Source organism: Parasteatoda tepidariorum, chromosome 3 (genome assembly GCF_982258835.1).
Source record: "Parasteatoda tepidariorum strain Cologne lab strain chromosome 3, Ptep-v5.0, whole genome shotgun sequence".
Lineage (NCBI taxonomy): Eukaryota > Metazoa > Arthropoda > Arachnida > Araneae > Theridiidae > Parasteatoda > Parasteatoda tepidariorum.
This window is the reverse complement of record NC_141757.1, coordinates 87,387,563-87,531,741: the sequence shown is the minus strand read 5'-3', so window position 1 is coordinate 87,531,741 and position 144,179 is coordinate 87,387,563. Positions and strand designations below refer to the sequence as shown.

General features: G+C 28.8%; 4 protein-coding genes, 2 long non-coding RNA genes and 1 other non-coding gene across 8 annotated transcripts in view; 3 read left to right on the top strand and 4 right to left on the bottom strand.

Annotated features, from left to right (window-relative positions):
- LOC107448571 (angio-associated migratory cell protein) overlaps positions 1 to 11,009 on the top strand; it is a 19,881-nt gene extending 8,872 nt beyond the window's left edge. For both annotated transcript variants that reach the window (XM_016063931.5, XM_016063861.4), the window contains exons 5-12: positions 1,025 to 1,164; positions 1,520 to 1,667; positions 3,055 to 3,138; positions 3,436 to 3,551; positions 3,755 to 3,828; positions 5,766 to 5,856; positions 8,907 to 9,058; positions 10,884 to 11,009. In XM_016063931.5, the coding sequence (XP_015919417.1) occupies positions 1,025 to 1,164; positions 1,520 to 1,667; positions 3,055 to 3,138; positions 3,436 to 3,551; positions 3,755 to 3,828; positions 5,766 to 5,856; positions 8,907 to 9,058; positions 10,884 to 10,947 (869 nt within the window). In that variant the 3' untranslated portion in view covers positions 10,948 to 11,009. The remainder of the gene's footprint in view (positions 1 to 1,024; positions 1,165 to 1,519; positions 1,668 to 3,054; positions 3,139 to 3,435; positions 3,552 to 3,754; positions 3,829 to 5,765; positions 5,857 to 8,906; positions 9,059 to 10,883) is intronic.
- A 29,599-nt stretch (positions 11,010 to 40,608) lies between these two features.
- LOC147813941 (uncharacterized) lies at positions 40,609 to 60,960 on the bottom strand. The gene is made up of 3 exons (XR_015432639.1): positions 60,926 to 60,960; positions 55,093 to 55,164; positions 40,609 to 40,970 (listed from the first exon to the last, which is right to left on the bottom strand). It is a non-coding gene; the product is annotated as an uncharacterized LOC147813941 (long non-coding RNA).
- Positions 57,333 to 57,451, bottom strand: TRNAL-CAA (transfer RNA leucine (anticodon CAA)). The gene is made up of 2 exons: positions 57,414 to 57,451; positions 57,333 to 57,378 (listed from the first exon to the last, which is right to left on the bottom strand). It is a non-coding gene; the product is annotated as a tRNA-Leu (tRNA).
- An 8,910-nt stretch (positions 60,961 to 69,870) lies between the features above and the next one.
- LOC107448701 (transcription initiation factor TFIID subunit 7) lies at positions 69,871 to 71,551 on the top strand. Its single transcript, XM_016064028.5, has one exon. It carries the CDS (start codon positions 70,111 to 70,113, stop codon positions 71,308 to 71,310), a length of 1,200 nt encoding a protein of 399 aa, XP_015919514.1. The 5' UTR covers positions 69,871 to 70,110; the 3' UTR covers positions 71,311 to 71,551.
- A 2,935-nt stretch (positions 71,552 to 74,486) lies between these two features.
- Positions 74,487 to 82,072, bottom strand: LOC107448861 (ribokinase). The gene is made up of 8 exons (XM_016064249.3): positions 81,837 to 82,072; positions 80,410 to 80,542; positions 79,492 to 79,555; positions 79,324 to 79,386; positions 79,050 to 79,214; positions 78,245 to 78,336; positions 75,903 to 76,091; positions 74,487 to 74,856 (listed from the first exon to the last, which is right to left on the bottom strand). Exons 1-8 carry the CDS (start codon positions 81,881 to 81,883, stop codon positions 74,680 to 74,682), a joined length of 930 nt encoding a protein of 309 aa, XP_015919735.2. The 5' UTR covers positions 81,884 to 82,072; the 3' UTR covers positions 74,487 to 74,679.
- On the top strand, positions 82,047 to 111,170 carry Got1 (Glutamate oxaloacetate transaminase 1). Its single transcript, XM_016064146.4, has 9 exons — positions 82,047 to 82,468; positions 92,173 to 92,354; positions 97,872 to 97,980; positions 100,935 to 101,047; positions 102,789 to 102,893; positions 103,731 to 103,881; positions 105,254 to 105,419; positions 107,446 to 107,588; positions 110,635 to 111,170. Exons 1-9 carry the CDS (start codon positions 82,360 to 82,362, stop codon positions 110,778 to 110,780), a joined length of 1,224 nt encoding a protein of 407 aa, XP_015919632.1. The 5' UTR covers positions 82,047 to 82,359; the 3' UTR covers positions 110,781 to 111,170.
- Positions 111,171 to 111,303: 133 nt separating this feature from the next.
- On the bottom strand, positions 111,304 to 121,779 carry LOC147813940 (uncharacterized). The gene is made up of 3 exons (XR_015432638.1): positions 121,647 to 121,779; positions 119,390 to 119,497; positions 111,304 to 111,443 (listed from the first exon to the last, which is right to left on the bottom strand). It is a non-coding gene; the product is annotated as an uncharacterized LOC147813940 (long non-coding RNA).
- Between the last annotated feature and the right edge of the window lie 22,400 nt (positions 121,780 to 144,179).

Here is a 144,179-nt window from a genome sequence, read left to right as displayed (position 1 = left end):
AAACCACTGTGTTCTAAAGAGTAGTTACTATTCACTGTAAATATATTTTCACTGAATAGTGAAACAATAACCTTAATGATATTTCCCTTATAATTATATTTCATACATGTAAATAATATCTTACTTTAATCAATTTTAATCAATTTTTCACCACTGAAATTATCTAAATGGAACACTGAGAACTTTCAAACGAACAAAACCGCTGTGCCCTAAACAATCTATTATGTTTTTATGTATGATAGGTATTTTCTTGATGTGATATTTGCTCTGAGAGTTAGCTTAAAAAATCATTTAAGTCTCTTCTTCAAAAATAGTATGTGTACTTAATGCAGTCCCGTACTAAAATTGTAAATAAAGAAACTAAATGTCCTTTTGGTTGGTGGAAGTAAATATTAATATCAAGGACAGAATAATTTTTCTAAGCTGATGTAGTGAAAGAGAACTGAAATAGTGCTACAGAAATAGATACATTTTTATCATCCAAATTTTTTATTTAGATGATAGTTGTACCGAATATTTTATTTTATAACCGGCGTTGAACAAACGGCTCATTTCTGAGTTTACAACTATCATTGTTCAGCTCCGTAACCTTGTACTTTTGAATAAAATTCAAAAGAAAATGGAACTAATGCCCATTTGTGTTGCAGCTGGGATTCAAGGCCGAGGCACCTTATTTGAGGGCGGGTGCTCTATCCCCTGAACCACCACGGCTTGTAGATAATATTTATGGTTTTGTAGCAAAATATATTTTTGAATGTATGTTAATAATTTTTAAAAAAAAGATAGTTTTGATCTCTGGAACAGGAAAAATACGGTTTCTAGAACAGGAAACTTATGGCTTCTAGAACAGGAATCTTACGGGTTTTGCTACAATTAAGAACAAAAATGCTGTTAAATTTACAACGCTCATATTTTCCATATCATTCCCTTTATTTATGTTTCCTATTATCTTTAGCATATCATTGTTATATGTCTTCGTGAATTCGAACATGTAATTTTTTTTTTCTTCCTTTAACTTTGTTAGGTCATACTGAATCAGTAATATCCGTTCATTTCAATCATGATGATTCTCTTGTTGTGACTGCTGATATGGATGGAGTAGTACAAGTTTTTGATGTGGCTAGTGGAACAAAAGTGTGGAATTTTGATGCTACAGAAATCACTGTAAGTTAGAACTGATGACTTCATTTTAAGTTCTTACAACAAAACAAAATCATTATTAAAACCATTGATACAATAACATTGCATAGCAAGAATACAATAATTTTTAGACTCATGTTGAAAGGAAAGATTAATTCAGTTTATTAATGGTAAGATTTTAATTGAATGTATAATTTTTTTAATTAAATTTACTCTTTATAGAAGTATTATACAAATGTTAAATTGTATGTAATTGTGACTGTATACTTTCCAACAGTAGTTAAGAGCTGTAAGAGTGATTATTGTATTGTTGTTTTTACTGCTTTTTCTTTCTTTCAATGAATAAAGTAATTAAATATATTTTTATGCGTATATCTAGTGGACAGAGTGGCACCCTACAGCAAATATACTTTTTGCTGGTACAATTGATGGAAGTTGTTGGAAGTGGAGTGTGCCTGGAGATGATATCTGTAGCTTATTTCAAACAAGTGGATCTGGAAGTTCTTGTGGCAAATTATTTGATAATGGTATGTTAAATTTTTGAACTTTTTATTAATAACTGCTAATAATTAAACTGTTTATTATGGGACTTATAAACATTAAAACTGCTTTTCTTTTTTAAAAAAATTTATTATAAATATCTTATTCTTAAAACATTTTTTAAGAGGTTTCATAAAGGAGGACTTAATATTTCTTACATTAAAAGTTGATGTGATTTGTATACATAAAAATGTTTTGTCTTTAAAAAACTTGTAATGCAAAATATTGTTTGCTAAACTCATCATATTTGGCTTGACATTCTGGTCAATGCATCCCTTGGTATTCTTTTCCACTGCATTTTATTTTTGGCATTTGTACACCACCAGTTCCTTTTCTAGACAGCAAGAAACAAGTTTTCCTATGATTCCATCCACCTACATCTGGGTCTTCTCCTTTTACCTCTTTACAAAGGAAAAAGTTTTTATAGCAGAATCATGATGCATTTATGTGCTACCCAGCAGGGGTGGCAAATTTCTTCCACAGTGGAAAAAGTCATGGAAAAAATTGCCATAAAAATAAAATGTTTCCTTCAACCCAAATGGAAGAAACACTTTCTAAAAAATGACATCAAATATTTGTGCAACTTTTTTTATCAGTTTATAATTGCAGTCTTATTTATAAAATAGCATTATATTCTAAACTTTTTGAAATAATTAAAATCTGGAAAGAAAAATAAGTTTCATTAATTTGAAATAACTCTAGTTCTTTATTATTTTATGTAAATGAGTATAGTAGAACTAATTTTATAATTATATAAAGAACTGTTAAATTATCTTAATCAAGTTTTAATTAACAAATGACACATTTCTGGAATCAAATGTTGTTCAATGTAAATACTAAAAAATATCTTAAATAATATGATTGATAGATTTTAAAATTCTAAGTAAAACTAAAATATGAAAGAAAAAAGAAAATTTAAATCTAAGCTACTCTTATAATTCATATTGCTGAACAATTGAATTGGTCATATTTAGTTTCTTCCATTTTGTCTTGTTTCTTTCTTTTTTTTTTCCAATTTCTTCCCTTGTCTTAGAATAAATAAGTTTCACATGGATAAATGCTATTACTGTCGTGCAGTTAATTGGGTTAATTTTCATTTATTTCATAATATATGACTCTGTCGATTTTATTTGCTCACAGTATTGGTGACAACTCTTGCCTCCAAAAGTTTTGTAGAGAGGTAGGACTAGGACTGTCATCTATTGAGAATCTCACATCAAATTGTCTTAAGAAAACATGCTATATTTATGTGTGCTCTACAATAACAATATTTACTTTTAGTAATTTACTTTATTTGCTATTACAGTGTTTTTCTAATATTTAAACAGATATGAAATTAGATTTGAAAATACAATATAAAAAAAATTTTTTAAGGTACTAAGTGTGCTGTAGGCTATATGGAAGGCTCTATAAAAGTTTGGGATACTGAAAATGTACAATTAATTGGCTCTGTTACAGGTAAAATATTTTTATGATAATAATATTTACATGAAGTGGTTAATTTTTGAACATTTGTATATTTTCCCTTGTCCATAAATAGGCTTTGTTTTGTGTAAAACATGTTTCTGATGTTTATTAAGAATTAAGTTTTTATATTTGTATATTTTCTTCACCATATTTATATAGTGACTGGATAACTGTTTAAAATGCAATTCCTTTTCTTATTTTGGAATGCATTTTTATGTATGTTATAAAATTGTAACTATCACTTTAAATATATAAATTTCAGTAATTAATCCTTTTTAATGTTTTTAGGGAAAGAAGCTCATGAAAGCAACGTAAATTGTATTACATGCAGTTCAGATGGTTCTTTAATTGCTACTGGTTCTGAAGATGGTACTGCTAAAATTATTAGGTCAACTAACTGTAGAGTAAGTAGTGGTACAGCGAAAAGAAATTCAAATAATAATTTTTGATAAATCTCTTTTATTTTATTTTATTTATTTTATTTTTTTTTTTTTTTGGTATATACTTTTTGCAATGTAATCTTGAAGTATGTCGTACATTATTTTATATCCATGCATATATTTTTTAATTTGGTAATATGTTTTAAATGCACCTAACTCTGATTTAGGTGTTAAAGACATTACAGTGTTCTCTGTCCGATGAAGATAAAGAATCAATTGAAGGAATCGGCTTTTTACAAGGGTATGACGGATTTTTATTGTATTAAGTTTGCATTTTAAAAATTTAATTTTAACTCTTTTTTTTTTTTCAAAGTCACGTTTTTGCTTACAAGCAGACACTTGAGTGTAACTCTCTAAAATAGCGTAAGTTAGAAAATGTGACTCAAGGACAATTTTGAAATGAAGTATCAGAAATAATGTAAATTCAATTACTAAAATGGTTTTTAAGTTATTCAAAAAAATGTGCAAATGGTGATTTCAATTGCAAGCATGCATCTTTAAGTACATTGTAGGTTTACAAGTGCGCTTAAAGTTGCAATAATGGTTCTACTGTATTTGTAATCCCAGTAAATGTTTTTGCATGACAAATGGTTACATCATACAAAATCCTTAAATCCATAATTTTCTCTCTTTTTTTTTTCTTTGTCTATATAATATATTTTGATATAATATATATTTATAATATAATATATATTCATAATATCATATGTATTTATAATGTAATATATATTTATAATATATGTATACAAGTCTGAACTGTCATTGTGAAGAACTGGGGTTCCATCCCCAGTGGCAACTTAAAACCCACCCAGCTTTATATCGATGGGTACCAGCTTGTCTGTGAAGTAAAGGCAGTCTGTGCACAATGCTGACCACATTGTCACAATCATGCTGTTGGTTATGAAATTGTGAAACCTTAATCTTCATGGAATTCCCTGGCTCACTCAAGCTGTTGCGGGAATGCTTTTTGCTATTTTTCGTTCTATTAAGGGCTTTTTTTTCCCTAATTTTCTCACTATTTTTCAAGTTTTCATTTTTTGAGGGTGTATAAAAATAACTGCAAAACTAAAATTATTCCATCATTCACCATCAGATTTTTCAAAATTTTATTTATTCTATATATATTATTATAGTATCTAAATTTATAAAAAAATCTATTCATAATAAATGCTAGTACAGTCATAATAAATGCTTGTTGCTAGTAACAATACATCATTCCAAGATAATTAAAACATTTTTCATCTATTATATTATCTAACATGTTAATCTCATATCAAATAGTTCCTCTTACTAAAAAAAGATTATTTACCTTAATAAAATCGATGATATATCAACTTTTTTTTCGTATTATATTTTGTCTGATTTAATTTTTTATTTATTTATCCTAAATAAGCCTCATAGGTAAACTGTACATAGTACACATTAATAAAGGTATTATCCTGAAACACTTTTGTTTTAATGATTATATTTTCATTAAATAAGTGTCTAACTAATGGTTTAAAGTAGCTCTCAAATCTTAATTAGTGTAAACTATTAATAAAGATGACGGATTTTGTTTTTTGTTCATCGAAATATGAGGTTAGTCACAATCTGGAAAATATGGTACTAAGAATTTTTTATTTATTTTATTATTATTTATTTAATTTTATAGCTCAGAAACTGTTGAACCAATTTCGCACAAATTTTGTATTTTGGCATGCAGATTTACATAGTTTATAATTGTGTAAATATTTGTATATCTTGCAATTCAATATATTTCAACTTTCATTAAATAAAAACAATAAAAGAAATTGGTTAAAAATTATTTTCTGCATGTGTATTCTTGTGTGAAAAAAAAATTTATTCAGTTTAAAATCTGTCTTTGAGACAGCTCGTCTGTTTTAACTATTGGAATTTTATTTTCCTTATAATTATCCCCCCCCCCCATCATATTCTGATAGTCAAAAATGCAAATCCATTGAAAAAAGTATTTTTATTGAGAGAAAGTGTATTTTTGTTATTTGTTTCGTTTGCATTTTGCTTGAGTTAGAAAATTTCAATTTCTCCTATCAGTAAGCATTTAGTTTTGACTTATTATGAGAATTTTTTTCTGTGTATCTAAGCTGATAAAAATGTTACTTAGTTTATTAATTAACTAGCAATTATACCAATATGTTTTAATAATCTTATACTTTGCAGGCATACACTTTTAGCTGTTGGAACAAATGATGGCAATTTAAGAATATTCGATGTTTCAACATTTGTACTCAGATCACTTGTTTCTGTTAGTGTATGTATTGTTGCATGTACACTATGCAATTTTGAATGCTCAAAAAGTTAAAAAGTTCATGTTTTTATATTGTTACTAAGAAACTTTTAAAAAAAAAATTTAAAGATTTCATTATAAATTAAAAATAATTTAATATAACACTGACATTAAATTATGCAAAATTAAAAATATCGAGAAAACATGGAAAATATTAAAAATTAATGACAAGAGAAGAAGAAAAAATATAAAAATAGAATATTTTTAAATAATATTAAAAAGCTGGAAAACAAAATAGTGAAGAGATATAATCTCAACATCAGCTCATGCGATTATATCCGCAAAAAGAAGTGCTTTCTCATATTGTATCAATATACCCAAAGCAAAATATTCAATAGAATAGTAAGGTGAGGAGCACTAAAAAAATTGCTTAGATCTCTCTCTCTCTCTCTCTCTATATATATATATATATATATATATATATATATATATATTAAACAGCAAAGAAAATTAAAGAATTAGCAAAGCAATTAAAGGAGAAAATTTTTAACATCTTCCTTAATCAAAATATATGTCTTTCAGTAAAAATAAACTTAACTAGTGCTACAGTACATTTATTAAAACTTGTGTGGAATCTGAAAATGTAGTGACTGATCGATTGATTGATAAATAAAAATAGCTTAAAAGTTTTTAGCTATAGCTTTTCAATATGCAAATGAAAATTGCTTTGAACATTTCATGTTATGAACTTTTATTTTTTGTAGATATAGTTTTAAAACTTTTTTCTTTACATTTTCGTGCAGTTATATTGCCTTAAATTATTTTTTCTTTTTTCTCCAGACTGTAATCTGTTTAAATTAAATCCCTTTTTTAATAAAGATGACAAACCAATATATCATTCTGTATTCTGTGATTAAGATGTATTACTTTTAAAAATGCATGCATGAGACTATAATAGTATTTTAATTTATTTTGCATGTGAAATATCTCTGAGTATCTGATTAAACGAAGAAACGTGTTCAAAAAAAGAGAAGAGAGACACCAAAAAAAAAACTTTTTTTTTCTTTCTTTAATTTAAGTTCTAATTTCTTAAGAAGTTGCTTCATAGTTAAAGATATATGCAGGGATGAGATTTTTCCGCTTTTTAGCGGATTACCGCTTTTTTCACTTTTATCTCTTGAATTTCAGTTTTTTTTTTATCAAAAATTCAGATTTTTCTAAAAATTTCACTTTTTTTATAAGTATTCTGCTTTTTCAGAAAATTCACCGATTTTCAAAGAGAAACAGAAAATTCAAACTACATAGCTAGCAATCCTTTCTCATTTTTACTTATTATAGCTATTTTCTCCCCTTTTACTACAGCAGCTGATAAGATTTTCCGAATTTTTTACCCGCCCTCCCGATAGATCCGATTTTTGTAGTACAAGCGACGCTGCTTCTGACAAGCCTTTTAGAGGTCCCAAACCTGGAATCTGCTAATATCTCCATTCTTATTCACACGATTTTAATATCAAACATAGCTTTTCATATTTGCGTGTTACGATTCTTATTCACGCGATTTGAATATTGTATGTTGCGATTCTTATTTACGAGATTTAAAAATCCGATATTGTGATTCGTATTTACGCCTTTTTAAAAACCTATATAGCGATTCATATTCACGCAAGTTTAAAATTAATGTCTTGATTTGCTCATGCGGTTTATAATATCAAACATTGATTTTCGTATTTATACGTGATTTTAAAATAAGGCATTGGGATTCGCATTCACGCATTCTGAAAATTATGCATCATAACTCTTATTTATGCAATCTAAAAATTACGCATCATGATTCGTATTTATGCAATCTAAAAAGTATGAATCGTGATTTGTATTTACGCATTTTAAAAATTCTATATCCCAGTATGTATTTCCTCATTTTCATAATCGTATATCTAGTTTCATATTCATGTGATTTCAAAATCCATAATTGTTATTCATATTCACGCTATTTTAAAATCAACTATCGCGATTCTTGTAAGAAGTAAGTAGTGGTACAGCGAAAAGAAATTCAAATAATAATTTTTGATAATTCTTTTCTTTTTTTATTTTATTTATTTTATTTTATTTATTTATTTTTTTTTTTTTTTTTTTGGTATATACTTTTTGCAATGTAATCTTGAAGTATGTCGCACATTATTTTATATCCATGCATATATTTTTTAATTTGGTAATATGTATCTCATGTTTCTAACTCATCATCAAAATTTTATTTATAATTGCTGTTATTTATGCTATAAAAGGCAAAATTCTTATCAAATAAAAAACAATTATCTAAATAGTTACTGATTGTCATGTAATTTTTCAAACTAAAATAGCAATTTTTGTATGTTAAGGAGTTACTATATATTTCTACTTCACTGTTATTGATATGTTTCAAAGGGCTCTAGTTAGCTCTATAATATTAACATAATGATTCGGTCCATTGTTAAAGTTTTTTTTTTCCAATATAATTTAAAAAGTAATATTACTGATATATTTGCTATAAATCACATAACAGTATTTATTAAAAGAAATGAAATATTAATGTATATTCTCAGTAGTTTTAATTTGCTAAACCAGGTAGTTTTTCAAGTAATAATTGTCTCTTATGTGAACTGAGGAAAATTATAATTTCCAGCTTTATTTTTTCAATTGGTAATTTTTATTTTCACTAAATGTTAAGTAGCAATGTAATCATTTATATAATAATAGATTAGTACAAAATTGTATGTCAACACATTATTTATTACCTTAAACTGTCTGGAATTTATTATCAAAGGGTTGCGCTTGCGTAAAATTTATGATCGTGGAAATTCAGCTTTTTTGCCTTTTGGCTAATCTCATCCCTGTATATGTTAAAAATACACCACTTTTCTGCATCTTATTTAACTGTCATTATTAATGCTTACAGTTTGAACATAAACATCATTTTAAAAAGAATATTAGTTTCAAACGTACTATACTCTTAATTCATATTGTAAATTTAAATTCTTTAAAATTTGCTATTTCTTCTTTCTTTCTAACATACTATTTTTGAAATTGTGTTATGATAGGCTCCAATTGTTAAATTAGTGTGTGATGAAGATCAACCATTAGTTTATATTGCCAGTTTTGGTAATATTGAAAGATATGATGCTCGCACTGCACAGATGGATAAAAAATGGACTGGGCATGATAATCGAATTTTAGATTTTGTAATCTCAGGGTATGTATGATTTCCTCGTGTTACCATTGCCTTTTTTTTTTCAGGTTATTACTAACTATTTTATCCCTGATGTTCATATCTGCAAATCAATAAGTTATATTCTGGCTAAATATTTAAATAAAATTCCGAAAATCTAAAATTTTAAATTTTTCCGGAGTCCTGTTAAAAAGAATTTTTTCCTCCTTTAAAAACTTTTTTTTTCTGTTTAACCTTTCTTCTTTTCCTCCAATCTAGACTAAACTGAGATATTAATTAGAATATTAACTCTATTTAATGGTCCTTTTGTTACAAATCTAAATCATTTTTCCCACTGTCTGTCATATACCCTTTTTAATACTTTTATGTATAATTACTAGGTTCATTCACTAATTTGCCATAAATTAAGTTTTACCATTAACTGAGACTCTTATATTAAGTTATTAACCAAAACTCAGAAATGATAAATTTTCAGCCCATTTCAATGTTGTCTATATCAACATTTATAAAAATTTAACGATTGCTTTCTATTTTAAGGAAATATTTTAACGACAAATTACTGATGTTTTAAAAATAATTGCACCCTTCATAATTTTATGTATTGTATGTTTCAGAAACTTGTATAATAGTACTAAAAACTTATTGATTAACTAAGATAAGGGCTAGCTACTGGCAATTTTGATTTATCAAAATGGCATTGCTGAAAGATCATCCACAAATTAAGTTTTGTCAAGTTTTAGGTTATACCCATTTAACTTATGTTTTTATGTAATTCATCTACCTAAATCTTTTATATTTAAATTTATGTAAGGTGCAATTCAATATCTACTTTACAATAATTATCTATTTTACAATCTGCTATAATAGCAATGACTGGATGAATAATCTTGGAGGGTATGCATATGTAAATACTTGATATTTTGATGATAAAAAAAATTTCTCAAAAACAATTTTTTTTTAATTTATTTACTTTTTTTAATTTCCCTGTCTTTACATTTTTTCCTTTCTTTTGTATGTGTAAAATTGATATTTAATTAATTAATATTTTTCATTTTATTAATTACACACATTCACTGAAACTCAATGTTTTTCTTATTTTCAATTACTTAATCTATATAATTAATATTTTTTCCTGGTTTTAAGATATCTCAGCTTTACTTATTTGCATACCAAAAAGTTAGACATTTTGATTTATCACATTTATTATAGAGTGATCATTCTCACTTTATTTGAATATATTTTTTGCAATAAATCTTCATACATAAATTATGAACATTCTATTTGTTTTTATCTGCCTGTATGCTGCTAAAAAATTGTTCAATCTTGCACCAGAATATCAAAATGTTATGTATAATATCACTCAAATTTGTGAAACTGTGTTGAACTCAATCAATTGTGTAATAAAGTATAAAAGGGAATTATTATTATTTTTTTTTTCAGAATAATTTTTGTAACTGTGTTATGAATTTATTTTATTACTAAGTGATCTTTCTTTTATTACCTGAAGTTTATTTTATCGACATTCAAAAATCGTAATCAAAACAATTCTTACATTTCACTAGGCTTATTCAGCTTTAAGAAATTTTCTTTAAAAAAAAAAACTATAATAGTGCAAATAAATTACCTATGTTAAAAAGAAGAAAAAAAACAGGAATATTAATGTAATTGAACCAAGTTAATTAATTTCTTTTCATGAAATAATGTTTTTAATTTTTTAAAGCTTTCAATTTTCAAAAGTGTTAAAGTGAATGAGAACATATTTTTGGAATAATTAAATAAAAGTTAGAATGTTTTTTTATATGTTGTGTGTATTACTTTGCTTACATTAATAGCATATTGTTGTTTACAGGGACAAACAAAAGGCACTGTCAGTGGCTGATGACACCTTGTGCAAAATATATGTAATCAGATAATGATACATTACTATACCATAAATAAATTATTCTGTAAAATAAAATTATTTCTTATACTCAAATTTATCAATTTATTTTCTTTCAAAATATTATTATATAATTTCATTACACTGATTTATGTTCTACATAAATGAAAATATTATTTAAACATCTAAATTACAGGATTAAAATAATTTTATTCATTATAACCATGCAATAAAAAAAATCTTCCCTTTTTTATTGTATAAAATATTGTAGTATTTTATTTATAAAATATCGTTTTAAAGAAAGAATCATTTTCTGTCGATTTTGTGTTTCTATGGATTGAACTTGTTAGAATTCAATATTTTTGAGCATTTAACCAGTTTATAATTTTTTGAGCATTTAACCAGTTTATAATTTATAAAAAAAGTTTTTGTTATTTTTAAACTCATACCTTTAAAAAATATGTATTACTTTTTAGTTTTGCAAAATGTAATTTGCGCTGATACACAGAAATGTTAGTGGCTATCTTACAAAGCTCTTTTCATATAAATAATTTTTTAACAAAACAGTGTAGGAAGAAAATCATTCCAAATTATTAAATTTATTTCTAAACAGCAGATTATGCGCAGTGTACTTTACATTCGTATTGATGGAATTAGATTTACAATATATATGTATTGAGATTTTCAAACAATAATGGGTAATTCTAATATTCTTTTTTAACAAATATTTCTTGATTATTAACATTAATTCTCTTACATTGAAAAATTTAGTTTCCTTAAAACAACCTAATTTGCATCTTATTATTATTTGTCATCACAGCAGAGGTTATGGTGATATATCCTCTAGGGGTTATATGTATCCAATGCAAGAAATTCTATCAACTTAAACAAATTACCAATTTAAAAAGGTGGTTAACTTATCAGATGTTATATCATAGTTTGTACATTAAAATGTTAGTTAGAAGTATATTCAGTTGTACACTTTAATTACTCACTACTGTCCGATTCTCTCATTTGATGTATATATGTCAGTATGTTTCCATTTTATTCAATTATAGCTAAGGTATTGAAAAATGGTTGTCACTCTTCAGTCATGAGGACTGAAATCAGTCATGAAAAAAGAGCAGTGGAATGATTTTCCATCCTCCAATAAATATTTATTTTCCATTTGTTTTTCAAATTAAGTTTTCATTTGCAAATTTAACTTTTTCTTTAAAAATGTCATAATTATTTTACGTTAAAATAAATAAAAAAATTATTACTATTTATGGAAAAAAATTGTTTTTATAATTATTGCAAAATTATTAAGTAATGATGTTGAAATGGGATTGATCGACTTTTTTTTTCATGCTGACATACATACATGTGATTGTCTAAGCAAAATATTGTTGAATCTAAATCTGCTTTAGTTTGTATATTTTTCCCAACATTTTGAGATAGTGGGCAAAGTTAAATTAAGATTATTTTTTAAATTATCAAATTTATAGATCTATGACAAAGCATTAAGTCATAGATCAAGTGTAAAATAAGTGAATCAAGTGTAGATCAAGTGTAGATAAGTGAAGTGTAAAATAAGTAGAAATATGCATGAAAAGATTAGTAGTGTGTTTTAACAATTGGTGTAATACAAATATACTAGGATTTTTTTTTTTTTAGCTGTAAAAAATATTTCAATGAAGAAAAGAATTTTTTTTTTTAAATAATCTATCTTTGTTATAAAGTGTGGGCCATTCTCATGGAAAGCGAACGATAAATTTTCTAAAACAGTGTTAAACGCTAATGATTTTAAAATGCTACACTGTGTTAATTGGTCAAAAAACATGTTCACTTATGAAATGTTTCTGGAGTGGCACCCATGATTGAAATTAGGCAAGTCATTAAAAAAAGAAAATTTCTTTTTTTCACCTTAATATCAATTGATGTATAAAATTTTTCTTGACATTTATTATATTTTTTTTTTCTCGACAATGACATTTTTAAAATCATTTTTCTCAGAAAATAATGCTAGTCTCGCTTCAGATGGTATAAATTGAACTTTTTCTGAACGTTAGCAGTTTTAGCAATTTCAATTAGAATTACTTTTCAAATAACCAATATTTTTTTTAAAAATTAAATATTCATCCAATATTTTAACTTTATCAAAAGCACCTCAGTATATTTATTGGTTATTAATCCTAATCCATCTTTCAACTGTATTGTATTAAATAGTGTTTAATTTTAGCATTTAGTTCTCACCAGTTTAATCGCTTGATATAAAATTAATTAACTTGATTCAGGGTGGCTACCCACCTTGAGAACTTGGAATTATCAGGGGATTTTTTTTACACTGGAAAAAAAAATCAGGGAATTTTAAAGAAAAGCTGGAATTTCTTTCTTCAATTTTTTTTTAATTTTACTAATTTAAATTATTTTACCATATATACCCACTTTTAATAGATAGAAATTTATTGCTATATAGTTGAAATTTGATCAACTTAGCAATACTTTGCTTGCATCAAAAGATGCCATATGAAACTCTCCCATGGTTGTTAAATGAATGAATAAATCTGACTATGGGACTATGCAGTTTAGAAAAGACAAAGAAAGTTGTGGGGGTGAAAGAAGGGAGTAGGATATTTGCTTCTGTTTATAAAACTAGTTTTTTTTTTTTTTTCCTTCTAGTCTATGGACTGAATCCATTTATTGTTCAAGTTTGTCCAGATGCTTTTGAGGTAGTTTTTTTTTTTTTTTTTACAAAATGTTTTAGTATTTTTATCTTAATGAAGTACTCCAAAAATGAGTTGTTTATAACTTAATGACATTAGATTTTATATTGCACTAGCTTTTGTACTCACATTCAATGAGATCAGTGAATTTGTTTTTCTCAGCAAAGCTAATCAATCACAATTTTTGTTGCAATCACTAACAGCAATGTTTGTCAACAAATCATTTCAATGATTGCATTAATTCTAATTTTCTCAATTTCATTGTAGCCTTTTATAACATATTTTGATGGAAAATAGGTTCTTTTAAGAACCAACTATATGTTAACATTTAATTTTACTGTTTTGTTGGTAAATTTTTGATTGAAAATATGAATTTAGCAATTACAATGTAAAAGTTCGTAAATGATGCTTGTATTCCAGAGATATTTCTGAAACTGTGCCTCCTTTTACTTTAAAAAGCTGGCTGGAAACATGCTGACCTGGAAATTTTAAAATGTTTACCTGGAAAAATCAGTGAAATTTGAAACCTGATTTGAGTGACCATCCTGTGATTTTATCTCCGTTTGCTAAATCTTATTTTTAGTCTTTTATTTATTTTTTAATTTTGCAAATTTCAGCTTCTTTGTCTTTTTTTTTTTTTTTTTTTTTTTAAATTCATTATACTGTTTATATTAAAATGCATTTGTAAGAATATACTAATGAAAATTGAAAGAATGAATAAATTAATAATCTGAAGAATTTTTTTAATTATTATCTCTTGAAGTCTATCCTTTATCTGGGTTTGACAATGTACAATTATGAATTGTAATTAATGTTAAATATGCCAATTTTAACGAAGCATTTTATCTCTTCTTTTTTTTTCTTTTTTTTTTTTTTTACTATATGGATCAATCAGAGTAATGAAAAGATTAAAATCTCTATAGACAGTTTATTTGAGTATGAAATTTAAAGAAAAGTTCCTAGAAAAAAGTTACTACTGTCCAATCTGCCATGAAACAAATAAAAGTTCAAACGCAACTGGAATATCTGAAAAAGTCAGGGAAAACATGATACAACAAAAAACTGTCAAGGCAAAGTGAAATTTTACTCTCAAACCAATTGTCTATGAATTGTTCACCTTAATTCGCTAGAGGTTTCACGCTTACGTACAAGTTAATATTTTAAAAAATATTTGAATTATTTATCTTTCAAATTATTACTATCCTTGAACTCATGGATTTTTCACTAATGGAATTTTCAAGTGTTAGTTTAGGACAGCCTACAACAGTAGATCTTAATTTTAATTTTTTCAAACTTTTTTGTATCCTTTATATTCATTTCATCTAAAATTAACAATTAAGATTAAAATGTATCAACAGTACTAAAATCAAGAAGTTTGCGTCTAGGGCGTCGTCCACTAATTGTACAAACTCTTCAAGGTTTCTTATTTATCTTACTGGATTTGTAATTTCAAGAATTTATAATACTCTTGTATTATTTTATTACAAAAAAACTCTGTTTTTTTAAGTCTTAAGAGTTTTAAAAAGTATGAATTCAAGGAATCTCCATTCATTTAATATTAGTAAATGCAGTGACAAATTTTAATGAAGTTGATTTTTCATAAAAATATTTGAATAATCTCTTTATCATTCTATTTATAAGCAGCTAAAATTAATAATTTAATAATCACAGAATTATTAAAATGTATTGAGACACTGTATACTAATTTATTTTGGGGGGGGAAATTACGAATCTGAGGAAAAAATTTTTACCTATTATCGAATCTTCAAATTTAGGAGGAAAAAAATTTTTTGATAAATTTTGCAGCTTTCTAGCTTTTACATTTTTAAGTCGCCAACTGGCCTGTGTAGGGATTAGGGAACTGCCCTTGCATCAGAAAGGTTCTGGGTTCAAATTCCAGGCAAGGATTGGATGCTCTTTCCTTCTCTGTACTATCGATCCTTACTGTGGGTGCAACGTTGGCCCACCTAATATGGTGCCCCTGAAAGAGTGGATCTTTCTAAAAGGTGGGCATTTGGGGGGGAAAAAAAATTTTTAAGCCTATGATGATAGTATTTAATAATTAATAAATAATTTATTAAGAGCCATTCATTAATTCATCAGTATAATATTATTTTATTTAGGTGTTCATTATCTGACTAATTCACCACTCTTATTTATCAACTCAGTATGATGAAAAGTAATATTCTTCTTTAAAAGAAAACTCTTGATTAAGTGGATTTCTCTATTAGTGTAATTCTGATAAACTTTTATTTTTTATTAGCATTTTTATTATAGCCCAAATTTTGTTTTTTTTTGTAAAAAAAATTAAAATCTGAAAGTTTCCACGTTTAAAATTTGAAACAAATAATAATTAAGCATATGATTTAAATATACGATTTAAATTTTTTCTGTTTCCCCTTTGGGTTTCTACCCCAATTGAAACTTCAGCTATTTTTTTATGTATTTAGTTATTTATTGTTAAAAACTTTTATGGACAGCTATCATAGTTTTTCCCCTTTTTATTAAGTCATTGCATCTTTTATGAAAAATAAGGTAATATAAAAAAAAACATTAGGTTTTTTAGAGTAATGAGTTAGCCAATTCCTGCGCAGTTTTGCACCCTATATTATTGTCAATATATGAAAAGATTTACGAGATATATGAGAAGTTTGTTTAAAAATTTGTAAATATTTTGCAGTTTTATAAAAAAATTATGTTTTGTTGTTCTCTCTACACAAATCGAAAGCATAATAAATTATCTCGATCATTGTTTTTCACTTTTTTTTAAATTAAATTATTTAAAAATCACTGATTTTTAAATGTACCTTGAAATGAAGAATTGGCGTTTCATTTTGTTTTAAATATAATGTTCATAACTAATAAAACTAATCCAATTTCATTATTATGTTATTGTTTTTTTTGTATTAAACATAATTTAAATTTTTTATTAAATTTAAATTTTGTTAATTTTTTTTTCTTTTATGTAAACCTACTTGTAAAAATAAGCGGGAAAAAATCCTACTTTTGAGTATGAATCCTAAATTTAACTTGTTTTTAATGATTTTGAACTCTCCTAGCTTTTCCTCTACCAATCAGTATGAGTTTTTGCAGATCTTTATACTGATTGGTTTTAGTTTGGAAGCGTTTTTGTTTTTGTTTTTTCCTCTTCGTTATTGATTTACGACTCTTACTGTGCAGTTTTTTCACTTCATTTTCACAGAATTCTAAAAACTCGTATTAAGGTAATTGAAGAATAAGTTACTATAAGCGCCTTAAATCTAATTAATTGTAGGTTTTACCAGTAAAACTAAAGATTTTCTAACATGGATTGATACTCAAAGACGTAACCGTAAAAGGCTTGTTAAAAGTCTGAAATGGAATCATACTAAAGTTGCACTTCAGACTTTTTCCAAACCACTTTGATAAAAGCAAGGGGGCATTTTCAACTCAAAGATTTTTTATCAATGCTTGCAACAGGGCTTAATGTTGTGATCTACCCATTTATAAATTTTTAGTATTTCCTTATTTCTAATAATGGATGTAAAAATTTACAAAAAACCTGATTCGACACGCGTGCAAAAAACCTGTCTAAAAACTTTAATATTTAAGAATGCAATATCCATGTTAACATGTTATCCATAAAAACCTGTCTAAAAACTTCAATATTTTAGAATGCAATATCCATGTTAAGCAATTCGTTCTTTCTATTTTTATGCTCTGTTTAAGTAGACTGAATTAGAGGTCATTGTGTTGTTTAGTTAATGGCCCATCCTATCTCGAATTTTAAAATAAATGTATGACGACAGGATATTCGGTCATCTCAATTTCATATGCTGAAGTAGGAAATGAATTAAAATGTTCATTTTCAAAATAAACTTATTCATTCTCCTTTTTTTTTCCCCTCTACAATCATCTCAAACGTGAGGCTTGGTGGAGATATGCAGGTTTTATTCTTGGTTTCAGTTATTTTATAGTTACTCATGAACTCATTGTCTTTTTTTTTCGTACATTTACCTCAAAATTTGTACTCGGTTGGCCTCTTAAGTTTTTATTCTGTGTGGTTCATTTATCTCAATGATAAATTTTCCAAATTTTTGCATTTAATGTAAATGTTAGTTTAAAGGATGCCGATTATTTAACCATTTTGATTTTCTTTAAATTTTAATCTCTAACTTTAATTGCTTGTTTATCCGAAAATTAAATGTTTTTGTTTTCGATTTTATTGGTTGATAGGGTGATTAACGAACATAACAGGGTCCATTTTTTTTTTCTAAACACGCTGTGTATTTTTTTTTTCTATCTTAACGCATATGTTTTTTTCTTTTTAACTATTCGCTATAAATTATTACGATCATTTATTTTAATATGTTTTCTTGTAATTAATAACGTCTTGAGTCGTTACGGTGGCAATGTCAATATTATATTATTTTTCGTCACGCTTTTTTTCGAAACTTTGAGAAAAGCTTTTCGCTTTTTTTTTTTCTTTCAAGGGCATGATTTTATTCGTGAATAAACTTAAAAATGTTGACAAATAAATTAAGTTTGTATAATGTATAGGAATAATTAATGAGATTAGCGCAGCATTTGCATTTTTCAACACTTTAAAACATCCTAGTCTAATTTGAACAGTTAAGCGGTTTAAAAAAAAAGTGAGGATATGTTTGTAAAGTTTTAAAAAAAGTAAGTTTATTATTTTACAGCATTTAAAATTTAAATACAAGATTTTATAATGGCTGGAGATACCTGTATTTATTAACACACAATTCTAATCACAAAAAAATCCAGCTTTAATTAGAATCCATCTTCATCATTACTGATATAATAAAATTCTTTGTATACAGTACACACACAAAAAATAGAACTCTTGAATAAATTTTTGATTAATGTTCGGATTTTCGCATATAAAGATGCAAAATAAATGGTTTGAGAGAGTGAACTTTATCGTGAAAACTGAATTTTGGACCATAAGTTCTTTATGAGAAAATAGAAAAACTAAAAAAGTTTCCTTTCGATAATTTGTAATTATCGTAGTAATTTGACCAAAATTAACTGTAATGCCACGGACATCGCAGAGGTCCACTTTTTTAGGGGTAAATTAAAATACACAGTCACTCTATCTCTCTAAATTTCACACATAAAAAAATGTCTATTAAATATTTGCAAAAAGATAACACTGCCGTCCTTGCCATTCAAACAACAACGTATAAGTGCTTCACGGTTATTCAGAGAAAAGTGGCTTGACAGCTATTTTCCGAAAGCTAAAAGAGAATTTTAAAAAACTGATAAAACAATTTTGAATTTTCTGTCACTTACGTTGATTTTTCAGTTGCACGGCAGTATTTTGATCTCGTTTGATGGATATAAATCGATGATGATAATTTAAAAATTATTTTATTTGTCTGAAATATTGAGAGGCACTTAAAAAGATTTCTAATAATTGAGGAAGACGAATAACCACTGCCCCACCGCCAAGGACGTGACCACAAGCATGCTAAAGAACAGATTTTGCCCAAGATTGAAGTCTCAAATTTAGACCACATGTTCTTTGTGAGATTAAGAGAAAAGCTAAGCAAGTTTCATTTCGATATTTGTAATGAATGAGTAATTAGAATAATTGACAGCAATGCCAAATAACACGTTTTCACCGAGTTTCAAATTTGGACAATATATTCTTTATGTGATGAATAGAAAAACTAAGCTAGTTTAATTTCGAAAAAAAGATTCATTTCGGTATTTGTAACTATCGGGGGCAATAAGGGATGATTAACGTGATTGGCATTAATGCTAAAAAACGTTTTTACGAAGAGTACAACATACCCGATGCCGCCTTTTTAATAAGGGAGGATTAACGTGATTGACATTAATGCTAAAAAACGTTTTTACGAAGAGTACATACCCGATACCGCCTGTTTTGCTTTTAAACCTTGATGAGGTGAATTCCTGCAGGTGGACCAAATGGCCACAGCTGGTGAATTCGATTAAAATTTTCTGATCAGCTATCCCTGCTATTTGTATTTAAAATCCTATTACCAAAAGATTTTGAGGCATACTATCGAATGCAGCAAGAACAATCGCGAGGTCAATTAGTTAAAAGACAATATGGAATCGCGAGGTGGTGAGCTCATGTAGGCGGATCAGCTTGTTGCCGTTTACTTATGTCTTAATGTTGGCGATAATTTAAATTCCGAAGGCAGACACAAAAACGTAGTTATGCTGAATAACATGTCTTTTCTCGTCGGATTTGGTTGTTTGAGCCTCAAAATATGGTGGTTAGTCGTTATCTGTAGAATATTGTGATAGGAAAACGACAAAAACTTGATCCCCTTAACGTTAATTTTGCTTTTTGCGCATTTTATCAGATCTCGAGAATTATTCCGAATCGAAAACTTTTGGCACATATTAATAAAACTCGTTAATACAAAAAGAAATTTCTTTTATAATTTTATTTAATAATCATTAAAATATAATGAATTGTAAAGCATGCGTAGATTTCTACCTTTTCAAACTGAGTAATCATAAACGATGAAATCCAAAATTGGATAACGATGGAACAAATAAGCTTCAAAACAATAAAATTTAAACTTTATTTATCGAATCACCGAACTTTGTTGAAATTTTCCCCAAAACTAATCACTTAATTTTAATGAAATTTTGTCTTTTGAAGTTACTTAGTTTTAGATAATGTAAAAATTTGCATATTTTACCAAGCAAAATCTTTTTTCTGAATATTATTTATTTTTGTATTTGAAATATAGGAATGTATAATGCGGATATAATAATTTTTTATTAGAATGTGTGTCAAAGTTAAGATGGGTTAAAGTAGATATTAAAGTTAGAGTTAAAATTTATTTCCTAAGCGTTTCCAAGAAAAATTGTTGATTACGTGTGCTATCTAACCACTTTCGTTATTATTATTATTATTATCTTATATCGATTATTTTTAAAAACTAAAACTAATAAATATTTTTAACGCTTAAAACTTTTTCAAACGTGACGAAGCATAAAAAAAATAATAAATGCGGCGTATAAAACTTAAACGGCAGGTATAAATTATCGTGACAAACTCGCGTCATCGATTGGATATCTAAATGCAATCTTCTTAAAATATTTGTTATTGTCTACTATAGAAACTAACCATTTTAATTTATTCGTAAAATCAATATCGCAGAAAAGAACTAAAAAACAATTTTGTATAATGAATTTGACAGTAACTGTAAACGAAACTATTTTCATCTAAGAATAAGGAAGAAGCGAATCTTTAAAAAATACTTTAGCAATTTGACGGACGAGCAATAACACTGCTAAAACCATTTCACTCATTAATTAAACGAAATTTAAGAAAATAATTTTCTCTTCAAAATAATATTCTGATTGGTTGAAAATAACTTTTTTGCTTCTAATTCAAAGTAGGTTTAAAGTTTTAATTTGCTGCGTGTCATTTTAGTAATTATAAGACCAATTCAAAGACTACTTGGCCGTAAATATTGGCAACTTGGAATACTAAGTTTCAATCTGAATCTCTACGAACAAAATCAACAACCTGAATCAAAGTTGCAGTGAAAATCGGCAACTTGAAATACTAAGTTTCAGTTGCAATTACTACAAACAAATTCGACAATTTGATTTTAAGTTGTTCTCAATATCGGCAACTCGAAATTTTAAGTTTCATTCTCAATTATTACGAACAGAATCAACAATTTGAATCAAAATTGCAGTGAAAATCGGCAGCTTGAGTTACTGAGTATCAATCTCAGTCACTTCAAACAAAATCAACAATCGAAATTTCAGTGAACATCGGCAACTAGAAATACCAAGTTTAGATCTCAGTCACTACTAACAAAATCAACAATTTAAATTGAAATTGCAGTGAAAATCAGCGGCATCAAATACTAAGTTTCCAGACAATCACTACAAACAAAATCAACTATCTGAAGCAAAATAGACTTTGCTGTGAAAATTAGCATCTGGAAACATAAAGTTTCAATCCCACTTTAAATACCTCTATTTCTTTCAGATTTAAAATTCTTGGTTATTCCTTCAATATGGAAGATAATAAAATAATGAATTATGTCAAAGTTTGGCCAGACAAGCCCTTGGTCGAAAAGCTTTATCTGAAAGAAAAGCAAAAACTGAAGAAAATCGCATACGATCCTTATAATAGCCCGTATCGTTATGTTTTGAAAACGCTTGCTGTCATTGGTATGACTTGCAAAAATGAACATAAAAATTTCTTTCTTAAAAACTATTGGGATACTTTTATGCTGGTAATGGTTGCTGCAACGACCTTTATCACCGTGGCTATACTCGGTTCTGTAAACATGTCTCCACAAGTCCTTTACATTTTTTACACTTACTTATTGCTAGCATTTGCTGTGAGAGTAGCTTTACTTCGGAAAAGACGAGATCTTTACGCAGTGATTATTAAAATGATAAAAATAAATGTCGAAGATCTACAAGTAGAGGTGCTTAAATGCCAAGCATGTTCCAGAAAGTCAATGAGGATTTTCTATGTATGGGTATCAACTGTAACAACCTTTCTGATACTATATTCTTTTAAAATTACGCCTATGGACAAAGGTTATAAATTCTTTGGATTGAAAATGAATGAGTCAGAAATAGGATCACTTATGTATTTTGTGCCTGTTTGCTTGGCCTTCTCCACAATTTCTTCGTCATTTACTATTGCCATAAGTCTTATCACTAGCGGCAACTTATATTATTCTGCTAAGAACATTTTAGAAGCATTTGGAGACAAGCTTAACCTTACTTCAGTGGGATGCGTCACAAAAGAGTCCTTATCATCCTGCTTATCTATTTACAAAAAGATAATGCTCTGTTTTATTGACATAGATTCCTTTGTTTCAACTTTCTCGCTACTTCTATATGCGACAGCTGTCACTTGCTTTTTTAATACAGTTAGCACGTGCTTTTTTTTCCCTGACCAAGTTTTGCAAGACACGATTTTAATGGGACAAATTGGTGTTAGTTTTTTACTGGGTTTGCTCATTTTTACCATGCTGACTTACAGAGGATCTACAGCAAATGCCCAATATAACACCTTAAAGACAACATTACTTGAACTGATGGACAGTACAACCGAACATAGCTTTAGCGTGGAAGTTACAACAATGTTGAATACACTTACAGACTGTATTATGTTGAAATCACCCAACTTTACAGTTGGTGGTATGTTCACAATCAATTGTAGTCTAATTTTGACTACACTTGGAGCTATGGTCACGTACGGAGCAATACTATTTTAAATGTGCAAGCTAACGAATACTAATTATTAATTAGCTGAACAGAATATATATTTACAATAAGCACAATGCATATTCAATATAGAATATATCATATTCAATATTTTTACTTTGAGTGGCATTAGTACTTTTAAAAAATGGAAATACTTTTACACTCTCACTTCACAAGGTTAAGATAAGCTTCAAGACTGAAAAATCGTTTTATCAGTACAATGTTTCAAATTTAAAAGAATTACAATGTTTCAAATTTAAAATTGTAAAAAGCGCATTGGCACTCTCATCTCACAAAATTGAGATGAGTCTCAATTATCAGTACAAAGTTTCATACTTAAACTTCGCGTTATTTTATTAGGATAAAGATTTAGAAAAACTTTGAATGTACATTAACACTCCTATAGATTCCATTGTTCACTTAATATGGTCTACCTGGAAAGGATAATGTTTTCTGTGAGACTTTCATGGTATACATTCAAAACAATTCGACCGCCACAAAACTCGACTCATTGCAATTGGAAATATAGTTTTGGATGAATAATAAATCTGATATGCTCATGTGAACTGTTCAATCATGCAAGCGAAATCAGAAATTGAAGCTTTTTGTTTTCTTTCTTTACATTAATAACTAAATATGCAATACTTTTTATGCCAATTACATAAAGGCAAAAAACGGACCGAGAAGGAAAGAAGAAAAAAAAAACTTTGCGGACTCTCTTTTTAACCCTAAATCTAAAATATATGAAGATATACATAAATAATTCTTAAGCTCCATGTATTAAAAATCAAGCTAATTTAGTTTACTAGATTAATCTATAATGAGTTAATGTATCTGTGTAATTATCTATCTGTCAAAAAGCTTATATTTCTTATCTATCTACGTTGTAAGTTGTGTCTGTTTAAAATGTTACTTTTTTTAGATTCGATATTATAATTAAAGATTTCTTTCATAACTTCACAAGGATGAGATGAGTCTCTCTTATTATAATTAAAGATGTACCTATTTTAGACTAATCTTGTCAATCTCTCTTCCTTTTCCCTTAAGAACTGCAATGTTATAATACCAAATTCATAAGAATGTTTTGATGTTTAAAAAACGTTAGAGAAGCTATTATCAAAGATTTCAAAAACAAAATTGTCTTGTTTCTTATGGAGTTATTTGTAAAAAATTCATAATCTATTTGTTATAAGCGGTGTTTTTATTTTCCTGTTTATTCTTAAACAATATTTTTATGTCATTTATTTATTTTCCTGTTTATTCTTAAAATATATTTTTATCTTATTTATTTATTTTCCTATGTTGTGTAGTGATCCTAAGTGTGATCCAACAAGCCTTATTCTATTGCACGAATTTTGCTGGAATTTTATTCTTTTTCAAAACACTCTGAAAAAGAAGAAAATTATTCGAAAGATCATTTGCATATCTCCATAGATTTGGAGATTGCTCTAAGTGAAATTTATTTCGTCCATTTTGCTGTAATTATGAGAATATAGCGCTTTTTAATGAACTTTTTTATTAAAATACATGTATTTAAAATGCGTCGCTGACTCTTTGCCACTTGGCGATAAATTATTTAAATAATCAGGCTTAAAGTGCGTTCTCAATGTTCAAAGGTAGGTTTACCTACTTTTTTATTTGTTAAATTCAAACCGACTGACCGATGCACTATTGCTTTGCGTCTGAAAAAAATTAATAACATTTATATATATATAAAGTATGAATTTTATGACGGAAGTCGAAGTAGACATAAATCTCTTAAAACATATCAATGTAGGAGGACAGGGGTGTCTCAGGGCATAAAACGTTGAGCCAAAAAGCCTTCCAATGAGGTGATCCATGTTCGAATACCAGCGATGGCAGGTTTATACGAATTCTGCTTTCGGCTAGCACCAACCACAGTGCTGACGGAAAAAATATCCTCAGTGGTAGACGGATCATGGATTAGAATCTCCTTGCCGTCGAGCTAACTGTAGGAGGTTTTCGTGGTTTTCCCTCCATGTAACGAATCAAAATATAAAGCACCGTTTCATCAAAAGGCTCTCCATGAAGACTAATTTGTCTCAATGCTTGATCCAACAGTCAACAGTTCCTTTGCCTTCCGGGTTGAGTTCAAATTTAGAAGGCTAAGTAGATAAAATTGATAGTCGTAAAGTCTGAATTGGGTCGATTGTTCAACGCCGGGTGAAAAATAAAAATGTCAATATGGAAGAAATTTATATACAGAAATTCAGCACATAAGCAAGCGACACGTGCTTCTTCTTTCTTAGGAGTCTATTGTTCTTTGTAATATTGCTGTTATTCAAAAATGATCCAAGTTTCAAATTTCTTCACCAAACTAATCAGCTTGTTCTTTACGCTTGTGTTATGTTAAAATAAACAGTGCCGTTTCCATAGGATTCGATTGTAGTTTAACCAAATATCATAACAATTTTGAAATATTTTTTTTCTCTAACGGTAAGCACTGAACTTCTCATTCTTTGCCTCGAAAAGGTACCGGAAACGATGCTTATTTAATGTTACCCGGGTGGGTACTTGTGAAACTACGACACAAAAGTGAACAATATTACCAACGTCAGGCTGCCATAGATACCCATTCACAGTGTGGGCCACATTCACACATCAAAGGACAACTCACAGAGAGAAACATTTTTATGCACTGAGCGGGATTCGAATCCACAACCACTGGCTTCGCAGGCATACGCTGATAGATCGACCTGGCCAGCATTTTGGAATATAAAATTTATGAAAGAATATTGCTCTTTTGCTATTATTATAGAAACACAATGCTTGTAACTTCTTTTTTTTTTCGCTGTTGAATTGCATGTATCTTAAAAAAAAGCCTGAAAATTTTGAACATTTTTTTAATGTGTATAGATTATAAGAATAAGTTCTGTGCGAAATATGTATTCGTTTAGGTAGATTAATTTTCTGTTATGCTTTTAAGTAAATTTACTTTTCCAGTTCTGTATTACTGTTTAGTTTCTCTGGTTAATTTATCTTAGTAAGTTCTGGGAACACTTCAACAATGAATCTGATTAAATTATTATTAAATATGTACTTTGCTTATGCTGGTATTTGTATGTTGTAAATTGTATATTGTGAGATACAGTTAGTTTACGATTCGATTGTTCTACCAGATTACATAGTGTCACATACATTATGGAGGTATATAGCCACTATCGACTTTAGTGCCATTAAAATATTTATGTTATCTCTCCACCCGAGATACGGAATGAATACGTAATTTTATATGCGAGTGCCCCGAAAACTAGGTTTTACCATCTAGCCAACAAAATATCTCTAGCAAACCATTTTGTTTTACTAACTCTATTAAATAGCCGACCCAATTCTGAGTTTATGACTATCACTGTTCTACTTCGAAGCCTAGTAATTTTGAACACAACCCAGAAGACAAGGAAACTCCTGGATTAAACATTTGAGACAAACTAGCTTCAGTGGAAAAGTTTATTAGGAACAAACCCACATTTACGCTATATTGAGATGAAAACATCAAACGGTTAGCCCGATGACAAAGGGATTTTAACCCATGATCAAGATATTACTGAGAATAATTTACATCAGTGTTATGGTTTAAGCGAACCAAGGACAGAATTCGGATTAAACAGCCCCCGCTGGGATTCAAACCTGGGTCACTTCATTGGTTTTCTCCTTGCACAGTTGATAAAATAGGTTTAGGCCACGTCTATCATAGCTTGGACCGGAGTTCAGTTGGCATGACAAGACTGGGTGTCTAATCGGACAGCATTTTCACTGAATTCCACCCTATTGTACTCGGTATCCCACAGTGGGCTGATTATAAAGACACGGTTCCGAGTAGAACACCGAAGTCAAGCATCACTGACTACGGTCAGTAAGCGGGTAGGTTACCACTTTAATTAGCCTGCGTAGGGACCGAGAGCGCGGTATTGATTCTTGTTAAACTGCTCTATCGTAAAGTGCTCGACTTCCACGAAGGTCATCGAGCTACCAAAGGGGAGGGGCCATCCCTTTTGCAGAAGATCAAAATTGTGATGGCATGTCTTCGAATCCTCCTCAGGAATGTTTCCCAGATTGTCGTCAACAGCCCATTGTGCAGCTCTAGTGTGACGTAAATAAAAAGTAAAAGTACTAATGTACCTGGTTGTTTCAGAGCTATAAAAATCCACTCATTGTTGAGGAGTATGGTGCGGAAGTCAGATAATTACTACCACCATCAGTCGCTGATTTAAACTGCGGTAGTGTAATGCATGCATGTGCCAGCTTTGTTTTTGAATCATCATTAAGAAGGAATCCCAAAACCAATCGCCAATAGCCCATTCATAATTCTAGTGTGACATTATCAACCAAACCAAGTTTAATTCTCTTAATTCCTATTAGAAATATCACTCTACTGTCTCGTTTTCATTCTCTATGTTTAACATTATAAATAGACTAGTCAGTCCACTCAAAAAGATGTGTGGTTTTTTAGAAGAGATGCGAACACATGGTGGAACGAACTCGCAACATATTAGGATCGAAGCAAAACCAGAATTTCCAGTTAAAATTTGGGCCGTTCAGAATCAGCTTCAAGGCGCGCGTAAATTGCATCGGAGTTGGAGTGTTGTAGAAGTTTACAGAGAGGTAACCAGTTGAGACATCGCCCTCGTCTTCTAATTGTAAAATCAATTGCGTGCCATTTCTACCATGCCTCCTAAAAGATAACATCCTCGGGGTGTGTATCCCAGACCGTCTCCAATAGCCCTAGTGCGACGTGAAGAAAATACCTACCTACCTAAAAGATAAAACATTTAAGAAAATGTTTGTGACCAGGTATGTTTTTGTGGAAGACATTAATGAAATCAACTAATTTCGTACACAGGAAAAGGAAACCACGAATCTTTCAGGTGACTCAACGACAGTAGGACCAAACCATAAGTCATTGAGGATATTTTAGCCGATGAGAAACAGAACAACTATTAGTCAAATTCTGCCTTTTCTTCTGGGTCATTCTTAACTAAATAGGGATCAATGGTTTGATAATTATCAACATCTCTCTCTCGTGAGCGGGATTGGTCCTCGTTAAACTGTTCTACCGTAAAGCGCTCGTGCTCGACTTCGCGTGCAGGTCGTCGGGCTACCGAAGCGGGGGTGCCATCCCCTCTGCAGAGAATCAAAATTGTGATGGCATGTCTTCGGATCATCCTCAGGGATGTTTCCCAGACCGCCGCCAATAGCCCATAGTGCAGCTCTAGTGCGACGTAAATGAACTGCAACAACAACAACAAATCTGAATGCTCATAATGTTTGTAATTCAATCTATTCAAATCAAATCATAAAGTCAGAATTTTTGTAAAAAATTTTAAATTTTAGAGCAAGCTATGTATGAAAATGGTATCCGCATAATTACACCCTTAAAAGCTACTAATTAGAGAAAAATTGTTAGAATTAAATTCTCTTACGATTCTTCAACGACAATTTACAATTCTTTAACGAATCAAAAACGATTTACAATACAGGCAATAAAACTCTATAAGTAATAAAATGATCTAGACTATTAAATTGTATTTAAAAAAAAACAATTATTTGCTGCAGTTCACTGCTCATCGCAGAATTCTTTGTTAAAAGAGGTTTCACACCCAAACGGAACTCCGTAATTTAGTGAATTTACTTCAAAAGTAAACATTTTTAGATTGAGAGTACAATGGAGATTATATTGATTTTTCATGTTTTTCTTTTTTAACCCACTGACTATTTTTCACTTAAAAAGTCGTATTTTAACCTGCAGTCTTCTTCGCAAAGAGAAACCTGTTTTTCTATGCAATTAGATAGAAAAATAGTAGAGAAACATTGCCCCAATTTTGAATATTTGCTAAACTGCCCGTGGGTTAAATTTTGCAAATGTCTGGGAAAAAATGATAAATAAATTTGCATTACATAGTAAATAAATTTACATTATTAACTTAATTATAACAAAAATTATTTTTGAAAATAAGATTTCAAATATTAGAAAAACGAAAGCTTAAAAATCATTGCTTATCCAATTTTATTTTTGTTTTAATATTGGACATGTTGACAACAGCAAATGCTTTAGTTAAGAGTTTTATACCTTCAATTTGCAGTGTATTTTAATTTTTCATTGCGATTGAATTTCGAAAAATATCCTTAAGGTGACATTTCAATGCAACTAAAACGATATAGTTTTTTTTCATTCACTTTTATTTTTAAAAAAGAAAACTAGAATTTTAGCAATTTTTTAATGAATGTTCGTTCTTCTTAAGTTTTTAACTAATTTAATTTATTTAATGAATTTTACCTTACTACTAGCTTACATTATTACTTATGCATAAATACTCCAGCAACAGCTAGCTTGTTGACCAAAGGATTCAACAGAAGTTAAGACTTCACAATTTTGAGACCAACGGAATTATGGTGGTCATGAGGTGAGCATGATGCACCTTCATTTTTCAGGTTGTAAAAAAATTCTACAAGAATGCAGAGCGAAAAGCAAAAATATCTTTTAAGCTACGTAAGTTCTTGTTCAAACGCATAAACTGATATTCTTGTTAACAAAGTTACAGAAAATACCACTTTTCCCCCAAATCTCTAAGGGATTTCCTTTCAGATATTTCAATATGTTGTTATTCAGCTTAAAAGTAAAAAGTCGCCCAATTGTGTAGTGGGTGGAGTCTTTGTCTACCTCGGCTATAAGGTCGAGATTCAGTTTAACTATACTATAAGCTGGGAGTCTGATCAATTGGCACTTCTTCGATTGCGTCTAGTGGCTAGTAATAATACCCACAGTTGAGCCGCGATGGCTCAGGGGATAGAGCGTTCGCCTTCCAATGAGGCGAACCGGGTTCGAATGCAAGTCGATACGAATTCTGGAACCGGCTTGCACCGACCACAGTGCTGACGTCAAATATCCTCAGTGGTAGACGGATCATGGGTCCCTTGCCTCGGGAGGTTCTCGAAGTCTTTCTCTTCATGTAACGCAAATGCGGATTAGCTCCATTAAAAAGTCCTCCACGAAGGCAAATTTCTCCCAATACCCGATTCAGGAGTTCCCTTGTCTTCTGAATTGGGTTCAAAATTACACAGCTACGGAGTTGAACCTTAGTAGTCGTAAACCCATAAGTTTGGGTCGGCTGTTCAACGCAGGGCTAAAGAGAATAGAAGGGCTGGTTCACTCCTTTGAAGTATCTCTCGCCGCGCCGATCCTCCGACGTCACTCTAGTGACGTCACTTTGGCGCAAAGCTCGCACTTTTACTTCAAGAACGGAGCGTTTGGCCTTACTAGCTCTAACTAATATTGGATCATTTCTTTTTGCGAGATATTCTAAGACATTTGTTATTTTCTATAATGACTTTCCTCAGTTTTTGCAGTGAATTTACAAGAATTTAAAACTATTATCGAAATGCCAGTTTGCGCGATTGCAACTTGCAAAAATTCTGATACAAAAACAGAAGTAAAATGTATAATTTTTCGCGTGTTCCCTAATGTAAATGAGCAACTATGTGAAGAATGGATTCCGAAATGACACATTAAATATAAAACTGCAATACGTTTATTCTTTCGTAAAGAACTTTTATAAAAATTCATTATCTAAATAGAAACCGCCTCGTTACTTCATAAAGAAAGGCAGGTGAAAAGAATTAAAAAATGGATAAAGTCAAAGAAAATTAAAATGTAAATAAAAAGTATAAATAAAATATATAGTATATAGTTGAAATTCTCCTAATTTCATAACATATTTTTTAATGTAGTTATTCTAAATATTTATGATTTTTTTTTAAAAATTATGTTCTCTTAAATTTAAATATCTATAAATTATATCATCGTAAATTTAAATGTCTATAAACAATTGTAAAATTTCTAATTTCATTATGAACCTATATTATTATTTTGTTTCAGTAATTAGCGTTTAAGGTTGACGTTTCCTAATGATTAAGTATGAACAAATTGCTATTAACGACATATTTTAAAATCAGGGATTCAAAATTTAACTTATCGTTATAAAAGAATATGTAGATAAAAAAAGTGTCGATATATGCCTTCATTTTTCTTAATAGTTAAAGTTAAAACTGAACTTTTTAAAATAAAGTATTTATCGTGTCATTTTCACCAACTAGCAAAACATTTTTATAAGTTTAAAATGGTATTTTTTTTAATATAATAACCAAGAAAGTTTTTTTTGAACTATGTTTATGAACGGAAATAATGTGTTAATTACGTAAAGTTTGGAGTCTAATAACCAGAAAAAGTCTAACTTATTTTTACAAAGAGAAAGATGCGAAATTATCATATCTTTGCTTGCGATCTCCGAGATCTGTGGACACAGTGACGTCATGAGGAGGGAAATCGTAGCTTCAGCTCTAAGAGCGGAGTGAACTAGCCCTTCTATTCTCTTTAGCCCTGTGTTCAACGATGGTTATTAAATAAAATAAAAAATACCGACAGCTGTTTGAGTGGTGGTTGAGAAGCATGGAGCAGAGAGGCCGGGTTCGTTCTCCACATCCCGCTCTCCAATCATCAAGTAACCACTATCCATCTTTTCAACCGCTTAACTACCACCATCCGTACTGAGAGCCAGTATTAATTTACAGTGTTTTATTTATTTTAGTTCTGTAAAACTACTGAGTCTTCTTTGAATATGTTTCTGAATTTTTACTGCTACTTACCATTTTTAATTCTCTATAATCTTATGTAAGACTCCAGATAAATATTTTTAACTATGTTCTCATGTAAAAACTTTCAAAGTAAAGCTGGGTGTTGGGCCAACATCGGGGATCGAACCCCATTACTTAACAATGAACAACTCAGTACTTTAACCATTGTGCCATTCAGGGTTTACTTCATGCAGAGAATTCAAAATTCTTTCATAACGGATTGTGATAAATATTTGGTTTATTCGGAAAGGAATTACCTACGAAAAATTCGTTCCAAATTGTAATTTTACATACAGTATAAAATAAACAATTTTTTCTTGTTTTTCTAAGAAATACTATAATAAAAATGAAAGAAATTTCTCATTTTTCTTGAAACACGCACGTAAGTGAAAATTCTTAGAATAACAAATATTTTTCTATAAACTCAAGAGAAAGTTATATAAGAGACAACTCCTTTTTTTATAATAACTTCTATCGATTAATTTTAAATGTAGGACTTAATGAACATTTTTAAACGCATAAAAGCTTTTTCGACAAAATTAAGGATGAGTGATGATGAACGAGTTGCATGAAACTAAATGGCAGAGATAAATGGTGGGGAACACGTGCCATCGATTGGCCACATAAATGGAATATTCGAAAAGTATTGTTCCCCGAACAAAAAAAATCCTTTTAGTCTATTCCAAAAATCAATACAGTAAGAAAAAGCTTTATGTATTGAGTTTGACAGAAAAATGAAAAATATAAGCAATTTCTCTGCTACTAATTTTATTTATAATGTGAACTTTTTAGTTGTATTAATAAAGTACAGGAAGAAATGGATTTATTTTTAGCCATTTCCCATTAAAAATAACGAAGTGATATATGTTATAGAAACCCTGTAGTTAGCGATACGAGCAATCATTAAATTTTTCATTAAGATGTTTGTCATATTTTTGTCGAAAGGTCTTTAACGGATAAATTGAATACATCGATTCATCTTTTTCTGTAAGATAATTGAAAAAAAACTCTAGAGGGAAATTTTTTTTATTACGATAAGAACTGCAAGGCAAAGGGAAGACTGATTGTAAAATAAAAAAATTGTTTTTGTTCCCACAGCAGCGATACTGTGTCAAAAGAGTTACATCTTTTTGAGCTATGAACAGCCATTTTTAGAAAAGCGTACCCACCTCAACATGAAAATTGGTGATGGGTATATCTTAGAATTTGGTTTTAAATCCTAATCCTCAACCACTACATCCAGTCATATTTGAGCTCGTAGCAACACCCTTGAAACTGGGATAAAATAGGACGATAAATATATCTTAGATTTCGGTTTTAAATCCTGGTCCTCTAGAGCTATAGCCAGTCATATTTGAGCTCTTAGTATCATTCTTGAAAATGGCGGAAAATAAAATGATTAAATACATCGAAGCATGGCCAGACAAACCTTCAGTCGAGAAACTTTATCTTAAAGAAAACCACAACCAGCACCGACAATCTCAGTACAGTCCTTACAATAGTCCATACCGATATCTTTTGCAAGTACTTGCCATTCTAGGTATGACTTACAAACCAGGAAATGAAAGTTTCTTTATTAAAAGTTATTGGGATACATTCGTTTTGGTACTGATTTCTTCGACAACATTCTTCACAGTGGGAATACTTGGTTCTATAAGCATGTCTCCCCAAGTACTTTATATTTTCTACGCCTACTTATTGCTTGGACTTGCTGTGAGACTAGTTTTACTTTGGAAAAGGCAAGATATTTATATACTACTCATTAACATAATGAAATTAAATGAAGACCTGCAAGTAGAAATGATAAAATGCAAGCAATGCTTCAGAAGGTCGATGATTTTATTCTCTGCATGGGTTTCCACAGTAACAATCATTTTGATATTATATTCATTTAGAGTCGTAACTATGAACAAAGGTTACAGTTTCTTTGGAATTCAACTGATTATGTCAGAAAAAGGCTTACTTATATACGTTATACCTATATGCTTGGCCTTCTCTGCAATTACATCGTCATGCACTATATCTATCGGTGTAATCACAAACAGCAATTTATATTTTTCTGCTAAGGCTATGCTTGCAGCATTTGGCAACAGACTTAGCCTTACTTCAAAAGGATACGTCACAAAAATTGCTATATCATCTAACTTATCTCTTTACAGAAAGATAACGCTCCGTTTCACTGATATAGACTCATGTGTCTCGTTTTGCTCACTGCTTTTGTACGCCACAGCAATCTGTTGCTTCTTTAACACTCTCAGTACATGTATTTCTACTCCTGGTCTGATTATGGGTGACACAATATTTATTGGACAAATAGGAGTGAGTTTTTTTCTGGGTCTCGTCATTTTCATCATGCTTACCTTTACAGGATCAAGTGCGAACTCCGAATATAGTAATTTGAAGTCAGCATTGCTTGAGTTGATGGAAAATACTACTGATCACTGCTTTAACGTGGAAACTTCAACAATGTTGAATACACTCACAGATAGTATAATGATGAAATCACCTAACTTTACAGGGGGTGGTATGTTCACTATAAATGGTAGTCTAGTTATGACTACTGTTGGAGCTATGATCACGTACGGTGTTATAATATTCTAAATAAGAATTATGCGTTACAATACTGATCCATCAATTTAAAAAGATCCACCTTAACTAAGCTTTATACACTATATGCTTCGATATGCAAATTGCAATGAGTGTCTTTAAATGCCACTGAATTAATTATTTTTAAGTGTCTTCTACCGTTTACGATATTGGAACGCTAAACTCTGAATCGAGACGCCAGGAGCGCTGATGCTCCCTTCATATATTACCGTACGGACGTTTAAATAGGAATGGATGCTTTTCTGTGCCTATAGGTCATGTCTGCTCAGAGTTTGTTTAAGCGTGTCCTGATTTATTCTTCAAAATGTATGAAAGACCACGTACTAATATCTCAAGAATTAAAGTTTAAATTTTTTATATCAAATTCATAATTTGATATAAATTTTGAATTCAATACAAATTTAGTATGATGTTCTTCATATTACATTGGGGAAAAAACTTTCTAAAGCTCTTTTAACAAAGGTTGTCCTTAACATATTTTCAAAACCTTTGAAAAAAATGATAAAATAAGATATATTTACAAAAGGGGTAGCAAATGAATTTTTTCTGGGAATTTAAGAAACTTTTAATAAATAAATGAATTTAAGAAAAACAAAAATTATCTAACTATGAAGAATCATTATTGATGTCGATCAAAAAAGGTGGAATTGAAATACTTACAAACGCGTTTATTTGAAGACGAATTTGAAAGATATTTCTAACGAAGCAAGTATATGAAACTGTTTTTTTAATCTCTGTTTTGATATCTATTTCTCTTGACCATAAAATAGATTTTTCCCCACTCTCACCTCCTTCCGCACTTAAATATTGACTTGTGCATTGTTTTGGCAGCACTTTTTACTCAAAATATAAAATACCCTTTTAGGTTTGCCATTTCGAAACACCTGTACTAGTCTCATATACATAACAAAGTTTTCTTATCGAAATTTAATAACTTGAAACTCAGTGTGAGTTCACAACTTTTTCGTCTGCACCTGGCTTCTGGCACACTAATATTAGTTATTAATTTGAAAGATTTTGTACAGCGTTTATGATTAGAATTAGTAGGACACCATAACACTTCGCAAAATCTCTCTATTGTTACCTGTTGTGTATTTAGGAAAATATTTCTTGTGATGTAACATTAGCAATTTATGATTCATTAATGTTATTATGATCATTCAAAATATCTGCATCTCATATATGTATCGCTCATGGGCAGCAATAGCGGCACAACTCGAAAAATCATGTTTTGAGATAATTGGGTTTAAAGTTTTCATTGCTAAGGGAAATGGATAAGAAATGCTTGTTACTGTTGGAGCTATGATCACGTACGGTGTTATAATATTCTAAATAAGAATTATGCGTTACAATACTGATCTATCAATTTAAAAAGATCCACCTTAACTAAGCTTTATACACTATATGCTTCGATATGCAAATTGCTTATTTTGCTTAAACGAATAATTGCTAGTTTGCTTAAACGAAGATTACCTTCAAGTTGAATTATGAGTTGTGCTAGTATTGCTGCTGAAAAGGATGTGTATTTTCATATTTACGCCTGTTCTTAGTCCAAAACATGTGTTTTTTTAGTTGTGTCACTATTGTAGCCCATGAGCGATAGGTATATGCGTGTGTATATACCTATGCGTGTATATACCTATGCGTGTATATACCTATACCTTATATATGTATGTATGTAACTGAAATAAGAATGTGTTCCTTAATCAACAGCCTATATTTTTAAGCAAATTATTATTAAAAAGTATTTGTAGAAAACAAGTCAACAAACTCGGTACATTAGATGTCACAAATCTATGTTTGAGGGAAGAAAAAAGCAATAACGTTCTCTCAATCTTACTAATCACTAGTAAGGAAGGCGGTGTTCAAAACCAATTTAGATATCCGACAAAACTTTAACGTATTTCTATTTTTCGTGTTTCATCTGCTCTCAGTTTTCCTCTGTTTACAAAACGCTTTGTTAATGAATGTAAACTATTTTTGAATGTTTTTGTTTATCTAGAAGTGAGATAATAAGTTAATCAAGTGATATTAATTTTATTAGATTCCTTAATTTTTCAGACATGTTTCATATATGACACTTTTATTTGTTAAAAATTGTATGTATACGTTGCCATACGTTTTTTATACCTTTTTTTTATTTTAATTACTCACTTTTTAAATAAAACTTGAGATAGTAGAATTTCCTTTTATGATTAATTCTGTTACGATAGGTTATAAAATGATAATTTTGAGTGTCAGTTTCTGTTATGTAGTATATATTCCGCTTCTTAAATATCTCTGAAAAAATTCATTTATATTTATCTATCAACTATTTTATTTACAACTGTTTTGAAATGTTATAAGAAATGTATTTTTTTTTCAGGCATGCATTGTAATGACTTACAAAAAAAAATTTCTTTTCCTCCGAAACAAAGAGTTTACTAATTTAGTTCACATTATTTTTCCAGTAAAATTGATTTACTGTTAGCTACTATTAGTATAAAATGTTCTGTTAGAAAAAAAACCTGTAAACATTTTAAGAAAGACGATTAAGAAAAATAAAAGATAAAGATAATAAAATTGATTTAAAAAAAAAAAAGATTGTCACTTTAATTCAATTTATGAAAATAACATTCAATGTCAATGTCCACGAATGTCATTAATAATTTCATCCAATATCATAAATGCGATTACCATTTTCAGGCTTCTCACTGTTTATTTGATCTTATAAATAGTCTTAAAGCACGCAAAGTAGAATATGAAAATAAATTACTCTATCGATTTGCATTCATTAATACAAAGTTAAAATAAGCGTGCAATAGTTTATTATTTGAAACACAAACATGAATTTTTATTTTTCTCCTAGCGAATACAGATACATTTTAAATTCTTTTTTCATGACATTTACGAACATTCAAAATTTTATTAGGTGTCCATTAAATTCCGCAACCACTCCGTTAATTTTGAACGGTTGCAGGTTATTGTTATAAAAGTGGTGTGCCGGTATAGTAAAGTGACTGCACGCTACGAGAAAAGACCAAATACAGGAACACTAGGCAGAAGCTGTTGAATTAGAGAGTCGATTAGAGTATCGACCTCGAAACTTGTTCGAAATAGCCTTAAATTAAACCATTTAGTATGAATAAATAGACAATTTTTAGAATTACCCCTTTCAGACCAAATGGGTTGTGCAGCAGAGCTCAAAAAATTTTACCGGTACGCAAATCATTGCACTTTACAGATGTGGTGGAATCTAAAATTTTCAAAGATAATTTTTGATCAACAATTAGCAAATCATTTGCAGTTATAATTTTTTTTTTATTTACTTAAGTTTTCATTTTATTGTAGCCTCTATAATTTTCACTGAATTTATAAAGAAAAAATTCTAAATTCTTTCACTTTCAATAATTTTTGCTTTTTTTTTTCTAAAAATTCAATTTACTACGCACAGAAGCTTACAGATTTATGAATTATTAATTAAGAAACATTAAACTACTTTAAACAAATTAAAAAATGCCCATTACGTTATTGTTTTCTTCTTTATCAACTACACTGTAAAAAATTTTAACGAACCTTAATGTTAAAAATGGTGGTAATTTATACAACCAGAAACCAAGGATGTTCTTACACACGACTTAGTTTAAGCCGACTTAGCTATTTTCGTTATTCAACAACAATGGAATTTATAATTACAGTAGGATATGATACATATAAGAGTCAGTCAAGTTATTTTTACTGTACAATGTAAAGCAAGAATCATTAATTTAGGATGCATATATACTATTTTTTAAAACAAAACTAGTTTGTTTCAAACATACTCACTATAGAGAGAATATTAATAGGAATTCAAACGAGGCTTAACAAAATCGAAGCGGATAGAAATTAAATATTATAAAATTACCAAATATAATTGGTAGATTTATGTACACCATCTTATGAGAATATTATTATCTTTATTATACAACCGGAAACATACTTGACTTTTTATCCTTAATTATCTTTATACAACTAGAAACATACTTGACTTTTTAAAACAGTTTACTTATTTGTTTCTGCGAAATGTCAAACAAACAAGGTGCGAGGTAAAGTCAAATTTTTCCTTCTCTGCTTAAATGTAAACATAAATATCGATCCTTTTATTGACGCCAAAACTGGCGAAAAAAATTCATAAACGGAGTTACAGCATCTCATCTTGAGTAAACTTTTTCATTGGTGAGAGTTTAAAGCCTGTTTCCCCCTTTAAAGTGCGTATGAATACTTGATTTGACATTAATGTGAAATAACACACAATTTAGAGTTTTTAACACCAAATTTAAATAAGTATTACACCACAGTTTTTACAGTGTAGAAACAGATATAAGGAAATATGATAATCGCAACTTAGAAATATAAATGAAAGTTCATGTAAATGACTACTTTCGCAATTGGTTTGTCTTGATGCAGCAAAATTGCTAGTACATTAGCAAATATAGCCTTCAATTCAATACCTGCAAGTGACGTCATCAGAAGTAAATCGTCACATTTCAGAAGTCAATTAGGTTCTACACGCACGCGTAATGTCGCTTACAGACCATCCAATTAAATCTGATTTAAATCCTATGGTTTTGATTAGGCATTATCAGTTCACTTTTCAAGTTGCAAGTACCCAATTAGTTATTATTGCAACCAAATTGCACAAAACATTTTTTTAATGAAAAATGTTAAGAAAATAAAGTGAAAATCAGTAATTAAGTTCCTCGGCCACGTTCCGCCACACTAAAAACGACCGGAACGTCATACCGACATCCTCCGGCCCCACTTCACCCTTTCTAATGGGCATATATGTCCCTGAGATTAGATTTCCTTCCTTCCGAACTGACTTCGGGCAGGCGAAAAACTAACGTTTCTATTTTGTTGTTGTTGTTGTTAATTTACGTCGCACTAGAGCTGCACAATGGGCTATTGGCGACGGTCTGGGAAATACCCCGGAGGATGATCCGAAGATATGCCATTACAATTTTACTCCTCCGCGGAGGTGATGACACCTGCGCTTCGGTAGCCCGACGACTTGCGCGCGAAGTCGAGCACTTTACGGTAGAACAGTTTAACGAGGACCAATACCGCACACCCTCTGTCCCTACGCAGACTGATCCAAGTGGTCACCCACCCCGCACACTTACCGCAGCCAGTGGTGCTTGACTTCGGAGATCTGCTGGGAACCGTGTCTTAACGATCAGTCCACTGCTGGATTCTATTTTGTGAAGCCCGAGCTTAGTTCGTTTCTACTTTAGGATACTTAATTCACTATTTTCCTAATAGCTGGCATTAGTGGTCTAGTTTTTCACCGATTATGACTTCAGTCGAGGGTAGTAGTAGTAGTAGTTAATTTACGTCGGACTAGAGCTGCACAATGGGCTATTGGCGACGGTCTGGGAAACATCTCTAAGGATGATCCGAAGACAAGCCATCACAATTTTGATCCTCTGCAGAGGGGATGGCACCCCCGCTTCGGTAGCCCAACGACCTGCACGCGAAGTCGAGCATTTTACGGTAGAACAGTTTAACGAGGACCAATACCGCACATCCTCGGTCCCTACGCAGACTGATACAAGTGGTCACCCACCCGCACACTGACCGCCGCCTGTGATGCTTGACTTCAGTGATCTGCTGGGAACCGTGTCTTAACGATCAGTCTACTGCGGGACTTCAGTCGAGGGAAGGAAACTGTGGGATATAAATGGGATACTTTAAAAGATTTGTAAAATTTATGTGTTGAAAATCATATTGTTGAGTTTTTATATTATATTATACTAGTTATATTATATTCAAAATTTTGTTTAATTTTCTCTAATTGAATAAGATGTGTGAGCAATCCATCACTTTTTTATGTGTATGCAAAAATTATAAATACAGTAGTTATTGCATTTAAAATTTTATTTTCGTAATAAAAAACCATTTTTTGACTTTTATAAAAAAAAATTTCATAGTTAAATTTTAATTATGAAAAACTCTGGTCGAGAAAGTTAAAGCAAGAAATCGCTGCAAGACGTTTTTTTGTGCGTGATTTCCTACACTGAGAAGAAACAATTTTGAAAAAAAAAATTTGTCTAGTTAAGACATCTCCTATATGCAAGATATCTTTATTTCCAATGAACAAAGCTTAAGAGAAGTTACAACAGCGAAAATAAAGGTGCATCTTGTGATACCTATAAAAGTACATCAATGTTTTGAAAATCACTAAAAAACAAATGAGCAATTTCTTTGTATCCATCTCCTTAAATTATTTATCCGTCATCAATATTATTACACAACTTTGCTACCCACTTTTTCTCCTTTTTTTTTTCATTTTCGAGATAAAAACGCTAACACTGTAGTAATCACCAGATGGCGCATTAAACAGTCTCGTCTTGCAACGGCCAGACAGTTAACTTAGGTATTCTGTATGTCATGCAAATAAAACCATTCATTTTATAATAGAATAATTCCTTTAATAATCGAATAATTTTGAAATTAGAGTTTGTTACAAAATAACAAATCCAGCCATCATTAAATATTTAATGTCAAAATACAAAATAATTTCATACATGTTGTAAACAGGATTTTAGAATTTTTGTTCTTAAATAAGCGAAAAATGACATAAGAAAATTATTTAAAAGTGTTAATTAAAGAAATTAAAGATTGGTGTTACTTTCTTATAATGTTTAATTTCATTGATTGGTGATCTTTTCTTCTTTCGTTACTTCAGCTACTTTTCATACTAGTTTCAACCTTTTTTAAGGAGTCAGTTTTCTTTATTTCTTCTTTCTCAGTTTGTTTCAGTGATTTTTCAGATTGAGTTGAATCTTTTTCAGGACTCATGTTTCTTGGTTCTTCTTTCTTAATGAATGGTACAGCGCGATCCCTAGAGCAAAGTAGTAGCATATAATAAATACTATTAAACCAGTTTATTTTTACGAATATAGGTGAAGAAGAGGTCAAATCATTATGAGAAATAATAAATGTGATTAATAATTTAGTTATTCAAGGTGTTCGCCTTTGCTCACTATTATATAACAAATACATGCTTGATATTTTATTTTATAAAAAAACAATTGTAAATGAAGCTTAGAATTACATTTGTATAAATGTAATTCTAAGCTGTTAAGTGTTATTTATATTGGACAAAATATATGTAGTAAAACTCATTTCCAATGGTTAAATTTTTTGTTAAATAAATGTCTTTAGTATTATTATATTTTAGAATAAATTAACCATATTTAAAAATGTTCGCTGCTGCGCAAAATGTTTCAAGCACTATGCAATAATTCATTATATGAAAGCAATGTCTAGTGTAAACAAGAGCACAATTAAATTATAACGCATAAAAACAAATGTTATTAATAGTTTACTTATTCAAAGTGTGCTCTTGCTCGTTTAGCACACTCTATATAACAAATATATGCATGATATTTTCTTCATAAGGCAATACATGTAAATGTGTTTGATATTGAACAAGTAACTAATTCACTATGTTTAATCATTTTGTAAAATAATTATTGTAAAATATATTAGTACTATTTTGTAAAATAAAGCATTGCTGGGAATTAAAAAAAGCAGTATGAAATATTTCATTCGGCAAGAGAGACTAGTTTTGTGTCCAATGACCAAACTACATATACTTCATTAAAATCTTCCGATAATTTTTTTGGAACTGGCACGTAACTACATCCTTGCTCTTCCTCGTGACTTATACAATTTTGAAAACTCATTTTAAAAGGAAAATTAGCATTAAAATCCACGACATCATTCATAGCTTACACAATACTTACTCATACATACGGGTAAATCTTAAACGTATTGCTTTAATCTTAAACGTAAGAATTTCACTAAGCTTCATGAGCTTTACGCTCTATTCGTACGTATTTGATACGGCATCGCGCGTCCGAATTCAATTCCACAGGGCAACGGTTAGACTTTTCTATGTCGACAACCTGGTCAGAATCAGCCACTCGGACCCATTATACTGACCTTAAGTTAAAGGGTCAACGAACCTTGCTTTAGTAACATATTAACACAAAGAATCAAATTTACAAATGATTGAAAATACAAAATGACTAAAATTGCCTTAACATTATTCAATCTGGTAACAGCTTAATAATTCTTACTGAGAGAATAATGAATTGACTCTATATAAAAAAAAATCAACAAAAATCTATTTACAGAACAAATTTAATTTGAGAATTAATGCACTGATAAAAGAAAGCGACCATACGCTCTTTATGATTCAATCAGAATAATTAGAAAAGGGTTATATTAAATGAAAAGGTGCTTGGCGTCAAACAATATCGCCAAACAGTAAGTAACCAGAAAAACATACAGATTAAAATTTAAATTTAGTCAAAAAATTACAGAATTAATTAGGCTGATAAGAATACAAAAGCTTTTAATTAGGAGTTCTGCAGAAGCTTTATAATTAATTGATTTAGTCACCGTAGTTAATTATTCTAATGTCTGCCTACTATTTGAGTGTGCAAGAATTACCCAGAGAGACTTCGGCTATTCACACAGGCATCTTGGTTTTTACAGCTCTTAGCCAGATGCCAGTTCTCGCAGCGCTTATAGCATAGTATAAGTCACAAGTTTTTTTTTTTTCCTAACACTTTCCAAAACTTTTTAAAGTGCAAAAAAAAACAATAATTATAATAAATTTATAAAAAAGTAAGCAATTAATATATCAGTAGTGTACAGTCCGCAAAAAAAAAAAACGAATCACCCTGAATAACTTTCGTTCTAATGATCAGATTTTCACGAACTAAGTGTCAATCTTAATGGCTCCTGGGGGTGACCTCAAATATGTTAATTAATTAGTGCTAACTATTAATTAAGTTACGAAATCAGACACAAAAACGTACTTTCTCTGAATAAACATATAATTTTTTTTACATATTTGGAATCTAGACCCTTGAATTAGTGGGGGTAGACAAAACTGTAAAAAAATTGGGTGGTAAATTGGGCCGCAATAAAGGTTTATATATTTGGCGATAGTCCAGAAAACCGCCAAAAAAAGTCGCCTGCGCAAATAAATATTTTAAGATAACCCATCGACTAATTCAAAAGAGGAGTGCTTAATTTTACTAGGTTGCTACGCAACCAAACTCTGATAGTAAAAAAATTGAAATAATGTTCAGTGATTGCTCGGAGGGGCTTAATTTATTGTTAATAGAAAATATCTCGAAGTTTCCAGGCCATAAACAATTTTTTTAGGGGATTTCTGTCCAAAAAGCAAAAAAAATATTATTTCAATCTCCTTTGAAAAGTAAATTTGAATCGATTTATAAATTATTTATGATAGTTTTTAGAATTTAAATACATGAACTTTTTATCTGATATTATTTAGATTACACTGTTTTTACTATATTTATTCGAGGATTTTATACTAAAATATAATGAGCATAACTTATTATAGCTATATGCAAAATTTTAGGGATAATCATTTTTACAGTTTTAATCGAGTCTTCTAGGCAAGAAAGTTTGAAGAAAAAAAAAGTGCTTGAAAAATAAAATGTAGATTGTATAATAATTCTAATGCACAAGGCTTTCTATAATTTACGATATTTCTTTTTTCTATAACTCAAGGAATTGCTGAATGTTTAGTGGCATTTTAAAAAGATTAAAATATGTTATGTTTAAGAATAAGATATTGAAATAATATGTTGCAAATTGTAGGATTCATTGTTTAAAAAATCGCTTCATTCTACTTGATATTTAGGTTACATCGTTTCCTTTGGATAAAGATGATTAGCAAATAGCATCCTCATGTTTCGATACATTCTGAAACTTATACGTTCGCAAATTCACCATAAAATGTCGCACAGCATATTCTTCAATTACGATAAGCTACATTTACCACCAAATACTGCTAATATGGTTATTTTTGCTTTCTTATATATATCTGATGATCTCTTTTTAAACAGAGCTCGTAAGATCCTTAAGATACTGAAATGGGGTCACAAAACCTTAAGAGATAAAATATTTAATTTCATTAACTCAAAATATCTGGTGTCAAAATGTTAATTTTTAAGTTAAATATAACTTTTACAATATTGATGTTCTTACATTTTTAAAGATCACATGAATCCTGATAAAATATTAAAATGCATATGTTTACTTTAACTAGTGTAAAATCCTTATCAAAATAATGATCAAGATCCAAATGTAAAACAGTATAATTGACGATAAAAACTCAACTGGCTTCAAAACATATGAAGAGGGAAGTAAAAGTCGACATGTTTCGAGTTTTCAAATATAATCGCCCATTCTCAAGACTTGTCGGGCTTGGATAACTTGTGACTTTTATTATTGGACGCTCAAAGCATGTCTATTTTTATTATCATCTATTATTTTTTTAAATCAATGAAGTTTTTATATTTTCGATTCAGTTTCTTGGGATTATCCATTTAGTTACACAACATATTAAATTATTTCACTTGATATTAAAATAAGTTTTACATATGTTATAGGCACAGGTTCTTAGATTGAAAAAATAATAATTCACTACTTTGTAAAAAAATTAATGCAGTAAAAAAAATTTTTTTTCTTTTGCTGCAAGCCTTAACATTTTAGTTTAAGGTCATAAAAAAATTCCGTTTACAATTGAAATTTCAAAAGTCGAATGTGAAAATGGAATGTCCCCTAATACCAGGAATCGAAATTAAATAGTAACAAGGACAACTTTTTTAAACAAGTTAGCGTTTCCGTCCTACTCGAAGTTGTTTGAAAAGGTATTTTTTATATATCGATTCCAAAGTTTATTCTACATATATTTCAGGGTATACTTTCGGAGTATTTCGATCGAGTTTATTTTTACACCCTTATTTGCTTAAAATTATTAAATAATTTACTTAATACCGCTATCATTAAATAAATGGAATAAGCTTAGATAAATAATAAAAGTTAATTTTTCCTTCGTGTAATTTTCAAGGAATAATATGTTTCGATCAAACAGATTTCATTCTGGAAATAGCGAAATAATTGAGTAGGTCCCTTGGAGCAATATCATTCTTATCCTCTTTTGACGAAATATAGGAAAAATTAGTTTTCACAGTTTCTGTAAAAAGTATGTTAGCCTACTTGCCACGTTTTTTTTTAAATTTTTTTTTATTAAAATAAGGTCGGAAATTGTGTATTGTGTGCACAGCTTCGGAATCCTTACAGATTTCAATTTTATTATTTCCTGAATAACAAAATAAGGCATTTTCCTGATAACAAATTATACTACAATAATATCTTGGAAATCATGCTAAAGTAAAAAATTAAACTAAATAGTTTAGTATATTATCAGAAAAAAAAATCTACTTGGTATCATAAAGAGTAAAAGATATAATGAAATAATTAGTGAATCACACGTGGTCAGATAATTAAAAATTTAATTTCACAACTAAGATAGTAGGACGACATTTAAGATACTGAGATATTTTAAGACACTAAAAAAATTCGCTACGTATTCCACAGCTTTTTATGTTCGGTATCTTTATCCTCTTTGTAGTGACTTTTAAAACATCAACACTATTTTAGACAATCTAAGTCGAAGTCACAAGAAACAAAAAAAAAAAGACAATCAATAATTTATATTCTTTTTTCAAAAAAAAATAGTATGCTAAACAAATAATCAGCTGTTTTGCATTAAATAATTTTAAACAGCTGAATGTTTTTAATTTCTTAACAAGGTTTTATTCTTAGCTAGCAGACTTTAATTCTTTAAAAAAAACTTGACTATAATTTGAAAAGGAAACCTAAATTAAGGAAAATCTAAATTAAAGTTCTAAAAAAATTATTAGTATATTAATGAAGAAATAATAAACGTAAAATGGAAAAGAATAAGAATTTTAAAATTTTATTAAATAGTTGGTAAAATAGTTCTGCGATACACTTCCGGAAATTTCTTTTAAGATTAGGATGATATAGGGTAAACCAACAAATGAAGGAGCATTTCATAGATATTTCTTAGAAATAAGATTTTAAACGCTTTAATTTAAAAATAAATACACAAGTGGGCGACCTTTGTGCTAAAATACAAACTAAGGTAGACAACGTTAAAGAGCACAAAAATATTATTAAAAGCAGACAGCTGTTTCGGATGCTCAAAGGGCAACCTTCATCAGTGCAACAGAAAACAATGAGCTATGAATGGTATCAATCTCGGTATATTGGCGCGAAGCGCCACTCACCGATTCATCGAATCTGTGAAGTCATGAGCTAGTAAGTCATAATTTACTAGTAGATTTAGGATTTGTAGATGTAATCGCAGAGTAGAGAATCTGCGGTGTCATGTCAGTCTAAGTCTTTTGAGGGTGCAAAACTCCATTAGTTTTGCGGGGCTGGCAGGAGTGATCGAAGCAGCTGAACTAACTCTTCGTTTTGTAGAAGTTCTTTCATTTCCTTGAAGAGGAGCAGAAATCTGTTGGCTGCGTCGGTGGGTGTCTTGGGTGGGGCTCTTCTTCCTTTTGAGGTTTTCCTGGGTCTTGCACCGCAGCCCGAAAAACAGGCTGGGTGCTCACCATCACAGTTGATGCATTTCGCCGGGGATGATCTTGGCTTCGTACATAAGTACGAGTAGTGGGGTTCGGCGCATTTCAGGCAGGCAGGGTTGGTTGCTTGACAGTTTCGCTGAGTGTGGCCATATCTCTGACACCTGTAGCATTGTATCTGAAATCTTCCGCCTCTGAATCTTTCTACTTTAACAGTTCTCTCAAGCATTGAGATGATGTTATAGATGTTTCTACTGGTGGGCGTGTCAGTCTGTATGACGAGGAAAAGTGGGAGGGGCCTAAGCTCCTGACCACTCCTCCTTTTGAGCTGAACTATTTTCTCGGGCCTAAGTCCAATTTCGATGAGGTATTTTTCTATGGAAAAGATATCCGTGTCTGCTTGTAGTCCTCGGATGAGGGTCTTTAGCTTTTTGTTTGGAGTAATTTCCATTGCTGTAGTGGTAGAAGCAGTGGGTTCCGCCGGAACGGCAGTCTCCCCGCACTCTGCCGGTACTGGATCCGCTTGGGTGGCGGGAGCTGGATCTGGGTTTGGGTGGATGGGTTCGCCCTCTGGAATATCATCCGCTTGCGTCGCCAAGTTGACGCTAGCTTTGATCTTTTTCTTCTTTTTCTTTTTCCTTTTCTCGACGAGATCAGGAGTCTCTGTGGTATCCATCTCGATGGTGGGCTGGGTTATTGTCTCCGGTTCAGGACTGGGTGTTTCAGTATCCAAATCAGGCATTTGAGTATCCATGAGTTCAACCGGAGTCTCAGAGGTCTCGGACTGCAGGGGAGTTTCAGTCTTTTCGGTAGAACTGGTCTTTGCTGTAGTCTCAGGCCTAGTTGGTTCCCTGTAGGATCCTTTCTCTTTGATCTCTCGGTATCTGTCTCTGATAATTCTCAATCTGCGATGATTGTCGTAGTGTATCATTTTTCCGTTTCTGTTGAATCTCCATTCGAAGAATTTAATTTGGCGTTCAGCGTCGCTAATCAGATTATCGATGGTTTCTAGTGTGGCTGTTCTATCTGCGTAGTCCACGTAATTCCTTTTTGCGTCTTGTAGGTCCTGTTCATTCATTCCATCGTAATCAGAGTCTGAGTTGTAGTCGGGAGGAAACTCGTATTTAAACATCCTTTTACCTCCACGTCCGAATCTGTGCGTAGTAGACATTTTAGCTAGGGAGCTCGGTCACAACACAACCTTACTCCTCGAAGTCTCAAGAGAGAAGCACAGAAAACAATAAGAGAACAGAGTAAATATATATAGAAAGATGACGTCACAAGAGGGTTTAGGCCAACGGCCAATAGGAGGGAAGGGTGAATGGAAGACGACGAATAGGAAGCAAGGAACATAAAAGGGGGGGGGGTAATTAGGTTTTATCATAGATTTCCAAACAGGAGAAATATAAGGAACACTTGATAGGTCATTGACCAACAGTTTGGAATTTTTGAAAATATGATAAGACTCGAAAAATCTAAATCATATATTGAGGAACAATTTTGAATGACTTTAGAAGAGGAAAAAAAATTTTAGATTGATTGGTAAAAGTAGCTTACTACCTGACAATAGGAAGTCCTCTAACAATGCATTTAGTTCTCTGGTCTTTGAGTCTTCTCTGGAAAAAGTTTTGAATTTGTTAGTATCTGGTCAACGCCTTGTTTCTTCGACAAAATTATAAGGTCAGTGGTTGTTGTTATCCGTTTAAACTGCAATTAATTGCATATAATAATGCTTTTTCTTTTCATTGTGAAAAAAAGAATTCAAAATATGGTCATTGAAGTTACGTTTTATTTATTTTAAGCATCATAACATAAGCAAGTACTGAGATTAGGGGGTGTTTATTAACTGGATTACAGAGCGATGAAAAACCAATGTATAAACAAGTGTTCCTTTACTGAGATTTTTTCAAGTTAATGAAAATGAAAGAAAAATTTTAATTTTCTTGTACCTTTTGTCATATTATAAATCAAAATTATGTTAAAAATAAAAAAAAACAACTTCTAACCAGTGAAGGAACAGGCATGTTCCTTCACTGAGAATAGATTTCCCAGTGAATGAATAGTATGTGTGAAATATGATTTTACTTGGATAATTAGTAGTTCAGCGACATAGAGGACTCCTAAAATTCAGTTAAATGTTGTATGAATAGTTCCTATAACTATTTCATTTAAATATGCAAATTTAATTGCTAAATTTATTTAAAGAATTATAATAATAATTTATTTATTATTTATCTTCATAAATGTAGTGATTAGTTATTACATCATACCTTAGACTCCTTAATAAACTATGTTTATTAACTAAATATAATAATAAAAGCTTGAATGGAATCTTTGCAGGATTTTGTGCCAATAATTAGCTAAATTATTATCCTATTGCCGTCTTTAATGTCCTAACGGGAACTGGTAGGAAAAATCCATTTAAAGACAATTATCTAGGTGAAAAATGGGTGAAGTTTTTTTAAGGTGACATCCACCGATAACTCAGTGCAATGCGAAGATAATTTCAAAAGGCAAAACTTTCCTTTGAGAATAATATTCGAAATACTGGTTTTTAGAACTTCAGAGAATCTTTAGGAGGGAAGTAGCCCTGGCATCTTTTTATAAAGTGATTGCATTTACAATGCGAATGAAACAAGAGTTGAATACTGCCCTTAAACGGGAAAAATCTGCGGCCTTAAAAATTATAAGGATTTATATTCTAAAGTACCTAGGAAAGAAAAAGTACCTCCATTGGTAGTTTTTCCTTACAGAAGAATTCATTGAGATATTACAGAATCAGTCCCTGCTACATATTTCATTGGAAAAAGCTATTCATGAAATGAAACGATGACCACAGCAACATTTTACAAATATATTGCAAATGTTTCTACCCATGGCTAATTAAAAATGCAATCAAATTCCTAATTTTGCTTCTTCTGGATAGGTATAAATCTCATATCAATTTGAAACTGAGCAAGACAAATTTTCTGGTTTAGTTTTCTACGTAATTCTTGGAAATCTCGTTAGATCTTGAAAACAAAAGAATTGTAAAACAATATGTCTAGAAAATTTTACATCCATTTTTAAATAAGATTTGAGGCATCAACTGATGAAGTTAAAATGCTTTTATGAAATGCGATATTTTTTCATTCGATGTAGAAAACGTTGACTGTAACAAATGCATGCAAAACAGACACCAAGAATTAATGAGCAAGACAACTTATCAACAAAACACATGCTTCGAGAGTAACGATGCGCTATTTCTTCAGAAGCTTGAGAAGGAAATCTCACAAGTTATGTTGCAAATTTAAAGGAACATTGACAGAAAAGTTTAATCTCCCAAATATCCAATAGCCTGTGCTTTTCACAATATTGAAGAATTTATTTCAAAAAGAACAATTGTATAATCAAATTTTGACTCTGAAGCTGAGACAACTAACATTAATAATGAAAGTATCTTGAAAACTGATTTTGAGATAAGTCCTCTTGAGGCATTGTTAGTTGCAAAAACGATTGGTTTCATAAGTAACTACTAGATATAAGTCAATGAGAGATGGGTTTTACTCAAACTTCGAAACTCCTTTTTCTCATTTATTATCCAGTGAGGAATTCTGGAAATGGAACTGGAAAATCAAAAGAAATTTCGAAGATACATTTACATTGGCCAAAAATTTGGAAAAAAGAGGAAGGTTAAATCAAAAGAAAAAGAAATAAATTACTCATGACGAAGAGAAAAAAAATACTTAAAAAGATTTTAAAAAAAAGCTTAAAAAATATGAGGAAAAGATTAAACAAAAAATGATCGAATTATAATAATAATAAAAACATCATCAGATTACACAATGATAAACATTCATAATTTAGAACGGACTATTAAACTGTGAGAAAAAAATGAAAAACATTTTTTTAAAATTATGTATTCAAACATATTTTACTTTCCATTCCATGACTGAAAAAAAAGTAACATTTTCCACATTAACTATGGTTATATGTCGTAATTCCAAGAAAAATCTTGTTTTTAGACATTTGTGTGGCCTATGGGTTCCTAACGAGCATCAAACATTATCAAAATTAAGTGTTCATTCTCTGGAAAATTTAGTGTTTATTCACTGGTAAGAACTGTTCCTTCACTTGGTCATCTTACTACTTATTATTTAAACCACCAAAAGCTTAAAACAATATTATGTAAGTTATCAAACTTTTTTTACATAATTTGCATTTAATAACAAATATGTCGACACCATCATTTAGCTAAAATTACAAATTTTGAAATTTTTAAAAAATTTTTTTAAAGGCAAGCTAATCTTAAGTGTTCCTTCATTGTTTAGTTTACCCTATAAGATGTTGAGAAATTTGCGATGTTGTGAGAGATGTTTAAAAATGTTGACTACGTATTTTTATTAATATTTATAAAATATATATTCAAGAAATTGATAAATATATTATTCCAAATCTATGCTTACGTATGTATATTATTGAAATTGTATCAGTTATTGAAAAACAAAATAAAACAAAATAAAAAATAATCACATTAAATAAGCACAATCTGGTGTATTCTATCAGAAGCTCGCTTTTTTAAAACTAGACATTTGTTGAATAAAGTGTTTTTTATTCAAAATTCTCTACTAAATTGCAAATAAATTATTAAATGACTAAAAAAGAAACATCGTATTTTATAGTGTGAAAGAAATAAAAATAAAAAGATTAGCAAACGATTATTAGCGAAAAAAATATGAATGAAATTTTACGCTACGCGCGAGAAGTCAAGTTTCTCCCAAGTTTATCACATTTTAATATTAATCGCCCCAATTAGTTATTTCTTTATTGTCGCCAAATTATTTTTTTTAAAATAATTAATTTTAATTTTTCTCAGCTTCTAATAAATAAAAATAGTTGAAACTTTAGATTTTTCAATTGAAAAATATGTAAATTAATATGGTATAAAAAAATTCATACCTTATAATTCAATATTTTTTCATCCTCACTTTAATTAAATAATAAAAAATAATAAATAATTATTAAAAATTATTTTTTGCATGAAATTATCTTTGGGTAAATGAGTTTTATGAGTGGGTGCAATTTTTTTTGAATTGCTTCATTAGTTTTGAAAATATGACTGAAAACGCAAAAAGCGAAATTAACATTAAGGGGTACGAACTTTGAATCGCTCTCCTGACCAAAGTATGGGGACCACATTTCCCAGATTGCGGCTACCCCCTATATTTTGAAGATAAAAAATCCAAATATGTAAAAAAAAATGCATGTTTATTCAGAGAAAGTACGTTTTTGTCTCTGATTTCGTAACTTAATTAATAGTTAGCACTAATTAATTAGCATATTTGAGGTGACCCCCAGGAACCATTAAGATTGACACTTAGTTCGTGAAAATCCGATCATTAGAACGAAAGTTATTCAGGGTGATTCGTTTTTTTTTTTTTTTTTTTTTTTTTTTTTTTTTTTGCGGACTGTACATTGGACAACACTACGAAATCTTGCTACACAAAACTGAAAGGCAGATGCCAACACAACTAATTATGCTAAAATAATTCCATTTTTTAAATTTATTATTATTGTCCTTCCTAGTGGCTTTACGTTATTAGATTAAGAAAAACACGTTTTTAGTAGTTAATTCCATGAAAATAGAGATTAAGTGAATTCTGAATCATTTGGCAGGGTGCTTCTATTCTCTTTAGCCCTGGCTGTTACTAGAGGCCAACTGATGATAGTCAAACTTTACCATAACCAACAGCAATTTTCGCGCTAGACGGATCGCAAAATTTCTTTTGGCAGTATCTATATTAAAACTTCCAAGGATTAATACAGTTTTAATAGGTATCAAATATACTAATATAATACACTATACCTATATTTGTACATTTAGTACTTATCAAAACAGCACCAAATTACCATATACTTACCAATTGTGCCTATTACCAAAATTAATTAAGCATCTTTGGCGTAAATAGTAATATGGCGTTTTTTATATTTCTCCAAAAAGAATTAGAGTGCTATACTTTTGCTTTATGATTCATATAGTTTTTTTTCTTTATTTCAGTCAGTACTTATTTCCAAACTTAATTAAGCATCGTTGTCACCGAGAATAGGATGCTGATTTTTTACGCTTCTCTTAAACATATAAGCAGATTAGCATATCATTTCTTCATTATTTTTTTCTTTGAGTACACAGCTTATATTTATAATTTTTTTGTACATATTACTAAAATTAATAAAGCTTCATTGAAGTCAATAACAGTATGGCTATTTTTTTCACAGTTGACTTAAAAGAATAAGTATCTTTTCTCCATTAATTTTGATTTTTAAACCTTTTTCTTTATTTCAATTCAAACATATTATCAAATGGAATTAAGCTTAGAATAAGAAAGGCAATTTCTTATCTTTTCCTAAATGAATTAGTACTATTTCTCCATTGATTCTGATTTTCAATGCGTGACTTTTTTTTTTTTGTTGTTTCAATTACTGTTGATTTTAAATTATTCAGTTTAGTATAATCGCGTTTTAAAAACATGACTATGAATAAAATAAACACCTGGTTTCAAATAACTTTAGAATACTAATTTGGTGACGTAATCTGTATACAGACGCCCGGTGGCTGAGCGGTAGCGCTGTCGTGCCACAGGTCCCTGGTTCGATCCTCGGGCCGGGCAAGGTTGACTCAGCCTTTCATCCCTTCAGTGGATCGATAAATGAGTACCAAGCATGCTTGGGAACTAAACACTGGTGGGGGTTCTGCGTTCGGCTGACCACCTGACCGGAAAATCTGCTCCTGCACCCCAGAGCCCAAGGTCAAGAAAACTGAGATGGGCACAGTAGGTCTTGGCCCTCTATGGGCTGTCAAGCCACTGAGTTTAGTTTTTAATCTGCATATAATATCACGTTCATGATGATTAATGAGGTTATCTGACATAACGAATGAAAAATAATTAAATATTAAAGAATGTACAAAAAAAGCTTTTTTTTTGAGAGACAAGTATCACTGATGTAATAATTTTAAAATATTTAAAAGAAAGAAAATTGTCTAATTGTCTACAACAGTCTCATTTGTTTCTATTGTGAGTTCTAATCCAATGAAAGAAGTAAATTTTGCTTACGGATTTACCGAACGAACTAATTAAAAATTTCGAACGAATAGTAGAATCAGAGGTAAAATTTGCTCCTAACAGCTGCTCTCTAGCGTACAGACACACACACACAGACTAACTTTTCATTTTATTATTATTATTATGCGTCAAAAATGATTGAAATGCGCAAATTTTTATTAATTGTTGTTACTATCCGATTGGCTATAAGAAACAATTATTGTATTATTAAATATGCAAATTTTATTTTTCACAGGAAACAATGCAAATTCAAAATTTAAAAAAAAAAAATCGGAAAGGAATTTACTTTGAGGTAAATGTAAATCCGACTTTTGATTTAAATTGTTTTAGTGTGATTTTTAAATTTTTAAAGAAATTATTTTTGGGGTCCCCTTTTGATATAACTTCCTCAGACTTACTGTTCAATATATTGTACCAAATTTGGTACAGTTTTATCACCGAAAAAAATAATATTGTAAGATCTGTTTTTCTATTTGCAAGCCATTACGAGGCGATTGTCTATGTAAAAATATAATTGGATTAACCTTCATTGGTCGGCATTTTTAATTACAATGAAAAAAAAGTAAGAAGTTAGAATCAAGTAAAATGTTTGATAGTTTTATGACACATAAATATCTTATTAAGTCTAGTGCATTTAATTTACTCTAAAAATATCTAACAATATGCAAAAAGTGCTAAAATTGAAAATTTATAATTTTTATATAATAATTAGAAATAATTAGTAATAAAAAGTTACTCTTCTTTAATTCATTTAATTCTTTAAAAAAATAAGAAAAAAGAATTGATCCTCCATCTGATAAAAATGTAATAAGGCCAAAAATTGTGATCGCCTTTCCCGTTGCCAAAATGATTGGTTGTCTAATTTCTTATTTTTATTTATTTTTTGTAACATTCACCTGAATCAGTATTGAAAACGATCCAGTTTGAACTGTAGGTTAGAATTTCTGATTCTTAATTAAAACAATAAACTATTTTACTGTTTTGTACATTCTCACTGGGCAACAAAGAAAATATCGTATGACAAAATCTGTTTATCGTCAAGGAAAAAAATCTTATGATAGAATCTGTTTATCGTCAAGGAAAAGAAAATCGTATATAATAGGATATGTTTATAGTCTAGGAAAAAAAATCGTATGAAAAAATTGAATCATAGAATCTGTTTATCGTCAAGGAAAAAATAATCTGATAGAATCTGTTTATCGGCAAGGGAAAAAGTGTGATAGAATCTGTTTATCGTCAAGAAAGAAAGAAATAATGAAGCAACTATTCGGGACGATAAGCCAAGCGAGCAGCGGACATAACCCTTATTATAGACCTTAAACGACAATCGATTGTATCATAGTTTTTCGCATGATAAAATACTGATTGTATATATACTTGCTTAAAAATAAATTCATAGAAAAAAATATATGTTTACCTTCTTGATGGTGCTGCACGAGATAACATTCCGCTCTGAAATTTTTTACCAAATCCAAGTTTAAATTTGCAGCTAAAAAATTAAATTAAATAAATTAAAAACCCAGAACTTACATAAAAAAAAATAGTGTAAGTAAATTTAATGAACGCATGCAAAGTTAAACAAATACTCTACTAAGCTACGGTTTCTTACTGGAAGGATCATCTTACTAAGGCATGTACTTACTTATTCAGGTAAAATATAACAAAATACGTGAAAAGCGTCTTAATAAACAATATTGCTTAATAAACAATATTGCTTCGTAATAAACATTCCAATGCTTTTATAAAAGAATGCATAGATGTCTAAATCCCCTTATATTAACCGAAAGAAGAAAATGCACTAATTACCATAATCAAAATTACTTCTTTAATATACTTTAGTTCTTTTTCTTATTTTCTTTAATTCTTTTAATTTAAGTTCTCAAACTGCTAAAATTATTTTCATGCAACTGTATTTAAAATCAATTGAAAATTTTTGTTTTTAATTAAACGATTTCTCAGAAAAAGAAAACATGTATATGGGTGATTCTCACGAAATATGATAATTCACTGTCCCTTGCTCCAAGATCTGATACTATAATACTAAAAGAACTTTTTTTTTAAAAAAAATTAATAAATTGCATTGCTGTTAGCATTTTAAAATGACTTTGCACTAGTATTGACAGTTTTGTACAGTTAAAAAATCTAATTGAACTTCAAAATTTTTTAATTGAGCTTCAAAACTTCCCATAAATTTTTCAATATCTAATTTTTTTTATCTCAACCAGTGTAAGCATTTCTAGAATATAAGCAGAGGGTATTATTTTCAAAAACTTCGTTTAAAAAAAAAAATTTCTGTCAATAATTTGTTTGTCCCAAAAAAATCTGTCATTTTTTTGGCTATTTTTATTTAGTGGTTTATAACCAAAATAGATAGAGCCAGCAATCAATATCTTATGTTAATAGATTGATTATATACCCTCCTGTATGAACATGCCTTGTTGCATGAATAAAGAACCAATTTTCTAGTTCAAAATTTATTTCAAAAAATTTTTCAAGATGAGCAGGTTTTTGTGTTGTCATTTTCCTGGCTGCTTGAAATCATTAATAACCTAAACTACATAGATTTATCTGAGTTATTTTAAGAAATCCTGTTGTTTTCTGCAGAATGTAAACGTCTTAGGCCAAAATATTAAATTAAAGTAAAGTTATATGATATAAAATGGCGAATTTGTCATTATCTTGGCTGTCATTTTCCTGGCTTATGAATTCCAGGACATTCAAGTGCTACCAGAAATTTTTTTTTAACAGCGAATTTTTTTTTAACAGCGATTGTAATATGGTTCGATGTAATCAAAGTTATTTATTTATTTAATGATTGATTATTATACACAATTTTATTCTGTACATATTAGCAACAAAAATTTTTTTCATTCTTTCTACAGTGGATAAAAAGAATTAATTTAAGCAATTTATGGTCCATCTAACATAAAGGCTTAAGTTGAGTTACATACTATTAGAACTAAAGAAGTATACAAAAAAAAATTTCAGATTGTTTTAAAAACTTTAAATTTGAAGAAATTTTATGGTCCGAATTGTCATGTTTAAAAAGAATCACCCATATATATTTTAAATCATAAAACAAACATAGTTATTCAACTTGATTAGTCGATTTTCAATCATTCTTAGGCTTTGTAACAATTTTACTTTCCCTATTTAGAACATGCAACGCCGAAATAGCATTTTATTGCTCTATTACAGGTTTCAGAGCCCTTAACAATAAGAATCTTAGTTTTATCAATCACAAATATGGAATGAATATTGAAAGTTATTTATGTTTCATAATTTTATTTTACTTTTCCACGATCAAACATACTTGGCCTTTACTTAGAGTGTAATAGATCTATCACTAGATAAAAGCATTTAACTAGCAAAAAAAATTTTAATTTTATCAGGCAAAAATATGGTCTATTATAATTTTATTTCATTTTTTCTCGATCGGTCTGTATTACCTTTAGAGTACATTGAATCCCTCTCTGCATTAAGTTATAAACAAATATCAAATCAAATTGAAATAGAAGAAGTAAATAAATTTGCTGAAGAATACTCTCCTCTTCATTAGAATATTTAAAGACAGAAAATTACAAAAGCATTTAAAAGAATCAATAATAAAAGCACTTAAAAAAGTCATTTAAAACTTTTCAACAAGGACAAAAATTCTGTCAGAAGTGGGATTCGAACCCACGCCCACATTCGTGGACCAGAACACTCAACGCTCTGCATCAGAGCAAGGAGCCTGTCCTTGAGTCTGGCGCCTTAGACCGCTCGGCCATCCTGACATGCCAACAAGAGGAAAATGTAAATTGAAATACGCAACCAAGTAAATATTATTTAAAATGATTTTTTGAAATGTTATTTTACTCAGAAAAACACTTTTAAATTTTTCATATTTTAGTAAAATATTTTGTTATGAAATAAAATAACTTTCGAAATCATTAATAAAATTTATTGTGGAAACAATTATATCGCCAAGAGTAAACTTATATTAACTAATGATTAAGATTTCAATTGCTATTTTACAAACGGCTCAACAAAGTAAACTCTACCTAAAATGTACGATAAAATGCTGGTTCTCTACGAAGAGATAACGGAAAATATGTTATAACACTTACACACGAGCAACAATAATAATAAAATAAACTATATATACCACCTGTGTATTGATGTGAAGAATTAAAGAATTCATGTGTCAAGCTAAAAGAATTTGGGTGTGTGCTGCCATCTATATTAATAATTTAGAAATATAGAATTCTAGTAGTCTAAGTTTTAGAATAGATTAATAAATAATTAAGCGTTATACACCGCAGAAAAGCTTCTCGAAATCAGCAGTCTCGAAAAGATTTAATTTATAAACATTTTGCTTTTAAGCTACTTTTGCAATTTTACTTATTTCTTATAAGCAAAGCATATAGTTATAGCTTTTTCCTCCTTAAAAAGATTTTTTTTTACATGCTGCCATCTATATTATAAAGGCAGAACAATAATTAAATACTGCAAAAATACATTTCTATTCACAAAATATAAATTATTGTATAAATTTAAGATTGAGATGAAGTAGCCGAAAATGCTTCAGGTTATTTGTTTTTTTTCTTCAATTTAAATTTTTTTTTATTAAATATTTCATAAGCAGTACAATAAAAAATTGTGCAGTGAAATTTAATTGTAAAATGTATCTGTCGAGATAAATTAATGAAAAATTTATAAATAAAACAATACATTATAATTTTTTATCATGATTTTGACATGAAATTTTAACACCAGATATCTAAACAATTTATCTTTAATTAATCAATAATTAATCAATTAAGATATCTAAACAATTTTACCGTTAGTTATTAACAGCAGCTATTATAAATCATTTTTAAGTAATTTTAATAGCTCCGTAATACAAAATTATATGAAGGACAGTTATATTCTTATATTATCCATTTAGACAAACGTATATCATTATATATTTAAAAATAAAATAGAATATATTTTCAGTACTTCGTCAATTCAAAAAGCATGGTTTAGGTAAATTATACAAATAAATGCACTTACATTGAATTAAAAATATGTGGGCCTTTGGCTTCTAAATATCTTTTAGCAAGAATTAAATGAAACTAAAAGTCATTCCTTGGTTTTTAAATCTAATTACAGGAGGGGGGATTTGTATTTGTATCATGGACAAAGAGAAAATACCGTTTCACACAGAACTACTTTCCTTTTCAAAGTGAAAGTAATTATACTGAATTGACTCAGCTCGTGGAAATTCATACGCGTTTCCAGAAAAAGATATTTCAACTATCTAATGACAATAGACTTGGAAAATCCCTACAGGCATGCATCACGAGCCTTTTATTTAGCGCCGTAATTTAATCAATTCAAAATTGCGTCCCAGCCCTTTTCTGTCTTTTCTTTTTCTTCTTCTTTATTTGTTTCTTTATTGTACGTATTAATAATTTATATATGTTTATATATGTAAAATATTTGTAAATGTCTATACAGTCGAACTCGTTTATAACGAGCTCGGATTTAACGAGAACTCGGATTTACAGAGGGAAACGAGAATATTTGGTTGGATCAATGTTAAGTCTATGGAACAGAAGTCGCTTTTAACGAGCAAGACCTGGTTTTAGCGAGCAATATTTTTCTGTCTTGCAATCTTTTTTTTAAAATGATAAGAAATGAGCGCGAAATAAAAAAAAAACGCGAACTGAAACTTCAAAGTAAGCTAACAAACTACTATTTTAAATATGTAGATTAATGAAAAAAATAAACGTTTTGGTAAGGATCTTTTCCTTTATTTTTTTTCCCGTTTATTGCTTCTTTCCTTTAAGACTGTAGAGCAACTAGAAATTTTTTGCTGTTTGGGTGGGGGGGATAATTGTTATTAAATTTAGAAAAGTATTTAATTAAATTAATTAAAGTAAGTACGTATTAATTAAATTTTATGTAAACTCAATAATTTGACCCCCCCCCCTCTTCTGGTTGCACGCCTGCCTTAAGGACCCGTTTATTACGAGCACTCGGATTTAACGAGTACATGTTACGGTCCCTTTGTGCTCGTTATAAACGAGTTCGACTGTATTACAATTGACCAACTGAATTCCTAAAATTGACGTAAGATTAAGCCTTTAAGATTTACGATAAATTCATGAAACACTTACCACAACTTTTTAAATTTTTCCAGACAGTGGTCAGTGGTCTCAGGGTTAAACATAACATTTGCACCGTTATTATTCCGTTACTGTACGTAAGTTTATTTTCTTTAATGTGAAAAAATTAAAAATAAAATAACTGACGAAGACCTGTAAATATCTTTTTAACTCCTAAATTTGAAAAACAATGTAGTAAATTCCATGTAAATATATGTGTAAATATATACAGTGAGTTTTGTGCAGGATGGAGTTCTGTAATAAGTCTATCCCCCCCCCCATGGTTTGTACCATAGAGTTGAAAGATATAATATATAACCCTATAATATTAATTTTACTTTTTGCAAATTTCGCCTTATTTCGAGAATTTCTAAAGCGAATACAAAATTTTTTGCACACAATTATAAAATTCGCTTATCTTCTTTTTTTTATTTATTCGTTATCCGTGAAGATCCGATCATTAGATCAAAAGTTAATCTAGGTAGTCCATTTTTTTTTTCTTACTTACTGTGCATTTTCTACACGCCTTCTAATTTCAAGTTACTGAATCTTATAGTTTTTTAGTAGCAAAGTGTAGCATTAAGCTAAAAAAACAAAACAGCATTTACGATTATTTTTATTTATTTATTTTTTAAATATCGAGAGATGTTTGACAATATTTACAAAAACATATCATGTAAACAATGATTGCGGCCCACTTTGTATAAGAAAAGTAATTATAAGGATATTTTTATATCGAATAAAGTTCACCAAAAAAATATTATACAATCTGAATTAAATTTTCCAAATATTTTAATTTAGTTAGCATGTTCTAAATTTTATTTCTATAGTTTTTCACTTTTTCATTTTTTATTTTGCTACATTTTATACGAAGCTTCAAATTTCTTTTTTAACAATTATTTTTAAAAATATAACTTAAGGCGTTAATTTCGATACATTTAACAAATGTAAATAAGATATTATTTTTCACTCATCATTATTTTCCATTACTTTTTAAAAACTCTCATTATTTTTTATATTTACATAAAAATTAAATATATATATATGACTTTTATATAACTATCTATATTGGTTTAAATTCAATTTAGAAAAAAAAATATATAATATAAATTTTACCTGAATTTATTGCCAGGCATAATGCTAGAGTGATTCTTGAAATAGATAGAAAGTTATTAACTAAATAAATAAACAAATGCCATGCATACTCGTATTTATAATCACTTAGAAATTGAGAGAAAACATAAAAACTACATTAAGATTGGAACTGAAATCTGGCTAGTAGATAAAGTTGTTGATAAAATTCTATTCATAAGATTTGATCTTTCGAAGGAAATTTACAAAAATACGTATGATTTAAATATTGAAACATTGATTTTTCTAAGCAAAGTTATAACTTTATTTAATTTCGTCCTGAGTCTCTATTTGGACTCTTTTAAACATAATTAACATAACTTATGCAATTTACTTTGTATCCTAAGCAATAAAGAATTCTTTAATATACTGCTACAAACATTTTTGTATAGTGCGTCTGTCTTCAAAGATATGAAATAAACTTTTTCAAAATAATTACATATAGAGTGTTCATATATATATATATATATATATATATATATATATATATATATACAGTCAAACCCCGCTATAGTGAACACGGTTTATAGTGAACTCCCGGATATAGTGAACGAAATGTTAGGTCCCGTGCCTTGCTATACACGTATAATGTTATTTTTTGTGGATATAGTGAACCAAAAAAGTGGGGAAGTTGGATATAATGAACTTTTTTCTGTCTTCAACTGATTTTTTTCTTCATTTTTCTTGTAATAATTTTGAAATTTTTACTTTAAAATAAATACATATACCAATTTTTAAAACCATCTATTGAGGGGAATTTAGCTATAAGCTTCTTTTATCTCACTTCAATGGGATCAAGATTCAGTGTTTGTCAGTGGGATCGATATGAATTTTCTGTCAGGATTGCTCATCAGCTAAAGATTACTAATTTTTTTTTTTTTTTTTTTTGTAAGCAAGACGAAGAGTAATGAAAAATAACGCATTTTTCGCTACTAAATAATATTTTTCAGTCATTTATTTAAATAATGTGTAATAAAAGGGAGGAGTTTGGGAACCATTAGTTAAATTGCCTACGGAACGGATATAGTGAACTCCCGGTTATAGTGAACCAAAATTTCGATCCCTTGAAGGTTCACTATATATGACCTTTGACTGTATATATATATATATGTAATGTTATGCCTTTAAAGCAGGGTTTCTTAACCTGTGGTTCATGGACCCCTTAGGGGGCCATGGGTCATATTTTGGGGGTCCACCGACTACTCCTAATTTTTAAAACGTTTGGATCAATAATATTTAAATAACAATGATTTTTTTTTCTTTCTAAAAGGTGAAAATACATACATATTTGAAACTAGGTGATCGAGATACCCCAAATTCAGTACGAACTGCACACAGCCCTCTAATATCCCTGTCATATTTTTAACATCCTCCACTAACCGGCTTTCAGTTTGCACCATCAGGGGCAACCCCTTGATGACGTCAGCTGCACTATTTTTATTATCCCCTCTCAAGCTACGTACATTTGACACCTTGTTACTAGATTTACTCACCACTCAGGTTACTAGATCTAGAATTTTTTACTAAGAAGAAAGCTCAGTTTTTGAAATCTGGAACGTTAGACAAACTTGGATTTGGTATTCCACAATAGCCTCTGGTTGAGGCATCTCTCAAATTTGCTTATCATATTGCTAAAAGCAAGAAATCGCATACTATTGGAGAGACGTTAATTAAGCCATGTGCGCTGGAGATGGTTGAATTAGTTTGTAGATTGGAACAGATAAAAAAAAAACTTGAGGCAATTCCATTTTCAAATGATGTGACACATTCAAGAATAGTTGAAATTTCTTGCAATATCTTGTAAAAGATCATCGATGAATTGAAAGTATTGACATTTCCCTTTAGTATGCAACTGGATGAAACTACAGATATCTCGAATTATAGTCAACTTCTTGTTTTTGTTCGTTACATGTCTCTTGATACTATCAAAAAAGAATTCTTATTTTGTGAGTCTCTTTTGCAAACTACAAAGGCAGTTGATGTTTTAGCAATGTTAAATGTTTTCTTTACCAAACAAGACTTCGGCTGGAAAGAAAAACTTCATTCATTTCGTACAGATGGAGCACATGTGATGCTTGGCAATAAATCTTGTTTTGCCCTGTTGGTAAAAAAAAGTCTCCTAATGTTCTTGTTACTCATTGGTTTTTACATAAACATGCGCTAGCTACAAAAACTTTTCCAAACAGCTTAAAAGAAGCATTATCAAAAGTTATTAAAACTGTAAATTTTATTAGAACTAGAGCTCTTAATCATCGTCTCTTTAAAACGGTGTCTCAAGAGATGGACGCAGAACATGAGGTACTTTTGTGCCACACGGAATTGCGCTGTCTGTCACGAGGGCAGGTTTTGAAACAATTTTTCATGTTGAAGATCGAATTATCACTTGTTCTAGAAGAAAAAGATAACTCATTCTTCGAATATTTAAACAAAAAAGATTTTACCTATAAATTGGCTTACCTGGCAGATAATTTTAACCACATGAACAATATAAGTCTTTTAATTCAATGACCCGACATCACCATTATGGATGCAACTGAGAAATTACAAGCATTCTAATTGAAGATGCCACTTTGAAAAAAATAGAATTCAAAATGAGATATATGCAAACTTTTAAATGTTGGACGAAGTGCTTTCTCAAAATGGATCTTGGCAAGATAATTTGTTACTGAATAACTTAAAAAATAAAATCTGTGAGCACCCGGAAGTACTTCAAGTTTCATTGAAAAAATATTTTAATTTGGATGAGATAAATATAAAAGATGAGTTGTGGATTCGTCATCCTCTTCTTTGTGATATTGACTGTATCGATGATAAGAACCTTACCAAAGATGAGCTTATTGATCTTAGAACAAAGTCCTTGCTAAAAATGGATTTCGATTCAAAAACACTCGGAGAGTTCTGGTCTTCTGTGAAAGAAGCCTACCCATTGCTAGTAAAGCGAGCTATTTCAGCTATAATTCCGTTAGCTACAGTGTATCTTAACGAAGTCGGAATTTCCACAGTTGTGACAATAAAAACAAAACATCGTTATCGATTGAATGTTGAACATGCTATGCCCGTTGCTTTGTCGAAAACCATCCCTCTATTCAATTTAGTAAGGAAAAGAAGCAACAACCTTCAGACTAAAAACTTTAATTTTAAATATTTTGTATACTATTGAAATCATAAAATTATATGCCAAAATAAATTAAATACTAAAAATTGATGCTTTTTGCAATTTTTTTTCTCAGGGGGGTGGTCCGTGACTTCTTTAAAAAATTTAAAAGGGGTCCATTGTATCAAAAAGGTTAAGAAACACTGCTTTAAAGGCTAGAGATTTGAAGAGAATTAGGCGAATACATTTAAAAAGGCATTTTATTACTTATATGGAGTATGGAAATCAGTGTTCATGAAATCTTTACAATTATGGTTTCCCCATTTCAGGGATTGTTTGGATTTGGCCTAGATTTCTCTAGCCATGGAAAATATGGAAAAAACACGCATTTTTGCCTCTCCCGAGCTTTTAAAGAGAGGTCCTGAAAAGGAGAGGGCGTTGCAAGCATCTTCTTATTCAATGAAACGTCATTCAATTGATAAACTTTAGAGATTTTGATTCGTTAAAAGGATATCGCCACTCTGACGGTGGGAAGTTTTTGTAAGCTTATCGGTTAGTATAGAAAGACTCGCCTGAGAATTTCTATATTACATATATATATATATATATATATATATATATATATATATATATATATATATATATATATATATATATATATATATATATATATATATATATATATATATATATATATATATATATATATATATATATATATATATATATATATATATATATATATATATATATATATATATATATATATATATATATATACGAATACATTTCAGTTTATATTTTCTTCTCATTTTATTTAGGTAAAAACTACAGAAATTTAAATGTGTGCAGTCAATATACTGGAAGCCGAAGCTCCAACATGACGTCATTACACTTTCATTTTCAAAACGCGAGTGCATATTTTTTCACTATACCATATAGCTTTTCTTTCTTTCAAATCATTATAACTTCAAAATATTATAAGGGTATATTAGAACTGCCTCTATTAGAATGATGTCAGTAGTATCTATTACCAAAATTAAGCATCAATAATAGTAAGGCAATTTTTTACGCTTTTTTAAGAAAATTCATGCCATTTCTCCCTTAATTTTGTTTTTCAGTTCAAATCTCTTTTTTAAATTTACATTACAGTTGATTTTAAATAGTTTAGTTTTATAGTAACACGTTTAATAAGCTTAACTATTAACAACATAAGCACGTGGTTTCAAAAAACCTTAAAGATATTAATCTGGTGAGTGGTGACGCAGCCCTCTTATGCAATCCCAATCACGTCGATCATACATATATTCTGGCATAACGAATAAAAAAATATTTAAGTAATACGGAACGTGCAATAAACAATTTTTTTTTATTAGAGCTAGAAGCTGGAAAACATCATTGATGTAATCTTTAAAAGATTGGACAATACTTAATCGTCTGTGACTTATTTCGAAACAATGGCTTCCTCTAAGCCAGTGAAAAAATTCCATTTCTTAAATGTCTCCGAATTTAAAAATCTAATCTAAATGCGAAAATCGGGCTTCATCATGTGTTTACAATTGTACTCATCTAGCTTTATGTTGAATTTTGTATTCTTAGAATCTACCATTTACCCACAATCAGACACACATACACACAAATTCTTTATTTTATTATATATACTAGCTGAAAGCCGGTTCTTCGCACAGGGTGAAAAAAAGAACACATCAATAAATCTGTACAAAACACTACGAAATCGTGCACAAAATTTTCATACAAATACCGACACAAATGATAAAATTAAAATTATTCATATATTTTTTATTTATTATTATTTGTTTACTTTCTCTGTTGCTTTACATTAATCGATTAATCAAAACAAATTTTTAGTAGTTTATTCCATCAAAATAAAGGCTAACTGTATTTAGCTTCATCTGGCATAAGGCTGTTGCTCGAGGCGATTCATGATATTTAAAATTTGCCACAGTCAAGCTACTCTCTCCTATGCATATCTATCTATAGAGTAAATCCATCATAAAAATGTAAAGTATTGTTGCAGCTGTAATCGGCATCAAATTTTCTCTAAAATACGTAGTATGTATTTTAGATTATTCCATTACCAAAATTAAGCATCATTGGTGTGAATAATAGCAATGTCGGCGATACCCCAGCTTTTTACGGTACCCTGTAGCGAATAAGTACATTTTCTCCATTAATTTTTCCTTTTAGCTCATAACATATTTTTATGTCATTTAGTATTTATTATCAAAATTAATTAAGCATTTTTGACATCAATAATAGTTTGCTGATTTTTTACGCTACTTTAAACGAACTAACATTTCTCCTTTAATTTTGCCTTTTAGTGCATTATTTATTATTGTACTTTAATTAGCAATTTGCCAAAATTTATTTTTAAGGCGTCAATAATAATTTTGGTGTTTTTACAATGCTTATTCCTCGGCGAATTCGTTCCATTTTTCCAATATTTTGCCTTTCAGTATAAAACTTTTGTTTTTATTTACCGTCAATTTTAAATTGTTTAGTTTTGTAAAAAACATGATTTAAGAGCATAACTATAAACAAAATAAACTCATGGTTTCAGATAAACATAGAAATAATAATTTGATGGTGTAGTTTGCTAATGCTAACACGATCACGTTGATCATTCAGATCACCTGGTATGACAAATAAAATATAACAGGAAGTGCAAAAACAGCTTTTTTTGTTTCGAGCTATAAACTACCGTTAAAATATTTGAAAGAACTGAATCATTCATAGCTTATTTTAAGGCCTTGGAGTCAATGAGGAAATTTCATTTTTTAAACGTCGCTGAATTTAAAATATATAATTATAAAAATCAAGAATCGGGTTTCGTAATTCGTTTATAATTTTACTTCCATAGATTCATTTTTAATCTCATATTTTTAGAGTTTACTGTACATCTGCAATTCGGTATATAAGCACACAGACAGACAGGCACACACCAGTGCGATTCTGTGATTGTCTAGAATAAGAAAATTATGCGAAAATTAAGCTTGCTCCTACTACCAACGCACGACCGGATTGCAGTTATGACGCATCCCATTTCGGAACAATTTTCGCGTGAGTGATTTCTCTTGTATATTATGTATTTGTTACCAAAATTTAATTTTTATTTAATAGCCGATGTTAAACAGCTGACCCACTTCTAAGCTTACGACTATCAAAGTTAGGCTCCATGGCCCAGCAAATTTGAATTTTGAACTCGAGCCAGAAGACAAGAAAACTCTTGAATCAGGCGTTGGGACAAGTTAGTTTTTGTGGAGGACTTTTTTGAACGGAACTAAGCCACATTTGCCATACATGGAGGGAAAAATCTCGAAAATCTTCCACGGTTAGGTCGGGGGCAAGTGGATTATATCCGAAGATCCGTTAAATAATAAGGATATTTTATGTAACCACTGTAGTCCTTGCGAACCTGGAGCAGAATTCGTATCAATCAGCTAATGCCGGGATGCGAACCTGGGTAACCTCATTAAGACGTGGGCGCTCTATCTCTTGAGCAACATTGGCTATTGCTACCATGATTGAGATAAATGATTGACATTGAAAAAGAAACAGTTATACTCCTTCCCCCAAAATTTGTTGCTTAGTTGTGATTGCAACACTCAACTACGACATCAGGAGAGAAAACTGGTTCCATGTCTATGCCTTTGCTCTCCTTTTCTGTTCAGATGTATGGAAATGCTTTACGATATTTTCCCTTTTTTATAATATATTTAACAATTTAGATAGTTAAAAATATTTTTTAAAATTTCAAAGATATTTGCATTAACGTTATGTTCAAGGAAACTTTCAGATCCATATAGTTTCCAAGCTTAGAAACTTTTAATTGGTTTGGTTTGAAAATCAAGATCTCCTTCCTGTTTTATGTTGGTTCGTGTTCTATATTCCGAATTAGAACAGCATTAACACTGAGTTTGGTCATGTGCTCTGGTGAGTCTGATCACCTATATCAATTTTATTTCGATTTCCCCTAACAAATTATGATTGTGAGAATAAATTTATTACGCTTATTTATTTATTATTGTTGAAATGATGATCTGAAATGGAATAAAATATTATCGATTGATTCAAAAGTTTAACTACTAAATTAAGTTTTCTTTTAGAGAGTAAGTAATTTTAATTAGAATATTTGTGTTTTGAAATTGGTGTCTACTTTATAATGTTTTTTTTTTTAAATTTTTATTTATTCATTTAGCTTTTGGTTCGGCAAAACCTATTTATTATATCAGGCAAAAGCTTGAAAGTGTTTTTAGTATAAATTTTAATACATTTGTTATAAATTATTAAAAAATATAACAATTATCAATTACGAAATTAGGAATCTTTTTGAAAATTGTAAAACATAGTACTCTTCCACCTGTGTATGCTTCAAGGTTCAAAAGTTTGCCATTCTTAAAGTTTTGTAATGTTTCTGATGCCGCCTTTTCGTAACTATTAGCCATGCATTTAGTTCTGAAAGTTGCTTAAACAGTTGGTAACATTCTAATATTTGTATTTTAGAACATGAAAATATGTTTGACAATAAAATGCCTAATAGATAGTTTTAACTAATCAGATGAACAACCAAATCAATTATTGAAAAAAAGTATTCAGAAGAATTTTAAAAATAATAAAGTTTTTATCATCACGAAATCTTGCATTCCGTGTTAGACAATTGGATCGTAGCATAATGGAATTATTTAAGAACTTTGGAATTATTGAGTAAACTTGATCCTTCTCTTGATGGGCTTACAGAATTACGTTATAAGGGCAATAGACACACATCCAATTTATCAGCCTAGATATGTAATTAATCGGAGCTAAATCGATTGTGGGATATAAAGTATAAAACAAAATAATTGCAGAACTAAAGAAAACAAAATATTTTTCAGTAAGTATTGATTCAACATCAGACATTTCCCACGTAGATTAGCTGACATTTTCTGTCCGCTATGTGAAAGGATTTTTTTTCCAATTGAAAGGCATAAATCTGAGTACTTGTTTGATATTATTGTATCTTTTCCTAATGACCAAGGCATAAGTATAAGTGATTGTCGTGGACAAACATTAGTTAACACACCAAATATGGCGTGAAAGTACTCAGGTTTACAAGCAAGGTTAAAATAGAAATGTTCCGCCGCAATTTTGTTTTACCATGTCTAGCACATAGCTAAAACTTAAACTTGTGCACATGCCACAGGATGCGTCTCAGATTCTTATTTCCAATTTTTTCAGAAACTTAGTTCATTTTTCCTTTTGTTCTATGCATCGGTGTAAATCCTTAACATAATGCTTAGAATCAGGACTAGTCGTAAAGCATCCATCGGATACTACATGATCCACCCATTTAGACGCAGTAACGGTGCTGCAAAAAAGTTACAGAAAAATTATGGTCGGTCTTAAAATTTTAGAGAAGAACAAAGAAGAGCTTTTATAAGCTGGACTCGAAGCTCGGGGTTCCCTAAAGAAATTGAAGAAGCTGAAAAATAAGCACACAGAAGAAAGGTCTTCCTTCCGAAGATGGTTTGAAATTAATTAAATCCTTGATTGCTTTTGTGAGTGAACAGAGATAAAAAGTTCTCTACTTATGAAGTCATTTCCAATAGTTACGGAAATTTCAACATATATTTTTGATAACCTAAATGCGCAAATTAACATGGAACGGGAAAATATCGTAATACATTCCCACAACAAAGGTGGGGCAGGAAAGAGGGAGACTCAAGATCTGAGACATGGAACCGGTTTTCTCCCTAGATGGCGTATTCCAGTGTTGCGATAGCGAATTTTAATGTCTGCCCATCATCGAAATCTGCTTTATACGTTACTCAATGAAAGCTGCAAGCTAAAAAAAAATTAAAGCAAATGAAACTGTTGTTTATTGTTTTGTTTTATTTTGTTGGTTATTGCATGAGAAATCAGTGAAATTATCGTTTGCTATCTCTAAATTGTTTATGTGATCTACCTCAGAAATATATAAGTTTAAGTGATAATATCTGTATCATAATAGAACTCTTTTTTTTATACTTCAAATAATAATTTGTTCATTAGTCATATCTCATCATAACCATAAAAAATGAATGATGATATCAGGAAAACTAGTGCTGAGCCACCTGCTGAATTAGAAAATCAATTTATTTTACGACTACCTCCCACACCAGCAGCAGCTTTAAAAGCTGCTGTAAAATCAGGTGTTTCAAATTTAGAAGATAGACTAGCCATTCAACTAGAAGCAGATATGAGACACGCAACAGTTCGTTTTGATAAATATAAAATGCCTGCTAAACTATACGACTTGCCAGCCATTATAGAATCATGTAAAACTTTAGATAAGAAGATATTTTATAAGACAGCTGATATTTGTCAAATAATGATCGCGCAAGAAGAAGATGCTCCTAAAAGTGACGAAGAAGTATCGCCTAAGAAAAAAGACAAAGATGCCAAAGACAAAAGATACATGCTTCCGCACGGTCTCACGCCCCCTTTAAAAAACGTTCGTAAACGCAGATTTCGAAAAACTTTAAAAAAGAAATACGTCGATCTACCTGACGTAGAAAAAGAAGTAAAACGTCTTCTACGTACTGATACTGAAGCTATTAGTGTCAGGTACGAAGTAGTAAACGCTGAAGATGAGAAAGCTGAAAATAAAAATAATGAATCATTCGGAGGTGATAGTGTTCTGTCATTGGAGGAAAGAGAGCTTAGTAATTCTCAGGCAGCTGATGTAGCTGAGTATGATTTATTCGGTGAGGTGCTCAGCAGCTCTGATGAAAGTAATGATGAAGATGATGTTAATGTTGTCGATGAAGGAGCTGTAAGAACACTTGAAAGCATAATAGAAGAAAATGATAAAGATGATGAAGAAAGTAGGAATGAGATGGACATGGTGGATCTTTCAAAGAGTATGCGAATAAGCCCATCGGTCTTAGAACGATATCAAGAACCTGATTATGGACATGAAAATGACAGTAGTATAGCTGTATCGCAACTAGAATCAGCTACAGCTGGGGAAAACTTGGGACAACTGTTGAAAGAGCAGAAAACTGAAGAAGAACGCATGATTCTAACGGAAAAACTTCATGAGCTTGAACGCATTATTGCTAATTTGCATGCTAAAAGAAGGGAGCAAGAGCTTGAAATTATGAGTATTGAAAATCAAGCTTTGAAACAAAGATTTCAATCAAGTATTGATCGTCTTCAGCAAGACGAAGATGAAAAGCAAGCGGAATATGATAATATACTTATTATGTTGCAAGAACAGAATTATACTGACTAGTGATTAAATTATGAAAGCATTGATTACTTATATATTATCCTATTGCTTATAGTGGAAACCTTACTTAACTGCTTATGAGCTGATATTATATATTCTAATATAAACATATTTTCACTGCATATTAAAATTTTTGACTCAAGAAGTGCCTAAAAATAAATTATGTTCTGATTTATATGGAAATGACAAGTTATGTAATTAGATTTTTTTTCCAGTTGTCATTAAAATTAAACAAAAATGCTGCTATTGTAAGTTTTTATTTTTAAAAATTACTAAAACTTTTTATTAATGTGTAATAATTTGATCTTTTAACTATTAATGTTTGGTTTAGCATAGTAATTATGCAAATATTCTCTTAAAAGTTTTATTTCACAGTGTTAAAGTGAGAGAGATATTTTTCCTATTCGAAAGTGTTTGAATTATCATACGTTTTTAAAAAATCTAAAAGCTAGTGAAATTTTTTTTTAAATTTGAGGAAACAAGTTATAAGGTTTATGACTATAAACCTTGATAAAAAAGAAAGAAAAAAGAATATACTATTGCTTTATCATGATACATTCGAAATAATCTAAAATTGTTTTGCAATTTTTGATGCTTTATTTAGGCAATTTCGTTTTACTACTATAACTAATTAATTTTTCTAGAAAAGAAGAATGTGGGGAATTCAGTTCAATTTAAATAGATTTAAATTCAATGTAAATATATATTTTTTTTATTTAAAAAAATGCTCTGAATTCTGTTCCTATCTTAGTTTGTTTCTTCCTATAAGTTGAAAGCATGTTCTTATTTCACCATTGAATGTTAACTATGAGATTATACTCAGATTAAAGGATTCTGTAATAACTAAAGTGTAAATAACTTAGGCATTATTTTTAGTTTTTATTTATCAACAAAATGTTACACAATTTAAGTAACCATAGCCAAATTTATTTTTTTATAAATAAAGAGTAGCATGATATGCGAAATGGAGGTCAGAATTTAAGAGTGTAAAGGAGAAAATAACTACTACACATGCTGACATTTCTCTAAAAATTGGATAATAATAAAAAATTATCATTAATGTTAATATGCCATATATAATTGTAGAAAAGATATTTAGAATATAAAGATAATAAAACAAGGAAAGATATTTAGATAAGGATTAGGATGTAAAGATATTTAAAATGTGGCTAGGAATAAAATTTTCTTTTTATTATGGGATGTAAAAAATAAATTTGTTTATTATTGAGCCCTAAATTCTTAAATAGCGGAAACTATTATAGTATATATACCCTTACACAACTGGTAATACTCAAAGTTAAAAGGCTGCTCATCATAGAAACTTTTTTTCCCAGCAAATCACATGTATTGTACTCTTTCTTTGCCAATAAAAAAAGTCATAGACCTTTTCTCAATTATTGGTCAGGTAAGAATTTTTAACTATGACTTTCTAATTAGTGTCTGCCCCTTATCATAAATCTTTGCGTTACACTCTAAATGTTTCAGAGTATTAATAGCATTATTTTTATAAATGTTTTTTTAAAATGGAATTGAGTAATTAATTTGACATTGAATAACAATTTAAACAATTTTGAATGATATTAAAGCTTGTTAAATCAAATGACTTATTGTCATTTTGACAATGAACACTTTGATTTAACAAGTTAAAAATATGTTTTTTTTTTAAACTTAAAAATATTTAAAACTTACTCACAAAATAATTTTAATGGGGATAAAATAATTAAACAAAATAAAGGTCATTTTATTTGAATGAATGTTTTAGTGTGGGTGCTAAAATAACATTGCATCTATGGAATAGCACATGTTACATACTAATATGTTGGTCATTATAATAGAAGACTCTGTGTTGAAACAGGTAGACGGAATGTGGATAAGTAATGCATTTTTTTCTCCATAATTTAATGTATTTCTTTTAATGTATCTTAAGATATTTAGAATAAAAGACTGGACAGACAGAGGAATTGTATAGATTGAGGGATATTATTTTAACCCAGGTTCAAATACCACTAATAGATTTAAGATGTAGGATAGTTTCATTCTTGAAGACTTCCAAAAAAGGTGAGTTTGTCCTGATATTCTACTTAATTTCCTTTTCTTTTGAATTTGCAGTTATAGAATCTTTTTTACAAGGCTACAAAAATGATAATTTAAAGCCACGGAAGCATACCTACAATATGGAACATTATTTTTCACAAGGGATTAAATTACCAGATATTTTTCTGCAGAAAAATTTAAGGCATTACTGATAGAAATTTTTATTTTTGTATTAAAGATTTGACTTCATGCCTTATTTTTTAGTATGTGTTTGAAACATAAATATAAAAGAAATAACGTAATTTTATGTTTAAATCGTTAATTTTATTAAAATCTGGATTCCAAATTATCTTCATTTCAGTAATAAAAAAATAAACTTATTTTTACTTTTTAAATTTTTTATTATTATTATTTAGGGCAGTAAAAGCATTGCAAACAAGTAAAAAATAAATTTTGTATTAGATATTTAGGAAGTAAAGAATTGTTACTGTTTAAAGGATATTGTATACATAAAAATATCATTGGGTATAGAAATTTTAGTTTTAAGTTAACTGTTTTAATTAATTTTCACGAATCTTGCTTTTGTATTATTAATCTAATTAGGTCCCATTGAATTTTTTTAAACTATTTATTTAATTAATTAATTTATTGTATTAAAAAATAATAACTGAGAATAATTTTTTTTTCTTCTGTATATTTATAGATGCATGTGAATTTCTTGATTCTGTAATATAATTGTTACAAATCAGCACTCATGAATGAGTCTAAATTTGCTTTACTTATAAATTTTAAAACCGAAGGTACTTTACAATTCTCATTATAGGTGTTAGGCTGATAATCAGTTAATTATAAATTATTTGATTAGGATCACAACATAAGTATTACAGATCATTCATTTTATTTCATTAAGCCCATGTTCATGTTGTTAACCAGATAAAAATTTAAAAAAGAAAAATATGTTTAAAAACAAACTCTGATATAGCCAGTAATTCATTATTAGTATTGTTAAAGAATTTTTTATAATGTCTTAATTTAAGTATTCATGTTTTATACTAAATTTTACATTTCAGAGCTAAAAAGTTCATTGCATTACTTGGTTTAAAATCTAATGAATTGGGTTTTAAGTCACAAAAATCAAACAGGTCTTCTATTTTAAAACATATTTTATTAAAAATATATATTATTGCATTTTTATACACAATGTCCGAATAAAAAGAAATTAAAAAATAGTTTAAACGTTCATTCTGCCTAAATATGCAATCAAAGATTTAGAAATAATATATATTGTAATACCATTTTTTAATTTAGTTCAGTAAAATTCTAACATGTTTTATAATATCAGTCAAAAAATTCTGAAGGCAAGTCTTCTTTTTCTGGGAAACTTGATTGAGTTCCATTTTTCAACACACTGAGAGTTGCTATCTCACAGGCTTTCTTAATAATTTCATGTAAACTTTTATCATTATGGTAGGCAAGGAAGTAGACAAGAGTTCCCATAAATGCATCACCAGCACCCTGAAATTTTTTGAATTTTAACTTAGTACATAATAGCATTTCAATAAATTAAAACAGTGAAAAATCAGTTTATTAAGAACAGTATTATTATTGGTGATTGGTTAATTGCACCTCTACTTCAAACAATTTCACAATACAACTAAATAATAGTTTGATAACATATATTTATTTATAAAGAGACTAATTTATACATATTTTAAACAAGTTAGCATTAGGATTAATTTTTCGAATTATTTATTATGTAATTTTTTAATCTTTTATAGTTAATTTTCTAGAAAACTAAACAGTGATTTCAGTTTGTTTAGGCTGTAGATAAAGGTAAAACTATGTTAATTTAGTTTTCGTCAAAATTGCTCAGTCTAACCTGGTAGTATCAGAAAAATATTCACCAACTTTCAGATTTTTTTTTCGTAAATAAAAGAAAAGAATTGTAACAAATATAAAGTTCAATTGTAGTTATTATATTCTTAAAAAAAATATTTTTTCTATGAAAGAGAACGACTACTGTTTATGTTTCCCCAATTTTAACATTTTTAATGAATTACTGAATTGTTAGTATTCAAAACTTTCCAGCTGGTAAGCTAATCTGTAATTAAATGTGATCAGTTGTTGCTATGCACTAAAAATGTAAAAATATTTTTAACAAATTGGGAAAGATATTGGTAAGAAATGTTAATTTCTCTAATTTTTATTTTGTATGACAGAAACAAAAATAGTTTAATTTTAATTGAACTTTTTTTTTAGTAAATATGCTAGTTTTTATTAATTTTAGTAAGCTTTTAGTTTTTATTAATTTGAAATGAATGACTGATTTAAAGAAGCAGAAATACAAAATAACAATACATTCAAATTCTTTTTCCACCAAAAACTTTGTGTCATAGAAATATATATTTTTGAATTTAAATTCATTTTTTGTGTTGAAATTTTTAGATATTTTTAAATACGAAAAATCCTCATTTTTATTTTTTTACATGTTAAAATAATAGTCAATTAATCTCAAATAAAATATAATTTTATACAAGATTTTGTGCAAAGAAAATACTAACAGTGCTATCAATAGCTTGAACTTTTCTTGCAGACACGTGAGTATAAGTTTTTTCATTTTGACTTTGGTATAGAGCTCCTTGTGATCCAAGGGTTAGTATTACAGTGGAACAGTTCTTTTTTAGTAAAGCTGTAATTACATCACCAGCATCTTCAATTTTTTTTAATGGCAAGCCAGTTGCTTCCTCAGCCTAATTTAAAGTTTTATTCAATTACTTGGTTTATGCAATGTAAAAATAACAAATCATGAAATAAGGCAACATTGTAATCTAAAAAAAGAAAGTTAGCAAATTTTTAACTATATATTTATAATGTATTTAAAAACCTGCAACAAAACATAAGAGTAAACTACTTGTTGAATTTAATAAAATAATTTTAGACTAATATATATATATATATATATATATATATATATATATATATATATATATATATATATATATATATATATATATATATATATATCAAAATATTTGGATAAATATCAAACCTTAAAAAGAATAATAAAACATACACAAAACATTTAAAATTGTAACAAAAACATTTAAAACTGTAAATTTAATCAATTACAGATTTTCTATTTCCAATGTCCAGAATTGAAAATAGAAATACAGTCTCAATTAATATAATAAATTTAATATGTCTTATGAATATTTTGCAAATACTAAGTTATTCAATCTTCAAAAGGATAAAAGAAATGTTATATGCATTTTAGTATAAAATAGTAGACAAAATAAAATTATTACGAATAAAATTGACAATTCTGTTCGGCAAAATTAATGTGTTAAAATATAGATAAAAATAAGATTTTGTAAAGAAAGTATTATGAATTAAGAAAATATTTTTGTTTTTGCCATAACAAGTACATTAAATTGTAAAATCAAATATTGTAAAAACAAGTAATTAATGGTAACAGTAAGTAAGAATATTTATATAATGTCAGAATGATATTTAAATCATGAAATAATGTAACATTCTAAACTAAAAAAGAAAGTTAGCAAAATGTTTTACTAAATATTTATAATGCATATATTGTATTTCAGAACCTGTTCTATTTCCAATTTGCAGAATTCACAATACAGTTTAAATTGACATAAAACTGTTATATTTTATAATCATACCTTTAACATTCAATAAATACTAAATTATTCAATCCTCATAAAATCACACAAAATAAAGTTATTACTAATAAAACAGACTGTTCAGTAAAGCAAAACTAATAAACTAATCTGTTAAAATATAAATAAGACTTTGTAGCGAAAGGATTATGTATTTGGAAAATATTTGTTTATCCCATAACAAGTAAATTAATAATAATAATAATAATATATATATATATATATATATATATATATATTATTAATTTACTTGTTTTATATATATATATATAACAAAATATTATAAAAACAAACTACTTAATTTTAATAAAACTTTAGACTAATATAATTAATTTTACTCAAAACTTAATTGATAAATATCAAACTTCAAATTGAATTATAAAACATTTAAAATTGTACATTTTAAGCACTGACAGATTTTCTATTTCCAATGTTTCTAGAATATAGTAAAATACAGTTTTAATTGACATGATAAAACTGTTAAAATAATTATGGCTGATTAAGAAGAGCCTCATACTCTGTTGAAAATATAATAGAATTAATTCCACATGTAGGCCGTACTTAAAATAACTATTTAATAGTAAAAATTATAAATGTGTAGAGATATAAGTACAAATATTTTAAATAGAAATAGAGATTTTAAAATATTTTTAACAAAGCTATTGGAAAGAAAGGTTTCATACAAACTTGGTTTGTTAGATATAGCATATAAATAAAATATTAAAAATATCTAAGTGCTTAGCATAGTGCTAAATTGTAAATTCACGAGGAAATCCCTTTGTATAATGCAAGATTAGTGCCTAGGAATATAAATAATGTTTGCATAACTAGTACTCGAAATATAGTATTAGAAATTTATTTACATCCTTTTTTTTATGAGAATAATTTTCAACAAAAATTTAATGAATAATATATTTTACGTTATTTGACATTAGCTTTAATTTTATTTAACAATGATAATAATAAACTTTAAATTTTACAACTATTTTAAAAATTTTAATGGAAAAAAAATGATCTTGCAATTAGTATATTTTTTTTAATGACAATTAAGTTGATAATATATAAAATCTGTTTCTATCTCACTACAAAATATATACATAAAATAATTACTGAAGATTATTTTATGTATATTATTTCTAAATATTCTATATATTATTTTTAAAATTATTTTTCTCAAAAGACATTTGAGCTCAATTGCAGAGCAATATAAAAAATATATACATTACCTCCACCTCATTTACACAAATAATATCACTCAAAGGATATAACTTTTCATAAGTCTGATCATTTGCTGGGGCAGCATTAACAACAGTTTTCACTAAAAAAAATTATTTTTAATTGTTTGTAACAATGCACATATTTTTTTTTATTTACACACACACACAAAAATAAAGGTTTTAAAAGAAAATCAATCAACTAAATCTTGTCACACATGTCATTTTTATTTATGTGTAAAAATTTAAACATAGAATAAGTAAATGTTAATTCTTATTTTATTTCATAATATTCTTCGTTTAACAATTTTTTTTAGGTCATTTAGTATTAAAATAATTACGAATTATAATAATGTAATTATAATATCTATTTCTTTCAATGTAAACTTGACATTGAAGAAAAGTCAACATGATTCTTGCATCAACTTGAAAATTTCATGCCTTATTACTCAATCTACATGCCTTATAATTCAATCTACACAGAATTTAAAAACACACTATTGTCTAAAATGAAATATTCAGATTTTTTTCTTATAGGTAGATACTTTATTTACGTCACACTAGAGCTGCACAATGGGCTATCGGCGATGGTCTGGGAAACATCCCTGAGGATGATCCGAAGACATGCCATCGCAATTTTGATCCTCTGCAGTGGGGATTACTCCCCTGCTTTTTTTGTAATTTACTATCCTGTAGAGAACTAGAAAGTCATGCAAAAATACAAAATCATCTTTAAAAATTATTAAAGTCAATTCAATTAAAGTGATCATGATGGATGTATTCAGAGAAAAAAAATTAAATATGCTTACAAACACACCATTGTATTTTCTTGCAATATTTAGAGCAGTAAATAATGAATCCAGTGGGCATTCATAAGTGCAGAGAAGAACTTTTGAGTTCTTAATTATTTCTTCAGCATTAAGAACATCATTTGGGGTTAGATCCCAAATAGCTCCAGGAACATAGACAATATTATTCAGGCCTGAAAAGAAATAATTATTTGTTAAATATTTTCTAAAAAAAGAGTTTCAACCAGAAAAAGGATTCACATTCTTTATACAATCCTGTCAATTACAAACAAACACATTTACCTTCATCAGTTACTGTTATTGCTGCTGTACTAGTTTGAGAATTCTTTGAAAAAGTAACAAATTCTAAAAAGAAAAGACATTTTGAAAATTTTGTTAAAATATACGCTTTTATAAAAATACTTAAATGCATTAACGCCGGAAAATGATTTAAAAATAATTAATTATTACCAGGATGAATTCCAGTTTCTTTTAGACATTCAAAATATTCTTTTCCAAAACTATCATCTCCGAGCTAAATAAGCAAAAACAGTAAATAGCAGGTATTTTAATTTATAAAATACAGTATTCTATTAATAACCTTTAACTTTCTTTTACAAATTTAAAGTGTAACTTTTATAAATAAAAAATACCAACAATGTTATAGTGCAATAAATTAAAAAACAATGCTAGCTTATTTTTAAAACAAAAACACAGGGTATGTGTGATGTGTGATGCACTATTAAATATAGGAGAACACCAATTTATAAAATCAGAAATAATATATCTAATCCATTTTATAATGCAATACATAATTTTAAAAAAAGAAAGAAAAAAAATATTGCTAGCTAACTATCCAAAGAACACATAGTATCTAATAAACTATTATATCAAAGTACAAAAGCAAAGATAATGTAAAAACAGAAGATCACTTTGGTTTAATAATAAGTATTATTAAACCAAATATTATACACAAAATTAAGATTTATTTGTGTTATGTGTGTCACATCTTTTTTAGTTGTGTATTGTGTCCATTTAATTGTGTACTGCAATTCTGTATTCATGCATGTTATTACTCTTTGATTTATATCTTGTCACTAGTCATGGTGTTGATTATAGAAGCGAAATGATTGTCTGTGTCTCTCAACTATATTATTTGTGATTTTATACCTGATAGTTAACTGGTTTATTGTAACAACTAGTTAGCTAGAGCTAATTAGAAAGCTAATAGCAGAAATAATGAGTACAAATCAACAATTAGTTGATACAAAACCAATAATTCTAAACAAGAGAAGAAATAAACTTAAATCTAAAGTTACTAAGTAATTAGTAGAACTAACAAATAATTTAAAATAAAATAAGGAAAAGTAAATAATAATAATTACCAACTTTTGCAATCAAACCAGTTTTAGCTCCTAATTTGTTTGCCATGACAGCCTGATTAGCTCCTTTTCCGCCACATCCTTTCAAAAATCCTTTCCCAGCCATTGTCTCCCCAGGTCTTGGAAATCTACTTGCATAGCTACAAATTAAATATAAATGTAAAAAAATAAAATAAATAAAAATATATAAAACAGTTTCAAATCAAAAATATTATGCAATCAATCAGGAAAAAAAATTTCGTATTCAAACTTAAAAGCTTTGAATTGCCAAGTCTCAAATCTAGCATTTATGAAGTTTTTATGCACCAATTTCTCATTGAAGCTATATAGTTCAGGAAGATAACTAGGTCAAATAGCATAAATATTTAGCATGAACACTTAATGGTTTAACATAAACTTTTAAAGTTATCATGCGAAAGAAATAAAATTTATAGATATAAAATTATCAGTGTAAAAAAGAAGAAGAAAAACTACCACATCATTGAACAATGTAAAAGCTTCATTATTAGATATAAAAATCTTGCATACTCATAATTGTAAAAGATAAGCAATGAAAGTGAAATTATAAGTGTTAAACAATAAATTTTTTACATCTCATAAAATTTTATAAAAATATTTAGTGTTTTTAAATTAAACTTACTCACTAACCAAAAGGAAACAGACCATTAGAAAAAATTAAAAATAACCAAACTTTTACAAACTTATAACTAAAGGCTAAACAAAGGCTTTCTTCAACAGCTTTTCGAAAGACTGATAGAAAATATAAGATGTTCTCTTGAGTATAAAATCTTGATATTTTAATGTATTTCAGTTAGTCTAAATATCTATCTATAAAAATAAAACCAACAAAAAGGAAAATTCTGTTGCACAAAATTGTTCCAAAGAAATGGCATTATAGGATCTCTTTGTTTTTTAGTTAAACGATTTAAGACATTTTATTCTAATTAATTAATGGTTGTAATTTTGTAACTTATGATTTAATATTGCATAAGTTTGATAACTCTAGATAAATTCAGTTCCTAAACTCAATTGTGAAGACTGAAAGGCTTTATTTAGCTTCCCTCGAAAGTGATGTATCTTAAACTGGAAAGTGATTTTTTACACATAAAAAATATTCGAAATTGAAAAAAAAAAAAATTAATAATAGAACCAAACTTCAATATCAATAATCAACAAGGTTTAGTAATCAGCAAATTTGCTTTGTCAATTGAAAATGGTTATATATACATATATATATATATAATAAATAAAAGCACATTTATTTTAAAAAAAAAAATAAAAATTTTAATTACTGACAGTAATCGTTAAAGAAAATAGAATCTAATTAAAAATGCGCTAACACACATTTTTATGCTAAAATATATCAATAGTTTATACATATATTTTAGGTTTAATAAAATGTGACAAAATAATAAAAATCTCTTAAAACAACACCTTATTAAATCAACAATACATCCACCTAAAACAACAATATCGACCATCTTTTCTTATAAAACTACTTAAGGGCAACTAAATAAATGGAAGTGAGGACAAAATCAGAGCTTAAGGATGGAGATATGACTGAAGGTTACATAATTTTTTTTTTTAAAGTTCACTATCTCAAAATGATTATTGAATATATAGCTAGGCGGCATTTCTTTCTCCCGTTTGTAAACAAGCAGACGATATGGAAAGCTAAATGTTGCCATTTTATCAAACCTAATATTGAAAAAAAAGGAGGAACTAAATATATACGTCACATAAGTGGCATGACGACACAGTGACCTACTGTAAAGTTAAAAATTGGGCTGCCCTGCAAAACTCCAAAACAAATGACATTGACTGGCTGAAACGATAAGTGTGCTATCTCACGAAGGTCGTCGCTTTATTGATAGTAATTTCTTTTATAAATTGCGGTGTGACTGTACTCCTCGCTAATTTCCGTTAATTTTCATTTTGTTAAATTTTAAAAATAAAAATGTCTCGATTTTCATGCGTTGAAGGCTGTCCGCCTGTCGAGATTTTTGCATTGAGTAAAGCATTTAAAGAAGATACATTTCCTGATAAAGTTGATTTAGGAATCGGCGGTAAGCTGATTTATTTATTTTAAGGTTTATTTTATGCTTTGTTCATAGTTCTCAGTTAATAGAATTCTTGTTGAAGATTTTTGTGTTTGAAAATTAAGTGAAGGTGGTTTAAAGTAAGTAATTAACATATTTGTTTAACAACAAATTTGAAAGGAAAAAAAATATTAAAAGAGGTTTGTAAATAAAATAACAAATTAAAATGTGTACTTTTTATATTAATTTCTAATGATAAAAGTAATCAAAAAGTATTGCAATAGTTTTTTATTTAAAAAAAAATGAAACATTTAAGCCACATAATTTGGAATCCCACCATTAATAAAGCATATTATTTTTTACGAGCAATTTATTTAAAGTTTATTATTCAAACAAATATAAATATTTGCATAGTTGTTGAATTATTGAAAAATTAAATAGATAACCATATTAAGTATTTTCAAAAAATTTAAAATAACTTTTAAATTTACTTTAAAGTTTGAAGTATTCTTAAGCTAATTGCATTACATCTTCATCCACTTCAAGCTGTCATATTTGAAAATTACTTTTAAAATTATCCATCATATTTTCGCACTTCTTTTCTTCTTTTTATCCCAAAAAATATAAAACTTCAATTTTTTTTAAAAAATGTTTTCTAGTTGTATATGTAAACAAGACTTAGTTCTAAATTAAAATGATGAGTGTTTTGTACCATAAAAGTTTTTAGTATAACATAAGTCTTTATGGCAGTCATAATTTTATATTCAGTTTAGGAATATATATATGGTTGTTGCTTTTGCTGTTAAAGTAGACCTAAATAAATCCCAGAAACCTTATGATCCTTCTAATTGAAAGTCACTCCTGTTTGCTGTTTATGCTAAAGATCGATATTCTCGAAAAGCTGATTTTATTTAATTAAAAACAAATGTACCTAGGTATTCAAATGTGCTATAATTTATAAAATATTTAATCAGGTATTTGATTCTGATAAGTTTTGCAGGAATATTTTTTTAAATTTTTGTTCTTTCTTTTTAATATAATTACCTTACTGAGATGGCCATTTTAGCATACTTTATTTAGCTCTATCATTTGATGTTTTATTTTTGCGGGTTTTATATTTTCTATTGCATTTCTTGCATATGGTTATAAATGTGTATATTTTTATTCTTATTTTATTTATTTATTATTTTTTTTAACGATAACAACAACATTGAAAAAGTAATAGTAATAAACATATAAAGTTAAATGTGCTGATAAAATTTAAGGGATACAATAACTCAAAATGACGTAGAACTTTGGGTTCTAAATGAACATTTTGTACTTAAGTGAATGATCTACATTCACTCTTGTAAAAAAATTTCATCCATGCAATATTTTTTAAAGGATAGGTACAACATTCAAATTGTAAAAATAATTTTCCTGTAAAGAAAGTGTTTATTTCAAAAACAGACTTAAAGCCATAATATTTAAGTGTATTATTACAAAGGCTGTTCAGTAATTACTACCCTTAGTGTATGTTTTTATAATAACTGTCAAACATGGAGCCTTTAGAACTTGTAAATTTAAGTGTTACATAACTTATATTTAACTGAGAAAAAAAAACTGAAAAATTTTTCGAAATAGGATAAATCAATATCAGTAGTAATTACAGCAAAGTAAATAAAATTATTAAAACCAGTTTATTTGTCATATGAAATTGAAAGGTATCCTTATTCTCTTTTTACCACCTTTCTGTTCCATTTGATTTTTTTGTTAGATTTTTATATGAATAATTAATTAAAATATAAAATGTTTGACCTCTAATAAGTTAGTTCAATTGATAATAATTTCTTACATAGATTTTACTGTTATATATTTAAGTCCTTAATTACTGAACACCTTGTTCATATAAAAAGTTTAACATACCGATTTAAAATTTTTGAAATTAAGAAAATTTAAAAACGTTTTAAACTAAAAGTAAACCATTTATAAAATACTGTCTTAGATGGTTTTCTAGGTTCATTTCAAAGCAAAGGGGCATTCTAAATCTAATCCTATAGAATTTAAAATAAATATATGATGAAATATCTGAATATGCTAAAACGCGTGAAGAAAATATTTAATATGTCGTTTGCGAAAGTGTGGCTTTTCCCCTAATCAATAGGAGTGTAAACTATTTTAGAGTTTTCTTTGTTATCAATTTTAAAGCATTGTTTCATTAAAGACAACATTCATAGTTCAGTGAAGTAGTACTACATTAAATCATTGAATACTGTTCTGTGAAAATCATCAATGTCTTTCAAACAAAGTATATTTCAATTTTTTCAAAATTAAATTCGAAAGTAATACAAAGGGGTAATAAGTCTGAAAACTAAAATGGTAAAAATCAATTTTTCTAAAAAAAAAAGAAGGAAATTGCTGTGCACTCTATTTTTCTACTGTTGACAGATTAAAGTAAAATTCATTCTTAAACTTTTTTGAAATTATTAAATTATGTTTTTTAAATTGCTATAACTCTATTCATTGTTTTTTAAGCATTTTTAAGACTTTTTTTTTACTTTGCTCCAAAAGAACTATAAAAGTTCACTATTATATTAAAAATCACCCTGCCAACTTATAGAAAGGAGAACACTGTCTTATTATGAGGGGAATCCTTTAAAAAATACATTTAATTAATTAAAATATTAGCAGTAGGGTGCGAAACCATATTAAACGCATTATGCCTAAAGATGTAATTAAACTTTTTAATGACATAAAAAATAATTAAAGATATATATTTGAAGTACCTTTTAATTTTTTTATACACAATTCAAGTCATTTAAATTAAGAATATTTTCCATAAAAGTATTAGCTAAATTAGAATATGTAAGAAAGATATTGTGCATTTGATATTAAAGTGTACATGAATGGATTTTTTATGAATTTAATAGGTAATCTTTTACTTTCTCAAAACAGCATTTTTTATAATTTTGGATTAAAGATTTTCCTCAACTTGATTTTTAGCATACAATAAATTTGATTATAAATAATTTCTATCACCTTGGAATAGGAGAAAGATAGGATAATTTTATTAAAAAAATTCTTAAAATTTTACTTATGGTACGATATTAGTTAGCCTTGGAATAATATCTTGAAATCTTTTATTATACTTAAAAAATATAAATTTGATAGTAAATATTAAATGTTTTATAACTCCAAGCATGTTTTTTAAAGAATAAACCTATACAGAATGTCTAAAAATATTTTTGAAAGCAAGGACAGCGTGCCATGTATTTACTTATTATATATAATGACAATTATTTTATCCGACGTTATATTTTGTGATGTCTAAATAAATAAAACTTGTGTCGTAACTTAAGGATAATAGATTTTTTAACTATTTTTGCTATTTCACATATCTTTATCACTTTGAGTTATTTATAAGCAATTGATATGCATATTTAAAATTGTGTTTCTCTTTAACTGAAGAAAAGATTGTAGCAACTATTTAAGGGATGTTCTATCTCTTCTTTTAAGTAAAATTTTATTGAAAAAAAAGATTATTTCGGAAAAAATGTGGCTTTTAGATTTCACTTAATTGCAGGTTCATAAAAGTTATTCATGTCATCAAAACAATAAAAAATACTGTTTCAGCAATATCTAATAGGTTAGAAAACTTGCATTGAAAATATAAGTTGCTATTTACTTCTTGTGTTATAAATTAGCTTTCTTGTTGTTTAAATTCATAAAAGACAGTTACAACAATGATTCACAACGATAAGTGTAATGTCATGGTTACCTCAACTGTTGAATGAGTTAGAAATTAGTTTTTTTTATTTTAAATAAAATTGTAGTTGTACAACCCCTTTCTACTCTAATTCTCCTTTATTAATAATTTAAACATCTGAGTAAAATATCTTACAATCATGCAATGAATGATATTTTTTAAATGATAGTGAAATTTATGCATTGTGGTTTCTTGTGCTGACTTATTAACTAATTCAAATTTCAACCAGTTAAATAAAAAGTTTTATAGCATGCTTCTAATTTAAACTTTGCATTTTAATTATTTTAATTGCTTTTAAAGTTTTTATAAATAAGTCATAAATCCTGCCTTTTAAAGCATTATTATTTTCCATTTTCTTTTTAAATAGTTTTATATCATAAATACATTTAGTTTTCTGGAATTTATTTTATGTAACTATTTTAACCGTTTGTTTAAGCCATTATTGTAATTCAACCCATGAAAAATAATGCATCTTCATTTATTGTGTGATCACTAAATTAATTAATAATCATTGTTTTGAGAAAATCAAATATTCAATGTTTTTTTTAAAAATTTATCTAAACTCAAAAGCATGCTTATTTGATTATGTTATCCAAAGCACACACACTGCACAAATATATATTTAAAAAAAAAAAAAAAAAAAAAAAACAATTTGTATTTACTTAATAATTGGCTTACAAAACGATTTGTTTCTCCCCTTTCTTAGCTTGTGAAACAGCTACGCTGCTGTTCAAATACAATATAACCTAGAGTACACAACTGAGGTTGTAGCTGTCCTATCCATAATATTTATTTTTTTGCCAGATACTTTTTTATTTTCAAGTTTATTATTTGTGAGAAAGATTAAATGGTTTAATACATTAATTACTTAAAATTTATGTGTAGATATAGATACGTAGGTAAACGAATTTCTGCATGATGGGATAACTTAGTGCACATATTGATAAAACATTTTTTAATTTTGTTAGAGAAAATAAGAATTTAATTCTGTTTGAGAAAATAAGAATTACGATGTCAAATTTCATGAATATTGGTTTCATATTGTTTTAAACAGGTTTGTCGGTAAAATATACTTCGCCGTTATTTTGAAATCAAATTCAGTGATTATATGATTTCAAACAAGATTCATGTAAATCCATATTTAGAGCTGAAAATGTTCGTTCACTCGAGAAATTTTTTTTTTTTTATGAAGTCATTTCCGTTCATTTCTAGGGATTACAAGGGACTTCATTGTCTATCATAAATACCAGAAACACCAATGAAGACAACATTGCATTTTTGCAGTTCAGCCTCCTAGTTAACAAAAACAAACCTCCCAGTTAACAAAAACAAAGCTCCTAGTTGCCGAAAACAAACCTAATTGACAAAATTAGATAGCTGACTATCAAACTAGCCTCATTTCTAGGCAAAGCTCTAATTACTTCCAGGAAATGTACCAAAATTGTGATAAATTTTAATGCTTTTGCATGGGTTCCAATAACAAACTATAGATGATTTTTAAGGCTGTTTTTGTTTTCAAGTTAATGTTCAAATAATACGTAAGCATCTAACGGGGGAGTTTTTTTTTGGCGTACTTATTTTTGCTGATAAAGGGTTGGAGGGATCTGAGCAGTGCTTACGAAAGAGATTAAAATCCACTTATTTTCAAAATTTTCTTGAAAAGCAAAATAAAAAAATGCAATAAAAAGTTCAAATTTAGAATAAAATTTAATTTCGGTAGGGAAATAAATGGAAAAAATTTCTTTGAAAAGTTTCAGAGGTCAACAGTTTTATTCCAAGGAAAATACGAAAGATTCCTTAAGAATATGCTGCTCAAAATTTTATCGAATGAATTAAAACATAAGCATTGTATTTTACAAAGTTACAACTTGTATTTGAATTAATCTTAAAATTACATTACTACAATGAAAGTCAAAGTTAAAACATAACTCGCAGGTAAGTTGCATTTTTTTTACATAATCATGGGAGGAGTTAAATAAATCTATCCATCCTATTTTTTTTTACTGGAAATGCTGCAAAAAACTTGGTTTAAATTCTTAATAGAAGTCAATAATTTTCTCAAAATATCGTGCTTAGTAACAAATTTTGATTTCATTTGCTGTGAACTTTAAAGTGCTCAGATATCATTTATCACAGAAAAGGGATACTCAATCAGATTGGGGAAAGAATGCATTTTTATCATATCAGTTGTATCAATAGTTTCTAGAATTGCCGTGCAATCCGAATTTATCGAAAGTAATCCTTCTAGAGACTTTTTGTATTTTTATCCTCTCAATGATGTTATTCTCTCTTTTTTTTTATTTATGACAAGATTTCGTTTTTATTATTTATCTGTATAATTTTTGTGTAAATTATGGAATAAAAACCTTTCAGTGATTCCTCTAGACCTGATCCTTAGCACTCAAGACTTGAAAATTACCAGGTCCTTTTTTTACTATTTAAAATAATACTAATTTTTCATCTAAAAGATATAGTGCAGGAAAAGTGAATTTTTTATGAAGAGAAAAAATGCGATTAGTAATTGAGTCATTAATTCAAACAAAGTATTAAAACCAAATTTCTACATCAATTGGGTACATGCAATTCGAAAAGAAGTGAAATGATAGTGCCTAACCACGTGATCTAAATCAGATTTATCCTTTAAAGATCAAAACAAAGTGATCTTTTTGAAAGATAATAGGGTACATTATATTATGTTCTATGCTGAAAATTGGTTTAGAATAACGTATTGGCTTAGAATAATATTTTTTCTATCTCTATTTTAATAATATATATTTTAATAATATATATTTTAATAATATATATTTTAATAATATTAAATTTAATAATATATAATGCTACTTGAATGTAAAATACTTTAAAAATAAACTTAGAATATGGGGAAAATTATACTAAGCATACGATAATTTTTCTACCTCTTAACCCATTTATTAAAACTTGCATTTTTAACGTTCCATCAATTCATAGGGAAAACAATGAATTTCAAAAACATAAAAGAGTTATATCTGAAATCTAGGTTTTTAATTCGGATTGATAAGCCATCACTTCCATCAAGAAAAAAAAAAAGCAGCAGTGTTCTTGATATTCAGGATTGTGTTCATTGTCTCCCCATGCTATTAACACAGAAGAAAAAATATGCAAAAAATATAGTCTCTTTTTTTAAAAAAAAAAAAAAGAAAAACTGTGGTTTAACTTTCCAGCCTAAACTTTTAGTGCGTCATTTTTTTAAAATTTCATTTTTCTTGATTTAGAATGTCCTAGGACAGGGGTGGCGAACCTTTACACACCGGCGTGCCATTTTTTCTAAAAAAATTGTTTAATGAGGTCATAGACGTGCCGTGAAATAATTTTGACGTCGTGATTATTGGGAAAATAGTAATACTAAATACTATCAACTCACAACTCTTTATTTACTATGAAAAATAATACATTTTGCAATGTCTCAGTTATACGCGAAATTCATCTTAATGTAACATCAGTGTGACTTCTGTTGTTGCAGATTAGATGACAAATAACTTATATTAGGTTGTAAGATGTTAGCTCAAGCATTACTGTTAATTTTTCGCTAGTTATTTATTGTTAGCTTGTTTTTCATGCTTATTAATTGTTTTTTGGCATTAATTGTTAATTATTTGGTTAAAAATTGTTTATTTTCATGTTTGTTTATTGTGAATTTTAATTTAATTGTTAATATGCTTCATAGTGAACTTTGTGCTGGGTGGCGTGCTCAAAATATTGTGTCGCGTGCCATTTAGGGCACGCGTGCCATTGGTTCGCCATCCCTGTCCTAGGAAGTCCTAGAAAAAAGTTATTACGTGTCCTAGAGAGAACGCGTAATAACTTTTTTTTAACTCTTTCCATCTTCGATTTTTTGCGTATTTAACACGTTATAGCTCGTAAACGGAACATTGAAGATTGTATAATTTGATGGCGAATAAAAGATGAGGTCCTATAGTTCTTTGCAATAAATAATTCCAGAAACAATAGTTACTTATTCACCACTTGTCAAAATTCATAAAAGTATTTCTCACGTAATATTTTCCTTGTTTTAACTCCATGAAAAGTTCATCTCCATTTTGATTCCGATTTGATAGTATAGATATTATAAATTATTTGCCTTTTTTCATTGTAATGAATGAAAAGTTAAATTTTCAAGGGCATAGTTTTCAAATCATTCTTCAAAACATCATGTGCTGATTAAAGAGGAAAAGTAAGGTTTCTTCAGATCAAACTTTTCATTAAAAACATAAGTTTTTTTTCTTCTTTACAGATTGTTAACTTAAAAATAAAAAAACTGAAAATATTGCATATTTTCCTTTGGTGATTTCAAGGATAGTTCACAATTCTTTTAAATACTTTAGCTCTCAATACCTTGAAACATTTGCTTTAGTCTTGTTTTTTAACAAAATAATAAAGCCTGTATGTTTACTTCTCAGTGGAATTAACCAAAAAAAAAATAATAATAATAATAGTAATTTTGAGAATAAATAGTTGATTGTCAATAATAATATGAATCTGGATTTATTTGTTGCATCAAACTTCTCAATTGTTTACAACTCTTTAACACCTTTTGCCCGTACACCGTACGTGCTACCTTAAACTTATGAAATTTTAGCGAAACATTTTTCCCAGTAATAGTTAACTTGAGAAAAACTAAGGGAATTTCTTCGTTGGAAGATCAGGCCTAAATTGGCCCAAACACCTATTCCTTTTTTTTTTTTTTTTTTTGTCAACATTTCTGGGTCCCGCAGTGGACTGATCGTTAAGACACGGTTCCCAGCAGATCACCGAAGTCAAGCATCACTGACTGCGGTCAGTGTGCGGGTGGGTGGCCACTTGGATCAGTCTGCGTAGGGACCGAGGGTGTGCGGTATTGGACCTCGTTAAACTGTTCTACCGTAATGTGCTCGACTTCGCGTGCAGGTCGTCGGGCTACCGAAGCGGGGGTACCATCCCCTCTGCAGAGGATCAAAATTGTGATGGCATGTCTTCAGATCATCCTCAGGGATGTTTCCCAGGCCGTCGCCAATAGCCCATTGTGCAGCTCTAGTGCGACGTAAATGAACTACTACTACTACTATTCAACATTTCTGGTAAAAAAATTAGTCTGTTCAGGGGTTAAAACCATTTTTTCCTGTAGTGTATCCTGTAGTGGTTCAGGTGATAGAGCACTCACCTCCCGATGAGGTGACTCGGGTTCGAATCTCAGCAATGTGGTTGGTGCGATTTTCGCATCCGGTCAACATCTAGAAGAAAGAAGGTCCCAGCACAGGTCAATTTAGTAGTCCGACGTAACGTTCATAAACTGCGCAGTGGATAAGGAATAAGAAAAATGTAATTACGTTCGACTTTAAGCTGCGCAGAGGTGGAAAATACGAAAAATGTTATTACGCTCGGACTACTAAAGGATCAAACTTCTTGTTTATGGTAACCCGTGCTGAGGCCTTCTCTTTTCTAGGAGGTATTGACACAGCTCGCACCTGCCGCAGTGCTGACGTAAAATATCCTTATTGGTAGACGGATCATGTGTTAGAATCCCTTTGTCGTCAGGCTAATTGTAAGAAGCTCTCGTGATTTTCCTCTCCATGTTACGCAAAAGCGGGTTCATTCCACCAAAAAATCCTGCACGAAGGCAAATTTCTCCCAATACTTGATCCAGACGTTCCCTTGTCTTCTGGATCGTGTTTAAAATTACGAGACTACGGTGGTCCTGAACTCAAAAATTAGACCGGATGTTCAATGACGGTTATAAAATCAAAACTTGAATACAAAGAATTTATTTATTTTTTGAATTTTTTGTAGTATTTTTTTTTTTTTTTTGCAAGTTATTACATAATTTTTGTTTTACAATTTTACTTACATCGTTTCGTAAAAGTGGTAATAATAAAATTTTTTTTAATGAAAGCTTGAGTAAAAACCACCTTATTAAGGATTATTACGCGTATAGATGAAAACTGTTAAATAAACTCTTTTTTTTCTCTTGCAGCTTATAGAACGGATGAAGCTAAACCGTGGGTCTTACCAGTTGTGCGCAAAGTGGAAACACAGATTGCGGCTGATCAATCGTTGAATCATGAATATCTTGGACAGCTCGGTATGGAATCATTCAGTAAAGCTGCTTCTGCAATGCTTCTTGGCGAAGATAATCTTGCTATCAAGGAGGGCAGAGTAAGATTTTCTTTCTCCTTTTTTTAGTATAGAAACTTTAGTTTTAATAGTTGGTATCTTAAATCATCAATGAGCTATATATACGTTTTTCAAGTCACCTTCTGATGAGATATTACGAAGACCGATTAATATATTTGTATTTTAAGAATTAAATTGTATTATATAGTCGAAGCCTGTTATATAGAATTGTCTGCTGACTCAGCAATGAGCTCCACTGTAAATGGTGGTTCACTGTATCCTAATTCTTTGGGGAATTTTATTTATTTATTTTTTTTAGCGTATGATAATAGTATTATTGAAAATAAAGATGACGAAACTACATAATTTGCTTATAAAATAGTGATTTCCGATTAATTACAATTTAAGAATACACATTAGTGGAAAAAAGTTTGTTTATTCAAAGAAGAACGTTTTCGTTAAAATACCGTCTGCTAAAATAAATATCGTCTGTAAATTAAAATATCTTCTCGCATTGATTAACACATTCAAAGTTAAACCAACGAACTGTTACGATTGAGTCTTAATACCTGAAAATCCGATTATTACTCCACAAGTGATTAAGGTGTTCTATTTTTCTTTCTTTTTTTCTATTATTTCACCATACTTTAATTAAGTTGCAGTAAAATCTCGCGAATAAATGAAATTTAGAGTTAAAATTTGGCTTTTCTACTACATTTATAGTAAAGGCAATCTTCTCACATTTTTATCTTCATTTGTATGAATAACTAATTTAATAATTTTAAACTCATTCGTTAAATCTTGGTGCTTGATCTATATACATTTGACTAAGTCCAAAACGCAACTGATCACAGACATTAGAAGTAGTTTGTGTCCGCTGTTATATTTACACATTTCGTGACTGCCAATATAAAAGCAGTTAAAAATTTTATTCCTTTTTAAAAAAAATTTTAAAAAGGAAAACATATTTCCATTGCAAGAAATAGAATTTTAGTTGAGGATAAATTATAAAGGTTTGTCTTAATTAATATCACTGATAGTAAAGAGATAAGACATAGTAGATATAAATGTTTGATACCTAAACTTTTTAATAAAAAAAATGTGTTATATCTTATACATTTTTCATTTTGATAGCAAAATTTTAACTGTAATCTACAATCATTCTGAGAGCTCTTATCAGATATTAGTAGCACCCGCGTATTTTTAAGACAAGTAGATGAAGTCAAAAGACGCCAACTAGGAAAAATATAAATTTTCGATATTTATTACTATTTTGTAATGTTTTTCAAAGAGCGAGTATGTAATCAAATAATCGAAATTCTAAATTGAAAATCCAGTATCGTGCCCAAATTACTCAGATCAGTCGAATTTAATAATTTTTGTATTAGAATCGGATATTCGAATTTACCACATTGTTTTTTTTTAAATATATTTACACCATTTTAAATTGTGTAATTTGAAATGACAATCTACGAAATTTGAACGAAATTGGTAAAAAGTATGAAGTTTAAAAGTACTACGACCTTTTTGAAATTTTTATAACTCAGGAGCCGAATTGGAACCGAATTCGTTCAAATTATGTATTTTGTCATTTTAAATTACAAAATTTTAAATAGTGTAAAAAGATTATACTTTACAATTCAATTCTTTCCTATTCTTAATTTAATAAAAAATAATATAGTTTCTTGCGTGGAAATAATTAATTTTGGATGAGTGAATTTTATAATTATATTCAAAAAATTTTCGATTCGTTTTAAAACTTATCGAGGTATGGCGAAATGCGCAAAAAGTGAATTAAGCATTAAGGAGGCTCTAACTTTAGATCTTTTTCTTGCTTGCTCGGACCATATTTTCTTGATTTCGGCAATCGCCCTCCCCCCCAATTGTTTTGGTGGTTAAAAATTATTATAAAATATGAATTTAAAATATAAATACACATGAATTAAAAAATATGAATTACAAACTTTAAAATGTTTTTTTAATTAATTATTTTACATTTTTTTAAAGATTGTAATTTTTATAATGACTCTTCTGAAGTTCAAATTTAGATATATGTACGATTGCTTTTATTATTTGTTGCATAATTATATTTAAATTAAGCATCTTAAATTTTTTATACTATTGCTTTTATTTTAATTTTTACAAAATTATATTTAAATTAAGCACCTTAAATTTGAAGTAAATTATCTCCTACATTTGTCTTACTCCTAATTGTAAATTTAGATTAAAAATTAAAAATGTAGTTAAAAATTGTAACTTTTATTTCTTTACAAGATAATAAAGTTCACTTAAACTTAGAAAATCGAAATAGTTAGATATTTTATATAATCAGTTTTGCAGAGTTATATTTAAATTGAACATCTATTTCCTACATTTATCCTACTCCTAATTGTAAATTAGGATTAAAAATTTGAATTGTAATTAAAAATTGTAACTCTGTTTTATTTCTTCACTGGATGATAAAATACTAGAAAATTGAGTAGAAAGTCAAAACAAATTATATATTTCATGAACTATCGTTTTTATTCATTTTTGTACAGTTATATTTAAATTGATCATCTAACACTTGAAGTAAAATATCTCCTACGTTTATCTTACTCTTAATTGTAAATTAGGATTAAAAATTAAAATTTTAATTAAAAATTGTAACTTCACAAGATAATAAAATTCACTTAACATAGAAAATCAAATCAAGTAGATAATTATTATATAGTATATATATTTTATATATTGTTTGTAATCAGTTTTGCACAATTATATTCAAAGTTAGCATCTAATATTTGAGTTAAAAATATTTCCTGCATTTATCTTACTCTTAATTGTAATTAGGATTAAAATTTAAAATTATAATTTAAAACTGTAACTTTGTTTTATTTCTTCTCAAGATTTTAAAATTCACTTAGCATCTAAAGTAAATATTATATATATATATTATCTATATAAGCCCTAAAACCTAGGGATGCGCAGCCTTTTTGAGTGAAGTGCCACTTGCACAGCAGGTTAACTAACGAAGGGCCGCATGCGTGTTTAGACATTTTGAAGACAAATATAGTAATATTTAATTAAACATTTTTTAAACGCTAACTTATTTTTTTAATCAGTAAACTTATAATAGATTTGTAGAATGTGCAAATATAATGTGCTTGAATGAAAATTCATGTGCTTGGAAATTTATCTTTTGGAAGACAAATGGAAAAACGAAATTTGAAGAATTTAAACTAGATTTTACTGAACCACAAGTTTTCATCCTTCTGCGTTTTTTTAAAAATTTTTTTTGTTATGTTTAGCTAAGTCAATTTCGTCATTTTTTTTGACGCTTTTAGATCTAAGAAGTGGCTGGGTGGCGCATTTGGTTTGTCGTCGGCTTTCTGAGCCAAGTCTGCGGGTTCGATCCCCGGCCCAGACATCAGATTTTCGGGATGCAGAGAATCCTTAGCGGCCATGACGTATGATTATGCGGCATGTAAAAGATCCCTGGAGTGCCTTATAAGCTCTTGGCATTTCTGGCAAAATTAAATTCCTAGTGCAATTTAGCATCCAAATAAGAGTCGGTGCTGCCATCTAGTGTGACAGAAACTAGACGTCCAAATTAACATGGCCAACGGTATCTCACCCATTGTGGTGGTCCTGAAAAAGAACCACTTCTGGAGAACTCACTAGGTCTGCTCATGTGCGCGCGCTTGTGCAGCTCATTGGAAATAAAATTAAAAAAAGATCTAAGAATTAATAAAGTTTTTTTTCTTCCTTTTCTCGTTTATTTTATTTTTGCTGTTTTTATTATAGCACGGTATTTTAACGGAACATTTCAGATAGCCTATTCATTTATTGTCACTTTTTTTCCTGTACTGTAAAGTAACTATCCTGTAACATAGAACACTGTTTTTCAATGTGAAAGTTTTGTTTTAGAAACTAGTAAGAACATTTTTTTCCTGTTTTTTTTTTTTTTTTTTGTTCTTTTTAAATTTTTTTATCGGCGTTTTTATCATGGCACAGTATTTTTTTAAAAAGCGTTTATAATAAACTATTTTATCGAAATTTTTTTCCAAAAATACGGCAACGAAAAAGTTAAATTGAGTTTAAGTTTTTTATTTTTATCTAGCTAATTCTTTTATTTAAAAAAAAATCTTATTTTTATTGACATTTTTATTAAAAACGTTTCTATTAGTCTTTATTCTTTTTGCTTCACTCTTTCTAGAAAATAAGGTAATTGAAAAACAGCTTTAAAATGTTCTTTTGAGTATTAAATTTTTTTTTCTCTGTTTCGCTTTTGTATATAATCTTCAGTTTTTACGGGCTTTTCTATGAGAGCATGGCCTTTTGAAAAGCATTTCTGATAGGCTATTTTTTTAGCATTGTTTTATGAACGCGTTCTCATAGAAAATATTAATTTTAGCATTGAAATTTCGGTTTAAATGTTGCTATCTGGCCCCTAATATTTTACATATTTTTATTGCCGAATATCTGGTTTTTAACCAAATCACAAACCACATCACATCGACCAAATCACTTTCGTCATCGAAAAAAACGATGGAAAAATAATCAGGATTTTAAAAACCGTATGGAGATAATTGTAACTGCCGAAAAAACGATCGAAACGTCACTCGGATTTTTGATGAAATCGGTAAAAATAAAGCTAATCAAAAAATGATTACTAAAATTTGTATCGTAATATTGGGTTTATTTAAGCCATGCGGAGAAAGAGATCGAGAAATAACATACTTACTATAGAATATGAAAATTGTGCGCTTCAAAGAGTGATAACTCAAAAGTGCAATTTAAAATAAAATTTTTTTTTTTAATTTTTGAATTTTTTTTTTATTGTGTTAATAAGCTTCTGCGGGCTGCACATCAGCAGTCGATGGACTGCAGATTATACACCCTACTATAACCATATATATATAAGTTCAAAATGAAGATAAAACAAAGGAAAATTACAGACAAATGAAAAAAGGTGGGAATAGAAAATTAATTATAAAAAAATAACAAAAACTGGAGAAAAAAATCCGAAAAAAAAGGATAGAATTCTTTTAAAAAATCAGTAAAATAAAAGATATAATCTTTTCATCAGCTCACACGATTATATCCGCAATTAATTTTGTTCGTGTTTTTTTGTATTTATTATGCTATATATATATATCTATATATTTTTTTTCCACATTTGCATAGTTATTTTGCATATTTAAGTTGTACATCGTACATTTGAAGTAAAATATCTCTTATATTTATCTTACTCCTAATTGTAAATTAGGATTAATAATTAAAATTGTAATTAAAAGTTGTAACTTCGTTTTATTTCTTCATAATATAATGAATTGCTTATATATTAGAAAATTAAATAGCATTATTTAGCAAAATGTGTCCTCCGGATTGATGACTTATACATTATTTTTGTTTGATCATTAAATCGCTTTGCTGAAAAATTTTTTTTTTCTTTTTATGATTTTTTTAAAAGATGTTCTGAGATCATTAGTGTTCATTATTAAAATTGCTAAATGAAGCAAATTGATTTTTTCATGATTTCCAAAAGATGTACTAAGATAATCTTTCTTTAAATCTTAGGTTATAAGCTGTCAAAGCTTGAGTGGCACAGGTGCTCTGCGTGTTGGTGCTGACTTCTTAACAAGATGTGCAAAGTTTAAGGATTTCTATATGTCATCTCCCACTTGGCGTAAGTATTAATCATAATTTTTTTATTATTAATTAGTTCATTTCCTTTAAAATCTTTAATTTGTTAGAATTTTATGTCCTTAAAATTTCATCGCATGAATTATTTCATGAGGAAAATATTAAAAATTATAATTTTTTTTCCATCTCATGATTATATTATGTTATGCTATAAAATATTAAATTCAAATTTCGTTGTATTAAAGCCGCATTTTGTAATAATATTTTAATCAAAAAAAAGTTTTTCCTTATATAACCTTCATTGTATAAAAAGTGTAGGTTTTTTTTCTTCAGGTATTTCATCTGCAAGCAAAGCAATCTACCTAAATAAAATCCAGCTGAAACAACATCTTATTAAAATAAATAATAATAAAATCTTCTTTTTCACTATTTCTCTCTTAAAAGCATGGGCATAAAGAGGGCACCCTTTTTGTTTTTAGGAAACTGTAAGTTTAAGCTTAATGTATATATGCATATTAATTTTTTATATATATGTATATTTATTCACAACTGTATCTATAAAACAAATAGGTAACTTTTTAAAAACGAAATATGTGCTCCCCGCATGCTATACCTATGCATAAAAGATTAATGATTTAAATTATTAAAATAAAATCAATGATTTTAATCCTAAAAACCTTTTATTTTTGGAAAAATAAGACTAAGTAATTAAAAACAAAGCCAGTAAAAAATTTAAAAGTTTCTCGAAATAAACTCGTACCAACATTATCACATATACATATAAATATTCTCAGAAATGGCAGAAACTGGATTTTTTTTTACTGAAGGGTGTTGGGTAATAACCATGTAAACTAAAGACTCTGGTTTTTGTCAGAATGTATTTATGCTTTCTTGTATGTGATATACACTTGGAAGTATAATATTTATTACTGGATTTATTTAGAAAAAGGATAAATACGATACAGTAAATCAACTTTTTTGCTACATAAGTCATTAATTCTTTATTGACTCGACCCTCCTGACTAAGCCTTATCTAGGCATTTCTGGTGTCTGTTTTCATATTTTATCCTTAAGAGCGTTGAGATCTTTTTTTAACACAAACTGTTCATCTTAGTTGGGAGTCTGACCTGAGATCTAATAATCTGAGATGGGAGAGTTTACATGAAAGATTTTCTCCTATCAATGGTATTTTGATTTCTTCATTCTGACCAGATGATCAGCCCATTCAAGTCTCTGTAATTTAATATTTTTTTAAAAACCATCACTGCCATTCAATAATTAGTTCACTGCTATTTATTCAATAAATTTATAAAAAATAAACATCTTGGTTATCCTGCTATTTTTCCCCTTTTATTAGGGTTATAATAGAAAAAAATTCTATTTATCTTCTTTAAAAATTGATCTTACTTTATTATCATAATTAAAAAAAACAATTTGGTACAAATATTTAATTTTTGTCACTTTATTCTTTAAACTTTTATTACTTTGTTCTTCACCAACTTTTTTTATAGTATGTAAAATTTTATCTTCTAAAATATTTTCTAAAAAATCTTAGAACAAAGAAAAAAGAACATAAACCATTATTTATCCTAATTTATCTTATAATATATCTGTAGTATAGTATACTACATATTAATTAAAATCATTTGTTATCTAATTTCATTATCTAATCATCTAATTTATTTAATCATCATCATTCATCTAATTTAATAATCATTTGTTAATTGTTAATTTGCTAATAATGTAATAAACAGTTAAAATAATTGTAACTGTTAAATTTGTGATAAACTTTTAATTGTATGTTTTTTAATTTCTTCTTTTTACACTTGTAATTAATGTTATTTATTTGTCAGTATTCAATAATTCCTTGCAATAATTTCCTGTAATATTTAAGTTTTAAGCCTCAATTTATTTTGTAACCTTGGGAAAGTAATCTTTCTCTGCATTTATGTTCTTCCTTTAAAAGAAGGTTCCTCCTTTTGTTACTTCGCTGACAGCAAGATGTATGTCCAGTCAGCAAACCCCTTTGTTGGATTGAGAAGGAGTGACCCCTAAGTCCGTTTTCCCACGTTTCGACCTGCATCAAATGCAAAGCGCCCCTTTTGATCTTATGATGGCGCCAAGAATGTTCCAGAACATTCCACAAAATTCTTTTCCAGGTGTGTCTCCACTTTTGACAACCCTGCTTCATGTTTGGCATAGAGCTTAACAATTAACTTCGCCAGTTGGCCAATATTTGCAGCTCTGTGATTTGCCCCTCTGATCCTTCTCCGTCCAACCAATGCGATATTCGTAAAAGTTTAATTTTTTTGCCGAGAGTTTTCTCCCCTATCTTCATAACGAAGAAATAGTCAGTCGTTGTTTTGTTTCAATAGTGTTTGTTTTGGTTTTTCGGCTTAGGCCGAGTTTTTTGGTGTTGGCATGTTTGCCAAGCATTTTTGTTTTTTATAATGTTAAGTTATCAATAAACATTTGTTGTCCGCATCCCTAACTATGAGTCTGGTGAGTAATTTTATTATGTAAGTTGTTTTCTCTTCCTTCCTTTTTTTTCCAGCATGTTCCTCGGTTGCACTGACCTGAAATTTTGCGCCCACTTCCAATGTACCCCACTATCATCTTTTTCGGCCTTTACATAATTAGTTTCTAAATTTTATTTAATCTTAAGATGACTTAATGTTAGTCACCCACCTTTTTCCCCTTTTTGATTTAGCCACACCACAATATCATCATACTAATATTTTTAAGAAAAATTTTGCAATTCTAGTTTTTTCAATGTTGACATTTAATACCAAATAATGTCAAAACCTATTTTCACATTTTAATCTATCTTGGTGACTAAATAAATCATTTTTAATAATTTTAAAAGTCCATATTTTCTACCTCCTTTTTTAGTAGCCTTATTAAATCATTGTATTAATAAAATAAAAAAAACTGCAAGTTAAATGTAGTTTAACATAGTGTTAGGTGAAATTCATATATTTTATTTAATTATAACAGCAAACCACAGAACAGTGTTCAAGGATGCAGGTTTTCCAAATGATCACACTTACAGATACTGGAATGCTCCCACTAGAGATTTAAATTTCAAAGGCATGATGGAAGATTTAGAAGTAATTATTTGTTTCAATTCTTATAATTAATAAAATTTATCTGAATCTACATGATTTATATATTTATCATCTTTTGTATTTTATGAAATCTTCGTGCTACTTATAATTTATAAAATGTTACTATCTATTTAAAAAAAATATTTATATCAGTTTAGAACTTAGCAAAAGAAAATACTATTTGCATGTTTGAGGCATGGTGGCTCAAGGGATAGAGCACTCACCACCCAATCAGGTGGCCCAGGTTCGAATCCCAGTGATGCCTGGTCAATATGAATTCTTCACTCTGCTCGCACGAACTACAATGCTGACATTAAATATCCTTAATGATAGACTGGTCATCGGTTAGAGTCCCCTTGCCATCAGGCTAACAGTGGGTGTTTTTCGTGGTTTACCTCTCTCTATATAATGCAAATGTGGGTTAGTTCCATAAATAAAAATACTCCACAAAGGCTAATTTCTCCCAATACTTGATCTAGGAGCTCCCTTGTCTTCTGGATTGGGTTCAAAATTGCGAGGCTACAGAGATGAACATTGGTAGTCGTCAACTCAAAATTGGGTTGTCTGTTCAACTACGGAAATAAAATAAAACAAAATTTGCATGTTTAATTGTATGTTTTTATTGTTATTCATTTTGAATGAATACTGTATTATTTATAGGAATAGTATTGATATTGCATTAATTTAATTTTGAATTGTTGTATTGCATTCATATGGACTGGTAAATTTACCATTTTAGCAGATTTTTAAAAAAAAATTCTTTTAAATTCAAATCTGAAAACTTGGCAATGCACCAATGAATTGTACTTAATGTTAAGGTATCGGTTGCCTTTAAAAAACTTTTCTATTCAATTATCTGGATTGAAAATAGTTCAAGAAATCATTTGGTTCTATTGGCTATGAGAAATATGTAATGAACTGCAACTTCTGTTTAACTCTTATAGTTTAAAGAATAAAATTAATTAAGCTAGTATAAAATAAATCAAAAATAATGAGTAAAGAGCAAACTATGAAGTTAGCCTTATATTCTTTGTAATAATATATCTTTATGATGTCATTCAACATATGTTTAAAAGGTGTTGCCTGATGTTAATTTTTTTCTTCAGATGGAAGGCTCTTCAATTTACAAGAGTTTTAACATTTCACACTTCTTGCTAATTATTGTAACAATTGTAAAAAAATTAGCTTTAGCTAATATGATTTTGCTGATATGAATGTTCATTTTTTTATGAAATTGCTAAACTACTTTGCGTAAAATTCAAAATAGATTCTGCCAAATTTTCAATTTGCTGAAAAACTATTATTGTTATAATTGTAAAAAAAATCAGTTCCACTGAGACTTTTAAACTCACATATTTTGCATTCAGATACTTTAAAATTCATAACCTTTTTTTTTACCCTTTTTATAAATTATTTCCTTTTTTCACTTTTAATTTATATATTTAATTAACTCAATAATTAATGATTTATTAATAATTTATACAGATTTTTTTTCAATTTTTAAACATTGTTTTCAGATATTTTAAAACTTTTAATCTTTTTTTTATAAATCAACTTTAGTTTTCAATTATAATTTACATAATTGATAAATTGAATAGTTAGTCATGAATAATTATTAATTTTTCTATTCTCTCTTATTATAGAAATTTTATTTTCAGATAATCTAATATGTATAACGTTTTTTTTTAAAAATTATTTTCATTAACTAAATATTTAGCTTATAATTAACGTAATTGTTTTGTAGAATGCTCCTGAGGATTCTGTAATCATTCTTCATGCCTGTGCTCACAATCCCACTGGTGTTGATCCTACACAGGAACAGTGGAAACAAATTGCTGATCTAATGGAGGTAAACATATCTGTGTTCTCTTATAATAAGATCATAATGATTTTTTAACTATATAATTTCCAATTAATTTTTGAACAAAATTTGATTCATGGATACACATATAATATTATTTACATTAAATTGTAATGTTCTCTGTTGTGTTTAAGCTTGACTAATTTTTGCCATTTAAATGTAATTTATGAGTACTATATTTTACCCTAGATGTACATTTTATACTGTATTTAAACAACTAAAAAAAGATTTCTGTGGTGTGCATTACTGGGAAAAAATTTAACTTATACTGTTATTAGAACTGTTAAATCAGAAAAGACAATTTAGCATTTTCTTTCAATAATTCCCAGAATAATAAGTTCTGGTAAAAAATATCTTATTTAGAAGCCATCCCTTTCGCTTTATTTAGTTTGTAATATACTGTTGAAAAATTTTAAAATATTTTTTTTTTTTTAAATTTTCCTATGATTTTTTTTTTATACAGTTTTTTTTTAAATTCTAGCTTTAATTTAAATAATTTTTATTTTCATGAGAAGTTATCATGCTACGAAATACAGAAATAAATAGTTTTAACTCCTGTTAATGCTACTAACTAGTCTGTGACTGTCAATGTCTCAAAAAATTTTTTATACTAACAAATGGATCAAATGCACAATAAAAAACTGAAAAACAATCTCCTTTAACCCTAAAATATATGTTAGAAAAATCGAATAGTTTCGAATCGAAAGTTTTGCAGCTCTGAAATACTTGGTGTAAAAATATTTTATTTTCAAAAAAATAAATAAATAAAATATTCATTATCATATTTGGTAAAATTTATTCTTAATTATTCATTTTGATTTTCAGAAAAAGAAATTATTTCCCTTTTTTGATTGTGCCTATCAAGGTTTTGCATCAGGTGACCTTGTAAAAGACAGCTGGGCAGTCCGCTATTTTGCTCAACGAGGTTTTGAACTGATATGTGCTCAATCATTTGCCAAAAACTTTGGTCTTTATAGTAAGTAATAAAAAAATATAAGTCCAATAAATTTTTTCATCTGCCTCTTTAAAATTTACACATTCTAAAGGAATAAAAATTTGATGATATTATTTCTTTGTTGAAAAATAAAACTTATTTGTGTTGAATACTTCCTTATTTTGGATACCAAATACATCTTTGTGGATTTATGCATAAAAGCGTTGATGTAGATATGTGATTAATATAATTTTTTGCTTAGTTTAAAAATAGCTACATTTGTATGTTTCATTAATATGCAATCAGAAAGGATGATAGACTTGTTAAAATTTAATTGGTTCATAAATTTTTAGAATAGCGTACATATGGTGAGTAAAAAATTTGAAATTTTTGAAACTCTGATTGCAATAATATCCAAAGAATTCATTAAAGAAGCAATGAAGAGAATGATGAGGATGGAATGTGATGAATGTATACTTTTGCATACATGCATGCAATGATGTTGTGATTAGCATACTCGTAATTCAAATCAGCCCCTTTAACAATACTTTTATCCTATAATCCTATATCTTTCTGTTATTTTCATAGTACTTCTAACATTAGCGGAAAAATTTCATTACTTTCAGAAATTTTTTTTTTTCAATATCCTTGAATTGTCCTTCAAATTAAGCACACATGCAAAAAGAAAAAAAAAGAGAGAGATACTTTTTATTATTTTGACATAAAATTTCATCTCAAAACACAGAATTTTACTGTGCAAATAAACTAATCAATATAATTAATACACTACATTAATATATAATAGCTACTAAAAAAATATGTTGCAAATTTGTTTTGTCAGATGTTAGTCTGTGACAAGGAAGAAAAAAATCTTTGTAATTAAATTTTTACTGCAGTTGCCTTTTAATATTTCTGATTTTACATAAAGTACATTATTTTTATCAAAGTTAGTATTTTATGAATAATAATACTCATAAAATTAATATTTTATGAGTAATATTTTTTAATATTAATGTATCTAAAATTAAAGTAATTTGTATTTGTCAATTACAAGTGAATCTTTTTTCCTAAAAAAAAAAAAATCCTTTTACTAATTATAAATACATTTGTATTTTTCACGGTAATGTTTTCCTTTATCCTTAACCGTTAATCTGTTACAATAGACATGCAAATTAGAAATTTTATGAGGATGAACATCAATATGAATTACCAAGAGTCTATAGGTACTTTACCAAGAGGCATATAGTTACTTTAGTTAATGTTATATATAAAAATATCATATTTTGAATAGAAAATTGCATATTTGTTTTTTGTTTTTTTTGCCATTCATCATATTTCTTTTAAAATATTACAGCTTTAACTAATTTAATTTTAAATTTCACTGATGCCATGAAATGTATTTTTTAATTTATAGATGAAAGAGCCGGCAATTTAACAATGATCGTAAAAGATACATCTGTTATTCCCAACATCAAAGCTAGAATTACTATCCTTGTTCGAGGCAATTATTCTAATCCTCCAAGTCATGGGGCACTTATCGTATCAAGAGTATTAAATGATAAAACTCTGTTTGCTGAATGGTATATTCTTCTATTTTATATTTTTGTATTTGAATAATTTTTTCTGTTACACCACTAATTTATGTATTCCTAAATTTCAAATTTTAGCATTTCTGAACAGTGTGCTAGTTTCACGGTAAACACTGAAACTGAAGTAAAAGAAAAAAGTGTGCAAATTCATCATATTGAATTTTAATAGAGCCTACTAAGATTTACTTTATATATTTTATTTTTATTCTTTATTTTTGTTACTGTAAGGATTATATTTTTATTCTCAAGTCTGAAATTAAGTCTTGTATTTGGTTGTGTAAAATTATAATTTTCAATACACAATAAGTTTTATTGCTTTGCGAAATTCCATAATAATAAAATAATTTTAATTTACTACAATAAATTATTAATATTTATATATTTCCAAATTATGTTTGGTATTTTAATGCAGGCTTTATTTTAGCATGTTACTTAGCTTCACATTTTATTAAAATATTTTTAGCTATTAGTACAAGAAGTTGATTGTGGGCATACAGATGAGCATTTCTAAAAAATTAATAAATTTCCATAAAAAATCATTAAACATTTTAAAATTTAACATGACACTACTTAAAATTTCTTATATATCATGAATTGATTACATGCTGTATTTACTTTTGTTTTCAAGGTTGTGACTTCATATCGTTTCTTTTGTTCATTTATATGGAAAATATTTCTTTTATTACAAATTTAATTTAACTATTCAAAATATAAACTTTTGCCTTTTCCTATTTTTTTTTTGTAACTTAGATTTAAAAAAAAGTAATATTTTGTTTTGACTATTAATTGTTATTCTATTTCCAAGAAAAAACATTATAAGTATAATTTTTTATGAATGCTACCTTAAAAAATCACCTATACAAATTATTTTGCAGTTCAGAACTTTTTAAACTGCCTTAGAGTTCTGATTTCTCATATTAATTTATAATTTAATTTAAAAAATTTTATAACTAAATTTGAAACCTTTTCATAATATGTATAAATTAGAAATCTATTATCTTTCACCTTTAAAGGAGGTAATTGAAGAAAAGAAACCAAATATTAAGAGATTAGAAAAAGTGGGTTTATTTACTATTTTATTTTTATAGTGATTAAAGTTTTTATTTAGTTTGATGTTTTCCTTTCTTTACATAGTTTGTTCTAATTAATTGGTGATGTAATTAGTGATGTTTTACTTAAATACAAGATATTTGATTATCTGAGTTTATATATTTTTAGAATCATTGTTAAAAATAAGTACAATAAAATTTTCTCATTAGGGATTCCAATTACTGTAATCAAAGAACATCTTGCACATTAGAAATGTTTATCACCAATAGTGCTATAATTTGCATAAAGAAAATGAGTATTGGCAGCTTCTTATAGAGGCCAAATTGAACCCTTATTTAATTGCTTTTCTGTTCAATTAAGGTCTAATTGTTAGTAAAAAATGTATGATGAAAAACATAGTATCTAGTAGAAAACAAGTATCTATATCATTTGAAAGTTTTCATCAGAATTTTAGTTATTAAAGGTTTTTGCAAACATAGACATTCATGCAATTATTGGCACCTTTCATGTTTTATATTATCAATTTATATTAATACTTCCAATAATATTTTTAAATGCATTCTTTTGATATATCATGAATATCATCTCTTGTGATAATGTGTCTAATATAATTGATAATAATAGTTATTAGATATCACAATTGTTGATCAAGTCAATTAAGGGCGATATTAAAGCCAATGTGAAAGCAATGTAAATTATTTATTATGAATTAGATAAAATAGTTAACCATAAAAAAAGCACTATTCAACATCATTAAAATAACATTTTTAATTTTTTAATATCTTTAATCAGTAGTTGGTCTAGTGATATATGGCACCATTAGAAATGTACGAACATAAAATGTAACAATTTCATTGGTAATAATTTATTATGGTACATATTAAGGTCTAACCTTTAGTATAAAAATTTCCTGCACGATTTGCATTGTTAAAATTATTTTCTTTTTAATGTAACTTTTTACTTCTAGGCAAGAACACATCACAGAAATGTCTGGTCGTATAATCAAAATGAGAGCTGCTCTGAAGAAGAAATTAGTAGAGTTAGGCACTCCAGGTACATGGGAACACATAACCAGCCAAATAGGAATGTTTTCTTACACTGGGCTTACACGTACGTATATTGAAATAATTATCTTGGCTTTCTATTAGTAATTAAACTTTTTGAAACTTTAATTGATAAAGTGTTAAAAGTTTTAATTTTTTCTAATTTTGCTTTAAATGAAATTTTTTTATATGACGAAGCTTTTGTAATACATTATGTTCTTTTAAAACTTTAAACTATATTTAATAAGAAACATAATTTTGCCCTTATGATTGCTTCATGTGCACATTTCCCCCCCCCCAAAAATGGACCACCCTGAATAGTTTTTGATCTAATGACCTGAATAATTAATAATCTACACATCCTAGGACTCAGTCTTGATGGTTTATGGGGTGACTTAAAATATGCTAATTAATTAGCGCAGAAGATATTTTAAGTTAGAAATCAGACGCAAAAAACTGGCTTTATCTGTATAAATATATCTTTTTTTCGACGGATTCAGATTTCTGACCCCTAAAATATATTAGGTAGCCGCAGTCGGAAAAATGTAGTCTCAATAATTTTGTCAGAAGAGTGATCTAAAGTCTTGACCTCTTAATGTTAGTTTTACTTTTTGCCTGCTTCGCCATATCTCAAGAAATTTGTAAGTGAATTGAAAAATTTTTACACAAAAATTTTTACAATTAAGGAATTTATTTATGCAAAAAATTACTTTTAGTGAATATTTATTCTTTATTACTTTTTATTGCATTATTTAATAATAGTTACAAAAATTTTGAATTATAAGTAAGCAATTTTTTTAAATTTGAATGTAAATTTACATGGCAAAATACGAAATTTGAGTCTAATCAGTTGAAAATTTCCTGAGAAAATGAATTTTAAAAATAAGACTTTTTAAAATTCAAATTCTTTGGAACTATTCTATAGATTTTGCCCAAATTTTGTGTTTTACTATGTAAAATTACATTCTTTGAAATGATGTACAAAAACTTATGCTTTATGATTCGAGTTTTTTCAACTAATTTTAAATAAATTAAAAAATAATATTTACTAAATGTTATTTTTTTACTTAGAATTATATTTTGATATGCACATTTTTTAATTAAATTTTGTACAAAAGTTAAAATTCACTTAAAAAGTTCTCGTCTAGCATAATCTTTAAAGTGTACACATTACAATTCAAAATTTTATCAAACATTATTAAATAAAGTAATAATAAATAATTATTAAAAATTATTTTTGGCGTGGATAAATGAATTTTATAATTGTGTGTACAAATATTTCGATTCGCTTATAAAGTTCTGGAAATATTGCAAAATACGCAAAAATTAACATTAAGGGATCCAAACAGACTGCTCTTCTGGCCAAATTATTGAAACCATATTTCCTAGATTGTGACTCCCCTTAAAAAATTCATGTTTATCAGTGTTTTTGGTGACTGATTTTGTAATTTAAAATTTCGTCTGCTTTAGTTAGCATATTTCAAATCACTTCCTTGAACCATTACAATTAAGTACTAGAATGGGAACATCCGATCAGTAAATCAAAAATTGAAAGTTTTTTTTTTTTTGCACCTACACGAATTTTGTCATTACAAGCATTACAAAACTGCAAGTTTAAGTTTTTTCAAGAAACTTAATGTGTTTGGAAATATTACTTGTTACAGGCATCTAGAACAAACTGTGAAGCATAAAGCAAAAAATAAGTTTCACAGTTTGTTTTAAAAACTAATATATTCAGCAATGAAGAATGAAAACTAATTTATAAAATCTGTTTCACTTAATTCAAAGCTCATGTCGCATTATCTTTATATATTTCTTTCTATTCAATGTGAGTAGCATATTTGTACCAAAAGCTAAAATGTTCTTTAATCGAGACAATTAAGACCTTTTAGAATTGTAAATTTATGTAGTATTATTATATCATCATATGTATTACCTGCAGAAGATTCTGTAAGGGTTTGGTGCAGACTGCCAGAAGACAAAAAAATCAGCTTAGCTTGATAGAAGATAGAATTAACCATTTGTTCAAATCAAAAGTGGAATTAAAACTAAAGATAAAAACATAAGAAAGTAAAAGTAAAGCACGAGAAAGTAAAAGTATTGAAGAAAAAAAAATTCCTTGATTTGTATTTCTTTAATTTCTTCAATACTTAATAAGCTATTTATGTTTAAAATAGAATTTTTACCTTAGCAATATTTCGCAATGCATATCTGTGTACAGAAAGCCAGTTTTTCTATGTTTTAATAATATGGCAACTGTGCATGGATAGGAAATTTTTACACAGATTTGCCCAAGCAGCAAATCAGTTAAGTGATTTTAATTAGAACACAGGTAACAATTATGTAATATTCAAATAACTTATAGACTTTTGTGCAAGGAAACTGGAACCAGAACCCAAAAATTTTGTTTTATATCTGAGTCAGGATGAATTAAATCTTTAAAAGTTATTGGGAATAAAAAAAGTTTGTAAATTATTTATATGAGGAATAAAAAAGTATAACAAAAGTTTTGTTGCACAAAAATAAAGCATAATCTCTTAAACTATAGACATTAAACAGGAGCTAAGATATTTCGTACTGAATCTTTTCTTTATCATTATCTCTAGCAAAAAGTCAATATGATTGGTAAGTCACACTTTATTGCAGAAATCTTTATTTTTCACATTAGTTTCTTTGATGTTAGAAAGGGACAGGTTATAACTAAAGATTGTAATCAAAAGTGGGCTAAATATTTGTTACTATAATGTTTGAAATCTAAGAATTAGTTCACCGACTAAAATTCAAGATCGAATTTCTGAATTGTTGTCAAAATTTAGTCAAATTCTTTGTTAATGATGTGGAAATAGGTTGTTTTCTACACAGAATTGACTTTATTTTCGTGCTATGAAACAGCCTTTAATACTTCCTATTCAATAATAAAAATCATCTAAAATAATTTTCATATTGAATCATTCCAAAATAGTGCAAAGAACTTAATTTTGATTTGAATTCCTTACCGAAAAGTATGCAAGAATCCTAACCAAAATTACTTTTTGTTAACCTGTGTAACAAAGCTTTCCTTGCAATATGTTTTTAAAATTGAAAAGATTTAATTTTCATATTTTACATTTTAGCTCCCCAAGTCAAGTTTCTTGTAGAGGAAAAACATATTTATTTACCTAAAGATGGACGTATAAGTATCTGTGGACTTAACTCCAAAAGTGTAGATTATGTTGCAAAAGCTTTCCATGAAGCTGTTACTAAGTTTCCTGATAATTAGAATTTATTTTGTTGAAATACTTTTATAGTAGATCATTTAAGTAAAGCACTGTGCATTAGAATTTTTTAGATTTACTGTTGTTGATCAGAAATAAATTGTGTAGTTTTATATTGTTTAAAATATAATTTATCAATTTATAATGTAGACAGTGTTATCATATTAGACAGTGTATTTTCCTTTGCTCAAGATTTTGTTTCTTCCGTTCCAAGAACTCCTGAATCAAAAATGTTTTATATTTTACTGATTCCTCTAGTTTTATAAAACAGTTATTGTTAGTGCTGCTGAAAATTTATTTAAATGTTAAATTTGATATATATATATATTTAGACCATATTGCATTGCCTAAAGTTGTATTGTTAATAGAAATTAAAACACTCCTTTTCATAAAAATTATAGTTTTGCAGTGTGTTATTTTGTACTACTAACACTACACTAAAATTGTATTAAATTATGTAATATTTGAGAAAATAATAAAAAGAAAACTTGAACAAAAAATAAATCTCTTTTTGGAGACTAATGAATCGATAATTTCAGAGGTACTCACTTTTAATTTCACAGTTCCTTTGAATGTAGAATCTTATGATGCGTAAAATCAGTGGCGTAGCTAATGGGGAACAAGACTATACACCTGTCGCCGGAGTTAACCTTAGAAGAACGCAAAATCTGCAAAAAGAGTTAAAAATGAGTTCCAGAGAAAATACTTTCCTCTTTTAAATATCCCCAGTCTCATTTGCTATTTTTGGGCTATGTAACTGCTATAATTTTTTTTTTTTTTTTACCAAAAATTTAACAAGATATGTAATAATATTATAGTTTGGTTTGCCAGAAGTTTTTTTTTAATTATTATTAATTTTAACTACGTAATTGGCGATATGTTTAATGAAAACATCGAAGTTTCCTCTAGCTTTATTGCTAGCACTATTTGAGTTTCACAGTAATACTTAAATGTTGAAAATAAGGTGAGAATAACGATTAACTCAATGCAAAATTTCTATTATTCAATAAAAGCAATGAATAAAATAAAAAAACATCTTAACTGCATTAGAAATAACATTAACATACACAGTCAAATTTTTAACTGAATCAAATTAAAATTTATGGAGTTACATTGTCTATTTAAAAAATCATTATGTAAAGTTGCAAAATATTATTTAATGTAAATTTTAAAAAAAATAATGCCAAGTGTGGTTGATTTAAAATGTTGCATTATCTAAAACTGATCCCTATAAGTCTCCTTTTAAATCCTACACCATATTATAAGGGGCACGAAAGCCTAGCTACGCCTTTGCATAAAATATAATTTATAATGATTTATGATAAACTTCCCTGAAAATGTCATATAGATAGTATGACAATAAAAAAAGTAACAAAAAATGCACAGACATTAAAAAAAATATAGCATAACAAAAAATATACATGAATTATTGAAGCTTGTCATTTATAATATATCTAACCAGCAGTGTAATGGTCATGCCATAACACTGCTGGTTAGATATTTATATCTATTTTTATCCTTTATGCTTGATTTGCATGCTGAAATTTATTATCAAAATACCAAGTTTCAATAATTTATTATTAAGTTTATTATTTTATGGTTATATATTTATAATTTTATTTATATTTAATATAATTTTACTTTTTCTGCTTTATAAGAATTGCTTTAGAATAATATATTATATTAAATGTTTTTATGTACCAAACAAAATTTCATTGTTTTGGTTTTTTTTTAATGCAAAAATTCTAATGTGATGCACATATGAATTTTTAACATAATATTCAATCATTTGAAAATGTTCAGCTAAGCACATTTAAAAATATTTTAATTTATTACGCATCTCTATACTTCTTTATTTTAAATATATTTAATATATTTTAATAAATATATTTTCCCTTTTAAGTAGCTTAAAAAGCCTTTAATTATAGTGTTAAAGTGTTGACAGTTAGTCAAAAGAAAAAAATGTTTTACAAATTATACCATTTGAAAAATAATGTAATAAAAGCATTTGATATATGTTACTTTAGGCATAATTTTATTGTTTTTAATTTTACTGTTACATTTACTTTAAAAGCCGAGTTGAAAAATACGTACAAATTAAAAAGCGCTTCTTTTAAACTTTTTTACTTTTGGCACCTATAATAAAAATTATATCTTTTTGCAATCAAAATCTGATTTCTGACTATAAACTTTTGCTTTCTGATTTTATAACTAAAATACCAAAAAATTTATTATTTTTGTTTAATTATCAAAATGAATTTATCAAAAACAAGATTAATTATCTTGTTTTTGATAAATTTATGCTTCATATATTTATTACCAGTCCATTAAAAAAACTATATAATAGCTTATTTTGGTTAATTAATTTTTAATAACACTTTATCTGTTAGATGTTTATCATGTCAAAATTCTGAATAATAGTAAAGCTCTTCCTATCATAAGAACTGAATTTTAAATTACATCTATTTATTGAATGGCATAGTATGGTAGGATGTAAAATAAAGCATTAAAAACCCAAGACTTAACTTTTTTGTTGCATCCAACTTAAGATAAAAGAAAAAAGGTGGAGATAAAATCAAAAGTGATATGGATTAGTTTAGCTACTATTTCTAATAATTTTAAAATATTTCATTTCAGTGTTCTTACTTAATCTTACTGGATATTTATTTTTTATTGAAAGGTAATTGACTTTTTACGTCCCATTTTATTTAAATGTAATTTTTTTAATTAAGAGTTTATTCTTTGGAGATTTGATGCCTGAAGATCTCTTGTTAATACTCGATCTTTTCTTATTATTCGATGAAGTAGTTTTATTTTGTCCTGAGTTTTTGTTCAACGCCGAAATAATATAATGTGTCGCACTAAGATACTCGTTCGATTTCTGATCTTACATATCTCTGGAATAAATCTAATTTGGGGCCAATTTCTTTCCTGAAAGATATAGACTTAATACATATGACTTAATTCGGGAAAATATTAAAAAAAATTTAAAATTCCTGTTAAAGATCCAATTGATAGTTGATAATTCCTGGCAATGAACTAGAAGATAAATAGTTAAAATTCTTAAATGGTATAAATAATTTTTCTGAAACTGTTCGATAAATTTTAATTATAAATTTTATAACCGTCATCAAACAGCCAACCCAATTCTTAGTTTATGACTACCTACGTTCAATTCTGTAGCCTTGTAGTTTTGAATCCAATCTAGAAGACCAGAGAACTCCTGGATCAAGTATTGGGAGAAATTTGCCTTTTAAAAAGACTTTTCGATGGAACTAACCCGCATTTGCATTACACGGAGAGGAAAACCTCCCATGGTTAGCCTGACAGCAAGGGGACTTTAACCCATGGTCCGTCTACCATTAAGGATATTTTATGTCAGCACTGTAGTTAGTGTGAGCCGAGTGCAGAATTCGTTTTTACCAGCCATTGCTGGAACCTCATTAGGAGGAGAGCGCCTTATCGCCGGAGCCACAACAGCACTGAATTATAAATTTGTGAAATTAGCCTATCCAATATAAGGAAATCTAAATTTGATAGAGAGAACACGAATACCAATATTTAACAAAGTATTGATTTAATTGTTCTAAATAATTAATTTAGATTTAGAGTATTGATTGAATATATTAATAATTATTCTTTTTATAGACTTAGTATTTGAAATTTTGAATATTACTCTGCCTAAGCATGGTCCTAAATTCATCCAAATTTAATAATAAAATTATTTTTATTCATTAGTTTTTATCAACTTAAAAATGAATTTGAGAAAGGCCATGTCTCATCTAGGGCTATCGCACCACTGAGTCCGAGGATAAATTTGAGAAGAGAAAAAATATGATTTAAGTTATTTTTCTCCCACTGCAATATTAAATATTAGTTTATTGTAAATTTCTAAAATTCTATGATATGCTTTGATTAAATATTGGACTGCTTGCGTTTTTTTTTATATATATATATTTCTAATAAATTAAGACAAATTGATAAACAATTTAGTTTATCTCATTTTAGCAATAGTCTTAATTAATTAATAAATGATTCAAGAATGATGTAAACCATTAAAAATTTATAATGAGCAGCAAAATTTAAATTTTTTTTTCTTGAGTGAAACTGCTCAAGTTAAATTATTTTTGTTTGTTTATGGCTTAAATTATCACCGAGGATATTTTGCAGTACTGTTACTATCCATCGCCGGGATTCGAAACTGGGTTACCTCATTGGGAGTTGAGAACTCTATCCCCTGAGCCACCATGGCTCTATTTACAATGATTTTTAAAATTTCAGTGTTAGATTTAGAACGAGATTAAATGAAGAGTTAATCTGCTAAAGCATGAGACTCAAGATAAGGAAATCAAACAGTGTAATAAATTAAGTTTACCACAAACACAAAACAGTAAAAAAAGACAAAACCTTAAGCAGGATGTTCCGTAAACGTCAGCGTTAATGTATAGTTTTAGGATCCATTTAAAAGACACAATAAGGATTGCAGATTGATATTTAAAGGATGAAAAAACAAAAATGCTAGAATCTGAAGAATCACAGCTGAGAGAGATAGAATCAAAAACATCAAAACATGTTTGATTACTTGAATGAAACTGAGACAAGATAATAAGTGACAATTAGAAGCACCTTCAAGTTGTATAAAAAAAAAAATAAGCTTTGCTTTTTTTAATCCCGCCTTCCTCTATAGCAATTCGTCAGTTTTCAATGGCATTTTAATTTTAAGGCCTTAAGCAATATTTTCCAACCCCTTATTATTTGAGTTCTTTTTCGATATAGAACTTTTAAAATGTTTATTAACGACGGTGATTACGGAACATTCTTTTTAAGAAGAAAGATCGTTTTCTCAAGGTTATGGAAACTGTAGAAGGTAATCCCTGTAATAATACTTGACAATACAACTTTTATACACATTTCTAAGTTTATCAGCATTAATGTAATATCAACATTATGGACTTATAGGTATAAATTTAAATAATATCACATTTGTTATGTAAATCAATATTTATGTTTCTATTTCTTTGCTGAAAAGTAATGTTAATTTTCTTTTTTATTAAAAAAATTGTTTTCCTGCTATTCAATTAGGAGAGACAAAAAATTAACTAATGTCAAACTCATTCACATAATTAACAGAGTACAAGGACAATGACGTTGTTATGATCTTATAGGAAAAAGGAAATGACATACAGGTGTTCGACTGGTAAGTTCAACAGAATTCGTTCTATTTATATTAGACATTTGCGCTAATGGTGTCTATACTAATTCCCAAAATTATACGAATGTAGTTTTTTTCCTGATATGATATAAGTAAGATAATTAACGTTACGATGTGATATGATAGGAATAAGTTTCAGCAATAACCAGATATATATTTCTTTTAATTTTTTTTAATATTGAATAAATTGCACGTTCTTTATTTAAGTACCTGAAAAATTCTAGATATATTTTTTTTTAATTTGTAGACAAACAACGAATCAAAACATTTCCCGAGAAATTTGCCTTATTTCTGATTGGATAATTGAAGAAAAATGTGCATGAAAAGTGTATAATGATTGACTAAGAATATTAAAAGTTTAGATATTGATTCATGTCAGAAATTTAATATTTTTAAGAGATTGAGTGAAGGCAAACTTTTCAAGATTAACCTAAGGTTATTATTGAGAGACCTATTTTAAGATAATAAAACGATGAAAAAATGGCATTCTTCTTATTAAATATTTTTTTAAAATAAAGCAGTCTCTTTTAGATTCGTTCGCAATTGTCTTTATATACTTTAGTTATTAAGTAGGTGCCCAGTCGAAAGAATGTAGATCATTTAGGGTTCCATAGCCGAAAAAAATTGGGAACCGCTACTATACAGGGATACCCATATACATATAACATTATAACACAATCTAAAAACTCCAAACTTAACCCTCTTTTTAACACTTAAATCGTCTTAATTATTATTTTTCATTATAAAATAAAAGTTTAAAATTGAAAACTAGGAAATAATTTCAAAAGTGAGTTTATAAATTTTACAAAATATTTTTTTTTTCGTTCTGTATGCAGTGTTTAAAAAGTTGTGTTCTTTTTCTTATTTTTGAATATTATTTTCAATTAAACTTGACAATATTACAACAAAAACTTTAAAGCTAACTAAGAGCTATAGTGTTTTTTAATAAATATTAAGTATTTTTAGAAAAATGATTATGCTAAGTTTTAGCTTTTTAATTCTATTTTCAGTCTTTCCTATTAGAGTTTTCATATATTTGAACTACACTGGTTATCATAAATTAAGGAAAATTCACAAAAATCGCGATAACTCAAGAAATTACACATGGAATTTTATGAAACTTACCCACAATATACAACACATAGTAAGGTATTAAACAACATAAAAAGAAATTATCAGACATTAATAGTAGTATAGAAATTAGCACATGTATAAAATAAACAAATTGGAAGTATCGGTTTGCAATAGAAAAAGTACCTTTAATATGGAATATGATTGCCTCTAGAAGCAATACAGCACAAACAGCGATGTGTGATGCTTTCAATTATGCGGTCTATCAGTTCAATAGGAAGTGAGAGCCATTGCTCTTGTAAAGCAGTTGCAAGCGTGGCAAGGGTCTGAGGGGGCGGATTGATGGCAGATACACGCCTCCCTAGAGCATCCCAAACGTGCTCGATAGGATTCAAGTCCGGGGATCGAGCTGGCCACTCCATGCGAGTAATTGTTTCCTGTTGAAGATAATCATCAACAATGCGAGCTCTGTGTGGTCTTGCATTATCGTCCTGTAACAGGAAGCAATCACCAATTGCCCCGGCATATGGGCGCACATAAGCATCAAGGATGTTGTCTCGATAAACCTGAGCATTCACGGTTCCCCTTGGAAAGACATGGAGGTATGTGCGCCCTCCTAAGGATATGCCTCCCCAAACACAGACACTGCCTCTTCCGTATGCATCTCTTTCACGGATGTTTGATGGATGATAACGGGTCCCAGGTTCTCTCCATATCAAATAACGTCTACTGTCACTTTCTAGACTAAACCTGGACTCATCCGTAAAGAGAACAGGCCTCCATTGATCTGACGTCCAGTGGACATGTTGTCGGGCCCACTGCAAACGGTCTCTCCTATGGCGTGATGTGAGCGGCACGCAAATGGCTAGTCGTCTCGCATACAGACCACCTTCGTGGAGCCTTCTGCGCACAGTTGACGTTGACACCAACCTTCCGGTGGCTGCAGCAAGAGAGGATCTAAGATGTGTCGGAGTAGCGGTTCTATTCCTGCGTGCACTTAATGTCAAATATCGGTCATCGGCACTGGTCGTAACAGTTGGCCGTCCTTGACTGAACCTCCTAGATGCCGAATCTGTGGTTTGAAATTGCCTCCAAAGTCTATGAACCACAGATGGACTCACATTTAGCCATCTGGCCACTTCTGATTGACTCTGCCCTGCCTCTAGTCTCCCGATGGCTCTCCATCGTAGTTCTTCAGGCAAATGATGCCTAGAGGTCATTATTACGAATTGGCTATCTCAGATTTTCAATGTCGCAATCACAGTAAAATTTGTGTGCTTTCTCTCAAACTTGGACTTTTATGCTCCAGGCAGATGACGTAAGCCGAGTGCAGCGCCACTAATTTGCATATTGCAATTTTACTCAGCTACTCTTAGTGGACAACATATGCAAATTTTGCACGGTTTGGCTTACTTTTGAAAGAGTTATCGCTATTTTTGTGATTTTTCCTTAATTTATGATAACCAGTGTATTTAAGAGTTTTTTCTTCAATTATGAATGAACAATCTTTTGAATCGCGGTGGTTCAGGGGATAAAGCTCTCGGCTCCCAACGAGGTGAGCCAGGTTCGATTCCTAGTGTTGGCTGGTTGAATTGAATTCTACTTCCGGCTCGCATCGAACTCAGTGCTGACTTAAAATATCCTTAGTGGCAGATGGATCATGAGTTAGAATTGGCTTGCTTTCGGACTAACCGTGAAAGGTTTTCGTGATTTTCCTCTCCGTGTAACCCAAATGCGGGTTAGTTTCATCAAAAAGTCTACCACGAAGGCTTGTTTTTCCCAATGCTTGATCCAGGAGTATCATTGGCTTTTGGATTAGATTCAGAATTAAGAGGCTACGGAGTTTAACATTGATTGTTGTGAACTCAGAATTGGGTCTGCATCTAAACCCCGGTTATAAAATAGAATAAGCAAACTTAATTTTACTTAGCTTTCTTTTTTCAAGTTCAAGTTATTCTCCTTTACCTCAACTTCAAAGAAATTAATTAGCAAAAATAAAGGATTGGAAATGCCTCAGTTATTGTTCAAAAAGTTTATAATTAATTCGAAAACTACCCAGAAAGTTTACGCCTATGAGCCAAATCAAATAAAACAGTACTAGAAACTTAATTTTATCAAAATAACAGCTATAGACGCGTTTTAAAATCGAGTATCAGTAAAAGAATTATTTATTTTCTTATTATTTTTTAAATCTATTTATATTAAAATAACTTTTTAATTAATTAGCATTTCATATGGTGTTAATAAAAAAAATCTACTAAAAAAGTAGAGGCTATTAAAAAGCGTAGCTAGTCAAAGGTTTTTCAACCTTATAAACAAAAGAAAGTTTACTTGAGATACTGAGAATCTTCTTATTTTTCTTCTGCCGGATGTTGATATCTGTCTTAGTTTTAAAACGGAAATATTATATCTGGGTTAAAAGGAAATCATTTTCTTCATCTGAAATTGTAATAAGATAAATATAGTTGTATTATTTTCGCAGATGCGAACACAAATTAAATACATTTAAAAAACAAGTAAATCCGTTAAGGTCTAAAAAATATTAAAACAAAACATTAAGTTAAACAAATATTTTGCTACTACTGTAATTTAGTCCCTTTTACTCAGTCTTCATATTTATAACGAGATTAATTTTTTTCGAGCCACATACAATCGCTGATTCACTGATTCGTCCAGTGTTCGATTCGCTTCATTTTCTACCCTCCTTCCATTCAGCCATTTTTTTTATTTTTCTCACTATTTCATTAATTTCCATACAAGAATTTATCCCTCTGATGCAGATGGAACACCGATGTCTCTTATATATATTTTTTCTGACGTTTTAATTACAAGCAGAAATGTATTTTGTTATTTTTCAATTATACAAAACAATCTAATAGTTATTAAAAAATATTTTAGATTGTCGCAATTATATTTGTTCTAAAATATAAAATTTTTAAAAAAGTAGTTTGAAATTACTTTCATTTATATTAAAAAATGTACCAAAAATTGATTTTGTAAATTAAAGAAATTTCAATGATGAATAACTGTTTTTTTTCCTTCTTTTTTTTTTTTTTTTTTACAACATAAATTAATACAACATAAAGAAAAAAGTATGTAAAATGTGTTTAAAATAAAAATTTTGCTCAAAGGGTTAAAGAAATCACGATTTTTTAATTTTGAAAAAAAAGTTTTTTAATTTTAATATACATGCACATACAATCATAACAATTGCAGCTTATTTTAACTAGCTAAGATTTTGTATTTACTCAACCCTTTAAGGAGCTAATCAATTTGCAAACGTTAAATAGATAGATTGTTTTGCAGCGCAATAGACAATTATTGATCCCTTAAAAATTCGACAAAATATTTTGCAATCAAAATAACTATTTATAAGCAATTAATTAAAAGGTAGGTAGGTATTTTGTTTTCGTCGCACTAGAGCTACACAATGGGCAGTTGGCGACGGTCAGGGAAACACACCTGAAGATGATCCGATGACAGGCCATCGCAATTTTGATCCTCTGTAGAAGGTATGGCTCCCCTGCTTTGGTAGCCCTAAGACCTCGCCAAATCGAGCACTTTACGGTAGAACAGTTTAAGGAGGACCGATACCGCACACTCTCGGTCCCTACGCAGGCTGATCAAAGCGATCAATCCTCGCTTACTGACCACAGTCACTGATGCTTGACTTCGGTGTTCTTCTGGGAACCGTGTCTTTACGATCAGTTCACTGCGGGATATTTAATTAAAAGATAAACCATTTTATTGGTGCATTACATCAAGCATTTCAGATTTTAAGAAGAAAGACAAGTTTATGTCTTTTCAACACCAAGTCTATTTTTTAAGTTTTGAATGGCTTAAAATTTAAAGAGTAATGTTTTTATTTTGCCGACTGCACATGTATTTCGCATTTTGTAAAAAATACGTATAGGCCTAATTCCAGTTTTTAATCATTTTTTCAATAGTTAAATAGATTAAGTAATCCACAGTTATTGATGCTTTAAAAACTAGACAAAATAATCTGTAATTAAAATAACTATTGATAAACATTTGATTAAAAGGTAAACCTTTTTATTTGCAGATTAAATCAACCATTTTAAGTTTTAAGAATTTAAAGTTAACAGAAAAACAAGTTTAACTGCTTTCCTACGCTAAGTCTATTTTAAAGTTTGTAATGGACTAAAATTTAGATAGTAATGTTTTTATTTGGTCGACTGATTTCACGTTTTTAATAAACAAATTTTTACACAGTTCATATTTTAAATGTGTTTAAAGTTATACTGTTCGGATTTTTTATATCAATCAGGGGAAACTGCAAAGAAAAACGTCCTTGATTAGTGAGGTATAAATTTCTATCAAACGAGTGAATCTAAAAAAGCGCGGAAGGATACGAACCAGTTTTCCCGCATTTCTGATTACTTTCTGACCTTCTGTTGCCTTGAACCAAAGAAAAAAAAAATTAACGGGCACTTTCAGAAAAAAAAAAACTATTATTTTTATACTTGACGTGTGAAAGTCAGCATCGACGTGCCATCACGTACATAAACAAAAAGAAAGTAAAAAGAAAATTATGAATGAAAAAAAAATAATAAAAATAAATACTTACAGTTATCAAAGAGGCCCAAAAAAGGAAACAGACTTTGCACTGCGTCCAAAAAAACTTAAGGCGGTATTGAAGAAATTATCCACAGCAGTCCGTCCTTCTTTTTGTGGCGTAACTTCCACTAAGATTATTAAATTCCATTTCACTCATATATAAAACATGTTAACTTGTTACTATTTGTGGGTACTTTTGGATAGACAAAGGTTCTAATAGTGGGTAATAATTATCCCTGAAGGATGGATGACCTTCAAACTTGAGATGAACTCGATGGATTGTCTACATTGATTAACTGAATGCTCATAAAAGAGAGCTTAAAAATCAGGAAAAGAAAATGCAACTCTTCCGTACAATAAATTTAATAAAGAAAAAAAATATAATGAGGGAAAAATATATTTTAGAATTTACAGCATATATCAACTAGTGGTATTCTTACATCGAAATCTATCAATGATAAAACTCTGGAAGGGGAATAATGTGGTATAACTACCACTAAGATTATTATAACCATTTCACTAATAAATAATACATGTTAACTAAAGGTACCTTTTGATAGATGAAGGATGACATGGTCGATAATTACATCCCCATATTCCAAATATTTTTTTTTCTTTCTTTTTTTTTAAACACTGTTTCATGTTTTACGAAACTTTTTTGAGCAATTTTACCTCTTCAAAATTGGTCATAATCGTCTGCATCAGAAAAACAAAAACGGTAAAATGTGGTTTCAAATTATACCTTTCAAATTATACTCATAACGTTTGCAAAATATTTAAATTATTATGAAATTTCTTAAATAATTTTGGCATTACTCGTATCTCACAAGTCGAATTTTTATCATGACTTGATTTTTTTTTCTTGATAATTTCAAGTTTTCTTGGAGATAGACTTAGGTGAACCCTCCTTTTAAAAATATTATATTAAATTATTAATTTAAATTATAATAATATATTGCTTAATAAGAAATAATCGTGATGGAAAAGCGGAATTTAAAAAATTACTAAATTGGAACACTGTGTGCACTTACCGATTAACCACATTAAAATGAAATTTATTTTAATAAAGCGAGGAAACAATTCTCTAACGTAAAAAAACTATATTCAAAGTTTAAAGGGTTATTTTTCTTTGTAAATTAAGGAAAAATATTTTATAAAATAAAAATAAAAAATGCTTTTATTGGAACTTATATAGTAGGGTGCTCAACCTTTTTGAATTAAGGGGCCAATTATTTAGACTTGCTGACGGTAATTATGATAATTTTAGTGTAAGCATATCAGTGTTTAAGACACAGTTCTTTTTATTAGTCAACTTAGTGATACATTTGCATGAAATGAAATTCTTTTAAATTTTTATAATTCTTTTTTTTATTGTCTAAATTCTTTGAATGAATTCTTTCTTTCTTTTTTTTTTTTTTTTTGTCTGTCAACTTAATAATTTTCAAACCCTGGTGTGCATACCTTTTTTTTTTATTTTATTTCACAAGGATTCTAAAAATATATATTAAGAGTTATAAAACACGTTGTGTAATTAAAATACATGAAAAATAATTTAAAAAATTATATGTTTTTATTTATTAAGTAATCAATGAATTTAACTAGGGAAAACAAACTTTTTTTAGTACAATAATGTTCTCCTTCAAGTGAAGAATGCTTTAGAACAATAACTAGTTGGGTTAACTATAAGAAGAAATTTTATTACTGTAAGAGCAATTTAAAGTACATAATAAGAAATAACGTGTGCTATTTTAGATTAAGACCGTACTTTAAAGATTTAAACTAATGCCATTTTAAAACAGCCATTTTTACCAGAAAAATATTCTTCCATACAGTGGAATATATTAGTTATTGTTTTTAATTACAGTTTAATTAAAACTATTCAAATGCATTTCAATTGAATTTTTTGTGAGAAAAGCGAGGGTGGGTTTAAAAAAAACAAAGTAACTTGAGATCTTTAGAATTGAATAATATGTGTTTAATTTTTTAAAAATAATTGTTAGAATTTAGCGGTTTTTAATTAAAAACGATAAATAAATCTAGAAATATTTTATTAATATGAACTTGATTGAAGAGGGATAAAACCGGGTATTAGCATACATACTTACAAAAAATAACTTTCCAAATGATCTTTTAAAATATTTTTGGAGCTAAAGGACTGAAATTTTGATTAAAATAAAAATTCCTGCAATGTTATTCACAGAATTGCTTAAGGAAAAAAAATCCGGTAACCCTTAAAAAAGACCTTAAACATCGTAAAAATCCTCATGTATCCATTTTGTTTTAAACTTTCTGTTAAAACTAAATTTTTAGAGATATAATTTTAAAAAAATGACCCTCCGGATCTGGGTACCGAAATTGAGTTTTCTTTTATTTATTTATTTTTCAGATCTTCTCAAATTAATGTTCGAAACGTAATTTTTTTTTCATATTTTCTTTCTAGGGTTTCGAGGCTTTTTCTTCACTCTAAAGAAAATGTTATTAATAATTTACATAATAAATATTGAAATGTGTTCCAAATTTATAAATGTTCGTTTAATAACATTTAAACATTCCATTCATGAATTAAATACTTCCCTGATACAGAAAATAATACTTATTTTGTTTTTACGCTAAAACAACAAATGCGCAATAAATCTTTATTGCGAATTGCGTAGTGAATGTAGTTACAAGGAGTTATAATGTAGTTATAGGGCTTCTTATTATTAATGACAATAATGATAAGGGAGTAACATATTGCAAATGTTATAATACGATAATATTTCCTTGGCAGTTAAATTAACAATGCAAACCACAAAATAAACAGATCGAAGAGACCTGTAAACAACTTAACATGATGGAAAATTTGATTAGGACTGTTTCTCCCTGCATTGAATATGCAAGTAGCAGCTGTTCGGAAATATTTAGCTTTTTTTTCTGTTCTCTAATGTTATTCTTCTTCAAATAAAGAATATAATAAAAGTAAAAATAGGAATGCTATATGAGAGGCACGTCATGAAATATTTAGATATTCTCTTAAGAATTCTTAGAGTTCATACTCTTTAAATTAAATTCTTTCCGGTTCACGTTTCTCTTCGCATTTTGCATAAACATAAGAAGAAAGATATCTGCGAAAGGAGAAAAATACTTCGCTTTTTATTATATTAAATATTATGTATTTTTAACTATTCTAAATGCAGGCGCATTTTATTTTAATAAAGATGAAAAGTAATACACCAGAAATATTTATTTTTACATACAACAAATTTCTTTTTAAAGCAAAACGAAACTGATAAATTCATTTAAAGACGCGAGTGATCTTAAAAGTTATCGTTTGCTCAGTTCGAATTATTTTTTAGATGGATAAAAATTATGAAAAATCGAACCGCGATATACTTAGCTAAGATGGCGAACAATGGACAGTCACATGCATTCCTTTCATTAATTTTGTCTTCGAAATTTTTTTTTTGGGGGGTTCTTCTAAATTTTTGAATCTTATTTAATTTATGCAAGAATTAATTAAGTCTTTTGGTGGTACACTATCTGGACAAGAGTATGCGGAAGGAATCCTGAAAGTATTAAAAAGTTTTTTTAGACTCTTTGTTACTTTCTTTTTAAGAACTGAAATTGAACTTTTACTACAATCCTTATAAAACTATATTTAACTATAATCCCGTCTAAAAATTTCCTTATGCAAACATTAACACAATTGCGGCAAACAATTATTAACTAACACATAATTAATAAGTAAAAATATAATGAAAGATATGTGAAAAGAATATTTAACTAACGGCTCATTTCAATACTTTAATTAAAATGCTAATTTTTATTAGAAGCTTTCGAAACTCATTAAAGTTAATTATTCCAAATTATTTCTCTAATCAATCAAATAAAGTTTTGTGTATAAACCAGATTGTCATTTAAAAACTGATATGAATGGTTGCCATCGGATGTACTTGTCACATAATTCGATCCTTACAATTACTCATCCAAAACAAAGCATATATTATTTTACTACGCGTTATTGGCAACGAGGATTTAAATTAGGAAGAAGTTTTGACAACACGGTCATGTGACCTACAGTAACGACCTTTTTGTTTCCTTCTAATTTTTACTCCTACGCATTCGTTTCCAATGGGCTTGATGTTAATATTCATTCTTTATGAGCTACTACATTTTGTTAGGTTTTTTTTTATTACTTGAATGAGCATAGGATAGACGTAAAGTGGCCCTGAATAGTTTCCTCTTTTCTTTTTAACGAGTTTCTAAATCTAGTAAATCAGAGCTGGAAAATTAAAAAGTTTGACAAGTGTCATCCTATAAATGTTAAGTATGTGGTCGTCATATTCAAACAAAAAAATCCAACTTTTTTCACTATGTTTCATTAGCTCATTTGAAATGAATTTTGATATTCTAAATGCGAACTGTTATTTCTATAGTTTTAAATGCTTTCATTAAAAAGTCAACACTTTCTCTTACAATTCTAAGCTTTAGTTATTAGAGGTAAGAAAACCCTTTCTTTTGGAGGTCTAAGTTTGTACACTTAGAAAAAACTTATATGTTCATATATTACATAGAACCAATCAGAGTTCATGTATGTATTATACAGTTTTGAACCTAATCTAGAAACTAGTTTATGTATCAAAAAAAGGGCAAAGTTGAAAGTTACCCTTTACCTTTGACGAATAAATAAAAATGTGGTCTTTAATAAAGCTATCACTACTACTCCAAAAATGTGAAAAAAAGTTTTCTATTTAAAAGTTACTTTATATTAAAAAATAATTACGTTATTTTGGGTGCTAAACGGACAATTTTTTTCTGCTCTGCAAAAACTATAAGACTTAGAAACTTAAAATTACGAAGGTCTGTAAAAAAAGTACAGTGAGTACGATAAGCTAAATTGATCGCTGCTCTACAGACCGCAGGAACGCTACTATAGAGCTGAAAATTAGTATGATCTAAGTCAGGGATGGCGAACCAATGGCACGCGTGCCATTTATGGCACCCGACACAATATTTTGGGCACGCCACCGATCACATTTGTTATTACACTATGAATTGTTATTACACAAATGTTAGTACACTATGAAGCATATGTATAACAATTAAATTAAAATTCACAAAATAATAAACAATTATTAATAAAAAAATGTACAATTAATGATAAAGAAACAATTAATAACCATAAAAACAAGCTAACAATAAATAACTAGCAAAAAAAATTAACAGTCCTGCTTAAACTAACATTTTACAACCTAATCTAAGTTATTTGTCACCGAATCTGCAACAACAGAAATCACACTGATGTTACTTTAAGTTGAATAACGCGTATAACTGAGACAATGCAAAATGTTTTTTTTTTCAATGTAAATAAAGAGTTTTGAGTTGATAGTATTTAGTATTATTATTTTCCCAATAATCACGAAGTCAAAATTATTTGACGGCACATCTATGACCTCATTAAACAATTTTTTAGAAAAAATGGCACGTTGGTGTATAAAAGTTCGCCACCCCTGATCTGAGTTTTGACTTATAGATGAGATATTATTTTCACTGAATAGAATAAAAACAAAATACATAATTTCGGAAGAAAAAAAGAATTTAAAGAAAAAAGAAGTAAATATTTCAGTTATCTCCAAGAATATAAAAATATTAATTAAAAGTCACATTTAAGAATAGATGCTCAGTATTTCTACATTGAAAGCTGCGGTCACAAAAGAATTGCAGTCACCACAATGGCGGTATGTGGCTACTTTATGTATCCAGGGCTATATGTAGAAAAAAAATACAGGTATTTACGATACAATAAAAAAAAAATTTGACAATTAGCTCGAGAATTATTAGTTGTTTAACTAGTAGGAAAAAATTTCCATTTTTATTCTATCTGTAGCTCGCTGAAATTCAACCACAGAGTTCAAGTCGACTTAACACGAATTTTGTTTCGTCATTCCAATTTGTTCGAAAGTTATTGCAATTTCAACTGTTTTTATGCTTTTTCGAGATTTTATCAGTTTTTTTGCTCTAAATATTTTTTAAATCATTATTGTAAAAAATTAGTGTTGCCCTCGTGAAATATTTATTTTAAGAACTCGTACGCGAGAAGATGTTAATCAAAAGTAGCAAAGAGAGAGAATACGTGTTGCTAGATATGAATCTTAACATTTGTCGTGAAATGTTTTAAAAATAAAAGAACTTAATAAAGTTTGATAAAAATCACTACCCGTTTGAATTGTTATAAATCTCGTAAACAAATAAAATTTCTTCTCATTTATTTTTTATTCTTGAGTCCTATTCTCTATTTCTCAGCTAATTTTTTTTTCAAGTACAGATGTTTATTTTTGAAATCTGAATAGTCATCTATTTTGCTATGATTTACATATTAACAAAATGTTCTTATATAAACCTACAATAATTGTTTATTTTGAAAACAAAACGTTGTGTGGTTTTGTGAAAAATATGGACTTGACGTTTAAGGGGATAAAAAAACAAGGATGAGTGAGAAGCAATTACAGGGGTTGATGAGCGAAGCCTATTTCCAATAAATAAATTTAAGATTGTACGAAGTTTAAGTTTGTTATGGGCCATTTTCATCTATCCCAAAATCACTCTAGAATTCGTCACTTCGTCAAGACCTGAAAGTATTGAGAAAAAAAAAATTCTGAGAAATTTCTGCCAGTTTTTACCTAATATATAATGATTAATGACACTCTAGGTAATAAACAAACAAAATCTTTTTGCATTATTTTTTTACAGTTCTCTCTATAAAGGAAAGAGCATTTTAGAATAATGAGTGAAATACGGCGACCCAGGCAAATATACCCATACGCCAAGAATTTTGATGCCTCGCCGCTACGAAACCCGCAAAGCACTTGAGGTCAAGCAGAAGGTGGACCGAAAGGCACAAGGCCCCTAGTCACGCATGATTAAATCACAAATCTTGTCGTATGGCAAAAGAGGACTTTGAAATTCCCGTGAGGGATGCAGCAAGAACGAAAGGCGAAGTCAAACCGCAGTACCAAGACTGGATCGACAGCAGTGGAGCAGCCACCCACAAGGGCTTCTTCATGTCGGCAATCTTTTGCCATATGACCCAAACGCTTGCGTCTGTAGCATCGCAGCGGCCTCAAATACTCGCTTGCTTTGTAGGAGTGCAGAGCCAAGGCTGACACGTCCTCTTCTGATTACTTTGGTGAAGTAATAAGGTCAAGTCTAAGGATCCAGTGAGTGCCCTTTTTACCTTTGATTGAGAATAGAGTCTCTACTTCGGCTTCTTCGAGTTCTTTATTTGCCTCTATGAGTTTGGACTCGAGATCCTCTTTTTCGTTCAGCTCTTCAATTCCATATATTATCAATCTGGGCCTCCATCTCTTTACCACCTGGCAGTTAAAATTTTCGCTCAAATCGGAGCTATTAAATTCACTAATTATTTTTAATGTGCCACTTTTCTTTTCTAATTTGATTAGTGCTCCACTATCTCTTGTCTTTTTAATTCTCCTGATTCCGATTTTGAGTTCACTAGGCTCAAAATTCTCTTTTACCAGTTGTATTGGATCACCTGCGACACTCTCATCCTTCCTCTTGATTGTGACGCAGAAATCTACCTTTACCTTTGGGACCTTAGTCGAGCGATTTTTCTTGAGCTCTTCAGCATAGGTGGTGCCCCTTTTCTTCTTGCTGTTGCTCTTCAAAGCAGTTTTCAAAGCCTGTTCTGCTTCATGCTGGATCCCTTTCGTATATGCAAGCATTTCATTTTGTCTGTTGATGAGGTCGCTGTATTCAAACATGATTGACCAGATCTGAGCTGTTTCAACTATACTTCTTTCCGGTATTTTTGTACATAAACCTGCTAAATTTCTCTCTTAAGAACGATCCTGAGCTCGCCCATTCCTTTTGACTTTCCCTCGAAGGAGTCTTCAAAGCACTCAGGAATCTCATCCACCTCGATCTCGCTATCCGACATTTTTAACAAAGTCTAAAATCAGTATCGTCTCAAGCGAATCCGTTTTGTCTCATGAAATCAAAGTTCTAAAATTCAGGACTGCGTGCACCGAATTTGAGTGCAGTCTTCGGTCTACCGCCCCCTCCGTCTGCGTTGGGCGCCCGAAGACGTTTCTTCCTCGAACCACGTGCAGAGCGGATAAAAATGGCTGGTGTTTGATGTTAAATGGTAGATCTTTTAAGAGTTTGGCACGGGGAATAGACTCTGAGCCTTGTTCCGGCGTGGGTATTTGATGAGCAAAGTACCTGTTAATGCTTTTACCAAACTCTAAGGGACTCGAGAGCATTTTAGAATAAGACAAAATTCATATGTTTTCGAAAAGCTTTAATTAATTTTGGCTTAAAGCATATTGGTATTGTAATGTAATGTCAGATTGGTAATGCAACTGAAAAATAGATCATTTTTGCAAAATATGTAGTAACCTTTTTGAGAGAAAAAATGTTTGCTAAATTTTGCTCGAGATATAATAGATTATCTTAAAGTTTAGTTAAATAAATTGATTAGCAGGATTTTACTTCCCTTTGTTTGATATTTTGACTGTTGATTTTGAGTTGCGGCAATTTATGTTGGAATCCTGTTTAGTAATTTGAGCAATAAATATGTTTCGTTCTTTTAAAACTTCTAAAGTAAAAACCCGTCACCCGTCTCATTCAGTCGAAAAACTTATGCTCATAAATTCTTATGCCGACTTTTCTCCAATCAAGGTCTTACTTATGTCCATATCAAATTTTCTGTCCGCATATATTTTGAAGATTCTATTAACTTACTATGAAATTTGAGTCACGCTAGATTTGTGCCCACTGGAGGTTTTGTCTCATACAAGCGGTTATTACTTTGACAGACAGTGTTTACTTAATGTGTCCTTATTGGCATTATTAATTAAACCTACATCTGAATAGAATTCATATACAACAGATGATTCATATCATGAAAAGTGCCACATGCAAGTTCGAAAAATAATATATAAAATATCCTATTGCATTTTGAAAATTAAAATATAATTGAGTAGTTAAAGAATTTTTGGTTGAAAACTAAACGCTCAGAATAATTTACTCCTCTTCATTGCAGATATCTAGTTTTACTTTAGAATAAATATACTTAAAATATTAAAATTCTTTGGATAAGGAGTTATTTTGGAGGTGTGAAACTTTACAAGATTGAATCAAGCGTGCTTTAATTTCAAACTCTCATTTATTTTCCTTTCTTCCAGCAGGATCAAATGAGTTCTCGTTCAGAAAAAGAAACAAAAAGCATGTTTCTGGAAAAACCAATCCCTCCTAGCCGTCGTGCAGTCGAAAAGCTTAGCTAAAAAATGCTTTTGTTGAATTTCGCCACATCCAGATTTTGCTTAAAGCTTAATTGATATTTTTTCATCGTAGTTTTGAAATAAGATATTTTTTTAACTACCATGGAATCGTGCTAGATTCGAGATTGAAGAGGTTTTAGCTCTAAGAAGCAGCTTCCATTTTGATAGACAAATATGTATCGTTACTGGTGTGTTCTTTAAACCTTCAATTGATTAGAATGCTGCTGCAACAAATATTGTTAAATTTCAAAACAGTATATAAATGAAACAGTATCTCTATTAAAAGATAATTGATCAGTTAAAATAATTTATGGTACAAAAGAAGGAAAAAAATCTGAAATAATTTTCTCCACAAGTGTCTTCATTGCGGTTATCCTGTTTTCCTTTGGAATCTTATTGATCGGATAAAGAGCTATTTTGGAGAAGTGAAATGTAACAAGATTCTATCAAGCGTGCTTTCATTACAAGCTCTTATTTATTTTACTTTCTTCCAGCAAGAACAAATGAGTTCTCGTTCAGAAAAAGAAATAAAAAACATGTTTCCGGAAAATAGAGACAAAAACTGTCGACATTCCCTCTTTCCTTGGATGGACGGAATCGATTGAAAGAAGACGCCAACGAGACCAATGGAATAAAACTTATTTTCTTTCCTATCTGAACTTCGCCATTTTTTTTCTCTTTCCTTTTACTAGACTTAACTCGAAGGAGACGACGACACAGTTGCGTGGCATTATGCATCCGAATTCATCCCTTCCCTTCCCTACTCAGGCATTCATGACATTGAAAAGAGAGTGAGGTTAAAGAAACATTTTGCATTTTAAAGAAAAAGAAAAGTGAGAACTCCGATGCAAAATCTCTCGACTTTCTGCAGAACTTTTATGCTATTTTATTCGTTATAGGCTGTCAGCACTTTTATGTAGCGGGTTTATTGGTTTATTTTCCTGTTTATGGGGAGATGAGTTTTACGGGGGTGACTTGATTCACAAGTTACGTCTCAAACGATGAATCGGTAAATGGCAGAAATTGCTATAGGGAATCTTCATTTTATCCGAACGTTATTTCTTTGAAAGAGTACTTTTAATGGTGTTAGAAATCTTGCTTACGCGATTATATAAGGGAAAAATATTTTATGCGTGTATTTTTCATCAGAAAACTTTTTAACAATTTGGTGTTTGATGAATATGGGTAAATGATTGCTTAATTTTCGCTAAATTCATCTACGTTATAATTTTTGAAACTTAGTAACGCTATATATTTACTGTTCTACTACACTTTCATGGCAGTGAGACTTTCATTGCGTTTATTAGCGAGAATCTTCTGAGTTTTTTAAACTTTTCATTTTATCTTGCGTTGAATAACTAAACCATGTCTACTTTGCAACTGTAATTAAATTAAATTCCATTATAATTTTGAGCCTACCTCTAAGTGCAAAGCATGAGCGACGCAGGAGTCTAATCTTTGAGAGGGACGAAATTAAAAGACACAGTCACAATAGTTCCTAAACATATGGGGAGGGGGAATCTCATATCTGAGAAAATATTATTTTTTTTCTCTCTTTCTTGATTTTAATTTAAATCAATAATGGTTCATGAAAATTTTGTTTATTTCTATGAAGTACAGAGGTGAACATAATTGAGGGGGACATATACCCATCATCTTCTCCTCCAGCTACGCCCATGAGACTAAGCAATTGCTGGCGAAAGCATTGACAAAACTCTCTTTAGCTAACTCGACGGCAAGGGTCTGGAACCCATAATCTGTCTACCAATGGGTATGTTTTTCGTCATCATTGTTGTCGTTTCTTAGCGGGCGCAAGATATGAATTGATCCCGAGGAATTCGGGCCTAGATCATTTTAGCGAGAGGCTTTCGCTATATATCCTGAACTATTATTTCTGTATGACTATATGAAATCATCTTCTCCAAGAACAATTAAGCATCCCCATAGAACATAATTATGCCAGATACAAAACGTAAAATTTCGAATGTATTATATGAATTGCATTTAGTTTCACTTCGCTTAAATCGATGTCATTAAAGTGTTAATTCCTGTTAGATGTATTTCGTCTAAAATTGCCAACGAGTTTAAATTTGATATCAGTTTCATATGTCTTACAGACTATACTAAATGTTCCAACAGATAGGTGTGATGCATAATTAATTTTTATGCTTAAAAGGAATTTCGCTTTCCGATATCTGAAGCGAATTTCGATAGTTCGGTTATATACATTCTACTGTCGTTGTGACTGCAACTCAGGAAATTAAAGAATCAGATAGTTAGGCCATAATTGAGAAAAACAAAACCTTCGATTTCTAATAGTTGAAATGATGTGTGGGCGAAATAAAAGTGTTTTACAAGACATGAGTGGTTTCTAACTTTAAATCCTACAAGCTATTTCAAATGTAATCTTATAAAACTTAATTTAGTATATGATTAAAATTGGCATGATATTTGTTAACCTCAGAATTAGAAGATAAATTTTTCCATTGCTGATCTTTATCAATGCTTTTCCTCGTCTCTACACCCAAGGGCGACGGCAGAATAATATAAAAGGGGGTGCAACCCTCTAACAAACTAACCCCCCCCCAAAAAAAAATTTATTTTTTAAATATTCTGTTACTACATTTTGTTTTTTTTTATATATACTTTCATTTGTTAATTTTTTCAAGATACATTTCTTCGTTGTTAACAAGATATTTAAAAAAAATTACGAATTTCTTGAACTTGCAAATTTTGCCACTAGAAATTGTATTGATGTCGCTGACATAGCTATTGACTTTGAAGCACAAATATCTACAAACAGTAGTTTCGTATTTACTACAAACAGTAGTAATAACTGCAAACAGTAGTTCGCACGTGTTTGCGCACGCTTGGAGTCAACAATGTCTCACGAGAGATTAAGTAGTTTGTGCATGCTCAGTGTGCATAAGAAAAGAATCAAAGATGACTCAGAATTCATTGAAAAAGTTATAAGCAGATTTGGACAGCAAACAAGACGATTACAATTCTTGTTTGATTAAACAATTTTTTAATTGTTATGTACCAATAATTAATTATTTGTTTTTGAATAAAAATATTTTTAATAAAAAAAATTTATAACGAAACTGTTTTTCTATATCTTTTTAATTGTTTTTAAAAAAGCCAGGAGGGTTAGCAAGTGCACCCCCTTGCCGGCGCCTTTGGACACCATTGCTGATAATCAGCAATGGTAAATGAAAACATGTTGGAACTTAAATGAAGAAGACAGGAAGATTTAGATTTTTCCATTGCTGATCTTCATGAATGCTTTTCCTGTCTCTATACCGTTGCTGGTCATCAGTAATGGTAAATGAAAACTCGTAGAACCTAAACAAAGACAGCACAAACTGGGTAATTTTTTTAAAAATTATTCTTATGATCAGCGTTTGTTATTTAGTAGCCAAATATAAATTTTCATTATTTAATTACCAAACATATTTTTACAACTTCCTTGAATTTTCATAAAGAAAAATGTGATATTCCCTCTAAGCAGATTATCTTTACAGTTCATAATTTTTTTATAAATACAAAAGTCATGTAATAAATACTTTTAACTTATAAAAAGATTATGTTTTTTCAGTATTTTGATAGTTCTACATGTAATTTTTATTACAAACAAATATATCCTCAATATAGTTGTCTCAAAATCTTTACATAAAAAAATTCCTCACTTTTGTTATAGTTTCAGGAGTTAAGCTTCAGGTTGCATTTAATTTTGTTGCAGACAAGCTATCACGTTTCAAAAAGCAATACTAAAATAATTCTTTTAAAATTCAATAGAAAAAAGCAGAAAACAAAACAATAACTTTACAACAAAAAATAACTTGATTCGCGAGCCGCCTTGTAATTAAAATGGATTTAAAATTAAGAGAAAACAAGAGTTTTTGATTAAAAAAATATTCTTGCTTTTGACAAAAGGGGTAGGAAGTTTTGATCCATGATCTTAATATCATTTTTTTTAAAATGTAAAACGAACTTTCATATTTATTTATCTATACATTTCGCCAAATTGCGCGATATACATCCATTCATTCAGTCGACAACTCTTTTCACGATGCACGCATGCGCAATTGTTACTTCATCCCTCGTTTATTTCTCTTAACGCCATCTAGGCGACAATATCCCATCATATGATCTTTAATCCAAACGATTAAAACGGTTTATCACAATTGAAGGACAAAACCGTATACTTGTCTTCACTTTAAAGAACTATATCCCCTGATTATTTATGAAGATTGAGACGATTGTTGCTAAGAGGCATTGCTCTGAAATGATTTTTCTGACAGGCTCTGCTATAGTTATTCTATTTTTTTCTTCTTTCTTCATCTGATAAACGTCCTTGAATAAAAGATGCTGTTCTAGAAGAAAAGTTTCTTCACAAAGATGGGAATTAATTTTCTTAGAAAGCAAATACTCTTATATTTGGATATCGATTACATAATAAAACAATATAACTTGTGCATTTTTTTTCTCTTTTTTTTCTGTAATTCAGGAAAGCTTTTTCTTCACTTTAAATAAAATGGTATACAAAATAGAAATAAAATAATTTAATCTTTGTCTGCTGGATATCAAAATCCTTATTTATTCATTATTGATTTACCGTTTTTTTAATAGAATATTTCGCTGATTTTGCATTAACTAAAAAGCCGAATTGGAATTAATTTTCTTAGAAAGTAGCCATTCTTTATATTTGCATATACATTACATTGTAAGACAATGCAACTTTCGCAATTTTTTATTTTTGTAATTTATGAAAGCTTCCTCACATTAAATAAAGCGAAATAAAAATTTTATTAAAATAATATGATCTTCGCCTGCTGGATCACAAAATCCTTATCTATTCATTAGTATTTCACCGATTTCTTAAGAATATTTTGCTGATTTTGCATTAACTAATAAACCGATTTGCTGATTTCTCAATTCATGGATTCCTGCCATTTTATCCTTGTTCCTTTCCTCTTTTATTCATTCATTATATTAAGAACCAAACTTTAAGCTCAATAGCGATCTAGTGCCTTAAACAAACTGATGTTTAAGTAAGTGGCAGAGATATCCTAAAAACCATAATATTAAAACTACACATAAAAAAAAATCACATATAAATCATCCTATAATTTTATCATATGGTTTTAAAATAACATTTAAAAACAAACCTATCATTTCAAAATAATTAATGAGAACTGAATATTGTTTTTTTTCTTCTGTTTTTTTAAATGAGTTATTTAAAAATAGTTATAGATAACATTTTTTAAAAAATATTTTATTCAGTCTGCAAACTCAGTTATTAAACATTATCATGGATTGAGCTGCAATTCTTGTAATAAAACTATCGAAGTTTTTCAGGAAAATTTTTTTTTAAACAGCAAGTAGTTTCATTGGTTTTCAAAAATTAAAATCTTTTAGCAAAGCAAAAGAGTTTTACTGTCATATTTCAAGGAAAAGGTAAAATTAAATTGAAAAATGAATTTAAGTATTTTGCCAATTTTCTTGACACTTTCCGATAAGTTATCCCCACAAAGTAAAAGCCTATTAATTTCAAAAGAGCCCAGAGCTCTTCTACAAGATGGCTTGAAATCATTTAAAAAAATTATCAATGATGTTTCTGGTGAATTGTTCTGAAATGAAAACAAACCAAAACATGTTAGAACCGACAGGATGTAGACAACAAGTCCCAAAGTTTCAAAACTGGGCACCAAGGTTTGAAATAATTTTGTCCTGCAAAAATTTAACCATTATCCATGACGAAATCAAACAAATTTTTCTTGGCCAGGTCCAAAATTCGACCTACAATTCCAAAACGGATCTAGATTTCAAAGGAAAATGACGAATAAAAATTCTTTTCACAGAAATAGATATTTATTGATATTTAATTACGTGGGAATCAATTCACCGAGTCCATCCAGATAATCGCTAAATCAAAAATTTCTGAGTCTATTCGAACAAAATACAAATTAAGAGCCAAAAATTAAGAGCCCTGCAAAAATTTAACCATTATCCATGACGAAATCAGACTAATTTTTCTTGGCCAGGTCAAAAATTCGACCAACAATTCCAAAACGGATCTCGATTTCAAAGGTAAATGACGAATAAAAATTCTATACACACAAATAGATATTTATTGATATTTAATGACTTGGGAACAAATTCACCGAGTCCATCCAGATAATCGCTAAATCAAAAATTTCTGAGTCTATTCGAACAAAATACAAATTATGAGCCAAGTTTGAGCCACAAATTTTGAACTTATTTGAATGAATGTAAATTTCTTAGCCTTTTTGGAATGTGCACTGACAATTATGATTGAAAAGCATTTGATTACTTTAGAGCCTTTTTGAAATGTGCACTGACAATTATGATTGTGAAGCATTTGATTACTTTAGAGCCTTTTTGGAATGTGCACTGACAATTATGATTGTAAAGCATTTGATTACTTTAGATAACATAAGAAACTTTAGGTAAAGTGCTAATTTAATGTGTTTGAATAGTCATTCCATTACGGGTTAAAATGTTGATGATTGATGCTTTTTTCCCCTTGTATTTTAGATTATTTTTATTCCTTATCGAACGTTAGTCATACCCTGTTTTGATCATTTTTTTCACTTTACAGTTTTTTTCCCGTTTTTTAAACATTTTGTTTATGAATTTTGAAATATATTTTTCCTATCAAAAACATTAGGTTTGAGAGTTGATTTTTTTTTCTTTCTAGATTAACGTGTTTTTTCTAAATTCATTTATTCTAAATTTCTTTCCAAATTCATTGAATATTTTTTTAATATCCTCTAAAATAAGAAATGCTGATGGACAGAGTTATTTAAGATCTAAGAGTTTGCTTTTGAAAGAAGAACAATCGTTGAATTTTAAGAATATCAAAAGACGTTCAATGCAATGCAATTCTGGTGTTTTTAAAGATTGTAACTCAAAATTAATATTATATTTTCCTATTTATCTTCATCAGGTACTTATTATTTGCATTTTATTCATAAATTACACATTTACTTTAATTATTACTTTATGCTTTACCAAATTTATAAAATCAAGTTATGATTCATAACTCTTTCTATTAAAAGGCTAATATAAAGCATGTTATCAAACATTTTCAGAATTTTTTTCATTTTAAGGTTTTAATTTCCTTTTTTCTGCATTTTTAAGGGCATTTTTGAGAATTTTTAGTTCATCAACATTCTAGACCTGAATATGATAAATTTTATCTCCACTTAAAGTTTGACCCTTGAATTTAGGGACATCCAACCTTTCCAGTGAATATATTTCATGAATTATTTTTTCGTAAACTAGAATAAATAGTAAATGCTTGAAATCATTGCAACATTTATTTGAAAGTGATTTTCCAAGATTATCAGGTTTTTAGAGTCTAAAGATATGTTTTAGATTTAGAAATCTAATTAATAAATGAAAAGTTATGTGTTACTTTTTTTATATTGTACATTCTGTACTTTAACATGAAATAAAAATATTTTTAAAAAAGACGTTTAGGAATAGCCTAATATAATATTATATCTATAAGAAATCATTAAATGATAAAAATTAATATTATATCTGAAACAACTCTTTAAAATCACCGTTAAAATTTGAGCTTAGAGTGATGATGATTAATTTAAAGAGCTTTGATTGTTTAGAAAAAAAATTTTATTTTGAAAAAAAATTTATATTTTAAAGATGACAAGTATGTTTTTAAATAATCTAAATTTGAACATTAAAGGATACAACTTTAAATTGATGTCCAATAGATGTTCGTAATATATTTTATGAAATGTTCTTGAATTTTATGAAATTAAATTATAATTGACATAAGCAAAATTGGACTTTCTTTCTAACTTATTTCTCAATTGATCATTACCAATCTTTGCGTAAGCAATGAAAATTTAATGAAAAAAATAATAGATTGACTGAATGAAAGTTGATAGTAAATCTTGAAAATTACACAAACATTTCAATCAATAAAAGTAATGTAAGCTGTTATTTACTTTGATAGGAACATTATCTAATCGTTTCATTTAATGAGGTTTCGTAAACATGCACCATTTTACGACTCCTCTATATTCTTGGAAATAGTTAATCACTTTGTATTTCAGACACAGACCTTTTTATTTATATTTATTCCCTGAATTGAGTCATCATTTCTTTAGTCTGTCGAACTTTCCCTTCTAATTCATTTGAACACTGTATTAGAAAATGAGATTTTTTTTTTCCGTTAAAAGATTGATTTACAGATGAAGTGATTAGACAACCGGAGTATTTTTTGAATTCATTTTTTTCTTCATATTTTTGGGTGTTTAATTGTTGAAATTTTGATTAAATAAAAAATTAGTCAGTGTAATACCACCCAAAATATATTGAAGAGTTGTCATTCAAAAATTTTTAAATGCGAAGGGGAGAAAAAATGAAGCGTATATTGGTTTAATTTTGAAACCTACTCAAATTCCACCGAAAGGAAGCCTACTAGGAAAGAAGAAAAAAGCACTTTCCCTTGCCACACGCTACGAAAGGATACGTAATGAAGAGTACGCAAACATATTAATAGGAGATGTAATATGAGATTAGAGATCACGGGGTCACGCAAGTGTGATCTTGAGTTGCTAGAGTCAGAAAGGCTTGTTTCATGTATGATGCCATGGACCATGAAAGGAGACGTGTGCGATCACGTTAATGTGATCATGGTCTTGAAAGGGTTAATATGATCTATAAAACAGTTGATTTCATGAGTGGATCTCTATTAGATCACTCTCAGTTGTTCAGCCAGATTATACCTGAGAAACGTCCATTATTTATTAGTAACATCAAGGCGTTGCTAAGCAACAACCATGCATTGTTTAGTTAGGGTATATATTTCCAACAAAGAGCATCAACAACGTCAGATATTTGACAGAGGTTGGTTCTATTGTTAAGCAACGTAAATCTAGCTGCACAACAAATACAACAACATAATGCTTGTATGTATCACATACTAGGTTGTAAAATAATTTTGAATTTTATTTTTTGTTATTGTTGAAACGTTTGCACTGTAAGAAACTGATACTAATTCTCACGAAATTTTCTTCGTTTGCGACGAAACCGTTTCCTGTTATATACTCAGAGTGAACATTTCGTCAAAGTCACGAAATAACTAGCGTTACTTTTTCGAAGAAATGCATTTCGTCAACTGTTAAGAAATATTTCGTCATTCTTTTGGTCTAAAAAAATTATAAATAAAATTATAATAAGAAAATAACACCAAGCACTTTTGGTACTTATCAGGGCTCTCTTGGGTCAGGGAGAATAGGGATTACTCAGGTAATTTTAACTCTAAAAAACAGTCAGCGGTCAGACAATAGTCAGGGAAAGTTGCAATTTTTTACAAAACCCTGAAAATCATATAGAGGGAAAAATCATTTACAAGGGAAAATCATATACGGGAAAATAACCAGTCTTAGAATTTTCATCAACAGTAATCAGTTACTGAGATTCGAGGCAAATAATTCTAACATATACTACAATTATTTCATAAAACTTCGGTTTTTTGTGAAACTTTTCCATGTTTCCATTCTCATCATTCTCTTATACGTTTTTGCTCACTAAATTTTATATTTGGCATTACAAATAAAAAAAATTCAAAGTTTTCTGATGAAAAATTGCATGATACAGATCAAATATGGTATGGATTTTCATTGAAATTTTCCTGATATACCTGGAAAAGTCAAGGAATTTTTCTCTGAAGTTGAAAGGGAATCCTGGTGTCTAACGAATCTAAGGTTCATGGTATCTAACGAATGGTAGACAGAATAGCGAGATAAATTACGAAGCCGATACATGCTAGTAGGGGAAAAATGAGCGCTATACCCCACTTTCAAAGTTGATGACCTCTTATACTACAGTGTTATAGGAGGAGAGCTTCACTTCACTTCCTCAGTATGGCCGAGAGTTCAACCCCACTAATAAGTTCTTAGTAGAGATGACGCAGAATGGTTTGAACTAAACAAACGCTTCTTAAAAATTTTGGCCATTTATTTCTTCACAACTATGGGTATATATGAAAAATTTGACGATAACTTTTAAATCTGAAACAAGATTCAAATGAATTTCTGATTGGAAAAAGTTATAAAAAATTCGCAAAGCTTCCGCCTTTATGATTATATACATGCTCTTAACGTGGCATTGTTTGGACTAAAAATTGCTTCTTAAAAACTTTAATTTCATATTTTTACAGGTATTCGTGAAAGAATTGACGCCAATGTTTTAATCTTAATCAAGTTTTAAATGAGTTCCTCATTGCAAAAATTTATTAAAAAATTCTCAAATTGTCCTCCTTTTCGTTACACATATGCTCTTAACACATCATTGTTTGGAATAAACAAATCCTTCTTAAAATTTCTGATCACTTATTTCTTGACACATATGGGTATTTTTGGAAAAATTAATACTCACTTTGTAATCTGGAACGAGTGTCAAATGATTTCCACATTGCAAAAAATAATGAAAAAATTGTGATATATCCTTCATTATGTTAACTATATAAATGCTCTTAACGTAGCATGTTTTGGACTAAATATATGCTTCTTAAAAATTATGAGTACGTATTTCTTCACATATCTGTGTATTTTTGAAAAATTTGACTCTTACTTTATAAGTTGTTCAATTGTAACAAGTTTTCAATTGAATTCCTCACATCCAACAAAGATAAAAAATTTGCAAAGAATCATCTAATATGCTAAATATAAATATGCTCTTAACGTAGTATTGTTTGGAGTAAACAAATCCTTCTTTAAAATTTTGAGTACATATTTCATGACACATATGGGTACTTTTGGAAGAATTGAGATTCACTTTGTAAGTTGTGAAAAGTTTCAAATTAAAATTCTTATTGTTAATTTTTTTTAAAATATTTGCAACATAAACTATATTATGTAAACTATATATATGCTCTTTACATAGCATGGTTTGCACTAAACAAATGCTTCTTAGAAATTTTGAGTATATATTTCTTCTAATCTATGAGTATTTTGGAAAAATTTGATACTTTGTAATCTGAAAAAAGTTTTAAATGAATTTCTCATTGCAAAAAATTATTAAAAAAATTCCCAAGTGTTCTCCTTTATGTTAACCATACATATGCTCTTAACGTGTCATGATTTAGATGCTGGCATGATCAAGAAAGCTTCTAAAGTTTAAAAACTACTCACAAAGGAGAAGAAATAAATACCCAAAATTTTTTAAAAGCATTTGTTTAGTCCAAAACACACTAAAGTGCATATAATTAAAAAAAATAGAGAACAAAAATGGAAATTTTTTATAATTTTTTGCGATGAGAAATTAGTGATATAAAAGTGAGTGTAAACTTTTTCAAAACTACCCATTTATGTGAAGAAATATGTACCCAAAATTTTTAAGAAGTAATTTTCAGTTCTAACAATGCTACGTTAAGAGTATGTATATAATTAACAAAATGGATGGCATTTTGCAAATTTTTTTAATAATTTTTTGCAATGAGGATTTCATTTGAAATTTGTTTCAGAATACAAAGTAAGCGTCAAATTTTTTAAAAATACCCATAGATGTGAAAAACTAAATACCCAAAGTTTTTAAGAAGCTTATTTTCAGTCCAAACCATGCTCCGTTAAGAGCATTAATATGGTTTACATAATGAAGGATATATTGCAATTTTTTTATAATTTTGTGCAATGAGCAAATAATTTAAAACTTGTTCCAGATTACAAAGTTAGCGTAAATTTTACCGAAAATACCCATATGTGTCAAGAAATAGGTGATAAAAATTTGATTAAGATTAAAACATTGGCGTCAGTTCTTTCAAAAATACCCGTATATGTCTAAAAGTATGAACTCAAAGTTTTTAAGAAGCAATTTTTAGTCCTAACAATGCCTCGTTAAGAGCATACATGTAAATATAAAGGCGGACACTTTGCGAATTGTTTTGTAGCTTTTTCCAATCAGAAATGCATTTGAAACTTGTTTCAGATTAAAAAATTTGCGTCAAATTTTTTAAATTTACCCATAATTGTGAAAAAATAAGTGCCCAAAATTTTTACGAAGCATTTGTTTAGCTCACACGATGTTACGTCATCCCTACTAAGAGCTTATCAGTGGGGTTGAACTCTCATCCATACTGAGGAAGTGGGTGTAGCACTCATCCTGTAGATGAGAGGTCATCGATGCGAAGAGAGGTGAAGCGCTCATCCTATAACACTATAGTAAGAGAGGTCATCAACCCTAAAAGTGGGGTGTCACTCTTATTCTTCCCTTATTAATGCCGATTCGAACTCAGGATCTGCCTGGTATTAGACCAAATCTACCCTCATATAGGACGGTAGCCTAGTTTCGTTCTTGCATTTCCGATTGCCTAGTTTGTCATTCTAGTTAGCAATGGCCCACGATAAGCTTTGATTAAGTTCTAAGTGGAAAAAATATTTTCATCATATATTTGAGAGCATTGAGTCTCAGATCAAAGAAATGATTTTCAACATCAACATTCAGCTCAAGAATTGTTGAATCTTCAAAAGTGAGGGTTTTATTTTTGAGATCGGATCGTTGTTAATGCTTTTCCTCTTAATCTGACAAGTGACACTTAAGCTCCAAAAAGTCTCTGACAGCATAAAAATCCGCAACATAAGGGGGATCTGAGGTAAGATACACCTCAGAAAGTCCAATAAACCAGAATATGTTCCAGGAAAACTAGTTGAACACAGCATTTTTTGCAAGTATTGATGATCTTTCTGCCTCCCTCAATAGTATGGCACTTAAGATGGCCAACTTGGTAATTTGGCAAAAGCAATCTGGGTTCCTCGGTAGAATTTAATGTCCAGTAGTGTACCAGGGGATCTGAGAGTGTGAAATAGCTCAATCAAATCATCTAAGTCTTTTGGTAGTACTCTTGTTTCATAATGTCACCAAACAATGTTTAATTACCCAATGATCGGCTAAACGGCATACGATGTTCATTTCACAAACTAGACATTGTTTAAATGTGTGGCGGGCCGAAAATTGTAGTGACCCAGAGCAAACTTCTTGTTTAGAGGCTTCAGAAAAGAGGTATGTTATCATAGGAGGGGTGTGTAAAATATCCCAATTTAATTAACATTGGAAAGAGACTTATTTTTAAAAAATCCAAGTCCACATTTTAAATGCATTTTTATAAAGAAAGATCTTTTGAAATTATCCTGGATATAAACTAGTTATTTTCAATAAAAATTCTAATTTTTTTCTTTAAATGTAAAAAATAATTAAATTTTACATCT

Excerpts from the sequence above, each read along its gene's own strand:
- LOC107448861 (XM_016064249.3), bottom strand. The coding sequence starts at position 81,883 with ATGGTCGATATTGTTGTTTTAGGTGGATGTATTGTTGATTTAATAAG. Across the intron at positions 78,337-79,049 it reads TATTGCAAGAAAATACAATG|TGAAAACTGTTGTTAATGCT; the intron begins GTGTGTTTGTAA and ends AATTTTTTTTAG. Across the intron at positions 76,092-78,244 it reads TTTGTGTAAATGAGGTGGAG|GCTGAGGAAGCAACTGGCTT; the intron begins GTAATGTATATA and ends ACTTTAAATTAG.
- Got1 (XM_016064146.4), top strand. The coding sequence starts at position 82,360 with ATGTCTCGATTTTCATGCGTTGAAGGCTGTCCGCCTGTCGAGATTTTT. Across the intron at positions 82,469-92,172 it reads AGTTGATTTAGGAATCGGCG|CTTATAGAACGGATGAAGCT; the intron begins GTAAGCTGATTT and ends TTTCTCTTGCAG. Across the intron at positions 107,589-110,634 it reads TTCTTACACTGGGCTTACAC|CTCCCCAAGTCAAGTTTCTT; the intron begins GTACGTATATTG and ends TTTACATTTTAG.
- LOC107448701 (XM_016064028.5), top strand. The coding sequence starts at position 70,111 with ATGAATGATGATATCAGGAAAACTAGTGCTGAGCCACCTGCTGAATTA.